The following is a 110161-nucleotide window of genomic DNA, read 5'->3' on the forward strand; positions in this document are numbered from 1 at the left end:
ATTTTGTTTAAGTACTCAAATTTCAGAAGTTCATTTCTGAGTATCAGAAAAATTCGTTTTGGATTTTCATAAGTTTACTTTTATATTTTGATTAAATACTCAGTTCATAAGTTCACTTCCTTATTGTTGGTAAAAAGGCCCTTATTCCGCGTACACACACAAAAGCAAACAAACAGTCCCACAAGGGATAGCCTAGCAGTTGGAGTAAGCGAATATTTGTCAATGGACCCAAGTTCGAATTCTCTTTCCAACGGTCGAGCTTGTCACACATGTTTAACATACTGTTGTTTACGTCTCGTATGGTTTGCAAGCTATTATACAAAAGTATAAATTTACCCAGTGCACCTATATGGTTGGCTACTGGTTTCTTCGTTTAAATTATAAAAAAAAAAAAAAAAAACCAAGAAACAAACAGGTAAATTACAAGAGAAATGTGGATTAATTAAAAGTTAAAAGACACCAAAAGGGTTTAAAAACCATACCCTAAAAAATAATCCTTGTCGTTATCAATAATGGGTAATGGCTAGGGGTGCAAGTTGGAACGGAAATTCCGATTTCCGCCGGTTCCGATCCGAAAAGTTCCGATTTTGGAACAACTTTTTTCATTCCGATTTCCGAAATTCCGATTTCCGATTTTTTCCGATTTTTTTGGATTGGAATTGGAATTATATAAAAAAAAATTGGAATTTCCGATTTCCGATCCGATTATTTCCGAAATTAATTCCGAAAAAAATCCGATTTTTTTCCGAAAAAATCCGATTTTTTTCCAAAAAATACATCTTTGAGTAATATATATATATATATATATATATATATATATATATATATATATATATATATATATATATACTTATTTTAAATTATTTAGTTGTATTTATTCTTTATGGGCCATGTCACCTAAAAAAACCCTAGTTTATTTTATGTTAAACCCTAGTTTTACGTTTATTATTTCTTGTGCAAAGTCAAAGAGTCATAATTTCTGCCATAAGTCAAAAATCACAATTCACAACTCATAATTTTTATTTTTAGCAAATTATGAAATTTTCAGCGAAGTTTCGAAATTTTAATACTTATGTCATTTCCGAAAAATTTCCGAAATTCCGAAATTTCCGGGCCTTTTGGAATTGGAATGAATTTTTAGATTCCGAAAATTTTGGAATTGGAATTGGAATTGATTTTGTACTTCCGAAATTTTTTGGAAATATTCCGAAAAGGCTAATTCCGATCCGATCCTTCCGACTTTCAGCCCTAGTAATGGCTATCAAACATTTAGGTATTTTAGATGTAATAATTTAATAGTCAATAATTTGAGATTAATAGAAAGACTGTCCCTTTTTTGTAAGTCTTCCAACTTAAATCTTATATATAAAACGAAGATATTTTGAACTAAAACCTAGACCTAAACCTAGGGTTAATTTTGTAATTTAATAAATGTCTAATTTAACCGTTAATTAATAAATTTATAATTTAAACACTAACTCCTATATTTAAATATACCGTAAGTATGATTCTAATTATTTATATATTTTTTATTTATTTTTGTTCTCAACTCTAACCACCCACTAAACCCCACTAATTCATCATGGTAGAAGTTATCACACCATGATCTCAACCCCTACCAATTTTATTCTTCTATTTAAACTCACAAGAACTCCACCAAAAATCATTTTTTTTTTTGCCAAATTTCTTCTTCTTTCTCATTTAAAATTTTGTTCGTCTTCTTCTTCGTTTATTTAATAACTGTGTTATGCCGTTTATTTATTTATTTATTTTTGCATTTGTATTTGATATATTGTAAATTTCTTTTGCAGCAAGTCTGTTCGTATCAACAATCATTCGTGGTTGGAACGAGGTACTCACGCAATTCGATAGAAGGAAAAAAAATTATGTCAGACATTTATTATGTGCTTCTGTTAGTTCAAATTAAAGCTTTTTTTGTTATAATTTATTTATAATATTTAAGTTTTATAACTTACAAAACTTTGTTGTTGTATTTGTATATAAAGTTACTCAGCAATTTTAAGACATCAAACGGGAAAAAATCAGTAAAGAAGAGAAGAAACCATTATCATCTCACATCATACACGAAATGCTTGGCAACATGTTAGAAAAATTCAGTAAAGAAGAGAAGAAACCATTATCATCTCACATCATACACGAAATGCTTGGCAACATGTTGTACATCTACAAACATTCATGCTAGGCTCATGTAATTATGGGAACTATTATTTATATTATTAGGTTTTAAGTTTGTGAGTATATTGATAGCTCCAAGGCCATTATTGTTTTTTGAATAGGCAACATAAATCTGCGATTTGTTTTTTCTTTTTTCGTTCGTTGATCCATCATATTCTGATAGAGTTGACATAGATTTTGATTTGAGAACTTATGCAATTAATTTTTGTTTGCTCAACTAATGTGAATGTACGTGTTCTCATTATTTTTAATTTAGAAAATTAAATTAGTATTCTTTTTAATGATTGTTGCAGCTTTTGTATATAAATTTGAATTGTCATCGTTGTAAATTCAATCAAAAACTTTAGAGAAAAAAAATTGCATAAGGGGAAAAAATTTAAAACGCAAGAGTAAATATTGTAAAAACTATCCAATGATTTTATTTGATAAATAATCATGAAAGATTCGTGCATATCATGACAAAAATTATTTGCCTCCCATAAAAGGAAAAGAAAAACAAATTACCATATAACCGTGTATTAAGAGTAGTAGATATATTTTGTGGTTGATTAAACAATTACTCTTCTTTTAAATGTGAATCGTGTATGCAAGTTTTTCCCAAAACCTAGCTACCTTCTTCATATGATTTTCGTAAAACTTAAACTAACATTTTGCTCTTTTTTTTCATGTCTCACCGACGCTTCATTTCATGTGGCAAAGTTTTGTTGCACATAGTTGTCTATTTCAGTTGTAGAGTGAAGTGATCGCGAAACTGATTTTGCTGCATCCGAGAAAAGAATTGCACAATAAAATGCGACCCGCAACAAGATCTAACTACTTATTCGAGATATAAGAATTTTTGTTAAGCATTTTGCGTAGTTAATCATGTTGCATTATCAAATTTGTAGCAATGTAAATGTTATTACTGAAATTTAAATTTATTTATTTTTATTACAATTATTATCGTCACTACCTATTTCAATAATATTTATTATCTATAATTTTCCTAAATAACACACATTAACAACAACTCCCCACTTCCAGTAATTCCCCGTTAATTAATAACTTCTCACATCCACTATATAATAAATTCATATATGTTCTAAGAAAATCGTTCATATTTGAATTTTCTTTTGTAATTTATTCAAAATTAGGGTTGTGAATGATTCATCTTCGTTGGAGGTGGAAACTAGCAACAATTCTTGGGTGTACCTTGAGACTCTCTTATTTCTATGTCCATATACTACTTTATTACTTATTTATTTTTATACTTTTTTTTTCCTATTATTTTTATCAAAACTAAAGTGTCTTTCTGTACACTTTGTCACGGATTCCCCAAATATCAATCTTAAGTATGTTGAGAAACAACAAAGTAAGAGGTGTCAAATGATGATATGCTGGACTTCAGCATATGAAGTCTTGGGTTAGATTGTTCAATTATGAAATCTATTATTAATTGTATTCAACAGGTTTTCAATATTGTTTTTTTTTTTTTATAATTCTTTTATGGTGTCATGTGTTCTCAATTATTTAATTTCAGTGTATTCAACAAATTAAATTTTAAATACTTATTTTCTTCTCTTTTGTAATGGTATTCCGTGCAACACACTGGGCATCGTTACTAGGAAAATTTTAGTCAATTTTTTTATTTTTACAGTTTTTTTCTTTCAAACAACGTTAAACACAAAAATCGTCCACTCCGAATAAAATTCAGTACACGATCTTCCTTATGTCCCTAATTTTGTTTTTCTTTCTTTACGGCCCCCCTCCCTGATAGTTTGTTAAAAGAACTCACGATCTATTCTTCTCCAACTGATCTGTACATAACGCATTTCATCTACGGTTACAATTTTATTTCTCTCATCCCCTTTCACATCCGTACTGTAAGTTTTCACCAACCATTTCTCACTTTATTTCTGCAAATTCGCTTAGTAAATTCGAATGCAGAGGAAACAACTTAGATAGGACAAAGACAAGCCGGATCTCTCTTGAGAAGTAAGGCGGACAGTTATGTATTGTGTTTCCGAATTAGGATTATATATTTGTATTTGATTTATTATTACAATCGTCTGACATCAAATTTCCATCAATCTTTTTGGTGTTGTTATTGTTCACCATTCAATGTTTCCGATTTTTGTTTATTTACATGTGCTTTTTTTTTCCCAACATATATTATTTTTTCTTCATTTTTGACTAAATTTTGGTAATTTGGATTTTCCAAAACAAATTGATGCAGTCTCCGGTGTCAAGTCTTCAGAAGTTGGTAATTTCGTTGAATGTAATTAAAGATAATTGTAAATAACATTTTCGATTTAATGTATTTCTTAACGATATTATGGTAATTGATATCTGTCACAAATTTGGAGAATGCACGCGACCATGGATTTTTTTGGTTGATACATTCTATTCAAAACAGAAATCAGCGTGTTGACAGGTTTTCACAGTCACAAGGATATCAGATGATGAGAATCTTATACAACGATTTAGGAATAGATTTTTTCATCCGTTCTCTGCTAGAAATTCATACAACGCCTTTTAACCCATTTGTTTGTTGTAGACACGTGGTGAAAAATATGAGACGAAAATGACGGGAAATATTTTCTATAAATTAAGAATTACGATAAATGAGATAATTGAAAATACAGAGGTTCACTGTTCATGTGCACAAGTTTCTATATGACCCCGCAATTTTGGTGATAGAGAATTTGGAAAATTAAGTGATTTCAACGACTGAAATTGCGTGACGAAATAAGGTTTCCCAACAGATGAAAATGAGTAAGCATTTAAGGATTTTTTTTCTCCTTTTTTTCACTAAATCTACTGAATATTTAAGGACAATATATTCAATTTTCAATCTTGCTCTGGTAGGTTCTGTCATTTGTAGTAACTTTGATAAATTATGGAAGCAAAGATGAAGAGTACGTAATTGGCTATTAGAGGAAGACAGAAAACGTCATGAACAGGATCCCACCCTATGAAGATGACCCGACAATAAAATCATTCCTCTGTTTATAAGCTTAAAAATATTTTGAGGCTAGCGCGTTGAATAAGTTTCTTTTAACATTGGAAGACAACTCAAAATTCAAGATATTTTTATAACATGTTACTTTAATTTGGTTTTATCGTATAGAATTTTACATCAACATTTGATTGTTTCGTTATCGCGATGATGAAATGCAATTTTCCCTAGGGGTAAGATTTTTGTATCTTAGAGATTTGTTTTTTTTTTCATTTGCGTGATATTGCTCTCTCTGTGAATTCGTTATGTGCCGTGTAAAATCTGATATTTCAGGTTATGTAGTCGGGGCTGGTGGATTTGAATTATCAATTAGAAAATTTAAGACAAGAATTATCATATGGCAATAGCAAGATGAAATTGAATTCGTCTAATATCTCTTCGGACCATGGTCTGGACTCGAACACCAGCCGGAATTTGTCTATAGATTTAATCCCGATAGTTGTAATTCTTATGAGATTCCTTCAACAATTTATGTGATTTAATCTAGCCATGGATATAAATATAGAATGGTTGTACGTGGAATCTGAAAATAATTTTTAATTGCAAATTATGTCTATTATGTATATTTTTTTTGAAGAGTTTCTATCATTATCATGGTCTGTAACTTTTAAGTGCATATAAACCATAACTTTATGTACATGTAAAACCTGATTTGTGTTGATATTGAAGAAGAAAATATCCTCATTTTATTTTCCAAAGACCAGAGAAATATCTTGAAGACATAGTTACATGGGAAAAGGCGTAACCTGTTCTTGAAGAGGCACTACCTCAGTTCGGGAAGCCCTAGAAGGTTTTCAGGTTGATATTGTTTGGTTTAATTGTGTGGTGATTTTAGTTGATAGATAGACTGTTAAGGCCTATAATGCTCCTATGAAGACTTGACTTATCGAAATACCATTTTGGTACTTTTGTTGCTGCTTTTTCTGAGAACATTGAATAGGTAAATTTGTGAGCTGTAAAATTTGATTTTTTTTTTTTTTGGTTTTTACCGATACCGATCTATTGGTCATTTTATAACCCCTATTGATAGTTTACTTACGTTTTCATACAAGCACACCATTCAGTATTTTGTGACTCTTCTCATATCTACTACATGGTTTTGTTCACTTTGTCACAACTTCTGCATATATCAATCTTGACTCTTGAGGATTGAGAAACAACGAAGCAAGAAATGGCAAGTCACAATATGTTGTTGTACTTCGACAAACTATAGAGCCTTAGGTTTGATTGGTCAATCATTAAAACTATAGTTAATTGTATTAATCAAGTTCTCAGTATTATTTATCCATCTTTGTACGATTTTCTTATGGTTTGGTGTATTCTCGATTATATAATTTCATTATATTTAATATGTTAAGGTTTAAAACTTTTTTTATAATGGTTGCTCGGGTTATGTCCTGGTTTCTTTTTACGATTTTCTTATGGTGTGATGTATTCTCAATTATTTAATTTCATTATATTTAACATATTAAATTTTAAATATCATTTGTTCTATAATGGTACCCGTGCAACGCACGGGTTATGGTTACTAGTAATAAATAAATATTAAAAAAGAAGTCAAGGCAAATAAATATCCCCTAAAATAAATGTGGCTCGTTGTGTGCCAACAAGAGAGTCTACATCATCACCACATAGAGAAAATATATATAAATATTCAAGTAGTTGGATTTTTTTAGTAATATTGCAAATATCTAATCTTGGTTGATTGTGTTTACAACAACTAAACGACGCCGCTAGTGTTTGGCTAGGGCTAACTCTAATAATTCATAGAACTATAGCTTGTTTTCATTGACATCAATTATTTAGCTCTGCAATATAAGTTAGGCTTCATCTAAATTGGATACAATAAAATGTTACATATATAGGCTAAAATGTCAAGAGACAAGATGTATAATTTTCTGAAAATTAAAAAAGATAGTTTTCATCCCCTCATAAATAGTGTTTGGCCTCGTTTGGTCGTCAAGATAAGATTAGCCAAGATAACATTAAATAATCTAATCTGATGAAAACCTAATTATTTTATCGGACGTCTAACAAAAAAACTACCTAAAAAGGCAAGATATCGAGAATACCAAACATCAAACAGAGTTCAATTATTTAGTTAATAATGACTAATCTCCCCAACCAACCGAGGCATTTGTTCACAAATTCTTGCACCGGAGCTGGGAGGTAATCGGGCGAACTGGAAGATGCGGACTTTGCTGCAAGAAATAATCTTGTTAAACTCACAATATATTGTTCAATTCAAGATAATTAAAAAATTACAAGTTGTGACAAGCAATTTAGAGCAAGAAAGAATCAGAAACAAAGTGATATATTAAAGTATAATTTAGTATTGTGAATCATTTTCTACATTATATAGATTCCTACATGTCCGAATCTTTGATTCGATTTTCGGACACATACGAGCGCAAGTATAGATCCAAGCCCAAAACGGAAATGCAGCCTAAATTTCACTTCCCAGGTTGCTAAACGAGGTTAAAAGATTGGGATTTCGAAAATATCAAATCTAGTAACCCCCACTAAAAGTGACCAAAACCATTTCATTTCAGTATTGAGAAACCATAAATTGTGAGAATTCGGCACATAGAACTGAATACAACCAAAAACCTATATCAAAATAGTAATTTTAGATAAAAAAATAAATAAAAAGAAAAATCAAAACTTAGTTGAAATTAAGAAATCAAACATCAAGTTCTCATACATAACAGTTCTGGCATGAAAATGCGTGTTAGTTTGTGTACCTCAAGCTGTGCCGATTTCACGTACATGAATCTCTCGTTCGCATTCATCAAAAGAGCAATTCATACTGGCAACACCATAAGTGAACAACCAACAAGATTTTCCCAACTAATCATGAAACGTTGCCTTGTTGTTCGAATTGACTATGTTCTCGGCCGAACATGCTTTCCTATGATTCACTGACAAAATCCGAATACCAGTATCCACCTTGTCATTCGTGCATCAACTTCTCCTCTCACATCTGACTTGTACTAATCAAGTTTCCTATAATCAGGAGTTATCCATAATCTCAAATCGAAAAGGAACCAATGGATTCAATTCATTGAGCCGATCACAAGCCCAATTGCCTAGCTTTAAGCACTTGTACTTTCGGCTGTAATCAAACACTCTCATCAATATAGTGGAAGTAGGATCAAACGGCATGTTTGTAAGGAAACTCTCGAGTTCATCCATAAATCCATACTGACCATATAACTCAACCATGGAAACATAATGCTCCAACTCAGGCAGCAAACAATACTTGTCACTCATTACATCGAAATAACGCCTCCCCATTTCAACTCGGCCCTCGGATATACAAGCGTGTAATAAGCCTTGAAAAGTGACTCTATCTGGCTTGATCCCCTCCTTATCCATTCGCTCAAATAGCTCAACTACTTTCCCACCCATTCCGTTATGCGAACACCCCAAAATCATCGAATTGAAGAGGATCAAATCTTTCGAATCAGTTTTATCAAACACATTCATAGCGTATAAAACGCAGCGGCATTTCGAGTACATGTCAACTAAGGCTCCACTTATGACAATATCAATATCATAACCGTTTCTGATCATGAATGCATGGATTTGTTTACCTACTTCTAGTTCAAATATGTTTGCACAAGCAGCTAAAAGTGTACCGAAGGTGAACTTGCATGGTTTTGCCTCTCCTAGCATCTTCTCGAAGATCAGCATTGCTTCTTCGCTCATTCCACGACGGGCATAGCTCGTCAATAAAGCATTCCAAGAAACCTTATCTCGAGAATGGCTCATCTCGTAGAACCAAATTCTTGCACTAGTCAAGTTACCGCACTTCCCATACATGTCAAGAAGTGCATTGCCAACAAAGAGATTGGAGTACAAACCATGTCTATAGGCATATCCATGAACTTGTTTACCGAGTTCTACATCTGGAATTGCTGCACACATATTCAGAATTAATCCGAGTGTAACATGATCAGCTTCTTTAGTCTTCCTACGCATCATTATCACAAAGTCCAATGCTTTATCCCACTCAAACGAACGTGTGTAACATGCCAACATCACATTCCATGAGATCACCGTTCTTTTGGGCATTTGGTCAAACAACTCTCTGGCTTCTATCATTCTCCCACTCATAGCATACGCCGAGACCATTGAAGTATAGCTAATCAAATTCTTGGAACAAGGCAAGTTGAAAATCCTCCTTGAGCTCTCCAAATCTCCACACTTGGCATACATGCTGATAAGAGTACTCGAAACCACTTCATCCTCTTCCATATTAATCTTGATACCAAATCCATGAATTTGAAGGCCTTCTTTAAGTCCACCAATACTCAGACAAGCAAGAACGGCATTAGACACCGTAAAACTCATTGGCTTCACCTTCATCCTTATCATTCTTGAAAACATGTTTATAGCCTCGCCACCTTCATCCATTTCCAGGTACCTCCGAACAATCACATTCCAAGAAACATCGTTCGGATTCTCAATCTCATCAAACTTCCTCCTAGCATCCACCATCGCCCGGCATTTCCCATACACATCCACGAGCGAACTCTCCAATATAACATTTCCCACGTAACCATATTTCACAACAAGACCATGAACCTGTCTTGACATCCAAAGTTCCAATGCATCACCGCAAGACCCAAGAACACTAGCAAAAGTGACCTCACTCGCATAAACACCCTCCCCAATCATCTTGGAAAACAATCCCAACGCATCTCCCGCGCGATAATTTTTTGAATACGCAGTGATCATCGCATTCCAGGACCCGCCATTTCTGATAGGCATTTCGTCGAACAGTCCCTCGGCATCCTCCAAACAACCGCATTTTCCGTAACATTCTATTGCCCTGTTGAGCAAAAACACTGGCGGATTCGGCGTGAAGGTGACCAAGTGAGATTCGAGCTTCCGGGTCTCGACAATTGCTTTGCTTGATGCGCAAATCCTGAATAGATGGGCGTAAAGGGAGGAAGGCAAAGCGACGGCGGAAGAGAAGAGAATGGAGACTGCTTTCGGAAGTCGCCCGAGGCGGACATGATTGAGGATAGTGGTGGTCAATGCCTTGGCGGACTGCGGCGAATCGGGGCGGTGGACGGCGGTGTTAGTGGTGGCGGAAAATCGTGCAAAAGAACTAGAACCGGTTCGCTCTGTCATGTGTTTTGATTAATTCTAATTCGGGTTTCCTTGCGGGTTTGAATAAACCATTTCCGGTTCAGTACCGATAGAAATTGGGCTTTTCTTGAACATAATCCATATTATATGGGCTCACAAGGAATAAACCCAACAAAATTAATAAATGGAAAAAGTAAATCCTAATATCCAACGCCCAATTAAGAAATTATTAAAATATGATATGAGCTATCTCGTCCATACGAGCATCGTCTAAGTAAATACGATTAATTGCACAAAAGACCCTAAAAGGGCGACCTGGAGATAGAAGCTCAATTCTGCTAAAAGGGTATATAAAATCATAGTATGGAGAAAATGTTGTTCATAGCTAACGTCGTATGGCGGTACGAGACCTCGGGGAGGCGTTTTAAGCTAGCTGAAACATATATAACCCAAATGCGGCAAAATAAAATAAATAGAAAATTAGGTTAAAAACACTTCGAGAATTGCAGGATGTTTTGTCTACCTTCCTTACGTTCTTCCTTGTTCCTTGTATCAAAAACTCAATCAAAATGCAACTATCTCCAAGAACAAAACGTCTGTTAATGCTTAATACTGTAATGAAGCCCGCTTATGTATAACACACCTAGAATAGTACTCTTTCTGATTTGATTGTCGGAATTTTTATGACGGAAAACCCTTTCCAGTGTTACAGGAATGACGTCCGACCAAGATTCCGGTGAAAATTGAAGACCGACATAAGCGAGACTAAGTTGACATCATCACACCGACGACCGTAGATTGATTAGCAAATATTGGGTCAATGAAGTGCCCAAAATATTTATTTGCACAAATAATTTCAGTCCTATTAGTGAATAGTGATTTTATTAAAGTTTAATATAATGTAGATTTACCCTACTTATTTTATGATTGTTATCTTTGTATATTTAATCACCACTATATTTTACCTAACAATTTGACAAATACTCATTTTGAGTTGAGGTGAACATATTTAATCACCACTATCTTTGTATATTTAATCACCACTACATTCCTAATTAGTACTTCCGGAAAAAAAAAAATCTGATTTTTCAGAAAGTCAAACTCCAATTTTAATTCCAATCCCAAAAATAGTCCAAATCATTTATTGCAAAAATCTTAAACAATCTGCTTTTCTATATACTAAATAAATAAAAAAAACTTTTACCAACCTTTGAAATTTTAATGTGAACACAAATTACTGAATTAATATAAATATTATTATTATTAAAAAAAAAAAGGTGCAACAAAGTGTGGAAAAAAGCAATGATTGGTAATTTCCATGGTGGGAGCGTTCACACCATATATATATATGATGTAATAAACATTTTGACAGCAAATTTTGCATTCTTTATTATTACCAGGCTTTTTGTGTTGTCAGAAAATTCAGATAATCTAATACAAACTCGCATTCTTTATTATTACTCAGTTCCTTCGTTATATCCAGCAAAAATCAGGGTTCTTTTAGTCATTTCTCATCCTCGAATCTCATTCTCTCTCTCTCTCTCTCTCTCTCTCCTAATCTCACTTGCGCTTTTCTCCCTAAATTTCATCGATTTTTTCAGACAGAAAAAGATCCTCTCGCACAGACCCTGATAAATCGACACTAGTAGTGCCAACTCTACAAACTCCGCACAGAACAAAATAAATAAATAAATAAATAAGGTATTCCTCTAATCTTGCTGCTTCTTACATTAATTCCTCATTTTTCGCATGTGGGTTTTCATTTTTTGTTTTGGTTTTTCTAATGTTGGCGAGTGGATCTTGAATCTTGAATTCCTCAATTGGGGATTTGTTTTTCTTGGAAATTAAATTAATTAAAGGGTTTGTCTCGTCTGTCTGTGTTTGATTTTGTTTGCAGGGTAATTTCCTCTGTGTTTCATTTTCTTGATTTTTTTTGTTTTAATTGGATGGTAGTAAATGGAATTTTCTCAAAATTTAATGCATCTCTTGTCTGAAGATTCGCCGCCGATCTTTTTTATTCGCTCATGAATTTTGCACAAACGTGATTTAATCTGATTTGTGTTTATGCTAGAGAAAGATTTGTGTTTGGTTTGGTTCTGCATTTGTTTTGTAAAAACAAAATCATGCATGATTTGAATTCATTGAATTACAACGATTGCTTGTTTTTGACCCTCGTCGAGTCGCGTATACGGACAATTTTTCGGTTTTAAACCCTCACAGCATATACGGACAATTTTCGGTTTTAAACGAGAAAATCAAGAAAGTGTTTGCATATCCTTCTTCTCCGCCAATCAGGCGAAGAATGCTTCTGTCTTAATATCATATATCGTTGTTTTATTTCCCTTTTTCGGTTGTATATTTTGTCGTATGTTCTGTCTGAAATAATCATCGATTCACTGAAATCACGGGCTTTAGAAGAATCGACTTTATTTTCACTAAATTCTTTTCACATTTTACTTATAACATCATTTTATTTGGTTCTAAAACCAGCTAAATTCGGCTAGTTATTTGGAGGGGTTTACTCTAATTGTCAAAAAACTCCCCGTGTTATAAATATTACCAAAACGCCAAACGCAGCATTAAGGGGGTTTTTCGCCAATATTTATAACACAAGGGGTTTTTTAGCAATAAACACTTATCTGGAGTATATAGTGCCGGAGTATATAGTGCCGATACTTTTCTTGTTTCTTTTGTAGGCTTTGAGTAAGCAATGGACGAAGCATACACCGATTCGAGAAAATGGGAGGACATGGATATAGACATTCTGGTCAAGGTTTTCCAGAATCTGGATATATTCGAGTTGACTTCCGGTGTGGGCCACGTTTGTCGTACGTGGAGGATGGCAGCTTTCGACCCTTGGCTGTGGAAGAAGCTCGATATGTCGCTGCTAAAATCGAACTTCATCAAAATCCCGTTAGAGCCCTATGTCTATGTGGACGGTCGGTCGGATAAAACGTTTACCCGTGTTTTGAAGATTGCTTTGAATCTCAGCCGTGGAAACGTGTCGACCTTGATTTTTCATTACAATATGTACGTCAGTGACGACCAGTTGTTGTACACTGCTGAAAGGTATATCTAATAACTAATTATTCTTTTTCTTTTTACGTATTTAGTTTCTTGATTTTACACGGTGTGGCGAAATATGCACTAGTACTAGTAGTAGTTGGTAACTTTCTTTATCAAACCTCTCGTTTCACGTCAAACGTCAAGATTCTCTTGCTTTGTTTGTGACAAAAATAATCGATACTCTCACCCGCCTGTGACGCAGGTGCCCACATCTGAAGCGCCTCGTAATGCCAGCCTGGAACAGAATAAAGAAGACAGGCATATGCAGAGCTGTACAGATGTGGCCGAATCTCGAATCGCTCACAATGCCCAGCATATCGAACCCTCCATATCTCATGGAAGAAATCTCGAAAAATTGCCAGAAATTCACCGAACTGAAAATCATGGGACCGTGCGATATTCTCTTCGCGTCAACCTTAGCTGCTTTTCTACCGAACCTTAAAGTACTAAGCGTCCGATGCTCCGTCCTTTTCAAGGAAGCGCTTGTCATAATCCTGGAGGGAATAAAAGGGCTGGAAGTGCTGAACATATCTCACTGCATGCTCGTCGAAGTGGGCCCACAGCCCGGGCCCAGGAGAGTCCTCACGAGGCTCGACAAATCGATTCTCGAAAAAACGAGCCGTTTGAAGAAATTCGTGACGTGCATGAGCGATTCTTGCGTTGTTTGTCAGAGAACTAGGAATGACGAGGGGCTGATTAGGTGGTACAAGTACGAGGAAGATTTTTGGAGGGTCGATGAAGTGAGTTCTCTTGCGGTTTGAGTGGATATCTTTTTTTTTTTTTTCGAGTGTTGTATGAAACTTGTGTGATCGATCTTTGCTCGAGACGGCGAAAAACTTAATAAGGCCTGTGTAGACAGATTTGTAAGTAGGGGTCATGTTTTACTTGACTGTATGATTTGTGTTTTTTTTTTTTTAATTGAAAGGTTGTTTGTTTTTCTGGTGAACAAATTTGTTAGCCGATTTGTTCTATGTTACATCCGGTGAATTCCGTCCGGATGACATTCTACCTCACACACACACACGTACATATATACAATTTACACATATCGTGTCACTTCGTATATTTTGTCAGATGTAGCATCTACGAGATCTTTTTATCCATAATTTGTTTTAGTTGTACAAATCACAGGGTGTACAAGAGCCGCGAGCCAAATTTGATAGTTTTTTCGAGCTCAAATTGAATTTCACGAGCTCGAATTCATCGAACTTTCATTTTCTGAGGTGGAGCTCGAGTTGAATTTATCGAGGTCCAAACTCAAGTCAATTTACTATTATTATTAGTTTTTTATATATATTAATATTTTGTTAAGTATTATATTATAATATAAAAAGATAAACTGATTTGCTTTTTTTTCTTCTAAAATTTTAACTTATTATATACTTTTATGATTTATATATAATATATACTTAAAAGTAAAATAAAAAAATAAAAAAGCTCGTGTGCTAATGAACAACCATTGGACCTACCCAACCTATTGAAAAGTAGCAGGTAGCCGAGTGAAAACCAACAATAGAACCGAGAAGGGTTGAAAAGTCACAAAAATACTTGCTTTGGTGCCAAAAGGAAATTTAGACAAAAGTAAGTGCAAAATTGTTGCTAGTCAAATAGTCCAAAAAGCCGACTCTTCTTCATTCCTCACACACTACGCAGCGTAGTAGATAAAAAAAATCACAACCCCCTCCTTCCTTGTTCCCCTCTCTCTCTCTCTCTCTCTCTCTCTCTCTCTCTACTTTCTCTCTCTGAAACAATGGCCCTTCAATTGTGGGAGACGCTGAAGGAATCGATCACAGTGTACACAGGCCTATCTCCGGCTACTTTCTTCACTGTTCTCGCTTTAGGACTCACACTTTACTACCTCGTCTCAGCTTTTTTCGGGTCGGTTGACGGCGGCCACAACCAGCAGAGGTCCAGAGCTTTCGAGGAGCCGATGGAGCCGCTACCTCCTCCGATTCAGCTCGGCGAGATCACCGAAGACGAGCTGAAACAGTACGACGGCTCCGATCCGAAGAAGCCTCTGCTCATGGCTATCAAGGCTCAGATCTATGACGTGTCTCAGAGCAAGTATGATTTCTCCATCTCTGTGTATTAATTTTGTTTCAGTTTTGTTTTTGTTTTGTGGCTGTGGTGAATTTGTTGGTACTTTTATGGTGTTTTTAGGGTTATGAATTTATTTATTTTTAATTTTTTTTCCACTTTGTGTGGTTATTTGAGCTTTAAGGCAATTGAATCATTTTGTTGATTTTGGTAACAAAATTGGAATTTATTGTTAATGATTTTGTTTAATATGTGTCTATTTTTCTCTTGTTCCTTATTTGATCAAAGTTTGCTCACTTTTCGATCTTTTGTTCCTTCCTGAATAAAGTGATTACTCTTTCTAGAATCTTCTGTTATTATCTCTGTATATAGCTGGTGTTATCCAATTTCTTTTGTGAAAAATGGATTCACGGTATATTCTGATTGACGATTATATAGTTTGCTAAAATTAGCTATTGGGAGCAATATCTGTGATTTCAAATGGAATTATACAGTTGATGGAAGTGAATTTATTCCACTTTTTGTCAGCCAAGTGGAGTAAAGTGATGATGTACGATCCTAGCGATATTTAGTACTCGTATTTGATTTTCTTTTTTACCTTATGTAAAAGCACGATTTTAATAGCTGACCATCTGTTTCTACGTAATTATGAACTTGCGTTTATTTGTGATATCGTGTTATGAACTTGCGTTTATTTGTGATATCTTGTGTCACTTCTTATAACTACAAAACAAAAACAATAAGCAATGATTTCCTAGTCCAGGTTGTACAAGTGATTTTTGGTATAGTTTTCAGTTTTTATTTGCTCTTTCGGAAATGAAAATGGACTTCTATGTGAGGATTATACTGGTTCCCAATTTTTGTATGATCAAGGATTAGCGAAAATTGAAAAATCGAACTAAGTGGAGCATGGTTCTAGCAACTCATGCTTGTTCGATTATTCTCATTCCATATGTATATATAATGGGTGTATTATTGTTTGTTTGACAAATCATATATGTTTATTTTTCTACGATTTCCTGCTTGTTATGCCAATCAAACGAAAACACCAAATGGTCAACCTTCTATTATTATAATCGAACAGTTGGTGAATCAAATGTAGCTGGTCGAATATGACACATTCTTGATTTTTGTCATAAGTTCAGTTTTTCTATACCTCGCACTTTTCAATTCTCTCTGTTCATCATTGCTAAGATAAATATCAAGAACCATGTCCATGAACGACTCGTTCTCTCGTTGAACTTGTTTGTTATTATCTTATTTGCAGGATGTTTTACGGACCAGGTGGGCCCTACGCACTATTTGCCGGAAAAGATGCCAGCAGAGCACTTGCAAAGATGTCTTTCGAAGACAAAGATCTAAACGGTGACCTAACTGGGCTGGGCGTTTTCGAGCTCGAAGCTTTGCAAGATTGGGAATACAAATTCATGAGCAAATACGTGAAGGTGGGAACTGTCAAGACAGCTGTGCCAGTAACCGATGAAAGCCAAGCAACCGAAGCTCCTGCAGAAGCTTCTTCCGATGCTACTAAGCTTCCAGAAGCTTCCGATGATGCTGACATGGCAAAGCCGGCAGATGATGGCCCGTATGAGACTGCTCCAAAAGAAACCGCCGAGGAAACAGCGACGGCCAATCATGATGCAGAGAAAAAGGAGTGAATTTTCGTCGGCGACTTTTAAACTGCAAATCGGGATGGGGAGTTTGCTGCCTTCCTTGGCTCTTGTCTTGTTTTCTGCATAGTGGCTTATTTGGAGTTTATAATTAACTCTTTGTTATGTAACAAATATTGGTTGAAACTTATAGTTTTAGCATTTAATAATGACTTGAAGCATATGAAGGTGGATTTTTATACTTCGATTTCTCTTTTATTTTTTTATTTTTATTTATTTATGTATGTTTGCATCAATAGAAAGTGAAGTTGAAATATAGATTAAAGATTCCAGATATTATTCCAAATCATAGGAAATAAAGGGACAAAGCTGATATGCGCACGTGCAGATAACAATGTGTGTGTTATTGTTTGTTTGGTGGTCCAAAGTCCAAACTGAACCTAAACTTTCTTGAAAATTTGCAATTTATTATTTCAACTTTTCAACAATAATATATTTTGCAGCAACAAAATAAAAGTTCATTAAATATCTCTATTGTGGGGTAAGTTTGCAATTAAAACAATGCAGAGGCGTTTTAAATGCAATATATAGGGATGGCCCTGCCTAAGATATTGGTTGTAGCCTATGTATTATTTACGGCATTTAAATGAAGGTTGGATTTGGACCACAAACCCTAATTTAATTTCCCACATTCAATTTATCGACATCACTTATATACTTCGGCTTAGATTTGTCGGTAAATTGGAAAATGTAGATTTCACAATTGAAGAGTTCATGATTTAAATATATGTTCATATTTTTAAAAAGATAAAAAAAAAAGTTTTAAAACTAATTAATTCTTGAATTTCACATTCAAATTTCAATAATCGGCCTTAAAAAGGTGATTATTTGTAAATAATGGAAAATATATCAATGTATAATTATTTTATAATTTGCTATAACCTTAAAAGATTAAAAAAAAATATTAAATATTTTGATATTCGGAACCGTTACCACGAACCGAATTTTCAGTTCGACACGATTCGGTTGGGCATCTCTGTTGTATTTCTAGCAGTAGAGTTCCTTAATAGCTCTTCCCGAATTAGTATGTTAAAATTAGGGGTGAAGTTAACACTTTCATTCCAATTGTTTTTCCATAGTTAATAACTAATTCCAAATATTTTTTCTTCTTCTATATAAAAATGAGAATTTGGGGCGAAAAATTTGTTCTAGAATCGAAATTGATGACTCCAAAAATTTCATTTTCTAAGTAACCTATAATTTAAAATATATACGAATCTTAATATCACAAATACCGTCATGAAGTGATTAAAAATCACAAAAATATTTCTTTTAACCTTTAAAAATTAAAACCTTCAAATTCTTTAAAGTTCAAATTAATCTCCTACACTTACGTATTTGTGCTTTCTTGATTTTTTGTTCCCATTTTTTTTTTTTACCGAAGTGAGGCCAGAAATTCAGAATCTTTAAGTGAAGTTTCAACTAATAATTAATCCAAAACAAACAAACAAAATTTATCAAAAACCGTTTTTGTTTAGCGATGGATGAAGATGGAAGTAGTCGATCTCCTTCAGCTGATTCCGACGATTCCGCAAGCTCTGACAGTTCTTCAATGGCGGATTCCCCCTGCTCTCACTGTTGGCGCGGCCCCTTCTACTTCTCCATGTCCTTAACCCTCGCCTACCTCGCCGTCACAACGATGAAACACTCCGCCCCGGAAAACCCACCACCCCCGCCGCTCCACGGCCTCGCGCTCAACGCCTCCGCCGTCCTCCGCCGCCACGGCGGCTTTCACATAACCGCCGCCCTCCTCCAAGTCTCGCCGGACCTCTTCTTCTCCGGCAACGCCTCCACCGTCTTCGCCATCCAGGACTCCGCCTTCTCCAACCTCTCAATCCCGCCGTGGGAAATGCGGCAGCTCCTCCTCTCCCACGCCGCCCCCTCCGCCCTCCCCACGGCGGAGCTTCTCAAGAAACCCCCTGGCTTCTGCTTCAAAACCCTCGCCGAAAACAAGAACCTGGTCATCACAAAGAACAACCCGAAAACGGGCCCGATCACAATCAACAACGTACCCATTTCCGACCCGGATATATTCCTCGAAGGCCCGTTCTCAGTCCACGGCGTTCTCCGGCCACTCAACGAGATTCCGGCGCCGGCGTGCGGCTTCTCCGACCACCGGAATGTCGAATGGACGGGGATCATAAAACTGCTGAGCTCCAACGGATACGTTTCTTTTGCAATCGGACTGAACGCGGTTCTCGATAAGATCGTTCGGAATTACGAGAAGTTGAGCTCGGTAACCGTTTTCGCTCCGCCGAATTCCGGGCTCATATCGTCTCCGTCGCCATTCTTGGATAGAATTGTGAGGCTTCACATTCTGCCTCAAAGGCTTAATTACATGGAATTGATCGCAACGAAAAATTCGTCTCTCAAGACTCTGATTCCGAGCTTTGATTTGAAGATCGAAAAGTTTACGCAAACTCTCGTGATTGACGGGGTCGAGATTACGAGGCCCGATTTGTTTTCGTCGGAGACGTTTGTTGTTCATGGGATTTCCAGGGATTTTGATGTTGTTGAGCTTTTCAGTTCATTCAAATAGTTTTGTTTTAGATGAAATTCTTTGCTTGGTGATTTAGTTTCTTCATCTTGTAATTAGGATAAATTGATTGAACAAGTATACATACAATATTCATTACTTGAAAAGATTTTTTTCTTTTTTTCTGTGCAAATGAGTGAACTTTGAGATGAAGGGTTGATTCCGTACCGGAAATTTAGCTCCTTTTTTTATCCCTTTTTTGATATATGTGAAAATAATAATAACAAAAAATAAAAAACTAAAAATCGGTTTTGGACTCGGACTCGGATCCGAAAGGACCCTATTGGACCCGACCCGGACCCGCCTCCAAAAGGGTCGGTTTCGGGTCCCGAAAAAGTAGGACTCGGACCCGACCCGCCCCGTGGTCGTGTCGAGGGAGAGACCCTAAATATTTTAATTTGCTCCATTTGAAAAAAACGCATACTCATTCTCAGTCATTATTTTTTATATTTTCAGCCATTAATCGACTACGAAGCATAGTCGATTAATGTAAATCGACTATGAAACATATTTGATTAAGGAAATTCTTTAATATATATATATATATATATATATATATATATATATATATATATATATATATATATATATATATGAAAGAATTTATGGTCCCGAATTCGTATTATACAGAGATGTTATCTAAAATGTTATGACACTTGAGACAACATGCAGCGGAAATATAAAGATTAACAGACAGTACTCAGAATTAAAAATGTTCACAAGTAAAGACTTGTGAACTTGCCCTTTACAGGACGGAAAAATATATTAAAATCAGTATTCCAAGAATACAAACAGAAGATGTGCGAAAACTTCTTCCTTATGAATGAATCTTTTTCAAGATCATTCTTACAATCAAATCTAGATACTAAAAGAAAAATATTAAAAATTCTAGATTTCAAAGAATGTACTCGTGAGGAGTACGTAAAGAACTTATGAATGAATCACTATCTTGATCATTCTTACAACCAAGTCTAGAAACATATATACTATACAATCTAGACTACAAAGAATGTACTTATGAGAAGTACGTAAAGAATGTACTCATAAGGAGTACGTAAAGATTGTACTCATGAGGAGTACAAACGACCGATTCTAAAACCACTCTAAAACACTCATGAATTCTTTTCAGCTCTCGGTTTTTTTTACTTCGTTGAATCGATAATCTTCCTTGAGTATTGAAGTCGGTATTTATAGGCATTCCAAGCATCCACTCCTCAGCCCATGATCTGCAAGAAAACCAACTACAAGAGCACTCAAGAACATGGGTTAGTGGGTTAGTGGGTTAGCTTAAGGAGTTAGAATAATATTCACAATTAAACCCACTTAAGCACTACTTAGCCCACTAAGCACTATACTTAACCCACTAAGCACTATTTATTCCATAACTAAAATTTAGTTAGAAAATAAGAAAGTTAAAAACAACATGTGAAGATAATCCACGCTCACGTGTTTCAAACTCCCCCTTTTTAACTTTCTGATCAAAACTAAATTTTAGCTTAACTCCCCCTGAGTCATTGCTTGAACTCCCCCTGAATATGATAACCAATATAGCAAATAAAAATAATAGTGCAATCCTAGCAAACTGAACAAAAACAAATATTGTTCATAAAAATAACTTTAGAGCAGAATATCCAAAGTGTCCTCAGTATCAGCTGCTGCTGCTTTCCTCTGCTCCTTCAGCTTCACCCTCATTCTTTTCTTCTTCTTCATTAACTCCATGTTCTCTGCCTCTGGCATCCAAATGATGAGAAGTCCCTGCTTCAACTTCATGACTAGCTTTTTCTCCCCCTTTTTGATCAGAAAGAGTTTTTTCGGAGCATTTCCACCATGGACTGGTGATAGGTAATCTGAGCTAGAGAATGAGTAAGCTGCTGCAATAGAAGATCTCTAGAAACAGACACAAGAAGGTTAGAAGTGTTGTCAACATGAGGTGCAACACCCTCAGTACCAATGTTATTTTGACCTGATTCAGTTGAGAGAAAATCATCTCCATTCCAGGGAAGATCTTGAACATGAGGAGCCCTCAGAAAATTTTGAGACACAGTGATCATGCCTTGTGGGTTGTGAAGATATTCTGAGTCATCTTGGCCCAAATTTTGAGAGAGTAAAATGGAGTAGATGAGAGAAGGATAGGGAAGGTGAGTGGAGGGTGAAATTTTCCGGGCAAGATGACCAATAGTATCAAAGAACAGTTTACCAAAATCCACTAGTAATCCCATCCCCAATTTGTACATGAGTACATCATGAGGTTTTGTTACCACAGAGACATTTTTGGATGGAATCCAATTCATCACTGTGAGTCTAAACAAGACAAAATAAAATGCAGTGAGTTGAGAAACTTTGAATTTTTTGGGGTGAGCAGACAACATTTCAAACGATTGCCAGAAAGAGTCTTACAAACCTCAGTAAAACCACTATAATTATCCTCATCAGTCACAGTAGGAGTTTGTAAATGAGAGTTGATTATTTTGGGAGAAAAAAAAAGAAAATGGAATTTCGCACAAAAACTTTGCCAAAGTTTGGAGAATTTTTCTTAAAAAAAGAGGTTTGTAAATTGGCATAAAATTCAAACTAGACTAAGGATTTTTCTTTGATCAAGAAAATCAGTAATCCTATGTCTATCAAAGTTTAACTCATCCTTGGAAATTTTCTTCTCCTCAATGAATTGGCAATTCATGATTTGAGGACTCAAAATTGAATCAGATTCAAAATAAAAGATAGTACTGAAAGCATTGTTTACCTCAAAAGTAGTTGACAGATCATTCCCATCCAAGTCTGGCTCTTCTTTCTCAGAGGATTACTCTTCGTTAGAGTCTTCAAGTTCATCTGGGATGTATTTTGGCTCAGGTGATGCAACACGTGGGGCAGCATCTTCCTGCATCGGAGAGGAGTCCTCAGATGAGTCACTGTCTGACTCTGAGTATAGCAATTTTTTGCGAAAAGTAGCAAGGGGAACTTCCCAGCTGTCATCACTTTTCTCTGGTTCATTAGCCTAGGGAGGTGATGTATCCACTTGAACAGCTGCTTCTGCAAGAGTTTCCAGAGGGTTTGCATGTGGTGCTGAGGGTGTTTCTTCAGTGGTAGTGAAATCCTGAGCATCAACAGAGGGAATGTCAACATGCTCGGCAGAGGACATCCCTGAAAAATCAGGCATTTTTTCTTCCTGGTAGGGAACAGCATCCTCAGCAGCACTCTGTGAAACATTGGCTGAGTCAGTGGGTGCAGCAGCATCTTCAGGAACATGTGCAGCAACATCTTCGGAAACCGGATGTTGAGAAGAGTTATGCTGAAGTGTCTCCCCCTTAGTTGATACTCGTGAAGTCGAGTCTTTGGAGGATGACTCAGTAAAGCTTGAGGAGAGAGCTAGGGCTTCCGGTTCTGCAAAGGTTGGATCTCCTTCTTCATCATCGGTTTCTTCAACAACCAAGTGAAGGCCTCTTGGTGGGTTTGGCCTAACTGGAGTGCGACCGACTGTGCTGCCTCTTCTTCTACCTCTGCCGCCTCTGCTTAGAGAATGTCTTCCCCTTCGTCGTTGTGATCCAGTAGCATTCAGATCTGGGAAGAGATTCATACGCTTGGACCGACGAGTTGGAATCCTTCCTGCATTGGAAGAGGGACCCACGTTCTGGAAGTTGTCTGGGTCAATCGGATTCATCTCGTCTCCGGGCTCAATAAAGCTGATCGGCATAGCTTCAAGGTTGACAGGATGAACGATGATGACCAGATTTGGGTCTGCTGGTTCAGGTGCTGCAGCATCGTTGTGGACATCACCAGCTGCGGCTGGAAGAGGATTTCTAGGAGGAGATGCCATGATACAGTAGATAAAAAAATTGCTTCTTGTGCTTTTGATTTTTGAGTGTGAATTTTCGAAAAAGAAGCACGAAATTTAGAAGCCCTAATTTGCAGAAAAAAAATTGAAGTGGAGAAGGTGAATAAGTGTTGTGCGTTTTTCTTGGAGAAAGTGTGATTAAAGAGAATAAAAGTTTCTTTGGCAGTTTAAAGCAAACCGTGAAAAATGGCACAATAAGGAGTGGACTTAGTGGAAAATGAAAGACTAACCCATGTACCCCATGACCCATATAAATAGGGATAATTCAATAAAAATAGAAATAAAAACCGTAACACTCATGAAATATTCAAAAAAAATAAAAAAAACATATTTATTAATGATTAATAGTGAGAATAAGAATTGGCTAACAGGCATAGATTTTATATATATATATATATTTTTTTTTTTTTTTTTTTTTTTTTTTTTTTTTTTAAACTCTTATTTTCAAGTCAAACAATTCACATGGAACATGATCAAATGTTCAGTTTGAAGGTTCCTCAGTTACTAATATATGACTATCAAAATAGAGGAGTTTGACGTATGCGAGTGGAATTATTTCCCAAATGTTTACATGAAGCATGATCACGTTTCAAGGTGAAAGACTTCCAGTTACTTATTTAGAAAAATAATTCATCACAGTGAAGTCATTATTTAAAGAAGCTGAGCTTCAGTAAATTATGTTGCAGCTTAAGATGTTTGATGCGGTGCTGCAACATTTTTCAGGACATGTTTATTGGGTACACATCCCGAGAGATTTTCTGAGTTTAGAAAACCTCTCATAATCTAATGCCTTCGTAAAGATGTCAGCCAGCTGATCTTGTGTAGAAATGTACTTTAAGCACACTATATTTTTCTCAACTATATCACGAATAAAATGATGTTTAATATCTATGTGTTTAGTACGTGAGTGTTGAACATGATTTTTTGAAATATCAATAGCACTTGAATTATCACAATATATGGCCAGGGTGCCACTGGTTAACCCATAATCCCCCAACATTTGTTTCATCCAAATTAGTTGACCACAACATCCTCCAACAGCTACATATTCTGATTCAGCTGTTGAGAGAGATACACAATTTTGCTTTCTACTAAACCAAGAAACCAGATTATTCCCCAAAAAGAAACATGCACCTGAGGTGATTTTTCTGTCACTAATATCCCCAGCCCAATCAGAATCACTAAAACCTATCAAATCTGTATTAGTGTCTTTGAAAAACTGAATCCTTAAGTCTACTGTACCTGCAACATACCTAATAATCCTCTTCACAGCTTTAAGATGAGTGACTTTGGGATTAGCTTGATACCAGGCACACACACAAACACTAAACATAATGTCAGGCCTGCTTGCTGTTAGATACAGAAAACTTCTAATCATGCTTCTGTAAAGGGTGCTGTCAACATCTTCTGCAACATCATCCTTGGACAGTTTTTGGCTGGAACCCATTGGAGTTTTCATGTGCTTGGCTGACTCCAACTCAAACCTTTTGACCAGATTGAGATCATACTTCTTTTGATTTACAAAAATTCCTTCACCTGTCTGTTTGATTTGGAGTCCTAGGAAGTAATTCAACTCTCCTACCATGCTCATTTCAAAAGTGTGAGACATAGAATCTACAAAAGACTGAAAAGGGTTAGCACAAGTAGAGCCAAAAACAATATCATCAACATATATATGAACACTAATGATATGATTATTAGTTCTTCTAACAAATAGGATTATGTCTGCCTCTCCTCTGTTGAACTGTATTTCAAGTAAGAAGTCTGTGAGTCTTTGATACCAAGCTCTAGGAGCTTGTTTAAGACCATACAATGCCTTCTTAAGCTTGAAAACATGATTAGGCTTGGCAGAATCTTCAAAACCCTTGGGCTGTTCTATATATGCTTCCTCATTTAAAACCCCATTCAGAAATGCACTTTTGATATCCATCTGATACAATTTGATTTTAAGAAAACAGGCTATAGCAAGAAGTAACCTAATAGATTCAATTCTAGTTACTGGAGCAAAGGTTTCATCAAAATCTATACCTTCAATCTGAGTATAACCTTGTGCTACTAACCTAGCCTTATTTCTAACAACAGTACCTTTTTCATCAGTTTTATTTTTGAAGATCCACTTAGTTCCTATCACATTTACATGACTTGGTCTGGGAACTAAGTACCAAACATCATTCCTGATGAACTGATTCAGCTCTTCATGCATTGCATTAATCCAAAACTCATCCTTCAGTGCTTCTGCAATATTCCTTGGTTCGACTGAAGATAGAAAGCAAGTAGTTCCAGTTAGTGTACATTCAGAAGATAAATTTGCAAATCTTACCATATCTCTGTAATTCACTCTCTCTTTTCTTCTGGTCCTTATCCCATCAAAGATATCTCCTACAACTTGAGTCGATGGGTGATTTTTCTGGATTCTTCTTGATGGTTCCTTTCTGCAGACATCATGAGTTGGCTGCAGTTCAGCTTCTGTGCTCTCTGTAGGAAGTATTGAGTCAGATGTGGTAACACTTGGCTCAACACCCTCTTCTCTTGATACAAGACTGTTTATATCTGGAGCATCTGTGGCAGTAGTGTCTCCTCCTGTTGTTTCTCCTTCAGCAATCAGATCATCAACTTCATCTTCAGCTGTTTTACTGCGGAGATCAGCAAAGTCATCAAATACCACATTTACAGATTCAATAATGGTTCGAGTTCTTAAGTTATATACTCTATAAGCATGACTGTTATTAGAGTATCCCATAAACAAACTCAAATCACTTTTTGAATCAAATTTAGCTAGATGATCTCTATCATTTAGGACATAGCAAACACATCCAAACACATGCATGTATTCTAGACCAGATTTTTCTCTTAAAAAATACACCAAAGTATATCTTGAAAAATCATCAACACACACAAATACATATTTACCACCTAGGCTTTCTACCTCTATAGGACCCATAAGATCCATATGTACAAGTTCAAAACAAATGGTGGTACCAACGGGTTGTAACACATTGTGTGATACTCTAGTTTGCTTTCCCTTCTGGCACATTCCGCATATAGGAATGTCCTTGATCTTGAGATCAGGAATTACTCTTATGGCATTGTACTTGTTGAGCAGCTTCAGATTTTTGAAGTTTGTGTGATCTAGTTTCTGGTGCCACAGCTCTAGTTCACTTACTCTTGAGCTCTTGCTTGAGATGGTGTCACCTGTTTGATAACAATTATCCATTGATATGGAACCTGTTAGTACACAATGATTTTGATTATCAAACACACAACAACAGTATTTATCAAATTGAGCCCGTAGATCATCATCACACAATTGACTAATACTGATGAGGTTTGACCCCAATCCTTCAACATGTAAGACATTTGAAAGTTTTGGAAGTCCCTCAATACTGAGTGTTCCACGTCCAACCACTTTGCCTTTAGCTCCTCCTCCATAGGTTACACGTCCTCCATTGAGTGTATGGTAGTTTGATAGAAATTCTTTAGTTCCAGTCATGTGCCTAGAGAATCCACTATCAAAGTACCATGAACCTGAAATGTTAGCATTTAATGAAGTGTATACTGCTTTGTACATAAGTTTACCTTTCGGAGTCCATATTCTACACTCCTTTTTGGTAAATTCTACCTTTTTCTTGGAGGTGTTCCCTGGAGTGCTGTGGCTCATTTTGTACAACATTTTGTCACTACTGAGTTTTTCACAAAATGGACGAATATGTCCTGGTGAGAAACAATAATGACAAATGCATCCCCTTATTCTGGACTCTGAAGTGGTGACTGTGAAATTCCTGGATTCCTTGCCATCTGAACTCTTCTCTTTGACAACGACAACTTCTTTCTTCTTCACTGGCTTGTGTTTCTTCACTTGTTTCTTGAACCCTAGACCTTCCTTTTTGTTGTACTTTTCCAGTGACACAATCTCTTTGAGTTTAGTTGTGTCGGTATTCATCCTCTTGATTGCTAGAGTCGCTTCTTTGAGTTCATCTTTCACCTTTGCCAGTTCAAGATCCTTCTTGGTGATACCAACCTCCAAATGAGTGATTGTTTCTTTGAGAGAAGGATTTTCCTTGTTGACTGCATCTAGAGCATGAGTCTTCTTCTCCAAGTCACTGAACAATTTCTTGTACATTTCTTCCTCATCACTAACTGCTTCATTACTGGATTATGCTGCATTCAAAGAAATAGAGTTTAAACATGTATAATGATCAGTATTTAACTCAGAAATTTCAGTTACTGAAAGTGTTTCAGAAGGTGTTGCAGCATCCAGAGAGACTCCTTGTGATTCTGTTTCAGAAGCATTTCCAGTGATATATCTGACTGAGAGGGCTTGTTTAGTGGATTGTTGTTCCTCTGTCTGTTCAGGTTGCTCTTCCTCCTCATCACTGACTGCACAAATCAGACTCATTCCTCTTCTTCTCAAGGTATTTGCACATTCATTAGCATAATGTCCAAATCCTGAACATGCCCTGCATTTAATATGATCCAAGTTAGGTGGTTCAGAATTTGAACGAATAAATGAAGAATTTTTTGAAGTGTTTTGAGAAGATGTTTGAGGAAATGTTCTCTGTGGAATAGATCTGTTCCGAGGCTGAGTTTGTCGATTTTGTGGAGAGCTTTCTGGAAATAACTGTCTGGGCTTGATTCCACTTCGTCTGTACGCCCTATTGAATTTCTGAATTTGAAATGCCACATTGTTGTGACATTCATCTGCATCATCATCATATTCCGTAGCAACTTCTTCCTTTTCTAGTTCTGCCTGGAGTGCATTTGATAGATCGTCTGCTGTCCACTGTAATTCTGGTTTTGGAAATACATCCCCATCCGTATCTGTGATAGTTGGTGGCTTCCATCCAGTAAGAATAGATCTCCAGGCTTTCTCATCAATGGCTTTGATGTACGCCCATTTCCAGTAGGTGTAGTTTGTGCCATCAAGTACAGGAGGTCGCATAGAAGCAGTCATCTGAGTATCTATCACGAATTTGTTTCTGAAAAAATAGGAACAAACACTTAGTATACGTCAAGTGTTGGCTCTTGATGCCAATTGAAAGAATTTATGGTCCCGAATTCGTATTATACAGAGATGTTATCTAAAATGTTATGACACTTGAGACAACATGCAGCGGAAATATAAAGATTAACAGACAGTACTCAGAATTAAAAATGTTCAAAAGTAAAGACTTGTGAACTTGCCCTTTACAGGACGGAAAAATATATTAAAATCAGTATTCCAAGAATACAAACAGAAGAGGTGCGAAAACTTCTTCCTTATGAATGAATCTTTTTCAAGATCATTCTTACAATCAAATCTAGATACTAAAAGAAAAATATTAAAAATTCTAGATTTCAAAGAATATACTCGTGAGGAGTACGTAAAGAACTTATGAATGAATCACTATCTTGATCATTCTTACAACCAAGTCTAGAAACATATATACTATACAATCTAGACTACAAAGAATGTACTTATGAGAAGTACGTAAAGAATGTACTCATAAGGAGTACGTAAAGATTGTACTCATGAGGAGTACAAACGACCGATTCTAAAACCACTCTAAAACACTCATGAATTCTGTTCAGCTCTCGGTTTTTTTTACTTCGTTGAATCGATAATCTTCCTTGAGTATTGAAGTCGGTATTTATAGGCATTCCAAGCATCCACTCCTCAGCCCATGATCTGCAAGAAAACCAACTACAAGAGCACTCAAGAACATGGGTTAGTGGGTTAGTGGGTTAGCTTAAGGAGTTAGAATAATATTCACAATTAAACCCACTTAAGCACTACTTAGCCCACTAAGCACTATACTTAACCCACTAAGCACTATTTATTCCATAACTAAAATTTAGTTAGAAAATAAGAAAGTTAAAAACAACATGTGAAGATAATCCACGCTCACGTGTTTATATATATATATATATATATATATATATATATATATATATATATATATATATATATATATATATATATATATATATTAATTTCTTTTGTTTTTCAATTTTTTTTTCTATATCTGGTATATTAATCGCCTATGATGATGTATAGTCGATTAAGAATCTGCTAAAAAAAATAACAAATCACAACTGCAAAAAATGCAAAATCAACTATGTTTAAAAAAAAACAAAAAATATACAAACATTATAATTGATTTATATTAGATTTTCGTTGATTCTCCTCCTTAGACGACGAGTGCTTCCTCTTCTTTTTCAACAACATGTTCCTCTTCTTCTTCTTCCACACACCGACGGAGTGGAATAGGCTGTTGAGAAAGAAGAGTACTGCTTTTCCTCCATAGTGTTAGTTAACGTGAGAAACAATTTATAAATCGATTAAGAGCAACATATAGTGGGTTCAAAAAAGATTAAAATCTTCATGCTTTCTCTTCTTAATCGAGATGGACGAGACCAGCACAAGAAAATCATTTGTCCCCATATGTAACATTTGTTCAGAGAAAAGAAAAAGGAGTAGGGATAAAATTACAAGAAAGCCCCCACTAATTTCAGTTCACATATTAGAGAATTTGTTACAAGTGTGACACGTTATCAATAACATAAAGACAAATCAAATCGTGAGAAACATAGTTACCACTCATGTTCTCAGAAATTATGTCATTTTTTGTTTTTTTGCTTGATATTTTCTGAATTGTCGATTTTGCCTGGTCGGTTTTGAAACCGTAAAAGGGAAGTAAGAAAAAATGCAACTATATAATTGTTTAACACATGATAAAAAGCTGTCAAATAAACTTCAAAGCCATCTTAATTCTTGCACCAAAAAAACTTCAAAGCCATCTTAATTCTTGCACCAAAAGGTGAAATCAATCATGGTAACTCAACTGCCCGTTAAGGTAGCGGACCCGAACCTGGTGCCCACAAGGAACCAACCCTCATTGGAGTTGAAATTCCCACACTGCGGCTGCCAGGATTCGATTCTAGGACCTTGCACCAACTTACCACATTCGTAACCAGTTGAGCTACACCCATGCGGGCATCTTAATTCTTACCGACAAGCTAAGTACCTTGTCCTTCTCTTCCTCCGTCCAATATATCGTCTTGAGTTGTCGAATAAGAAAACGAATAAATATTATGTATTATAGTAAAAAATATAGAATATCACTAAATTAGTACAATCGCTTTTCCCCCATTACACCCAATGTAACCCTCACCGGGTATAGCATATAAATAATTTATTCGGTGGTTTTGCATCATATATATATTGTTGAATGACCATCTCAACCAAAAACTTAAGCTGTTAGTGAAATGTATCATTTAGTATTAATATCTCCAACACGCCCCCTCAAGTGCAGGCGAATTACATTTGAAGCCTTGCACTTGAAATATTTGAATTGGGTGGCGGTGGGATTCGAACTCAGGACCTTTCATTTGGCCTGACTCTGATACCATGTTGAATGACCATCTCAACCAAAAGCTTAAGCTATTAGTGAAATATATCATTTAGTATTAATATCTCCAACATATATGCCTAGATCAATTGTACAAATACATACATACAGTGTATTTCACCAGATCTAGGATCTAATACTCTGAAAATATCATATATAAAATTTTACCAATATTTTTTGTGGAATATGTCGTCGAATTTACATAATCGAGAGAATAATTTGTTGAAAATTTCATATATATATATTTTTAAATTATAACATTTATCTAATTTCAATATCTATTTTTACAATTTTTGTAATTGATTATGATCTCATTTGGAGATGTGAATGATTGTTTTTCTAGTATTATATAATCAACGTGTTTCATAAGTGGCATAATTATTTATAAAACAAAATAACCCTCTTGTCTTATATTACACAATTCTTAACAGTGCAACAACTTGTACCAATAGAGACAAATGGCAATTCCATAAATATTCACCTGACACTGGTCTCAATCTTCGACTATAAATACCTTGCTACCTTTCTACATATCAACACTCATATTTCATTTCTTCTTACAAAAAAAAAAAAAAAAAAAAGAAAAAAAAAACAGTTCATAATCGATTTAAGCGCCGAAAAGGTATTCTTTCGAATATCACTCTTAGTGTCTTTTAATGTTGATCATTTAAAGATTCGCAAAAAGGTTTTTATATTATGCAGAATAATATTTATTTTGAGTTTTCGTACGTTTCGTAAAGAAATTTTATGATACCTTAGATATCGTGTATCACAGATATGAAAAAAAAAGGAGCAAAATTATTACACACTAATTAACAAGATAATAAAATATTCATTACTGTTGTGTTCGATCGATTGCAGATAATTACTATGGAAGAGGCAAGAAGATCTGGAAACTACGGAACGAGCATTTGGGAGCACGATTACGTTCAGTCCTTCACCACTCCATACACGGTCAGAAAAAAAATTAAAACATGTTCCATGTTTGGATAAGATCATAACAAAGAAAATTATTCGAACCGTACGTGAGAGGTAAATTTAGTGTCTGAACAATGGTTTGTTGGAAATGCAGGAGAAGAAATACATAGAGCAAGCTGAGAAGCTGAAAAAACAGGTGCAGATAATCATCGACGAAACCGAAAATCATACGCTAGAGCAACTTGAACTTATCGATAATCTGCAGAGGTTCGATATATCCAACCACTTCGAGGATTCAATCAAAAAGATCTTGGGCAACATTTACCGTGACGAATTTGATGACGACGGCAAACACTTGCATGTTACATCTCTCAAATTTAGACTTCTCAGACAAAATGGATTTCTTGTCCCTCAAGGTGCATTTATATATATATATATATATATATATTTTTATTTAATAACACCAATATTTTTTTATTTTTTTTTTTAAATTATTTTTTTTATACAGAGGTTTTCGGAAGTTTCTTGGACAAGGAAGGAAATTTTAAGGAGTGTTTTACTGGTGATGTGAAGGGGGTTTTGTCTCTGTATGAAGCTTCGTTTTTATCGGTCGAAGGTGAGAGAATATTGGATTCTGCCAAAAAATTCTCGACTCGTCATCTAACTGAAAAGGTGAAGCAAATCGAAGACGCGATTCTAGCTGAGAAAGTGAGGCATGCATTGGAGCTTCCACTGCACTGGCGAGTGCAAAAACTCGAAGCAAGATGGTTTATGAACATCTACAATGGTGACCCTATTCTACTTCAGTTGGCTGCACTGGACTTCAACATGGTGCAAGCCATTTATCAGGACGAAATTAAACAGCTGTCGAGGTAATACTCGTTTATCGTCGTTTTTAATTAAATTAGCAGAAATTATGTGGATTTTAATTATGTTATTATATATATATATATATTATAGGTGGCATAAAGAAACCAATCTTGCAGACAACTTGGGTTTTGCCAGGCACCGATTGCCGGAGTGTTACTTATGGGCCGTGGGATTTACACCCGAGCCTCGATTTGGGTTTTCCAGGGAGATTCTGACCAAGATTGCTGTAATTATTACAATTATGGATGACATATACGATGTGTACGGTACCATGGATGAACTCGAGATTTTCACCGAGATGGTCGAGAGGTAAATTAATTGGTTATACATTATATTTATATATTACCAAGATCCTAGCTAGTTTTAATTAATTAATATGATTATTACATAATCAGGTGGGATGTTAACGCATTGGACCGCCTACCCGAATACATGCGAATCAGCTTCCTAGCTCTTTTTAACTGCGCTAATGAATTGGCTTACAAAATTCTCACGGACCAAGGTCTCAACATCATCTCAAAACTGAGAAAAATGGTATATATATGCAAATAATTCGGGTTTTTTTTTTTTCACTCCTTCTTCTGATCATCCTCTTACATGCATGTAATGATTATGTACAGTGGGCAGAATTGAGCAGAGCTTACTATAAAGAAGCACAATGGTTCCACAGTGGGTATCGCCCGAGCACGAGCGAGTACATCAACGTAGCCTGGCTTTCGATTACAGGCCCTGTGCTTCTTTTCCATGCTTACTTTTGCATAACAAATCCCATTAACACCAAGGAGCTGCACTTTTTAGAGCAATACCCTGGAATTATTCGTTGGCCTGCCACTGTTCTTCGCCTCTCAGACGACTTGGGCACTTCATCTGTACGTTAGTTTCCAAAATTTATAAACCACTAATCAAGACTAATTAATCACCAACATTATACATATTTATATTTTTTTTGGTTTGGTTTGTCTGATGAAAATTGATTTACAGGCTGAAATAAAACGAGGGGATGTTCCGAAATATATACAGTGTTACATGCACGAAACAGGCTGTTCTGAAGAGGACGCACGCGAGTACATCAAAAAAGATCTGATTGGTGATCTGTTGAAGAAGATGAACAAAGAAATACTATTTATGGATAAGCCCATAAAGAATTTTCAGACAACTTCCATGAATCTTGCTCGGATTGGTTTCAGCTTTTACCAGTTTGGTGATGGTTTTGGTGAACCATATAGTGACACCAAGACACATTTGGTCTCACTCTTGGTTGAACCAATCCCTATTCCATCAACACGCTCTTGAAGACAATCCGCGCGCACCCACACTTATTTGTCGGAGGCGATCGAATTAAGTAATTTGTATTTCTAGCATTTTTCATTTTTCGTCGATCTAATAAAGAACTGCAGAAGTTCTGTACTAAGTTTTTTTAAGCAACAATACTATAATTAGTTTTTCCAAGCAACAAATAAACACAAATTAGTACATGTGTTACTGACTTCAAACTACTACAACTCATTTATTGATTAAACACTAGTTTCTATTCTATATGTAACAAATTATCGTCCGTGGAAAATTTTAATGACGGGCGGGCATTCAATCGTATGCCGAAAGCTGTTTGGATTGAAGTGAGGAATTATGGGAAAAACGGGGTCTATTTATAAAATTTGAAAAGTATACTGTTTTGGGCCCAAGCCCAAATTGGATCCAAACAATCGCGGCGCGCGGGCATGATTCAAAATTCATAACATATTAGGCATGTCTCCTAAATAAAGTTGTATGGATCCAACATTGAGATATATAAATAGCTTAATACTTCACTACTTTTCCAATGTGGGATAGCTCAAAATCCCACATTCCTTGTTTCAACATATTTTGAACTAATAATTTTCATTCACCACAAATAGATTTGTTATATTAATCTAATCCAAATGTTGATTTAAATAAATATAGATAGTTAATATTACTGCCAATCACAGCAATATTGTTGTTTAAACGAAAAAAAAAAGTTACAGAAAGAAAGAAAAGAAGGGAAAAAAATTTCGAAAAAGTCAACGCCGGAAACCGGTGAAAAAATCCAGAAGATTTTTTTTTTTTGAAAAGTCAACGCCGGAATCCGGCGGGAAAAAAAGGTTTTTGATAAAAAAAATTTGAAAAAAAAAGTTTTGGGTCAAAATTGAATAATTTGTAAAATTTGGGGTCAAGTTGATGTTAAATAAAGTTAATGATGAAATTTGAGCATATTAAAGTATGAGGAATTATTTTAGTCCTTTACAAAAATCAGGACCATGTGTGGACTTATTGGTAAATGAGTTTTTTGTCTGAATCTCTTTATGAATAAGTACCTATTAATGGGTTTATTTGTAAATACCCCAATATGTAATTGCCGATAAATAAACAAGTTAAACGTTATAATATATTTTAGAAATTATAGATGCACCCTTTTCAATATTTACACATCTCCCGTATTCCCGTATCTAACTTTTTTTGAAAAATGAAGTTGTCTGATTCCGTACTACATAAAATTACATGTAAAAATCTGTCGAGTATAAATTATTTATTTATGTGTGATTCGGCATCTTTTAAAAGTTCACCTATTTTAATTTATTCCCCCAAACATTATTTATTATATATGGCTAATTAACCATAATTTGAGTTATGTTCATAACAATATTCAACAAGGGACGGCATTAGATTCCCATAACAACACGTGGAAGATCGATCAGTGTCAATTTCTCAAGACCCTGCCAATTTTTTTTATTTATTTTTTTTTAAATAATTTTTTGTTTTACATAGTCCAGAAACAGGATTTCTTCTTCCACTATAAATAAGCCTCAAACCTAATCACACCTAACAAACATCCAGCAAAAATTAAATAAATCATTTCTTTATTTTAAGTACATTTGGATACGATGATGATTCGAAACATTATTACATTCTTGTTTATCGTATTCATCGTTGTTTCATCGCAGGTTCGCTTATCCGGCGGTTCCAGGCTAATCAATGATTCTGCAAATGACGAAGAAAGAATAAGAGCTAAATTTAATTCCACTTTTCGTAAGTATTTCTCGACAGTTACTCGTTATTCGACGAAGAAGAACGAGGGCAAGAAGTTTCATGCAGTGTCACGAAGAGCCGTTCCTTCTGGTCCCAATCCACTCCATAACTAATTTTCGAGATATATTTATTCAACACTTATATATCTTATAGATTGCAACATAGCTTCTATACATTATCAGATAAATAAATATATATATGAGATTTTGTTCAATATTTCAATGTAATTATTTGATTAAAACGTAGCTGCTGCTGTAATTCATGTTCATTTGTAACCGGTTGGTTATATCTGGAAAAAAATTAAACACGATAATTAACGGGTGGTTCTTGAAAATCAAACCTTATTCAAATGAAAGATAATTTTGTTATAAGAGGTAATGAACACAATGCAGGAAAACTTCTTCAAGTGGCTAGAATTTTTCATCAAATGATCATAAAAGGAAAAGTTTAGATTTAACACGTCAAGCAAATAAATACGTAAGGAATTTGTTGTTCGATTTAGACGATACTTCTCGCATATATTCATTCAGATACATGGAACATGCACTATTCAGTGTTCTATAAAACAATTACCAATGTTAAATATTGCATCTCAACGTTCGATTTAACCAAGTTTTGGTTTGATACGATTTAACTTTTATCAGTTTATCGATTAAACACCTAAATGCTGCACGAATTTTCGTCACGGCAATTTAACTTCCAGGTAAGAACGAAACCGGGAAGAAGCTATATATCTACTGAATTGATGCCAGTCCAATCACACATCCAAACCAAAACCCAGATTTGCAGAGGAAATTACAAAAAAACCAAAAAAAAAAAAAAAAAAAAAACAGTAAAGTCGTAAATATTGTATTATGAGTTCTAGACAACACTTGATCCAGCACGGACTCTCAATTGATCTGTCCTCTTACTCCTCTCCATAGAATCCACAAGCCAATTTACGCTTTCTTTAATCCCCAGCCTGCACAAATGTTCAAAAATTCATCCCCGACAATTTTTTTTATGTCCGGTGCAGTACACCAGAAGGATCATTTAATCGTCTACAAAATAGATACATATAAAAAATATAATTTTGTGTGCATACGTACCCATCGATAGCTGAAACAGCTTGAAATGTATAAACTCTCTCATCCAACTTTTTGAGATCCAGATATTGTGCTAGTTCCTCAGCTGATACAGCATCATCAAGATCCTGCAAATTACAAACATCGTATCTTTCCTTAAAAAAAATATACTTATATAAAATATGATATGCAGATACTTATGGAGAACGTAACTGATTGAATAGAGAGATATTTCAAATATTGCCCCTTCAAGTTATTGCCACGATTCGAAAAAGCAATATGAGAGTAATTTGGTAAATGCAGTAGTGCAGGACAAGAAGGAATAGCTGTACCTGCTTGTTTGCTATAACGAGAAGGGGTGCTCCTTGCAAATCCTCATGCCGAAGAACCTTTTCTGCAAACCATATATATATGTATATAAAGTTTTCAGAATTCAGAGGATAAATTAAGACAAGATAGGAACAAAGAATATTGACATCAACATGTATTGTTGGCTATATTACCAAGAGCAGATTTCGAATCTTCAAAACGGGATGGACAAGCAGCATCAATAACATAAATCACAGCATGTGCCTCTTCATAATATTTTTCCCAAATGGAGCGAAGACCAGGCTGATGAAAAACATAAGTCTCTCATCAGTGACAGTTTCTCAAAATGAAATAAAATCAAGTATTGAAACAGCATTAATCCAAAAGCTCACAGCTATATACCAAACAGAGAAAAAGAAACAACGAAATTTGCAAAACATTTAATTATAAAAAGAAACATTGAGAGCATTTTCAAACCTGACCTCCCAGGTCCCAGAATACGAGTTTTGTGTTTGACGCTTCAACACGGCCGATATTTAGTCCCACGGTTGGAACAATACGGTCTGGAGGAAGGCCTTCCGAGTTTGAGTACTGTGCCTTTAATTTCTCCAGTAATGTCTACAAATTCACAATTCTGAATTAGTTCAAACAAAGATTTGAGTTTTAGTAGCACACTTTTTTTACTTTGATTATAGTCATGCAAACATTATCTATAAAGATAAACTACAAAATTATAATAATTATGGAAATAGAAAAAAGTTGTATGCCGAGGCCCGAGGGGGTTTCCCAAAGCAAAATTTGACATGTTAAATGGTATCAGAGGCAAATAATTTTTATTTCAGAAGCAAAGCAAATTTGGCTTTTGGTTTTGTACAAGAAAACCAGTTCACGTTCAGATATCAGCTTAATTAACGAACATGTATAACTCCATAGAACATTAGGTACTACATCTTTAAATTACAGAGAGCTGTTACAGGTCAATCAAGTCGACAAGTTGAAAAAGGTCATATTTTAAGCAATGTCAATCGCAAAAGATGAATATAGTCATAGATGTCAGCTATTGCATATCTTGCTATCTACTTTGAGTCAAAATGAGGGGTCATTCTGTATTCATCATCTGCACCACTAAACTTTGTATATCTCAAAATTGCAGTTTCAAGATATTTAAAAAAATCAAGTATCCATCAATCACATTGACTAGTAACAAATGAAATTGCAAAGTCAAAACAAAGGAGAATAGCTGAGAATATTACTGTTTTGCCAGCCTTGTCAATTCCAAGAATAAGGACATGAAACTCCGTCTTGCTGAGCATGTACTTCCAAAGTCCATAAAACAACGAAAACATCTCCCGATAATTCTGATTTTCCTATCGCGTCTTCAACGAAGCCTACGGTGAGAAACTAGGAATTCAATATCTTGCAATTATATAGACTGCCATAAAAGAATGCACGAGTCTTCTAAGAAAAACAGATAATATGGAGATAACGGTTGTTTAACTGAAACATTGTCTAGAGACAATTTGAATGCATATATTAACTCTTCATATCCACTGAGATATTCAGTCAAGCTGGCAAAGCATGTTTGTGGTTTGTTTAAGAAGTACATGAACCAGTACCACTCTAAAGAAACTAACTTGGGCAAAACCCGGTGAATTCCGACATCTGACATAAGGGAAAGCAGTATATTCTTCCACCACCTTACGCATAAATAAATTTGAGAAAACAACAGCGTAAAATGTAAGGTACGGCATGCTTGCCAAAACTAACTATTCTATATAAAAATCACATCCAACAAAGATTAATTTGTAAGAGAAGAATCAAGATTTAAGACAGCAGAAAACCACTGCAAAACATTATAACGTAAATGGCTACATCGGAAATTGCTTCGATTAATGTTCGCTGCAAAACATTATATCGTAAACATGTCTTATTCACTGTGCATCTCAATTCCCGTTCTGTTACAATAGGCATTGATCATGGCATACAGAGTAAAATGCTGTTTTACGAACACTTACGAAAATGAATCTCGGTATCTAAAAGCGCTTAATTCCTCAATCCACCCCAACAACGTGCACCATTCGTTCTGATTTATCTTTCCAAAAAACCCATAATTTCTACAACCATTAACTCATTACAATCTAAAAGCAAATAAACCCAAATCTCAACCTAAAACCCGAAAAGAAAAAAACATAAAAGGATAAAAGGTGACTGCATGGTAGCATATGATCAAGATCAACAAGATCTCAGCTTCAATAGAGGCTCAAAACACCTCAGTTAACCATTTCAAATCATTAAGAAACACACAAAATAAATCAATCAAAAACATTTTACGACGTCGTTTAGAAATACGCAAAACACAATCGAGACGCTCGGATCAAGGAAATAACTGCAAAGGCAGACTCCAGGGTAAATCAAATCGTGTAATTTCGATAAAATCATGATAGAATAAGCCAAAATTAAGCAGAATTCGTACCTATTTTTTCTTTGTCGGTGTGAAAAAAGAGTGAATTGAAGAACTCCCCAAAAGCTGTTTTTAATTTTTGCCTTCAAATTTGTGTCGAGATTTTCAGATTTAGCCCCATTTTACTTTCTGCATCAAGTGGCGGATACCGATAATACCCTTAGCTTTGACCGACACCGGGTCCGGGTCGAGTTACAACCCAAAGTCCGAAAACCACAGGTTCCCACTTTGGTGACTCCAGATTACTTTTTTGAGAAAATTACGAAAACCCCCATAAACTTAGTCTAAATAACGAAAAATACTCCCACATATCCGTATAACCAAAATCACCCATCTGATTAATTGTTGATCAAATTCTTTAACACATTATGTTAAATAGGTGAGTAATAAAATAAAATATCTAAAATTGTATAAAGTCTATTCCTTGGAAAATATTTTTTCGTTGTTAAAAGTCACAAAATAAGGACTTGGTGTAAGAGAAAAAACAAACATCAGGGGTTTTTTGATAATTACGAATAGATGGAGGTGGTGTTTGTAATTTAATCTACTTTTTTGGGTCTTTAAGTTGCAATTCAAATCGGGGAATACGGATACTCCAAAATAACCCGCACCCGCGAACCCGGCCCGCAATAGGGCATTATTTATTTAAACAATATTAAAAAATTCATCCCTACGAAGAACAAAAAGGAGAAAAGGCCCGAAGTAAAGTCGTTTGCTTTTCGGCGCAGAAGCTATCAGAGGCAGTAAACAACTGGGCAAAGAATCCATAGTTTCTTCATCAAAATGTATGAATATCTTCTTCCCTGAACCGATTCAGTTTCCGATCACACGATCTCCAGTTTTTTAGCCATGTGTAAATTTCAGTTTCGGCCTCGATTTCCCGTTTTTAAACTTGCTATAATCTTAAATTTGTTTTTCAATTTTATTCTAGTCGTTTGGTTTTTATGATCAGTTGTTTGCTTATGTTAACAATTTAGATGGTATCGATTGTAGATGTATGTAACTGGGCATATATATTGAAAACTTGATTGTTGGTTTAATTAGGGCTTTTTTCTTCACTTATTATTAGTTTTGCACGTTTTTTCAGTAAAAAAATTGGCGCCTTGAACTCTCTGCTTTGTTTGAAAGTAAATGTGTGCATTTAATTTTCTGCTGCTGAGTGTGATTTTGGAATCTCGAAGGGTTTACGGATTCGTGAAATTTGAGGGTTAAGTCCTTTTATTGGTTTTTATAGCCCATTTTTGTCAGGAAGTTTGACCTGTGTTGTGGTAATTTATGCTAATGCAATCCACTCTGATGCTCGTCTGATGTTTTCGTTGTTCTATTCCGATTTATGCTGATTGCTGATATGATGTTTTCGTAGCTCTAATCCGATTTATGCTGATGCTGATATGATGTTTTCGTAGTTCTAATCCAATTTGTGATGTTTTCGTTGCTCTAATCCAATTTATGCTGATGCTGAGATGTGATGTTTTCGTAGCTCTAATCCGATTTGTGCTGATGCTGATATGATGTTTTCGTAGTTCTAATCCAATATATGCTGATTGCTGGCAATTTATTTTTTGGTGCTAGGACAAGAGTGAGTTGGGATGAAATTAAATTAGCAGAAATCGAGGCGAATAAACCTGTGAGGCAGAAAATTACTGAACCGAAGACACCATACCATCCCATGATTGATGCTGATGATGATGGTATCTTTATTGATTTTGTTTTCTTCTTATTATATTTCTGATTTTTGCTTCATTTTGTGAGACACAATTATCTAATGCTGCTGGATTTTTGTCATAATCTATGATGTGTCATGCAGAAATACTGATGATTCTCTCTCGTATTAAATTTTTTTTTCCCGATTATTCCTACGTTTATGGATAGCTTTGTAGAACAACAGGCAAGTGAGCTAATTTCTTATGTTTGTGGAATGAATGTTGGTAGGAACGTAATTGTGGAAATAAGGTATTTGAATTTGGTCTTGCTGGCTATTATTGGTTTGATACGAAACGAAGAGAATTGATAAATCTTTTTGGCAATAAATAGATAATGTAACTATGTTCTGTTAAATCATATCAATAGCGTGAGAGTTTTAGCTACAAATGTCTTCTTGCGTGCTCGTATAGGCTCAAATATATATGATCTGGGTGGAAATTAAAAACCTTATCCACACATCGCCCCATTTAATTATATGCCTTGTCCAAGACCAAATTACATCGTGTGGCAAGTTTGGATATATGCTCTATGCCGACATGTGTATAACTGGTTTCTTAATGTAGATGCACCATCGACTATCGTAAAAGGAAGTTTTGAGGATTGCTTTGACGATACAATGCAAGCAGAAGCAGCAGATTCGGGATCGAATGTAGGTTCCTCTAGCAAAGCTGACGTGCACCACTCAGGCTGGACATCATCCGAAGAAGATGGAGATGCAATGGATGAAGATGAAGAAGGTTCGTCTCTTGTCGGTATAGTGTATCGTGTTATCGCTTTGTCATTACACGATTTTCATAACTGTTATCAGATTCGGTTTGAATGATTTGAAATAAATGGGTTCAAAATGATTCCAAAACATGAAGGATTTGAAATTCACTACAATGGATCGAAAAATAACTTGCAATAAGAACTAAGGATTTGAAATCCATTGTCAAATGTCCGAACAAGTTCAATAGGACTTGTTATTAATGATTTGAAATCCTCACCGATCCAAATCCATGTTTATTTGTACTTGGATATCTTTCGGAAAAAAAACGTACTATTGTTTGTGTGAAAGACAATATTGATTATGACTAATCCCATTAACCAATCGATCAGGTTCCGATTCTGAGAGCCGGAAGAGCTTTAGGGACCACAGGACAGCTCACTATGACGAGTATCATAAGGTTTTACTTCATCGGAACGGATCTTCTCTCGAGGAAGAGTCCGATGAGGAAACCAAGTCCAACGGAAAGAAAGTCGCAAAATCTGGAGTCAAAGAAATGGAGGATGTTAAGGAATCTTCACAACCCGCGAACGAATCTTGATTTTCTCATGAAAAATCAGTTTACTACTTTGCTGCTCTTTAACGAGTCGACTCATCTTCTTTAATTTTTGTTTTGTTGCTTATCGGTACATCTGAAAACTTACGCAAGCGCATTCGATTCCGCTAACTTGTATGCATACATTACATTCTAATTCCTTTAGATTTCATCATCAAAACTTGTGTGCACTTGTGAAATTTGACTCTTTTAAATTTGTAATACTGACATTTTAAATGATTTCTGAATCTTTCAAGTACAATTTAAATAGAATAAAATCCTTATTTATTTCCATTATAAATTATTTAATGTCACATATATTATTATTATTATTTATTTTTTTCTAAAATTATTATAAGGAAACTTAAAAACCATAACCCAACTAGGGATAAGACACTAGTGACAGAAGAGATGGCTAAGCCTGAACAAGAACCCAACACTGCCACGTCAGCGGCTTTAGCCGCCCAAATCTGCAACCACCTCACCGCCGTCTTCGCCGCCCCTACCTCCACACCACCACCCCTTACCATACTCGTCGAAGAAATCTCCGCCGCCGCCAGCCGCGGCGGCAAGATCTTCGTCTACGGCGTGGGCCGTGAAGGCCTGATGCTGAAGGCCCTATGCATGAGGCTCTTCCACTTGGGCCTCTCAGCCCACTGCGTATTTGATATGACAACTCCGCCGATCACTTCGCCGGACCTTCTCATCGCCTCGGCCGGACCGGGGGGTTTCTCCACCGTCGACGCCATATGCGGGGTCGCCAGGGACGGCGGCGCTAGGGTGGTGGTGCTCACGGCTCAGCCCGAATTGGGATCGTCGGTGAAGTACGCGAGTGTGGTGGCGCATATTCCGGCGCAGACGATGGCGGATGACAGGGTGGATGGAAGCGGGTCGGGTCGGGCGCTGCTACCGATGGGGAGTGTGTACGAGGGGGCGATGTTTGTGTTGTTTGAGATGGTGGTTTACGAATTGGGCGAAGTAATGGGTCGGAGCCCCGAGGAAATACGGTCTCGCCATACCAATTTGGAGTAAAATACTTCTTCAATTTATAATATTTTATTTTATTTTCATCGTATTTCATGTATAATTATTAATTAAACCTTGGGTGGATGTATTTTGTTGAATGTTGTACAATAAAGAAAAATGAAAAAAAGTATTTGATCAATATACAATGATTTATTTATGTAAGTTTTCAAATTGATGTATATTTTGACAACTTTTGTGCATTTTACTAGTGACAAGTTATATGAATTATTCTTACTATTATCCAAATTATATTGGAGGAAATTGAAATAAATAAATATTATTTCAGAATCTTTTTTTTTTTACACCTGAGGAAAGATCAAGTTACGAAACCCCCCTCATGTTTGGGTAATTACAACCACACATAACTATAAATCTTTTTACACGTCCACATAATCTTTTAAATTCAATGGAATGTTATCTAGTTTATACTCGTTTTGTGCAAAAATGCAATTTATAATGCACCACAATATGATATTTACAGGTCAAGAGACACACACATTTTATTATCATCTTGTTTCTAAAATGTGGAGCTCGACTGAGATAAAACAGGTACAAACTGAAGAATATTCCACTAAATTCAACACCACGAGAATAGGCGTATAAGAAGATTCACATTTGATGGGGTGACTGTAATTATCCAAATAAGAAGAGTTTTTGTCGTAATTTGACTACATCAGGGAGGTGACCGTAATTTAGACAACCATTTATTTAAAAAAAAAAAAAAAAAAAAAAAAAAAAAACAGAAAATTAAAATATAATAATTAGACAAAGAAAAGTGCGCTGCTGCTGGGGAATCAAATCTGAAACGAAACAAACACAAAGATGGTGGTGGTGGCTACGAGATCTTCAGATTGCTGCCATTAATCCAAACTTCTCCAAATCGAACAACCAATTTAATTTAAGATCAAGATTAAAGAATGCCCTCTTCACTAACATCACTGATTCTCTCCACAAACAATCTCGTACTCCACACAGCGTTCGCAATCTCCCTCACACTTTTCTTCTCCTTTTTCAAGATCCCATCTCTCTTCCTCCACGCCCTCCACACCTACATCCACCCCGATGACGTCAACCCATCCCCCGGCGGCATCCGCGCCGCAATCCGCCGCCCCGGCTCCCTCGATTCCGACCAGCCCAAGCCCAGAAAGAAATCCAAAGACAAATTCGAGTTCGACGAGAATAAAGCCCAGATCTTCAGGCTCAAACTCACCGAAGGTCACCTCCAATCCAGGATTTATTTCAACGAGTTTTACAGTGCTTTCAATTTCACTCTCATCGCTTTCTCATCGCTAATTCTCCATACATTCTTGAGTGTTGATACGGATTTTGGATTGGTGAAGAACGGGACTGTGATTCCCCTTTTATTGGGATCGGTGGGTGTTTTTAGGTTGCTGATTTTTATAATTAGGGTTGGGTTTGAGAAATCTGCTTCCAAGAGGTTGGAGAAGCAATTGAGCTGTGTTTTGGGGGTTTTAGGGTTTCTATTAGGTCTAATTATCGTTTTCGAGGTTATTCCGAGATGGGTTCTTGATTTCGGGTTCGAATCGTTCGATGGGTTAGGGAAATTTCTTCTTGCTGTTTTAATGGGCTGCATTGTGGGTTGTCTTTATATGCCATCACTACGTAATGCACGGGCCTTTTGGCTCGGAACCGATCAAATCCGTTGCAATTTATCCATAATTTCGTGCGGGTGGTTCTCTCGATCCCTCCTCTACGCTAATTACACGATTGCCCTCTTCACTTCATTGCTCTGGATTAGCCCGTTTGCAGAGTTCCTTGTCAACAAGAACGTCGTCGGTGCTAAACGTGGGCCCCACATGGCTAATGCATTGTTTGGCTATGTCGGTATGTCAAGATCGAATTTTTACAGCTCGAGGCAATGGCTCTTGCTCGTCACAGGGCTCCTCCAATTCCTGACCGTTCGATCGAGTGTACAGATGTTCTTGAACGAAGCTGTTTTGTGTTGGTACCAGAGATTGCACGCTAGTAAAGTACCTGAATTGGATTATAGCCGAGCGAAAGTTTTTCTCCACAATCACTACTTATGTTTGGTGGCTGTGCAGTTCTTTGCGCCTTCGATGCTGGTACTTCTTCTCTTTGGCTTCACTCAGTTCGATGATAATTTTCTTAAAGGAATCCCGGGTTTAGAGAATTATTCAACTTACTCGAATTTGGCGAAAGAAGTGGCCTTGTTCGTAGCGTGGTGGATTGTCTTTGTTTGGACCGTACTCAGTTCGGGAATTCTTGTTTTGTATCGACGCGGAAGTTTATATGTTTCCTGACGAAATAGCATTTGTTATTTTCGTAAACACAGTAGTGCCCCCGTGATGACATGGATTTTGATTTTCTTGAGGTTTGAGCTGATTAAGTAGTTAGTGTGTGATTCTGTAAAAGCAATCGTCTTTATATTTCTTCGTCCAAGGAACTATAACTTTTTTTTCGGGTATGATTCCGACATTCTTACACAGCCGTTGCTACTTATCTTTATACATTTGAACACACAATTTTTTCGTTTTTATTCTTGTTCACTTGATATGCACTGTGAAAGATGTATGATAAAACGGGAGACCACACGATTCGTTTTTTGTGTCCGTACATTAAGGTAATTTAGTTTCGTTTGAGGAATTAGAATCGGACAATCTCAGAACACACAGAATCCAGTGCCGACAAAAAGGACAGGGAATCGAACCAGGTGGCACTGTACTTGATTCTGAATGAATCTTGTTACTTGTTACTGGTTGAGCAAATATAGAGAGCACATCTTACACAGGGTTCATTTGTACAAGCTGCACCAAGTTTCATATTGCAATTTAATTACTCATCTATTAATTATTTACCAATTTTACACTTAATAGGTAACTGGTAACAAATAATTTGAGGCTCTGTTTAATTTGTTATTTATTCTAACATATAGTGTAAAAAAAAAAATTATGATATTTTTATTAAAAGTATTTTCTTCTGAATTTTAGTCTTTTAGAGATGTAATCATGTATGAATATATTAATTAAATTAAACTATTGTATTTAATTCAGCTCTTGTAGCTTATCTTCTATATTAGTTAAATGGTTAATTTTATTATTTTTTCTTCATACATACACAATCTTGAAAATGATATTATCAATTTTAATTTAGAAAACTGTATTTCATCTGAATGCCTGTGGGAAATAGAATTTAAAAAAATATAATTAAACTTTATAAATTACAATTGGCTTCGCCCGGGCTCGAACCAACTACACCACGAAACCATTTGTTGATGTTAAAAATACATGTTGATATATAATGCACACCCTTGAATTGATAACTCACATGAACCTTGCAGCAAATTAGTAAATAAAAAGTTTATTTCATTATTTAGAGAGATATTTTCATAATCTATTCCTCGCCTGATGGTAAAATAATTGACATAATTTTTCTCTTCTTTTCCGTTAAATAATGTAAATACATAACTTTGCCTGTGATTTCAGTTTAACATGCAAGGGCTCATAAGAAGTAATTTCTGTATACTGATTTAAAAAAATATCTCTAAATGAACTAATCTTTACGTATTAATTTGTAAAAGATTCAAGTGACTTGTCATAATATAAAACTCAATTCAGGTGTTGAGATAATGACATATAATTTTAACATCAACAATTGGTTTCGTGGTGTAGTTGGTTATCACGTCAGTCTAACACACTGAAGGTCTCCGGTTCGAACCCGGGCGAAGCCATTTTTTTGTAGTTAGAAAGATTTTGGTGATTACCTTTATATTTTTTCGTAAGCCAAATTAATTATGACCTTGAAGACCGAAAATAAATTAATTTGTGAACATAATAAAAAGAAAAAAAAAAATAAAAAAAAAAATCATGCAGAGTTGATGAAATTAGCACACGACTGACACTTTGCACCAACCTCAAATTCCCATAAACACCTTATAATAAGCAATTTCAAATATATTCTCTCATATTAAAATCATTTATTTATATATTTATTCGAAAAGGCATAAATAAAAGGACGAAAAAGTTAACGGGATGTTGAGAACCAGCTATATCGCCGCCATCGGAGTGACAGTACTGATCATTTTGTTCTGGCGATTCCCTGCCGCCTCCGCCGCCGGCGAAGACTGCAGCACCGTGACGGCGCTGGTCTCCACCTGCTCGAATTTCGTGATGTACGGGTCGCCGGATCCGATCCCCGGGTCACCCTGCTGCACGGCGATGACGAGCCTGAACAGCCTGGCGGATTCAGGCGGCGGCAACCGCCGCAGCGTGTGCCAGTGCTTGATGGATCTAATCAACACCTACAGCTCCAACGCCACCGCCATCGCCACCTTGCCCGGCTTCTGCGGTGTTTCCCTCGGATTCGTCATCGACCCCAACACCGACTGCGATTAGTAATTTATTATGCTTTCTCTCTCTACAAATTAAAATTGATTACTGCTGATTACTAGTGATTAGTGTTAATTAATTAACACGTGGCTATATTAATTCTGTGCAGCGTCGACCAATACGCTAAGCTGGAAGGAAGGAAGGTGAATTTCAGAAGCTTATAGTCAACGGTTGATGGCTGACCAAAGTGACACTTTCCAAGTTTTTCTTAGTAATATAAATACATAAATTCTAAAGATTTTTTTTTTCTAATTATCAGTTAAAAATAATAATTAAATATGAATCAATATTAACTCACATGTGATTTCATCATACATGCATAATTTTATAGTTTTATTCGGTTTTGGTTTATTATGCATAATATTCAAGAAAATGCACTTCACGTGGCTGAAATAATAACCGTCTATTTGAGGTGGCGTACGGCTTATGGCTCTGAACCCTAAGTCCACATAAATAATTAGACGGCCACTATATGCAATCGCAAAATTACGTAGGGAAAGATCAAATATAATCTTTCATTAAATGAATTACTAAAAGACTATTATACCCTTACTAAAATACAAAATCTACAATTAAAAATTCTACAACTTTCTTTGTGCAAGACCACACAAGCAAAATCCATTTCATCTTCCTCACAAACCCATTTCACACAAATTCTTCAAAAAAAAAAAAAAATCTTTATCTTCTCCAAAAATCCTCAACACCCAAAACCATCAAATCTTACTAAACCATGCAAATGATAACATTATGGAGTCACGAGACATCAATATGGAGAATTCTATAGAAAAAATAGAAAACAAACTGAAAGAATTTATGGTCCCGAATTCGTTTAATACAGAGGTGTTAATGTAAGTGTTATGACACTTGAACAAACATGCAGCGGAAATATAAAGATAAAAGAACAATACTCAGAATTAAAAAATGTTCACAAGTAAAGACTTGTGAATTTGCCCTTTACAAGACGGAAAAAATATATTAAAATCAGTATTCCAAGAATACAAACGGAAGAGGTGCGAAAACTTCTTCCTTATGAATGAATCATTCTCATGATCATTCTTACAATCAAATCTAGATACTAAAAGAAAAAATATTAAAAATTCTAGATTTCAAAGAATGTACTCATAAGGAGTACGTACAACAGATCCTAGAAACACACTAAAATTCTCGAGATTAAAACTTCAGCACTCTCTTTGTTTTTTCGAAATCTGTACAATTCTTGAGTCTTGAGTTTGGTATTTATAGACTTTCCAAGCTTCCACTACTCAGCCCATGATCTGCAAGAAAACCAACCACAAGAGCACTCAAGAAAATGAGTTAGTGGGTTAGTTAGGAAGTTAGAATAAAATCCACAATTAAACCCACTAAGCACTACTTAGCCCACTAAGTCATAACACTTAGCCCACTAAGTCATAACTAAAATTTAGTTTGAAAGTAAGAGAGTTAAAAACACTTTTGTATAAAGACCAACGTGTTTCAAACTCCCTATTTTTAACTTTCTGATCAAAACTAAATTTTAGCTAAAACTCCCCAAGAGATATTGCTTGAACTCCCCCTGAATTTGATAATAAACAATATAAAAAAAAAATCAATTCAAAACAAATTCAGCAAGATAGTTCAACACAAATTAAAATAAAGGAAATAACCAAAATGCCAAAATGCAGTCCTAAACAAAAGTTCAGAGGGAAAATAAAAACAGAACAAAATCCAAATATTGTTCATGAAAACAATTAAAGTAGAATATCCAAAGTCTCCCCAGTATCAGCTGCTGCTTCTCCATCACTAGCACTGGATCTACTGCTTTCCTCTGCTCCTTAAGCTTCACCCTCATTCTTTGCTCCTTCTTCATTAACTCCTTGCTCTCTGCCTCTGGCATCCAAAGGGTGAGAAGTCCCTGCTTCAGCTTCATGACCTTTTTCTCCCCCTTTTTGATCAGAAAGAGCCTTTTGGAGCATGTCCACCATGGACTGGTGATAAGTAATCTGAGCTAGAGAGTGAGTAAGCTGTTGTAACAGAAGATCTCTAGGAACAGAAACAAGAATGTTAGGAGTGTTGTCAACATTAGGAGCAACACCTTCAGTACCAAGATTATTTTGACCTGATTCGGTTGAGAGAAAATTATCTCCATTCCAGGGAAGATCTTGGACATGAGGAGCCTTCAGAAAATTTTGAGAAACAGTGATCATGCCTAGAGGAGTGTGAAGATATTCTGAGTCATCTTGGCCCAAGTTTTGAGAGAGTAAAATGGAATAGATGAGAGAAGGATACGGGAGATGAGTAGAGGGTGAAATTTTCTGGGCAAGATGACCTATAGTATTAAAGAAAAGTTTGCCAAAATCAACTGGTAATCCCATCCCCAATTTGTACATGAGTACTGCATGAGGTTTAGTTATCACAGAGACATTTTTGGATGGAATCCAATTCATCACTGTGAGTCTAAACAAGACAGAATAAAAAGCAGTGAGTTGAGAAACTTTGAATTTTCTGGGGTTTGCAGGCCAACTTCTTAAACGGTTTCCAGAAATAACTTTACAAACCTCAGTAAAATCACCATAATTATCCTCATCAATCACAGTAGGAGTTTGTAAATGAGAGTTGATAATTTTGGGAGAAAATGAGAAGATGGAATTTCGCACAAAAACTTTGCCAAAGTTTGGAGAGTTTTTCTTTAAAAAGGAGGTTTGCAAATTAGCATAAAATTCCTTCACAACAGTGGGATCATAGGAACAGACAATCTCAACTAGACTAAGGATTCTTCTTTGATGAAGAAAAGCAGTGATCCTATGTCTATCAAACTCTTCCTTGGAATTTTTTTTCCTCAATGAATTGACAATTCATGACTTGAGGGCTCAAAATTGAATCAGATTCAAAATAAAAAGTAGGACTGAAGGCATTGTTTACCTCAAAAGGGGTTGACAAATTCTTCCCATCCAAGTCTGGTTCTTCTTCTTCTGAGGAGTCCTCATCTTCTAAATCTTCAAGCTCATCTGGAATGTATGCTGGTTCAGGTGATGCAACAGGTGGGGCAACATCTTCTTCCTGCTGAGAAGAGTCTTCAGAAGATTCACTGTCTGAATCTGAGGAGGGCAAATTTTTGCGAAAAGAAGCAAGAGGAACCTCCCAGCTGTCATCACTTTTCTCTGGTTCTTCAGCCTGAGGAGGAGATGCATCCGCTTGAACTGCCGCTTCTGCCAGAGTTTCCAGAGGGTCTGCATGAGGTGCTGATGGTGTTTCTTCAGTAGTGGTGAAATCCTGAGCATCAATAGTGGGAATGTCAACATGCTCAGCAGAGGACATCCCAGAAAAATCCGGCATTTCTTCATCCTGATAAGGAGCAGCATCCTCAGCAGCATTGTGAGGAACATTTGCTGAGGCAGTGGGTGCAGCAGCATCTTCTGGAGCATGTGCAGCAACACCTTCAGAAACAGGATGTTGAGAGGCTGCTGCTGCCATACTAGGCTGAGATGTCTCCCCCTGAGTTGATGCTGGAGGAGGTGAGTCCTTGGATGATGACTTAGAGGAGCTGGAGGATAGAGCTTGGGCCTCTGGTTCTGCAAAGGTAGGATCTCCTTCTTCATCATCAGTTTCTTCATCAACCAAATGAAGGCCTCTTGGTGGGTTTGCCCTAACTGTAGTACGGCCACCTCTGCCTCCTCTCCTTCCACCTCTGCCTCCTCTTCTGGGAGAGTTTTCTCCCCTCCGGCGTTGTGGCCCAGCAGTATTCAGATCTGGGAAGGGGTTCATGCGCTTGGACCGGCGGGTTGGAAACCTTCCGGCAGTGGAAGAGGGGCCCACGAACTCGAAGTTGTCTGGGTCGATCGGATTCAGCTCGTCTCCGGGCTCAATGTAGCTGATTGGTACAGCTTCAAGGTTGACAGGATGAACGATGATGGCCAGATTTGGGTCTGCTGGTTCAGGTGCTGCAGCATCGTTGTGGACATCACCAACGGCGGCTGGAAGAGGATTTCTAGGAGGAGATGCCATGATACAGTAGATAAAGAGAGATTGCTTCTTTGTGCTGTTGATTTTTGAGTGTGAATTTTCGAAAGAGGAAGCACGAAATTTATAAGCCCTAATTTTTGCTGAAGAATGGAAAAAAATTGAAGTGGAGAAGATGAATAAGTGGTGTGCGTTTTTCTTGGAGAAAGTGTGATTAAGGAGAATAAAAGTTTCTTTGGTAGTTTAAAGCAAACCGTGACACATGGCACAATAATGAGTGGACTTAATGGAAAATGAAAGACTAACCCATGTACCCATGACCCATATAAATAGGGATAATTCAATAAAAATAAAAATTAAAAACCGTAGCACTCATGAAATATTCACAAAAATAAAAAAATATTTATTAATGATTAATAGTGAGAAAAAGAATTGGCTGACATGCATATATATATATATATATATATATATATATATATATATATATATATATATTTTTTTTTTTAAACTCTTATTTTCAAGTCAAACAATTCACATGGAACATGATCAAATGTTCAGTTTGAAGGTTCCTCAGTTACTAAGATATGACTATCAAAATAGAGGAGTTTGACTTATGTGAGTGTAATTATTCTCTAAATGTTTACATGAACCATGATCACGTTTCAAGGTGAAAGACTTCCAGTTACTTATTTAGAAAATAATCCATCACAGTGAAGTCATTATTTAAAGAACCTAAGCTTCAGTAAATTATGTTGCAGCTTAAGATATTTGATGAGGTGCTGCAACATATTTCAGGACATGTTTATTGAGTACACATCCCGAGAGATTTTCTGAGTTTAGAAAACCTCTCATAATCTAATGCCTTTGTAAAGATGTCAACCAACTGATCTTCTGTAGGAATGTACTTTAAGCACACTATATTTTTCTCAACTATATCACGAATAAAATGATGTTTAATATCTATGTGTTTAGTTCGTGAGTGTTGAACATGATTTTTTGAAATGTCAATAGCACTTGAATTATCACAATATATGGTCAGGGTATCACTGGTCAACCCATAATGTCCCAACATTTGTTTCATCCAAATTAGTCGACCACAACATCCTCCAGCAGCTACATATTCTGATTTAGCTGTTGAAAGAGATACACAATTTTGCTTTCTGCTAAACCAAGAAACCAGATTATTCCCCAAAAAGAAACATGCACCTGAGGTGCTTTTTCTGTCACTAATATCCCCAGCCCAATCAGAATCACTAAAACCTATCAAATTTGTATTAGTGTCTTTGAAAAACTGAATCCCTAAGTCTACTGTACCTGCAACATACCTAATAATCCTCTTCACAGTTTTAAGATGAGTGACTTTGGGATTAGCTTGATACCTGGCACACACACAAACACTAAACATAATGTCAGGCCTGCTTGCTGTTAGATACAGAAGACTTCCAATCATGCTTCTGTAAAGAGTGCTGTCAACATCTTCGGCAACATCATCCTTGGACAGTTTTTGGCTGGAACCCATTGGAGTTTTCATGTGCTTGGCTGACTCCAACTCAAATCTTTTGACCAGATTGAGAGCATACTTCTTTTGATTTACAAAAATTCCTTCACCTGTCGGTTTGATTTGAAGTCCTAAGAAGTAATTCAACTCCCCTACCATGCTCATTTCAAAAGTGTGAGACATAGAATCTACAAAAGACTGTAAAAGGTTAGCACAAGTAGAACCAAAAACAATATCATCAACATATATATGAACAATAATGATATGATTATTAGTTCTTCTAACAAATAGGGTTCTGTCTGCCTCTCCTCTGTTGAACTGTATTTCAAGTAAGAAGTCAGTGAGTCTTTGATACCAAGCTCTAGGAGCTTGTTTAAGACCATACAGTGCCTTTTTAAGCTTGAAAACATGATTAGGCTTTACAGAATCTTCAAAACCCTTGGGTTGTTCTATATATGCTTCCTCATTTAAAACCCCATTCAGAAATGCACTTTTGATATCCATCTGATACAGTTTGGTTTTAAGAAAGCAGGCTATAACAAGAAGTAACCTAATAGATTCAATTCTAGCTACTGGAGCAAAAGTCTCATCAAAGTCTATACCCTCAATTTGAGTATAACCTTGTGCTACTAACCTAGCCTTATTTCTAACCACTGTACCTTTTTCATCAGTTTTGTTTTTGAAAATCCACTTAGTTCCTATCACATTTACATGGTTTGGTCTGGGAACCAAGTACCAAACATCATTTCTGATGAACTGATTCAACTCTTCATGCATTGCATTGACCCATAATTCATCCTTCAGAGCTTCTGCAATATTCTTTGGTTCCACTGAAGACACAAAACAAGTGGTTCCAGTTAGTGCACATTTAGAAGATAAATTTGCAAATCTTACCATATCTCTGTAATTCACTCTCTCTTTTCTTCTGGTTCTTATTCCATCAAAGATATCTCCCACTACTTGAGTAGATGGGTGGTTTTTCTGGATTCTACTTGATGGTTCCTTTCTGCAGACATCAAATGTTGGCTGCAATTCAGTCTCTGTATTCTCTGGAGGATGTACTGAGTCAGATGTGGTCACACTTGGCTCAGCACCTTCTTCTCTCGAAACTGGACTGTCTGTATCTGGGCCATCTGTGGCAGCAGTGTCTTCTTCGGTTGTTTCTCTTTCAGCAATTAAGTCATCAACTTCATCTTCAGCTGTTTTACTGCGGAGATCAGCAAAGTCATCAAATACCACATTTACAGATTCAATAATGGTTCGAGTTCTTAGATTATATATGTTGGGTTTCGGGCACGCATACGCAGCGGAAAACAAAAATTTTACGTGATTTAAACGACTTTAAAGCACACAATTACATGCCCGAAGAATTAAATCAATTAATTGCGTACCTTTGCGCTTCCAGCGAAATTAAAAACAACATACATGCTAATAAATTTAACCGAATTTAAATCAATTAACATGCTCGCAATTTAAACCAAATAACATGCTCGCAACGATTTAATCGATTACACATAATCACATAAAATCATACAAACACAAGCATGAAATCATAGTTTAAATTAAACCCTAAAACGAAACTAGGGTTTCGTGTATTTACCTCTTGACGCGTGAGGTAGGAGCGAACGATACGTCGTGATTACTACGGAAACCAATCCGTAGAATCGGGGCAGCAGCGGTGCGTGGGCAGCAGCGGCGCGTGAGGTCACGGCGGCGCGTGTAGCGTACGCGCGGCTTCGGGGCGGCGCGTGGGGCAGCGTGCGGCTTCGACTCGTGCGTTGCTCCTCGATTCTTCGATCTACAGTCTTCCTCCTCTCGGATTTCACCTCGTATACTTCGATCTACTAAATCGTGGCACTAGACACGAAGTAGTTAGAATAAAACGGAAAGAAAATAAAGGAGAAAGAATACCGAACAAAAGCCGGCCGAGGAACGGCCGTTTCCGGCGACGGAGCGGCGACGGCGGTGCGGTGGTGGCCGCGCGGAAGAGAGGGCGAGAGAGAGAGGGTGGCCGCTTAGGGTTAGGGTTTTCTTGTTGTTTTTTTTTGTGCTAGGGTTATAAATCATGTATTTATAGTCCCTTGCATGAAACCCTAGCGGGCTTAAGTTGGACTGGGCCCAACAGCTTAAGCTCGTTAGTTTCTTTAATCGCTCGTATCTCTCAATTCAATGATCGAAAAATTGTAACGATTACAATTTCCGAGTCATTATAATTTTCTCGTCATTACGAGTGCCATCTCTTATTTTCCAACTTTCCAAAAGTGGAAACCCTAGTTCAGTGGACTTTCTAAATTTGGAAACTTCCCGATTTAGAAAGTTCACTAACATGTTTGCTTATTCTTTTCCTTTTCTTATTCTCATTCATAATTCCAAATTACGAATGTTGGACTCAATCATATTGACTTCCAATTATGCAAAGATAAACTATTTTATATCTGACCGTTTATTCAAAGATCTCATGTGCACGAGCAGTGTGACCCTCGATGGTTCAGGTGTAAGCTAGCCGTGGGCCCACAACCCTTTGTGGTCAAAACTCGTCCCCTTCGAGTTACGATTAAGATGAAGCTCGTTTCACCTTAATCACCCAACGAATCAAGATTGGCGTCTAGCAACTACGCGTCATGATTCCCTAGATACAAATGAAGTGCCTGCAAGAACCTTCAGATATAGTTAACGTACAGTACGGTCCCTTCGATACACATGTCCCGATCGAACTAGAGGCATTGGTTCATCGAGACCTCTTTATATGTTCAATAACGGTGCGATCGTTCTAAGTGTTGTAATCCTTACGTGCATGACTTAAAGAATCGAATTCTCTAATCATCACTTAGTCAGCTCTGGCCAGAGACTTAGAATGATTACAAACTTTCAGAACACACAGGACATCCAAGACTATTCTAGCGATCGAATCCCCGACTACAATGCACAGACCTCCCACTAGATTTCGGACTGCACGAACACTGGCCCTTGGGATGGTCCTCGGTGGAACTCAGGGACAGGTCACGATACAGCTGGTCCTCTAGTGAAGTCACGGTGATGTCTAGGTCATAAGGACTAATGGTGTACAACTATACCATAGATATCTCTACTCGATTATTGGGAACCACTTTGAGATTTCTAGGGTGAGGGAGTTCAGTGAACTCGTCAACTTACGAGCACCCACTTATGCATGCCGATATCACAATACCGTTTACTGATGAGATGCAGTACACATACACTAAGTGCTAGTCTTAATGGGAAAGGCCGATATCCTCATTAGTGGCGTAACCCTTCGACTAGGAACAGGTTTAACAGTTATAATACTTAAGTAAATATCTCACGATCCTAACGATCAATTACTAGTACTTGTAATAACTGTAAGGACTATATCTATGCTTGTGACAAAGGGACAAAGATATAGAATGCCAATGTGTTTTATCATTAATACGAATAAAGGTTCGTTTATTACAATAATAAATACGAAAGACCACAGCCACATGTTGGCTTGTTGGTCACCTACTCTAACAATCTCCCACTTGACCTAAAGCCAACTACCCATAAATCGCAATCCCATCGACTCTCGATGTTTCTCATGGACCGATCTCGGTAAAGGCTTCGTGAAGGGGTCTGCAACGTTCTCTTCCGAGGTGACTCGTTCAACCTTAACTTCACCTCTATCAATGATCTCTCGGATCACGTGATACTTCCTCAGAATATGCTTCGACTTCTGATGAGATCGCGGCTCCTTAGCTTGTGCCACGGCTCCGGTGTTATCACAGTACAACGGTACTGGATCACTAGCATCAGGAATGACACCCAACTCTTGGATGAACTTCCTTATCCAAGTCCCTTCCTTTGCAGCTTCGGATGCTGCAATGTATTCCGCTTCGGTAGTGGAATCGGCCGTCGTGCTTTGCTTGGAACTCTTCCAACACACGGCACCACCATTAAGCGTGAATATAAATCCAGAATTCGACTTTGAGTCGTCCACGTCCGATTGAAAACTAGAGTCAGTGAAACCCTCTAATTTCAACTCGGCACCCCCATAGACCAAAAATATATCCTTAGTTCTTCGCAAGTACTTGAGGATATCTTTCACGGCTTTCCAGTGAGCCGGGCCGGGGTTAGACTGATATCTGCTTGTGACACTCACAGCATACGCAATATCGGGTCTCGTACATAGCATGCCATACATTATGCTTCCTATGGCAGAAGCATAGGGCGTCCTTTTCATCTCTTCGATTTCACTAGGTGTTTGGGGACACATAGATTTCGAGAGACGAACCCCATGGGACATTGGCAAGAATCCCTTCTTGGATTCTTCCATGCTAAACCGTTTCATAACGGTGTCTATGTACAGGCTTTGGGATAAGCCAAGCATCTTTCTTGCTCTATCTCTATAGATGCGTATTCCTAATACATAAGATGCTTCTCCCAAATCCTTCATTGAGAAACGTGTGGACAACCATGCTTTCGTTTGTTGCAACATTCCTACGTCATTCCCAATGAGTAGAATGTCATCAACGTAAAGCACTAAAAATATCACTGCCCTCCCACTAACCTTCTTGTATACACAAGGTTCCTCCGGATTCTTCTCAAAATCAAACTCTTTGATAGTTGAGTCGAATCTTATGTTCCAACTACGGGATGCTTGCTTCAATCCATAAATGGATCGCTGGAGCTTGCAAACCTTTTGCTCACTTCCAGAAGATATGAAGCCTTCCGGCTGCGCCATGTAAATCTCTTCCTCAATGTCTCCATTAAGGAAGGCGGTCTTCACATCCATTTGCCATATCTCGTAGTCGTACCACGCAGCTATGGCTAGCAAAATCCTAATGGACTTCAGCATCGCGACTGGCGAAAAGGTTTCCTCATAGTCAACGCCTTGCCTTTGAGTGTATCCTTTCGCTACCAATCTAGCTTTATAGGTCGATACCTTTCCATCCACTCCAATTTTCTTCTTATGGATCCACTTGCAGCCTATAGGAACGATTCCCTTAGGTGGATCTACCAAGGTCCACACCTTGTTGGAGTACATGGAGTCCATTTCGGATTTCATGGCAGTTAGCCAATGTCCCATGTCCGCATCCGATACGGCCTCATTGTATGTTCTTGGATCTCGTCCAAGATCAATATGATCTTCATCATTTTCGAGGAGGAATAACCTATCCGGCATTTTCCGAACTCTTTCGGATCTACGTACCGTAGGTTCAGGAGGTATATTAGTGGTTTGTTGTATTGGTTCGATTTCTTGATCTTGTGTTTGAACTTCACTTTGTGGTTCTTGAACTACTTCAAGTTCTATCATGCTGCCCTTTCTATCGGATAGAAACTCCCTTTCCAAAAAGGTGGCATTTCTCGAAACAAACGTCTTTGCTTCTTTGACATAATAAAACTCGTATCCCATTGAGTCTTCGGGATACCCCACAAAATAGCACAAGTCGGATTTACTATCCAACTTATCTCCCACTAATCGCTTCACATAAGCGGGACAACCCCATATCCTAATATGTTTGTAATTGGGTTTCCGGGAATGCCAAAGTTCATAAGGTGTGGATTTAACTGCTTTGGTGTTAACTCTATTCAGCAAATACGCGGCAGTACGAAGTGCATGACCCCATAAGTATGCCGGTAAGTTTGTGAACCCCATCATTGATCGAACCATATCTAATAAAGTTCGATTCCGACGTTCGGATACTCCATTAAGTTGAGGAGTTCCCGGTGGAGTCCATTGGGACTGTATCCCATTTTCTTTTAGATAGTCAATGAACTCGATGCTCAAGTATTCTCCACCACGATCGGATCGCAGCTTCTTAATACTTCGTCCGAGTTGCTTTTCTACTTCATGTCTAAAATCTTTGAACCTTTCAAATGTTTCAGACTTGTACTTCATCAAGTACACATACCCATACCTAGAATATTCGTCGGTAAAGGTGGCGAAGTAGTTATATCCACCCTTCGCACTAACACTTAGTGGACCACATACGTCTGTATGGATCAAATCCAAAAGACCCTCGGCTCGTTCCATTACCCCTTTGTAGGGTGACTTGGTCATTTTCCCTTTAAGGCAAGATTCACAAGTTTGTAGTGATTTCACGTCCTCCAAAGAGAACAATCCTTCACTAACAAAATCGTTCATCCTTCTTAAAGAGACATGACCTAATCTAGCGTGCCAAAGTTGTGCGGGGTTTTGATCTATCTCCTTACGTTTTGCTGATATAACGTTAATAGGTATTTCACTTGGATCTAGTTCATATAAGTTGTTTAATAGTCGTCCTTTGCAAATTAAATTCTCATTCTTTTGTATAATGCAAATCGAATTTCCAAAAACAAAAGTAAAACCTTCAATATCTAATACAGGAATAGAAATAAGGTTTCTAATGAGCGACGGAACAAATAAACAATCGTTCAAAACAATAGGAAAACTATAATCCAAAACATTTAAGTAAATAGTGCCAATGGCTTCAGCAGCAACTCTTGCTCCATTCCCCATCCTTAGGTAGGTCTCACCCGCTCTAAGTCTTCGACTTCTTGTCATTAGCTGCAAATCATTGCACAAGTGTGAGCCACAGCCCGTATCCAATACCCAAGAAGAAGAGTTGACAGACAAATTTACGTCAATGAAATACGTACCCTTTTCAGAACCTTTCTGCTTTAGGTAAGCCTTGCAGTTGCGGCGCCAATGTCCTTTCTTTCCACAGTGATGGCAAGCATCATCAACTTGTTTGCTAACCTTTGCTTTGGGGCCCCCACTACCTTCACCCACTTCGAACTTGCTGTTAGGGAAAAGAACTCTTTCCTTTCTCTTCTTTTGGAAAGAACTCTTCTTTCCAGAAGTAGTAGCAACGAGAACAGACTTCTCTTTCTTAATGGTGGACTCGAAGCTGACCAACATGTTCATTAACTCATCCAAGGGAGGATCTAGTTTGTTCATGTTGAAGTTCACTATGAACGATTCATAGGAACTAGGAAGAGACAACAGGATCAAATCCAACGAGAGCTCGGCCGGGAGGGTGACATCAAGATTCACTAGCTTTTCAAGGAGAGTGATCATTTTGAGACAGTGCTCGTGGACCGAAGTCCCTTCGCGCAGTCTCGCTGTGATCAACTCCTTTGTAGCAGCGTACCTCGATGCCCTAATATTCTCACTATACATGCTATCGAGATGAGCCTTTATATCGAAAGCATGTAAGTGAGACTCATATTTCCTCGCAAGCGCGGGCTCCATGGCGGCTATCATATAGCACCTAGCATGGGTGTCATCTTTCTTCCAAACTTCATAAGTTTCCTTTTCAGCATCAGTCGCTGTGGCAGGTATAGTGGCGGGAAGCCTCTCGTTCAAAACGTAGAGACGCCCCTCAACAGTTAGCACAAGCTTAAGACTACGCAACCAATCTAGGTAATTAGGGCCATTGAGTTTATTGTCGAGGATTGACATTATGGGATTCTTAGACATGATTATCTGAGACATATAGAGAAGAGGATTATTAGAGATTCGCGTTAAATGATTGTTACAATTAAATGTTTGGACTTGTGTTATTTAATTGTTCTCCCACTAATTTTATCGAGTTCCACTTCCCTCTAGTAGACAAACGAGAAAACTGATTTTTCTTAATGGGCTTTAGGTCCAATAGACAAATATAACCCGTAGTTAATCTAGCCCGATTATATTTGCCCAAAGGTAGATCACAATCAATCATATCCACAATATGACCCTAAATTAATTTTCCTCACACTTGATAATGACCTAAGTTAATCTCGCGAATATCAAAATCGTCGTGTGTCAAGTCTAACCTACCAATCAAAGATGCTCATAGAACTTGATTATGCCAAACTAATGCAGTCCCTAGTTAATCTAGCCGACCACGTTAATCCAACATAACCCTTTTCTATGGCTACCTTCATCATTATGTCAATTGAATTACAGCTTACTCTACCATAGCACTCCCCGCTAACACGGCTTACTGCACTATAGTAAAGGGCTACACATAATCCAACCGTTGGCAGAAGGAAAGAAATAACTCAACAGATTGGGTTTTTCTTTATAGCTTGAAATGATTCTTAATTAAAAGAATGAGGGATTTTAATTAGAGTGTTTTATCTCATCAGAAGGTTTTGGATTGGTCTATGTGATTCCTACATCTATGTTCTCTAAAGGTATATGGAAGCGCATATTGTCCTAAGAGGAACATACGACCTAACTATATAATTAATTACATTAATTAATTATCGGGTTTTCAAAATAATTATAGAACCTCAACTTACATAAATCATTCAAATAATGTTGAGGTACTACTAATTAAATTGAATATATAATCAATATTATATATGTGTTCTATTAATTGAAATCAATTTAACAATTTAAATTAATTAATTAATCTAACACCTATTTACTAAAATAGATGATTGTCGATCCAATTATCTAATTGGGATTAATTGAAAATAATTTTCCAAAAATTAAAATCAATTTGTTTTAAGTTTAATTTTAGAAATCTGAAAATTTTTTTTTTTTTTTTTTTTTTTTTTTTTTATTTTTTTTTTTATTTTTTCAGTGGACCGGTTCGGCCCAACCGGTCTGACCGGTTCTGACCGAATCGGGCCGGTTCTGTCCGGTCCAGCTGACCCAAATCAGTGGGCCGGGTCAGTCGGACCGAGAACCAGTCTGACCGACCCGAATCCACGTGGATTCGGTCAACTAGATCGCACACAACCATCGAACCGGCCGGTTCGACCGGTTCGATCCGAATAATTTAAAAACCGACATTTTAAAATAATTTCAGATCCGATTTTCCAATTTTAAACAATTTTAAAGCTGGAAAAATTCTAAACAATATTTCAAAAATATTTTAAACTTACGAAAACTCCCAATTACATAATACGACAATCGCTACTTTAATAAATCGAACATGCATATTAAAACGAACGCAATTAATTGCGCAACGAGCTCTGATACCACTGTTGGGTTTCGGGCACGCATACGCAGCGGAAAACAAAAATTTTACGTGATTTAAACGACTTTAAAGCACACAATTACATGCCCGAAGAATTAAATCAATTAATTGCGTACCTTTGCGCTTCCAGCGAAATTAAAAACAACATACATGCTAATAAATTTAACCGAATTTAAATCAATTAACATGCTCGCAATTTAAACCAAATAACATGCTCGCAACGATTTAATCGATTACACATAATCACATAAAATCATACAAACACAAGCATGAAATCATAGTTTAAATTAAACCCTAAAACGAAACTAGGGTTTCGTGTATTTACCTCTTGACGCGTGAGGTAGGAGCGAACGATACGTCGTGATTACTACGGAAACCAATCCGTAGAATCGGGGCAGCAGCGGTGCGTGGGCAGCAGCGGCGCGTGAGGTCACGGCGGCGCGTGTAGCGTACGCGCGGCTTCGGGGCGGCGCGTGGGGCAGCGTGCGGCTTCGACTCGTGCGTTGCTCCTCGATTCTTCGATCTACAGTCTTCCTCCTCTCGGATTTCACCTCGTATACTTCGATCTACTAAATCGTGGCACTAGACACGAAGTAGTTAGAATAAAACGGAAAGAAAATAAAGGAGAAAGAATACCGAACAAAAGCCGGCCGAGGAACGGCCGTTTCCGGCGACGGAGCGGCGACGGCGGTGCGGTGGTGGCCGCGCGGAAGAGAGGGCGAGAGAGAGAGGGTGGCCGCTTAGGGTTAGGGTTTTCTTGTTGTTTTTTTTTGTGCTAGGGTTATAAATCATGTATTTATAGTCCCTTGCATGAAACCCTAGCGGGCTTAAGTTGGACTGGGCCCAACAGCTTAAGCTCGTTAGTTTCTTTAATCGCTCGTATCTCTCAATTCAATGATCGAAAAATTGTAACGATTACAATTTCCGAGTCATTATAATTTTCTCGTCATTACGAGTGCCATCTCTTATTTTCCAACTTTCCAAAAGTGGAAACCCTAGTTCAGTGGACTTTCTAAATTTGGAAACTTCCCGATTTAGAAAGTTCACTAACATGTTTGCTTATTCTTTTCCTTTTCTTATTCTCATTCATAATTCCAAATTACGAATGTTGGACTCAATCATATTGACTTCCAATTATGCAAAGATAAACTATTTTATATCTGACCGTTTATTCAAAGATCTCATGTGCACGAGCAGTGTGACCCTCGATGGTTCAGGTGTAAGCTAGCCGTGGGCCCACAACCCTTTGTGGTCAAAACTCGTCCCCTTCGAGTTACGATTAAGATGAAGCTCGTTTCACCTTAATCACCCAACGAATCAAGATTGGCGTCTAGCAACTACGCGTCATGATTCCCTAGATACAAATGAAGTGCCTGCAAGAACCTTCAGATATAGTTAACGTACAGTACGGTCCCTTCGATACACATGTCCCGATCAAACTAGAGGCATTGGTTCATCGAGACCTCTTTATATGTTCAATAACGGTGCGATCGTTCTAAGTGTTGTAATCCTTACGTGCATGACTTAAAGAATCGAATTCTCTAATCATCACTTAGTCAGCTCTGGCCAGAGACTTAGAATGATTACAAACTTTCAGAACACACAGGACATCCAAGACTATTCTAGCGATCGAATCCCCGACTACAATGCACAGACCTCCCACTAGATTTCGGACTGCACGAACACTGGCCCTTGGGATGGTCCTCGGTGGAACTCAGGGACAGGTCACGATACAGCTGGTCCTCTAGTGAAGTCACGGTGATGTCTAGGTCATAAGGACTAATGGTGTACAACTATACCATAGATATCTCTACTCGATTATTGGGAACCACTTTGAGATTTCTAGGGTGAGGGAGTTCAGTGAACTCGTCAACTTACGAGCACCCACTTATGCATGCCGATATCACAATACCGTTTACTGATGAGATGCAGTACACATACACTAAGTGCTAGTCTTAATGGGAAAGGCCGATATCCTCATTAGTGGCGTAACCCTTCGACTAGGAACAGGTTTAACAGTTATAATACTTAAGTAAATATCTCACGATCCTAACGATCAATTACTAGTACTTGTAATAACTGTAAGGACTATATCTATGCTTGTGACAAAGGGACAAAGATATAGAATGCCAATGTGTTTTATCATTAATACGAATAAAGGTTCGTTTATTACAATAATAAATACGAAAGACCACAGCCACATGTTGGCTTGTTGGTCACCTACTCTAACAATATACTCTATAAGCATGACTGTTATTAGAGTATCTCATAAACAAACTCAAATCACTTTTTGAATAAAATTTAGCTAGATGATCTCTATCATTTAGAACATAGCAGACACATCCAAACACATGCATGTATTCTAGATTAGGTTTCTTACCATAAAGAATTTCATATGAAGTCATCATAGATCCTAATCTTAGATACACACGATTTGAGATGTGACAGGCTGTGTTGACAGCCTCAGCCCAAAACCTTTTAGACAGATTTTTTGCCTCATCATCACCCTAGCCATTTCCTGGATGGTTCTGTTTTTTCTTTCAGCAATGCCATTTTGCTGAGGAGTTTTTGGAGCAGAAAATTCATGCTTTATACCCTTTTTATTACAAAAAGCAAGAAATAAAACATTCTCAAATTCTTTTCCATGATCAGATCTTATTCTACGAACAGAAACTTGAAATTGAGTTCTAACAAACCTGTACAAATTTTTGAAAACTTCAAAAGTGTCTGATTTTTCTCTTAAAAAATACACCCAAGTATATCTTGAAAAATCATCAACACATACAAAGACATATTTTTTACCACCTAGACTTTCTACCTCTATAGGACCCATAAGATCCATATGTACAAGTTCAAAACAAATAGTGGTACCAACGTGTTGCAACACTTTGTGTGGTACTCTGGTTTGCTTTCCCTTCTGGCACATTCCACATATAGGAATATCCTTGATCTTGAGATCTGGTACTCCTCTTATGGCATTGTACTTGTTGAGCAGCTTCAGATTTTTGAAGTTTGTGTGTCCTAGTTTCTGGTGCCACAGCTCTACTTCACTTACTCTTGAGCTCTTGCATGAGATGGTGTCACCTGTTTGATAGCAATTATCCATTGATCTGGAACCTGTTAGTACACAATGATTTTGATTATTAAACACAGAACAACAGTATTTATCAAATTCTACACGTAGATCATCATCACACAATTGACTAATACTGATGATGTTTGACCCCAATCCTTCAACATGTAAGACATTTGAAAGTTTTGGAAGTCCTTCAATACTGAGTGTTCCACGTCCAACCACTTTGCCTTTAGCTCCTCCTCCATAGGTTACACGTCCTCCATTAAGTGTGTGGTAGTTTGATAGAAATTCCTTTGTTCCAGTCATGTGCCTAGAGCATCCACTATCAAAGTACCATGAACCTGAAATGTTAGCATTTAAAGAGGTGTATACTGCCTTGCACAAGATTTTACCTTTGGGAGTCCATATTTTACACTCTTTTTTGGTAAATTCTACATTTTTCTTTGAGGTGTTCCTTGGAGTGATGTGGCTTATTTTATACAACATTTTGTCACTACTGAGTTTTTCACAAAATGGACGAATGTGTCCTGGTGAGAAACAGTAATGACAAACATAACCTCTTATTCTGGAATCTGGAGTGGTGACTGTGGAATTCCTGCATTCCTTTCTGTTTGCACCATTTTCTTTTACAAAGACAATTTCTTTTTTCTTTACTGGCTTCATTTGTTTTTTGAACCCTAGCCCTTCATTTTTGTAGTGCTTTTCCATTGACACAATCTCTTCGAGTTTAGTTGTGCCAGTATTCATCCTCTTGATTGCTAGAGTTGCCTTTTTTAGTTCATCTTTCACCTTTGCCAGTTCAAGATCCTTCTTGGTGATTCCAACCTCCAAATGTGTGATTGTTTCTTTAAGGGAGGAGTTTTCCTTGTTGGTTGCATCTAGAGCTTGAGTCTTCTTCTCCAGGTCAATAACCAATTTCTTACACATTTCTTCCTCATCACTAACTGCTTCATTACTGGATTCTGCTGCATTTAAATAAATAGAGTTTAAACATGTATAATGATCAGTATTTAACTCAGAAATTTCAGTTACTGAAAGTGTTTCAGAAAGTGTTGCAGCATCCAGAGAAACTCCTTGTGATTCTGTTTCAGAAGCATTTCCAGTGATATATCTGACAGAGAGAGCTTGTTTAGTGGATTGCTGTTCCTCTGTCTGTTCAGGTTGCTCTTCCTCCTCATCACTGACAGCACAAATCAAACTCATTCCTCTTCTTCTCAAGGTATTTGCACACTCATTAGCATAATGTCCAAATCCTGAGCAAGCCCTGCATTTAATGTGATCCAAGTTAGGTGGTTCAGAATTTGAACGAACAAATGAAGAATTTTTTAAAGTGTTCTGAGAAGATGTTTGAGGAAATGTTCTCTGTGGAGTAGATCTGTTCCGGGGCTGAGTTTGTCGATTTTGTGGAGAGCCATCTGGAAATAATTGTCTGGGCTTGATTCCACTTCGCCTGTATGCCCTATTGAATTTCTGAATTTGGAATGCAACATTGTTGAGACATTCCTCTGCATAATCATCATATTCCGGAGCAACATCTTCCTTCTCTAATTCTGCCTGGAGTGCATTTGAGATAGCCTTTCCTTTCTCCTTTCTTTGATCTTCAAAGTTCATCTCTCTAGACTTTAGACTACCAATTAATTCGTCCAGTCATAGAGATGATGTATCTTTAGCCTCCTCAATAGCAGTAACCGTCATGCTGAACCTTTCTGGAAGAGTTCTCAATACCTTATTCACCAGTGTCTCGTTGCTTAAAGGACCACCTAAGGATTGAAATTCATTAGCTAAATCAATCAATTTCTCATTGTATTGAGAAATTGTCTCGGTTTCTTCCATCCTTAGTCTCTCAAATTTGGAAGAGAGTAATCTGAGCTTAGTTCTCCTGACACTGTCTGATCCTTCACAATGTAGCTGAAGAACTTCCCATGCATCCTTTGCAGAAGTGCATACTGAAATCAATTTAAACATTGTTAAATCTACTGAATTGAAGATTCCATTTAACACCTTTGAGTTTTGATTGGCATTTGATAGATCATCTGTTGTCCACCGTAATTCTGGTGTTGGAAATACATCCCCATCCGCATATGTGATAGTTGGTGGCTTCCATCCAGTGAGAATGGATCTCCAGGCTCTATCATCAATGGCTTTGATGTACGCCCTCATCTTGACTTTCCAGTAGGTGTAGTTTGTGCCATCAAGTACAGGAGGTCGCATAGAAGCAGTCATCTGAGTATCCATCACGAATTCGTTTCTGAAAAAAATAGGAACAAACACTTAGTATACGTCAAGTGTTGGCTCTTGATGCCAATTGAAAGAATTTATGGTCCCGAATTCGTTTAATACAGAGGTGCTAATGTAAGTGTTATGACACTTGAACAAACATGCAGCGGAAATATAAAGATAAAAGAACAATACTCATAATTAAAAAATGTTCACAAGTAAAGACTTGTGAACTTGCCCTTTACATGACGGAAAAAATATATTAAAATCAGTATTCCAAGAATACAAACGGAAGAGGTGCGAAAACTTCTTCCTTATGAATGAATCATTCTCATGATCATTCTTACAATCAAATCTAGATACTAAAAGAAAAAATATTAAAAATTCTAGATTTCAAAGAATGTACTCATAAGGAGTACGTACAACAGATCCTAGAAACACACTAAAATTCTCGAGATTAAAACTTCAGCACTCTCTTTGTTTCTTCGAAATCTGTACAATTCTTGAGTCTTGAGTTTGGTATTTATAGACTTTCCAAGCTTCCACTACTCAGCCCATGATCTGCAAGAAAACCAACCACAAGAGCACTCAAGAAAATGGGTTAGTGGGTTAGTTAGGAAGTTAGAATAAAATCCACAATTAAACCCACTAAGCACTACTTAGCCCACTAAGTCATAACACTTAGCCCACTAAGTCATAACTAAAATTTAGTTTGAAAGTAAGAGAGTTAAAAACACTTTTGTATAAAGACCAACGTGTTTCACAAACTATGAATGAATGTATTTTTATAGTTAGGTGATCGATTTTTAAGTTTTCAAAACGAAAATTCGCACAGTCAAAATTCGACATTGACATGTCGAATTTTGTGACAAAATTCGACATTTAGATGTTGTTTTTTTAGCAAAAAATCGACATCAACTCTAGATGTAGTCGACATCTACATGTCGATTTTTCGCCAAAAAATCAACATCCAGATTTTTTGCCAAAAAATCGACTTTAAATGTCGATTTTTCACCAAAAAATCAAGATGTACAGGTCGAATTTTTTTTTTCTTCTTCTTCTTCTTCTTCTTCTTCTTATTCTTCTTCTTCTTCTTCTTCTTCTTCTTCTTCTTCTTCTTCTTCTTCTTCTTCTTCTTCTTCTTCCTCTTTCCTCCTTCCTCCATATTCTTCTTCTTTTCCTTTTCAAGCACCCGCGGTTGGGCGGAGGCAATTCTTCGGCGGCGGATGGGCGGCGACAATTCTTCGGTAGCGGATGGGCGGCGACAATTTTTCTCGTCTTGTGTTCTTCTCTTCTTCCCCTACAACATCCCTCTCTCTCGTTTTTCAATTTCTCCTTTATTTTTATTTATTTTTCTTTTTTTTTTCTTTTTGGTCTTGCAATAGTAATTATGTCTAATTTGAATGAATAGTATCAAAATCAATATTGGGTTATATTTGTAATTTTCAGTCTTGTTCTTAGTAAGTTTATTTATATTTTGGTTTTGCATCAAGAAAGGTCTTGCATTTAGTAATTTTAGTATTACATATATTCGTTGCCAAATAATTATACACAAAATACATATCCACATGTAGATCAACAGTTTAAAACCATCTAATATATTTCACCAGATGTAAATTTACGAAATCGAGATGATAATATGATGGAACAAAAGTGAAGGACGAAAAACGAAAGTGACTTCAATAATGCATTTTTGGACACTTTTATTATTAATTAGTGCTATCATATCCGTTGATAGTGTGTCATCATTAGATTTTGTCTAATCAAGTCAAAAAGTGAAATAATGATTGTAATAATATGGTGTGTGTGTTATCAAATGCCACGTCAATCCATATTTTTCAATAAATATGTCTTCATTTTATAGAAGAGTAAATATCGTTAGACCAAAATACGATTATTTACAGATTAATGTCGAGAGAGTGTTGTAGAGCTAATAACATAATAAATAAAATATATATAATTAATAATGTAATATTGAAATCATTCCTAAAGTGACAGATAATATCGAACAAAAGAAATTCTGAATAGTAACAAATATCGTGGAATGGAGGGTTTATTAATTAAGGCAGCAGCTAGCTACTCAAACATTTTTGCACACACAAACATACAATAACAACACACTAAAAAATAACAGCCAAATTGTACAAGAAAAATGCTGGTCCCTTTTGTCCCATCACTCTCCCAAAGTTCTCGTCACAAATTCGGACAAATGAACCAATCCGAATTCCGAACCATAATCCATACCTAGGCCTTACGCCTGTAATCGCGTGTAGGAGTACCTTGCCTCTTCACCTGATACGTACTCCGATTATTAGCCGGCAAAATAACCGAACCCTTTTCGGAAATAGTGTCCGTTTCCCAAAAATCACGGCTAAATTTGGCGAGCTCCTCAAACCTCTGCTTTGGCGCGCTGTAAGACCTAACTTTAGCCCTGGAAGATTCCGTGTTCGCCATGTAATTAGGGTGGCCGAGGAAATCTCCGAACAAGCTTCTAGAACATTCGCTCCTCGCCGGAGTGAACGGCCCCCTCTGGTCGCCGCCCGTGGGTCCCACTGAAGATGATGAATGGAGTCTCGGGCTGTTTTCTGCCGTCCAGTAAGATGCTGAGATTTGATGATTCTGTGATTTCAGCGACGAAAAGTCCTCGGAAGATGCACTAGGGTTCGGTCTTTGATGTTTCGATGATAAGGGACCGGCTCTCGAGTGGTCTTGCCATGCGGAAAAATATTGCGAAGTAGGAGGGGCATTTTGGTCATTTCGGGTGGCGGTGGTGGTGGTGGGGTGGTGGGGCTTCCATGTGTCTACTTCGAGTATTTTGTCACTTCTTTCGTCGTCAGCATCGTGGAGGTTGTTCCAGGTGGATTGTTCCATCCAGTGATTTAACCATCTCGAAGCTAATTGCGAGTTTTCGTTGGTCAAACTATTATTAATATTGCCCATTCTTGATCTTGAATTATTTTGCTGCATTTTACATGATATATGTTCAATAATCTACTCGAAACTTCTAAAATTGGAACACTAATTCGAATCATCACCATACGACGAATTTAGAAGAGAGGGAAGTCTCACAAAATCGGAGGAAATTCGAAACATAGTCAAATAAAAATTAAACATTAATTAGACACTCCCGCATCTTCCTTCTCGTATTTCATCGTTCTCTCTTTGGTCGACTAATCCATTTTCTAATCTAATTTTATTTGCGAATCGCAGCAAAAATAAATATTTGGAGATACCCTACCTGAAGAAGAGATCCACAATGTTTGGAATTACTCGTCCTCTGTTCATATTTTCCGAGATTATTTGCGACGTCCTGCGAGTAAAACGTACACAACACACGAGTATTTCGCAAGCGATCAGAAAACAAAATCAACACTTAAAATCCATGAAACGAGAAGTACACACTCACCGTATGACGGGAATTGGAAAACTTGATAGTGGGATTGGAATAATCAGACGTGTAAGATCGATGAGTGGAGGCCCGGGCCTGAATTCGGGCCATTGCTTGCATTCGCCTCAGCATATCCGCACTTTGTTTCCGAACAATGTGGCCTCTCACGAGCGCTTGAAGCTTAACCAATCCCTTTAGTGCCCTCAACGCCCTCCTCGCCTATACATACATATATATACATATTATTTACAACTTCTTTTAATTTCACGCGACTAATACTCGAAATCTTTAGTTTAACATCTCTAAATTATAATAAGCAGCACGACTTTTTTCGATTCGAATTAACGGGCTCCCAGAAAATTGCATTTCAACATGTGGTAAAATGCAAGAAGACCCTAAAATTAAACAAATTTATTTAAACAGCCCAGAAAATAGAACAAATTGCTCAAAGTGCCCTGTGTAAGAGGACAAGTGAATGAATGATCCAAAGTGACAGTGAGTTGTCACAGCCACTACTTTTGTGGGACTTCAGTTCCACACACACACACACACACATGGGTGTGTGTGCAAGAAAAAGACTTGACCATAAAATCCAAGAAAGAGAAGATGGGATCTCTCATCCTAAAAGATAGAACGAACTCTCTTGTAATAAATTTAAGTGGGCAGAGTACTCCAAAAACTAATTAATCCATCTTTAATTTTGTCTTTCTCATATGATTTAAGTATAGTAACTGTGTGAATTAAGGAATAAAAGTAAACTTAATTAGTTAAAAAAAACTAAATTACGAACCAAGTAAGCTCGGAAAGCCGACTGAATCCTGACAGCAGCCAGCGCCGGCCGCCTCCGATCACCGCCGCCGTACGTGCCTCTCCGGCTAGCGCCGCCGCTGGTCAGCCTGACCACCTGAGCCGCGGCGTGGGCCGCCGCGAGCGCCGCCTCCGCCACCGCCGCGGTGGCGGCGGCCACCGCTATCGCGTGCCGGTTGGCGTCGAGGCCGGCGATGTACGGGCTCGACATGGGGTCGCCGACATGATTCTTCAATACAACGGAGTTGTTTCCAGAATTGGAGGGAGCCCCCCACTTGGCGGTGGCGGCGGCGGCGGCGGTCTTCTTCTTGTTATTCTCCTTCGCCGGAGAAGATTCCGACGACTTTTTGGAGGTCAAGAGTGAACGGAACCACTTACTGGTCCTACCCATGTCTCATTATAGCTATTAGTGGAGTAGATGATCAGTTGTTTTATGAGGAGGTGTTGGGGTATTTATTGCAGAGTAGGGGGAGAGTGTAGACGACGCGCTGGGGTGGTGTTGTGGTGGTGGTTGGATGTTGGGGCCCTGAATTTTTATAGTAGGCGACAATTGACAGGTAATAAGAGACCTTTGCTCTCCAATTTTCATTCACATATCTTCTTTTTAGTATTTACTAGTTTTTCACTATTCATTTTTTTTTTTTTTTATTTAATATTTTATATTATATATGATTTAAACCATTATTATTATATGCCTAGAATTCCAAAATCTTTGATGAACAAATAACAATTCATAAATTATAAAAAAAGCATTTCTATATTACAATGTCGGCACATTTTTTTATTTTTTTTTTGTGGCTTCTCATGAGTTGGTAGGATGGCACGTGTAAATATTATTCTCGATAAAATATAGTTTTGTAAATGCTACAGTTGATGAAGTATATATTATATAGCCCGATAATATTTTACCAAGTGTAGCATTGAACGAATCGTAAATGAATAGTAAAGAAAAATAGACAACTTGAATATGAGAATTTGTTATACGGACCCAAAAAAATTAAACCATATTTAACATTTCAGTTATAAAAAAAAAAAAACCATTTTCGATGGTGAGTATTAGAAGAAAAAATTACTTTCCTATTTTAACCCTATGGTCCCCCAAATGAAAGTGAAATATCAGAGACTGACAGAAACTAAACTCTTCACTACCTAACAAGTTCCAATCCCCACACTTGCTGCAAAACACAAATCTTATTTCGATTCTGATGTCCTTCTGTACAACAGAAAAGATCTCCACCTGCATTATTCAACGAGTCTAAAACACGAGATATACGGTCAAAAGAGGACCGCTAATTCAAATATTCCGAATCACCATAACGTTACATTTTTTAGATTACTTCCAAGTATTTTTGACTCCCTCTCATTCACAATAAATACAACAGCTGCCCAGTAAAAGGAGTGACGGTTAAAAGTTTCGATACAATATGGACTAGGTGCTATATTTACAACAGCTGCCCGTATTGCTCATGACAGCTTTCTCGATGAATTCTGGCAGACGAATCACCAGAGCATCAAGTGAGAAAAAGAATACAACATACGTAAGAAAGAAAGAAAAAATGACGAGGCAAAAACATGGAAAGCATCATAGAATAATCCAAGAAATGTGAGAAAGAAATACCTTAAGTCCTCCCCATGACCGCTGTTCACATGGAAAGCACAAGTTCTATACGAGACTCCTTTACTAGGGAAAAATGGGCTCGATTTTAAAAACCAGTTTTACAATTTTGTGCTACATATCCTGCTACAGTATATAGGCAATATTGACAGGTGGAGAAGTACCGAGGAGATATCTCTTATAATGTAAATTCTAAACACCAGCAGCTCTGTATCTGTGATTATAATGCATGAACGAAGACGAATGTGGGTGCTGGTCATCATCCATTACCTGCACGTGCATAATGTGGGAGCAACTTTATTTAACCTCGTGGCAGGAAAAGAAAAAAGTACTACCTAATTTCTTGGTCCTAACAACTATACATTACCGGTTTTAACTGAGTACCATTTGACATTGGATCCTGGAACTGATTACGGATCAAAGATTCCTGCGGTGAATAAGTACAAGAGCAGGGTATTCAGTTTAAATTGTCTATATATTGTACATTGTGACGGTACTCGTAAATGAACTTACCTGCATAAATTGAGCATGGCTGGGAGAATGATTTTGGCTAGAGTAAAAGTTTTGAGGCTCGTACATGTTAGAATTAGGCTGCTGGTTAATGATTAGATTAGGTCCTTGGTATATGCTTTGAACCATGTGATTGGCGTCAATGGTGTATAAACCCTGCAGCAGAAATAAAAATACGAGGTCAACGTTTTGCTTGGATAGGAAGTATATATATATATATATATATATATATATATATATATATGGAAAAAAATTGTAGCAGAAAATTCTTGAAAATGTAACCAATTTAACCTGCGTAAGTGGACTCATTGACGGTGGTGGACTAGGAGATGAAATGTATGCAGAAGGGGGGCATGCAACAGACAAAACAGTTTCAGGTGGAGACGGGTCGCAGTGATTCAATTGATCTTTATCAGGTATTATACATTCTGTCTCGGCGGTACCTTTCAACACTTCAATATCCTGATCATCAAACTCATTTCTACCAAGACCTACATCGGGTAGTTCATTATCAGAAGCACAGAAAGCTTTGTCTTCCTCGAAAGATTTGAAATTCAAGATTCTTTCAATCCCTTGCATCACTTCATCGAGTTTTCTCGTAGCGAAATCGAACGCTGTGTCGGATTCGGCAGCTCTAGCAGATATTTTAATTATATTGCGACACAGGTCTTTGTAACGAGTGGCAAGAACCTTTTTGTTGTCATTCTCTGTGGAACAACGACTTTCTCCAACGGGTAAAATCCTTGCGTCTTTTGTCCATCTTTTCAAGACGTAATAGGACGGAACAACCTTAATATTTTGATGATCAAGCACTTTTAGGGCGTGGCTGCACAAAAATCCCGCATGCTCGAACTTCATACAGTTGCAAGAAACAGTGCCATCAAGAGAATTATACATGACCGAAAAGTCCCTAGACTTTCCATATGTTTTAGCTTTGTAATCAGATCTCATGTCTCGCTCACCACACTTGTTAATGACGACATTTAAACACTTCTCGTATTCTCTCTGAAAAACTTCAAATGCCTTAGGCGTGTAAGTCTCACTGGGATACTTCAAGAAAACTGCATTAGCCATCAAAACAGGAACATGTCTTCCCATGTTGAAAGTTGATTCCAATTCTTTGTATCTTTGTTCATTGACCACACTCTCAAAATGCTTGAAAAACTGGAGCATTTCAGTGTCAGGGCACAAGTAACTTCTGAGTTTATCAGAGAAAAGCTCGACAAGATGTGTGCCATTCCTTTCAATGAAGAAAGTATTTCTCCCATATGCTACAGCCCATTTCTCTTTTTCTCTAAACATCCATCTCAGCCATGCATTGTGACGAAGGCCATGACTCTCCAACATAGAATCCCACGCATTAATAAAATCTTCTTCCTGCTCATGACCGAAGATGCAACTCCGAAAATCAACGGCAAAAGAATCAAATTCCTTGACTACATGGCGGAGATGCTTAAGTGCAATTAGATACATCTGCCATGCGCATATGTAGTGGTTTGTTTCTGGCAGTACTGCATGGATAGCTTGGACAACTGTAGCATCCTGATCCGACAAAATGAACTTAGGCTTCTTACCAGCCATCGCCTCAACAAAAGTTCTGAACAGCCATTTGAAAGAATTAACAGTGTCGTCATATAAAAAGGCAGCCCCGAAAAGTACGACCTGTCTATGATTATTCAATCCGATGAACTGAACAAAAGGACGAGAATTTGGATTTCTAGTGCATGATGTATCTAGACAAATAACATCACCAAAGTGGCCATATTCCATAATCATATTGTCATCTGCCCAAAATATGTTGCTCACTTTATCATCAGCATCAAGTTGTACTGAGTAGAAGAATGAAGGATTTAGAAAATGTTGCCTGTGGAAATAATACATAAGGCCTGCTGCATCTCCTTCCTTCATATCTCTTGTCCTTGAAGAGCTCAAAAAAAATTCATCATTTATTTCAAGGTCGTCAAAATTCTCTGGAGGGAAAAATCGTATACCTAACAACTGAAAAGATAGTTTTGACTGAATTTCTGAGTTCTTGATTGAGTCAGTTTCAGAAACTTCAGTAGAGTCCCTTTTTCCAGATAACGGTGATTCAAGTAACTTTTCAGCTTTAGTCAGGTTCACATCCTCATGATTGTGCCCCTCTTCAAATTGTGTGACAATATATTTTCGATCAGCTTGACGAGTTACTACCATGTGGGCCATGCAACCTGTTCTTGTTTCTTTGCGGTGCTTCTTCACATTAACATCTCTCTTGTCTTTCTTGCGGTGACCTTGTCTAGAACAGGTAAACTTTCTGGACATCACACGACCATGGACCTTACTCCTATTGACCCAATCCTTTCTTATACTAAATCCAACCAACTCTGCATACTTATTGTAAAATCTGTACGCTTGCTCATCTGATTCAAACTCTGTACCAATTTTGAGTACTTCATTTTCTGAGGAACGACTGGACTGATGAACCCCATTCATATTGGACGATTTTGGGCTACGGCATTCTTGCTCCAAATTCAAATCCAAATTATTCGACATTCTAACACCTACATGCTCCTCATGTGTCATAACAACTTCGTTCCCATTCATATCCATGAGCTTCCTTCACAAGGCTGCACATATGAGTAGTAATTATATTTTTGCAGCAATAGTTAAACATAGGCATGACTCCCTTAGTTAACATTCCTACTCTTTTCTCACAAATAGATTATGAGGGTTTAGTGGCAAATAGAAAAAGACATGGAAAATAATTAGCCGTAACAGGTCTGTACACCATTAAGCAGATTTTTTTATTTCGTTCTTATGCAAACATTTCACAAGCATGCATAACTTCTAATATAGAATTTTATTAAAAAAAGAAAACCAAACCCAAGAGTCAAGACCAATAAAGTTGCATGACTTCTGGATTTCATTTTTGAATTACGCATGTACAATAAGACAATGAGAAGTTTCAATAATGAATGCACAAACCACAAATTCAACAATGTAGACAGACCTAATTCTAACTTCTAAAGAATTCCTTCATAGTTGGTAACCAATTAGTTGATACAGATACGGAATTGCAGCAAAGACTCGGATAAAAAAACAAACTAAGCCTGAATAAAGTCATTATTACAAATGGGATATAATGGGAATAGCTATTCTAAAAGATAATTACCATAATCTGAAACGTCTTTTTCTTTCACCCTAATTGGTCTCCTCTCAAAATATTAACAGCCATGTGTGTGTGTGTGCGCTAGCGCAGTGTGTATCTATGTAGAGATCAAATTTAAACTACTAATCAATTTATCCTTCCTCCACAAGCAAATTCAAGTCTCTTAGTTTAAACATGAAGTTTCTGTTCTGACAGAAACGCACATAGTGATGGGACTGCGATTGGATTATAACTGAGTCAGTTGTTACTTGTACCTAATGCATAAAGGAAGCTCGATTATTGCAGTGGAGAAGCAGAAGCAGCAGCGGCGGATTCAAAACACAGTCGCAGTTAGATAAGCCGCAGGGATAGTGCTTGCCGTCGACAGCGCCACTTCCAGCAAGCGGTGGCCGGTGGTTTAATTTGCAGTGTGTAATACGCCGACAGAATTGGGGATCGAGGTGGCACCGAGGGATAGATTCTCCGAGCGGCGGTGGCGGAAAGGGTCTCCGGAGAAGAGTGGAGAAGAAATCAGTGGGATTGTTGTTTTGGGGGAAAGGAAAATTGGATTGGGGGTTTTGATTTGGATTAATATAGTCCGTTTGATTTGTACGAAAATTCAACTGTCTTTCGGGCTTGCGAGTAGCGACTCTTTCATGGGTAAATATAGCGGATCGGATTGTAAATGAATAGAAAGCGGGAGTGGAGCAGTAGCGATTTATCCCGAAGCAGAGGCGAGTAAATAGATAGATTATTTATCTATAAAAACAAAATAAAAAAAAAATAAAAAAAATTGGGTAATTAAAGGCATAATTAAAAGGATTTATTAGGGCTAACCCTCTTGTTGAGATTTTGTAATGAGGTAGATCCATTTGATTTTTCCCTTTTTGAGATACACCCAATTATGCCAACTTGGCACAATATATTAGTTAATTTCCCTATAATACTCCCTATTTTATTTTTGGACGCGGTTTTTTCCTTATCGACGTGATATGGGATTGCTGATACGTTGCCTATAATCACGGATTAAACTTACGTGAGTATATTGGTAGTTTCATCGTTTTCATCATTATCAAAGCGTATACAATCGGGATAGGAAGAATTGTTCACCACCGTGGTAGTATTCTCGGATCGGAGCGTTTTATCTGGTTAGTATGTACAGTTTTTTTTCGTTTTTTTTTTGTCTGTCATGTGTAAGTGTTGTTGTGTTATGGTGGTTAGCCATTATAAGGTTTGTCTGCAGTGTTGATTCAATTGGTATTAATGTAGATCATTTTTAAAAAAAATTACGTCGTGATGTATACATCGTTATTGACTGATGATGTTTGTCATGGAGGAGGATTCACGTAGTCGCAAGAGGAGGGTTCACGTAGTCTGACCAGAGTTGTTTTATATGAGTGTCGTAGTTGGTTTACACAGTAATCGAAATAAATATTTGGTGTGGTCGAGTTGATGAAGTTGAAACTGATTGAAAGTTGTTTTGTTTGTTTACAGCAGTCGATTTTAATGTATTCGGTAGTACATTGAAATCTATTTGGTAGTCTATTTAAGTTGTTGTTTCTGATGATGTTGTTGTTGTTGTTTCTGATGATGCTGGAACAGGGGGTGCGGGTGAACTAGTTGGAGTTGTTGATGCCACTGAAAGCGAGGCATTTACTGCAGGCGTTGTGCAGTTGTCCGACGAAGAAGTCGATTGCATTCCTGATGATAGCGACGAGGACATAAATCCAATGAATTCAATTGATTCCGATGGTTGTTATTTTCCAAACCCCCCTAAGATTTGATATGTTTAATTAATGTCGTGTTTACGATGTAATGGCATTGTAACTTCAGTTAAGTGTTAAACCGTTGTATTACATTAGTATACTATTATGAATAACGTATGATACTACCATTATCATTTTATTATACTATTATGAGATTATTAATGTACTAGAGTTTTTTAACTCGACATATTGGTTTGATTGTGTTATGATATGTTTTAAGTATTCTATTGGTTATGTTGGAATTACTTTACGTTGGTTTTGTTCTCAATGTTCTTTTTATTTCAGTGGTATATTGTTTGTAACACAATTTCATACTACTACTATAACCGTAATATACTATCATAGCAAATTAATGTACTATATTGAAATCATTAATATACTATGTGGTTGAAAAATACAGTTGTCTGTTATATGAAAGTTTTATGTATACTAATGTAAAAAAATTATCGTCGATCCCCACTATAGCGTGCTCTCTTCGCTTTGCCCGTATAGCGTGTTTCCCCGTATAGCCTGCCGTTCCCGAAACCACCATCTCCGCCGCCGCTTCACTCGATTTCAAGATATCTCAAGAATGGGTCCCTATTGCGCCGTCCCCGCTGCCGCCCGTGCCCAAATCGTACAGGAGTTGCGCCGACTCCGGTAAAGGTTTCAATTCATACCAGGCGCTCGGCACAAACCCCTACGCCGTCATCCCCGCCGCCGCAATCGACACAAACCCTCACGCCGTCATCCCCGCAGTCGCAATCGAGAGACTACGTGAACACATCAACACATCGATGGGTGATGGCTGTAGACACGTAAATTTAATATAATTTATATTATATTAAATTGAATCCCAAGATTATAATTTATCTTGCAAAATAAGTCATGGAGATAATTATCAATTAATTATTGACCAATAGGATTGTTTCTTCTCTTCCAAGTTATAAGAGATAAATATCAATTTAAAGAGAGTCAATCAAATCGCGCCACGTCATCAAGAAGATTTTGTGTAGGACTCTTATTCTACCACTATAAATAGGGACCCTCCCTACACAATTCAAGACACAACTCAAGAAGAATAAAAACCGTAGGAGAAAATTCTCTCTACAATATTCAAGTCGTTCTTCATCAAATTCAAGGCGTTCTTCATCAAATCGAAGGAGTTCATCAAATCGAATGTGTTCTTCATCAAATCAAGGCGTTAAAGCGTTTAATTCGAGATTACGGTGCTAAACCCTCGAATTAACGTTATTAACATCAAATCAAGATCGAAGGAAGATTGAAGGGCCAAATCCATCAAGAACTCCAAGATCTTCAAGTCAAAATCCGTCAAAGTTCAGCGTTCGATCCGAGATTCAAGTCGCAAGACCCTCGGAAGACGTTATTCAAATCCAAATCAAATCCGGAGAAGATCAAGTCAACGACTCGTCTCCGAAATTCAAAGTCAATCATATATTTTTCTTGAGAGAATAATCAGAGGATTAAATTAGAGTTTGTAACCCGCAATATTTTATTTTAATTCAATAAATTATCTTTGTGCAAGTATTTTCTTGTTTGTTAAATTCGCAGATAAGAATTTGTTGCTACAATGGCGTTTCAACAAGCGACGAAGACGTACCAATGCCAGAGTGGTCGGAGTGCAGAAAGGCGTCGATCCCCCGTATAGCGTGCTCTCTTCCCGGCGTATAATTTTTCTGGTTTTTTGGAATTTTGTAGAATTTGGTAGTGGGTTTAGTAGGGATAGTGTTTTAACGGGAAAATAGGGAGGGATTTGATATCATTTCAAAAGGTAAAGTAACGGGATTTGTGAGATTTTGATTGAGGATACTGATGGAATTTAGAAAAATATGGGTTTTTATCAAAATGACAAATTTGAGTTTGGATCTACCCCTATTATTTGTAAGACTAAGGGGGTTATATCTAATGGACCCTAATTAAAATAATGAAATGTTATTTACGGTTACAAAATTGCTATTTGCTGTTTATAACAAAACCCCCCAAAACTTTCCAAAAAAATCAAAAAACCCCAAACTGCAAATAGCAGAAAAAAAATAAAAAAAAAATTTCGAAAGTTCGAATTCAAGCTTGAAGAAGGGTTGGGCTTCGATTTTTTGATGTAATTTCGACTCTTTTAGTGTAATATGCATTGGGTTGATTACGGAACCAATTTCATGTTAAAAAGCCCTACAAATCGATTTGTAGGGCTTTTCTTTTTCGCAAAAAAAATGTTCCAACGCCCAAGATGGGCGCCCATCTTGGGCGTTCGAAAAAAAAAAAAAATTGCATTAGACGCCCAAGTCGGGTGCCCAAATGCAGCTTGCACGCCCAACTTGGGCGTGCACTGCATGAATGAGCGCCCAACTTGGGCGTGCACTGCATGAATGAGCACCCAAGTTGGGCTTTTACGCGTTTTGGGGGGGGGGGGGGGGGGGGGGGGGGGTTGGATTTTTTTGGGAAGTTTTGGGGTTTTAGAGAAATAAAATATTTTTTGTTATAAACCGCAAATCACAATTTTCAAACCGCAAATAGCAATTCCGTTAAAATAAGATAATACAATCTTATAAAATATCAAACAATTGAGTTTGAATATATTAAACAAATAGAAGATATCAAATTCTTATAAATAAATATATAAAATATCTGTAAATACACAATTTTGAAATATAATAAGATCTTTTTTTTTTAATTGCGGGTCGTCGCCTAAACAATTTTGTACTACTAGATATTAAATAATTAATTGTGTCTTATTTTATCAACTAAGTGAGAATGTGTGTTTACATTTCTTGTGCAGTTTGAAAGTCACAGCACGAGAGTGAAAGTTTAGCAAGTGCACTTATATGATTGAGGACTTTTGTTATTTTATTTTTATTTTATTTTTGTATTAAAAGACGGAAACAATGTTCTTTTAACATGAAAAAAAGGAGTTATATATTACATTATGGTGAGGTTTTTTTACTTTGATAGTGAAGGAATTAAGAACCACAACTAACTATATAAGTAAGTGCATTTGGTAAATCTCCTCTCTTATTCAATAACTCGTAAACTGCACGAGAGAAAATGAGTTTCTTCTAAGAAAGGACACGTTTCTAAGAAAAATAGCATCACAATTTATAGTCAAAATATTATACAAGAAACGAAGGCATTCACTAAAAGATGATCCTATTAATGAAATCTTGAGTGTTCAATACTTGAATTTGATAAGAGGAGTTGAAGAAAAAAAAAGGATTTTAAGTTTACTAATTTAAAAGTTAGATCATTTTTTTTTTCTTTTTTTTTTAGATGAGAAAGTTGGATCAAATTGAGAATTAATGTTTCGAAAAAGTACATTATTAAAAGAAATCGTTGAACTCAATTTGATTTTTATAGGAATATTTGTGAAGAGATTAGAAGAAGATGAATTGTGTTTCATTTACATCAATACAGGGAATATATATACAGATTATAAAATGTTCAAAATAGGAAATAAGTTACAATATTAAATTGATTAATTCAATTAGAATAATTTCATACGGATTCTTTGAATTTGAATTCCCATGATTTTATCCTTTGTTTGATAGCCTTGATTTCCTCCTTTGACTTTCTTAAGTATTATCTTTATCATGCCCCCGCAAGATGGACGATCGTGGTGCAAGTCCAATCTTGGCTTTAAGAATGTCAAATTGAGAGCGAGCAAGAGGTTTAGTAAGAGCATCAGCTAGTTGATCTGGTGCAGAAATATGTGATACTCGTAGTAAACCATTTTTAACCAGTTGCCGAACAAAATGATAGTCGAGAGCAATGTGTTTCATGCGTGAGTGGAAGACCGGATTCGAACAAAGGTTTGTTGCTCCAACATTATCACAGTAAATGACAGGAGACTGAGGCAGATGTACACCAAGTTCAGTGAGGAGAGAACATATCCATCGAATTTCTGCAGCTGTAGAGGCTACAGATCGATATTCAGCTTCAGTGGATGAGCGCGCTACAGTACGTTGTTTCTTAGAGCTCCAAGAGATAGGATTCTGACCAAGATAGACTATATAAGCACTAGTAGAAGTGTAGTCATCTTTGTTACCTCCCCAATCAGCGTCTGAATATACATGAAGTGTAAGTGGGGATTTTTGACGAAGAGAAATGCCATGATCTAAGGTGCCACACAAATAGCGCAATAAACGTTTAACTGCATTCCAGTGATCACTTGTTGGTTGATGCATAAATTGAGAGAGTTTGTTAACTGTGTAAGCAATGTCCGGCCGAGTGAGAGAGAGATATTGGAGACTACCAACAATTGTCCGATATTCAGTTGGATCAGATAAAGGATTGCCTGATTGTAACGTGAGGACAGGACTAGTGGCAAGTGGTGTGCGAGCTGGCTTGGCTGCAGTCATGTGAGTTTTTGCAAGAAGATCAGCAATGTACTTACGTTGACTCAAGAAAAGGCCATCTTTGTGAACATTTACTTCAACTCCAAGGAAGTATGTTAAGGGGCCAAGATCCTTCAAAGAGAATCGTTCGGATAGCTGTTTGATGAAGAGTTTCACGGCTTCGACATTATTGCCAGTGATGATGATGTCATCGACGTAGACTAGAAGATATAAGATGGTGCCGTGGTTGGTGAAAATGAACAAGGAGCTGTCTGCAATGGAATTGGTGAAACCGGATTGGAGAAGAAATTGGCGCAACTCATTATACCAGGCCCGTGGAGCTTGTTTTAGGCCATATATAGCCTTGTGTAGTTTGCAGACATGATGAGGATAATCACGATCGATGAAACCCGGAGGTTGAGACATAAATACATCCTCATTAAGTGTTCCCTGAAGGAATGCATTATTGACATCAAGTTGTCTAAGTGACCATCCATGGCTGACCGCTAGACTGAGAACAAGACGAACAGTAGATGGCTTGATGACTGGACTGAAAGTTTCAAAATAATCAATGCCAGGGCGTTGATGAAACCCTTTTGCGACCAAGCGAGCTTTGTACCTGTCAATAGAGCCGTTAGATAAATATTTGGTTCGAAATATCCACTTACATCCGATCAAGTTTTGAGTTGGGTGAGAGGGCACTAGTTCCCATGTCCCATTACGGATTAAAGCATCAAATTCATCGGACATAGCTTTCCGCCACTTGGGTTCTTTGAGTGCTTGGGTAACGGTAGTGGGTTCGAGGGTATGTTCTTGGAGTTGAGCAGTAAGGGTAAGTTTTTGAATCAGTTTGTGAATATTGTGTTTGGAGCGGGTGATTATAACACGGGATGCGGGTATGAGGTCAGGTTGAGTGGGATTATGTTGGACTGTCGAATGACTGTTAGATGCTGGAGTGGGTGTTTCGTTGGTGGGATCATTTGGCTGTTGGAGTTGGTTTGAGTTCGTGGTAGTAATTGGTGAGGGAGCAGGGTCGGTGGTTAGGGATGGTGTAGCCGACACGGGCAATGTCATGGAGCACCACTCAGAGAGAACCGATGAAGTGACACGAGGAGTGGAAGAGTGAGACACACTAAATGGAAATATGGACTCAACAAAGCGAACATGGCGGGATGTGTATAGACGGTTTGTGGATGTGTCAAGACACAAATATGCACTTTGAGTGGGAGAATATCCGACAAATACACAAGGAGAAGAACGTGGTTCGAGTTTGTGAAATGTGTATGGGCGAAGCCAAGGATAGCAGAGACATCCAAAGCTTCGGAGCTTAGAGTAGTTGGGAGATTTACCAAAGAGTTTGAAATATGGTGATAGTTGGTTTAAGGTTGGGGTGGGAAGACGATTTATGAGGTAGACGGCAGTAGAAAATGCCAAATGCCAGTATGATAGAGGCATAGATGCATGGGTGAGAAGAGAAAGACCAGTTTCGACTATATGCCGATGACGGCGTTCAGAGTACCCATTGTGTTCAGGTGTGTGAGGTGGAGAAGTAAGATGTGAGACCCCATTAATTGTTAAGAATGAAGATAGAGCTTGAAATTCCCCCCCATTGTCAGAGTAAAGTGTTATGATCGGACGACCAAAGAATTTTTCCACTAGGGCTTTGAAGCGAACAAAGACATCATGTGTGTCAGATTTGCGTTTAAGGGGATAAAGCCATATGTATTTTGTGTAATGGTCGACGAAGATGACGTAGTACTTGAAGTTGTCAACTGAGTGGACGGGTGATGTCCACAAGTCAGTAAAGAGTACTTCAAGTGGGGAAGATGTGGATAGAGTAGAAGTAGAAAATGGTAACTTGTGACTTTTATTACATTGACACGAATTGCAATTAAACCCGACGGTGGAGGAATGAGAGACATCTAAATTAAATGAAGACACAATATTTTTGAGAACCGACAAGGAAGGATGTCCTAGTCTATGGTGCCACTCGGACGAAGTGGTCTTGACACTGGAAAATGCGATTAAGGGTGACTGAGTGGTGGAGGTTGGCCATTCGTATACACCATCCTTAGTCCGACCCTGCAGTAGGATTGCCCCCGTAGGAAGATCCTTCACATGAAATACATAGGGTAAGAACTCAATAGAAGTATTGTTAGCTTTGCAGAATTGGGAAATAGAAATGAGATTGCGTTTCATGGTGGGAACACATAAGACATTAGATAATGTAAATGAGTGAGATGGAGTAGTAAGTAGGGTTGAACCAGTGTGGGATATAGGCAGACCATTGCCGTCACCAATCATAATTTCATCGGTGCCTTCATAAGGATTGTGAAGAGCCAAATTGCTTAGATCAGTGGTGACGTGGTGTGAGGCTCCACTATCAAGCAGCCATTTGTTGGTATTTGGATTGGTTGTTGCAACATTAGCTTGCATTTGCCAGGCAGGTGATTGACGGGATTGAGATGAATTTCCCAAACGAGGGGGCGGCTGCACATGTGGAAATTGTTGTCGGAAAGTGGGACAACGGGAGACTACATGACCTTGAGTATTGCACCATTGGCATCGACCAAGAAATGGACGAGAAGGAGGTCGACTATCACGAGTGTTTGAGGAGAAATTTCGAGTGGTGGTTTGAGTGGGTGTAGATGTAAACCCAGGAAGACGATGGGTGGTATTAGTTGTGGATCTATGAGCCGAGCGGACATTCGTAAGATAAGCAGATGCTGGTATGGTGGAGGAGTTTATTTTGTTGCGGAGAGAGAGTTCTTTGTTTATGAGTTTTTCGTGGAGTTCATCGAATGAAATGGTGGAGTCGCGCCCATTCACGGAATCGATGATGGATTGATAGTTTTCATCAAGACCTTCAAGTACTTTTTCTATCAGATCTTCAAGATCGAGAGGTTTGCCAAGGGCCGCAAGTTCGTCGGCTCGAGTTTTGATGGACTGCATGTATTCGGTAATGGATTGAGATCTTTTGGTGATGTTTTTAAGATGATCTTTGAGTTGCTTGATATGACCACGAGATGGTCGAGCATAGGTGTTGGCGAGTATTTTCCAGGCTTCATAGGAGGTTTGAGATTGTGTGATGAGAGGTACTAAAGAGGAGGAGAGAGTGCCAACAAGAGCTCCAAACAATAGTTTGTCTTGACGGAGCCATGTTAGATATTGAGGATTAGGAGAAATGACATTATTCGTAGTGATGGTGGTAGGAGGAGAAGGGTGTGACCCATCAATAAATTTTTGCAGGTCATTGCCAATAAGAATGGCTTCCATCTGGGTTTTCCAAGAAAGATAATTTGTTGGTGTGAGTTTAATTGAGTTGTGGATGGTAATCATGGTTAGTGGTTTTGTGGGCTCTTGGGTATTAGGAATAGTGATTTGGGGAGTCTCGGTTGCCATTGAAATGAAGATTTGGATGATGGGTTTGCTGAAAATTGTGCTGGAAAACAAAAAAAATTTATAACCAAGGATCACCCTTGGCTCGATACCATGAAGAGATTAGAAGAAGATAAATTGTGTTTCATTTACATCAATACAGGGAATATATATACAGATTATAAAATGTTCAAAATAGGAAATAAGTTACAATATTAAATTGATTAAATCAATTAGAATAATTTCATACGGATTCTTTGAATTTGAATTCCCATGATTTTATCCTTTGTTTGATAGCCTTGATTTCCTCCTTTGACTTTCTTAAGTATTATCTTTATCAATTTGAAGGAGAAATTTCAAATTCATATATCCTGTGATGTGTGATTTGATAGGGAACTTTGAATTTCTAGCACTCGTTTTAAGCTAATTTTCTTTTTGGATCATCATTGTGGATTTCATATTAAGTCCCTTTCGATTGATGAAATTGAATTATCTTTTAAGTTTTAGTCATTTTTCATTTTTATTTTCTTCGAAAGTTATAGATAAATTAAATGAAAACAATCCATTATTATTATTCCATCACACTTTGCTTTATTACATGGAAATACTAAAATCCAGACAGGTGTACTAGCTAGAATTTCTGGCATTATTGGCAATCAAATACATCCATGGTCCATCCTCAATTTGCTGCAATAAAACAAAATATTAAACATTAGCTATATATATATATATATATATATATATATATATTAACAATAAAAGTTAATTATATATGATGAATACATGGGAGGAATTAATAATTATTTACCGCAAGTGAGGGGAGGGAGATTGCACTGGGTGGGGATGCGGGAGGCGATCCGGAGGGTACTGCATAAGCAGTCGTGGTTCACCGCCTGGAGGGCCCCACAGCAGTCGGGGCTCGGGGTGGCGGCACCACCACCTGGCACCACGAATTGAGCGCACACGTTCAGGCTTGCGAGTGTGGAAGCACAAGTACTTTGTGCTTGAGTTTGAGTCATAATTTGGCTTTCATGAGCCAATAGTACCACTATTATCATAACAACTAGAGAGAAATAATTATATTTCATTTTGCTCTACTATTTGTTATTTTTGTGGTTATTATTTTGTTTGTTTTTTGAATTGATGATCATTCAAGATATATTTAAAGTTCTATATATAGTTATCAAATGGGAAGGTGTGTGTGTGAAACTACATTTTGCATGAGTAACCTAATTGATATGGGTCGATTTGTGTGTCACTACTTTTTAATAGTCATTTTTTAACTTTATACAGATATTAAAGATTTCATTAAATGTGGCTTGATTTAAGTAAAATGTATAATTTTTGACTGAAATGCCCTTGTTACTAATTAATAAAAGAGAGTGCTGGAGAGAGGATTATAAATGTACAATTGATAATTATACAAGTATTCAGTATTGAAATTCTAAAGTGACAGATAATATAAAATAATTTTTTTTCTCAAAAATAATAGATATTATTGAAGTGCATATTAAGAAAATTATGCAATGATATATTTTCTCTCCATATAAATATTGATTAATGGTAAAGAACAAAATTTATTTCAAGAAAATAATTTTGTCTTGAAACTATTAGAAGACAATATGAGAGAACGCAAAGACCCTCAAAAGATGCAATGGAAGAAGGAATAATAGTATATATTTTTTCCTAAAAAAATAAAATATAAAAAATAAAAAATAAAAAATCTATGAGATGCTATACCTGGTGAAAAGTACGATTGATTTTGCACCATAGATCAACACAAATAATTATCACTATGCACGCATACACATGGGTTGTATGTGTTATTATGTGTAGATCAACGGTGCAGGATCACCGGGTGTATTTCATCAAGTATAGTATCTACAAAACCGAAAAATAAAATAAATAGAGGACCATGATTGGCTTAACATAAAATATACTATCAAGTTGTGAATCAAACTTGGATTATGGAACAATTGAATCTGTGCCAAATGGCCTTGATTTACTAATCCATTTCTAATTCCAATGCAAAATGGTAACCTAGGGTTTGTTAATTGTGTCTATTAATATTAATTAAGAAACTTAATACTTCATCAACCCAAAGTTTTGTTTTGATCAAGAATAAAGTCGTACAAAACTTTAATTAAATAACAAAATATAAATAAATAAATAAAATACACAAATAGATTAATATTGATCAATTCAAATAAACCAGACCCTCAATTCACATATAAGGCTAGACAAAGAATATTGCTAAACATCAAGATTGAAGATCCTGTATATGTAATAAAATTAATTAATACATGTAATAAAATTACTATTATTATTATTATTTTATTAATCTGCAGAAATTGGAGAAGTCCAATACAGTTTGACTGCAAAAAGAAGCTTCTCCCTCTCCAATGGACCATCTTCATGGTCAACGATTTGACTATCCCAATTCATCCCATCTGCAATTCTCTTCACCTTCACCAAAGTGTCCACGTCATCCCTTATTATTACACTTCCTTCTGGTCTCAATATTCTATCCATTTCCAACATTATATCTTCCATTTCACACCTACATATATACATTCACAAAATAATAAAAAAGAATTAATTAATTTTTTTTTTATTTTTTTGGGAGGGGTAATATAGTAATAACGTACACCGGGTAAATATTGATATATTTCGATTTACCTGTCCTTGTATAGTGTAAAAACCGAATCGGCGTGAATGAGATCGTACGTTCTAGGGTACGTCGACATTGCTTCGCACCTGCACGAGATATATTTACATAAGGACAATGCAAGTAAAAGTTTGTAAAGATTAATTATGATTTTATTGCATTTACTACCCCCTGCATTATACCGAATTTGCATTGAGTCCACCTATGGTGCGATTTTAGGGGGTAATTTGCTAATAAAATCGAATCATATGGGGATTTCGCTAATATTTATAACACATGGGTAGTTTTTTGACAATTAGAGTAAACACATGGGTGCTAAATGCAATAAATTAAACCCGATTAGTTTTACGTACCAGCTTTGATATGTTCCAATTAGTCCCCTCTCGTAAATAACACCGAGCGTGTTGACCTTAGCTTCGACGGGGACCACATTCATGACCCAAAGAGGATCTTCGATCAAATTAGCGGCAAATCCGCCCAAGAAGGCGTTCATGTCTAGAATGTTCCGGTACCTTCCAGCTTGTCCGAGTTGGTTATTAACCGTCTTGTAATAAGAGACTCTCCTATTCCATAGTTTCAAATCTTGCTCGAAAGTTTCGGGTGTGACTCCATTTATAGTCCCCTTACTAATCCTAGGAGGTATGGCGTTTAACCGCTTCGGCCACTTTTCTAGCTCCCCGCCCGCAACTTCTTCGCTTCTAGAAACTTCCGGCAATGGGGTCAAACATGTTTCCAACTTTGTATACCTATAAAAAAAATCGTCCAATTAAGATGCACGGAAAGAAAACCGATATGATATATATAATGTAAGTATTAATTATATTTAAAGAAAAAACAAACCAAGCGTTATCGGGATTGGGAAGGCTACATAACGGAGGGTTCGTGGTGGTTTTCTTCAACTTATTGCAATTTAAATGATTGAGTGGCTTTTGCCATATAGCGATATCATCCTTTTCGATTAACTTCTTCCAACACAAACCCTTGGCTACGTTCTCGATTTGCGTTTGCTCTTCATTCAAATCCTCCCTCGACCTCTCCCACCCTTTCCAGTATTTCTTCCAACGGATCGGTGGACCGGATAGTATCCAGTACCCGCCCGGCCTCAAAACCCGGTCCACTTCAATCAAGTACGCTCCATCTACACAGAAAAACATATATATAGCCACAATTATATTCAACCACGGTTTTTAAATTTATTAACGTGAAGTGTGAAATTACCATTTTGACCCCACGGAATGAGGCAACGGGAGCAATGAGCCATGTCGAAAGCCCTAGAAGGATACGGTAGCCTCTTGGAGGCAATTACACCGAGAAGTGCCGGAACTCCTCTCTCCAAAGCGAATTGCACTTGCGCTTCGTGTGTATCCCTTGGCGCGAAGGATATCGGGAGAATATTCCGCGACATAAGATACGCTCCCCAACTCGCAACCTATAATTAAATTCATTATAGTATGAAAAGATTAATTCACTCTGTAATTAAGATGCAATTAACTAAGATTAAACCAAAAATGGGAGCTAAATTAATTATATTTCTTTAACTTCATTTCATCTTCATTACATGCGAATCTTATATCTCCAATAATAGATAGGAATATTGCAGAAAATAAAAAGCTGGTGTATAACTGTAAAGCTCCTCATATATATATATATATATATATATATATATATATATACCAAATATGGCATGTAACATCTACTAGAATTTAATTCAATTTATTGACACCACACTAGGAACCGGTCCCTAATTAATTACCCAAATAAAACTATATATATACAGAAGTCTTCCAAAAGTACATGAAACCCAAGAGAAAGATACAAAACATTGCACAAGGAAAATGTCACCTCAATTGAAAAAGCAAGGTCTATAAAATAAATAAAAATCAAAAGTACACCCTAAAATTAGTATGGGATAAATTATTTTATTCTGAAAAAAAGATATAATCATTTCAAAGATGATTGCTTGCTATTATTTATAAAAATTTTTTTTTTTACATAATTCCAAATTAGGGGCGGGTCCAGACACTTTTATAAGAGTGGACGAACTAATTTAAAAATAATACATCGATTTTTCTTTAGAGTTATTAAAAAAATGCTTTTAAATAAAAATATATATATTTTTGTAGTATTATTTTATTGTATTAACAAACAGAAAAAATATCTAAATTTACACAAGAGAATAGAGAAGAATCAAAAGCTTGGGGGGCAAAATCATATATTCTCAAAATATTATGCAAAAGTTGTAATTAAAAAAGTTGGATTTGTTATAATTTATGAAGAATAAAGTTTTATATTAGTTCCAAATAGAACCCATCAAAAGTTTACCTCTAATAAAATGAATAAAATTCAAAATAATTAAATAATAATAATAGGTGGGTAATTATTTATTTATTTAATTTAATTTAAAAAAAAAGGGCAAACTAAGCTTACCCCACAACCAGTATCAATGGCAGTTCTGATAGAGCCATCTTTGAGATTAATCAACTTTCCGATATCGTCAATGTAAGCATCGGCGCCGTTGGGGAACATGGTACCGCCGCCGGGGAATCTGAACCGGTCTCCCTCGAACCGGATCCAGTTCTGGACCGCTTTCTCGACCGTCAATTCCTTGTGGGGCACATTGGCGTACCACACCAGATCCCTGCTCGCCGGCCACTTGAACGGGTTCTTGTACCCGTGCGGCGCCGGCACCCGGCATTTCAGGAGCTCCTTCTTCTTCTCCGGGCAGTGCCTCTCCCTGTATATCAGCCTGTCCCGAGGGAATTTCAGAGACCTCTTTGGGTCCTCGCACGGCGTGTACTCGCTGTACTTGCCGCTGCATGGTGGGTAGGGTTTCACGGTGGCGCCGCCGTCCGAGGCGGAGTGGTGGGTGGCGAAGTCTAGCTTTTTCGTGGTGTTGTTTGTGGTGGTGGTGAAGCAAGGGAGGGTGGCGCCGAGGTTGGTGGTGGCGGCGGCGGCGCCGCCGTGGTGCCAGACGCCGATGAGGTAGAAGAGAGAGCAGAGGACGGTGACGATCGCGAGGGAGTAGAGTTTGGATTTTCTGAGGTAGGCGGCGCCGCCGCCGACGGCGGCGGCGGGTTTGGAGAGTGGAGTGTAGTGTGGTGGGGTTGAACCGGCCATTTTTTTTTTCTCTGCCTCAGCTCAGTTTGAATTTCTCTCCCTCTCCTATAAATGTGAAAAATGCCAAACTTTATTATATATCAGTTTATAGCAACAAAAGTACAACTGGTGGAGGTGTATATATAGAGATATATATATATGTGTGTGTGTGTGTGTGTGTGTTGGGGGTGGGGGTGGGGGCGGTTTTGATTGTAAGAGTTTTTAAAAGGGGCGGTGTTGATTGTTGGAGATTCAAGTTGCACATGTGGGAGGAGAGTCAGTTTGTGTGTGTGATCCACTAATCACACTGATATATCTGATTATGTGTAAATCTACTGTTAATAGTCATTATTCAGTGTAAATAACTCGATCGGTACGGTGTAGCATCTAATTTTCCGTATCGTTTGAGACAAAATATCAAATTGAACAAATTATAAGCAACACTTTTGTTTGAAATTGAAATAGCCATAATAGAATCAAAGGGGAGGAAATTAAAGAAGAGTAAGTATATATGAGATAAATACATACTATATAATTGACAATATAAGGTTGAAGTTCACAAGAAATCGTATTAATATATGGGTTGTTAAAATAAAATATTTAGATATTTTGTAAAATTCAACTATAAAATGTTCCACTTAATTATCTATTATTAAAAGGCACACCATTCATTATTTATTTAAAAGCTCAAAAGTCTTGATACTTTATGTACTAATAAAATATTTGAATTGAGCTACAAAGTATAGTGGTTGGTTTAATTTCGACACTTATTTGACCATGTTTATGTGGTTTGAGTTTGTCATTTCTCGATATTTAGGGTCACAATCGAACATCATAAACGATTGTGTATTCGTTGAATGCACTATAAAAACCAGAATACGCATTTTTATTATTATTAATTAATTTCAAAATGATGGATATAACCCAAATTCCTACAAATACAAATTCTTGATCTAACTCTCTAACAGCACCCCGAATTACTTATTGAAAATGAGAATACAAAATATTAATTATTATTATCTCATTTATTTGAAGAGTGATTCAAGGGTGGGAAAGGGAGATTTGACCTTAATAATTGAACTGTTATATATATATAAAATTAATCAATTATAGAATACTATAATAAAGAGTAAGCAAAAGAAGTTGACAGAGCAACAGTGAAAGAAAAAAAAAATGTATAGATATTTTTTTTTTTGTCGAGACTAGTAATTATTATTATTTCTCTAAAGGACAAAAGTTGGGTTTTATTAATTTATAACCACATTAAAATAGAATATATTTAAATAATTAGAAAATAGAAAGTGGTTCGGGAGAAAAATAAATGGGGCCCAGAGCAAATTAGATCCTGTCTGAGATTAGCAATTGTACCTTATGTCATTGTCACTATTTTACTTGTGAGATTCAGTGGGTTCAACTCTCTGCCAGGTCTTATCTGTTTCCTCTTTTTTTTCCTTTTCCTTTTTTTTTTTAAAAAAAATAATAATAATAATTAATAATTGTATTTAATAAAAATATATGACGTGGCAAGTTGGCGAGCATTTAGTACAATTTAAAGTGTATGAAGCATGTCATTTTGAAGATTTGCGTAAGCTTATTCACTCTTTTTTTATTTTAATAATTATATTATAATCCTTAAAATATAAAGAGTATATTACAACCGCCTTGAGGTATGGTCAAATTATGAAAAACCCCCTCCTATTTGGATAATTACAACCACTCTTCAACTATAAATATTTTTACGCGTTCATCCTTGCAGTGTCAGATTTAGTTGAATATTCTAGATTATATGTAAAATTCTCAATTTTGTACCCATTTTATCCCATTCGACCTCCACGTTTTGAAGCAAAATGATCATAAGATGTGTTTTTTGGCTTTTATATATATCAGATTGCGGTGCATCAGAATCTGCATTTTTGCACTAAACGAGTACGAACTAGAGAGCATTCCACAGAATCTAGAAGATTCTGTTGAATTTGGCACCATAATTATAATGGACATGCAAGAAAATTCATAATTAATGGAATAAATGTAAATATACAAACATCATAGATTTTCTCGTAATCTGTGAATCTTAGTGGTGTCTGTAATTTACTCAAATATAAATGATACTTAGTGTTGAGAAAATTACACCATTTTTCCTTGGGTGAATTTTTTTGGTAAAGATGCACCAGTTAGTTAGTTCCCATTAATTGAATTGAATTAGGCAGTTAGCCTCTCTATTAATTACTTCATTGGGAAAAGATTTAATTTAATTTAATTTAATTTAATTTATGCATTCGTAATAAACTTGGATTAGCGTGCAAATTAATTTAAATAAAATCCTGATTCTTCGGATTCCAGATCGAAATCACCGAAAAACAAAGTCATGTGGTGATGTACATTATACGTATAGTTAATACTTAATAGTATAGTAAAACGAAGTAGATAACTCGATAGAAGAAAAATATGTTTGTTTAAAGCATTTGATATTTGAAATTTAAATTATACATCTTGAATATGGTTTTAAAATCTTATAAAATTATTTAAGACCTATTTGTTTTTTAACAAATTAATTAGATTTTATCACTAATTTAATATAGCGACAATAAAAAAAATGAACTCTCAGAAAAAAAATTAAAAATAATAATAATAAGCGAAAATTACAAACACCCCTGAGGTATGGCTAAATTACGAAAATCCCTCTCTTGTTTGGGTAATTACAATTACCCATCAACTATGAATCTTCTTACACGTCCACCCTTGCGGTTTCAAATTTAGTGGAATCTTCGAGATTATATGGAATATTATTACTTTTGCACCTATTTTATCCCATTCGAACTCTACATTTTGAAGCAAGATGATCATAATATGTGTTTTTTGCTTGTATATATCAGATTCTGTATTTTTACACAAAATGAGTACAAACTAGAGCACATTTCACGAAATCTAGATGATTATGTTGAATTTGACACCATAAGGGTGAAGGTGTAAGAAAAATCAAAGCTGAGGGGGTAGATGTAATTATCCAAACAAGAGGGGTTTTTTCGTAAATTGATCATACTTTCAGGGAGGTGATTGTAATTTACTCTAATAATAATAATTGCGGCAAAACACAAATTAAAATATTGTTATACACAACGTAACGTATTTAATGATAGTTATTTATACCGTCACGATGATTACGTCACTAATACTATATTTTTCTTACAACGAAAGTAAATTGTTCGCGCTATTATATAAAAAAAGTGCTCACTTGGTGCCTGGTGGCATTAGCCCGTTGCGGCGTCGATGTTCGACCAATACATCAAGAGACGATTGATTGAGTTACACGTGGAATCATCAACGATTTTCAAGAAACGAAACGTAATCGACATTTATTGTCTTAGCTTATCGAACGAGACAACAATCTCAGAATCGAATCGTCATCAACTTTTGCAATTGAATCGCACACTTCGAAGAAATACAACTTTATCGAACCATATCGAAAACGACGATTACGGAACATAACATCCACATTGTTTTCTCCTATATACCCTAAAAAAAACTTTCCATCTTTTCACAATCAATGCTCAAATGAGCATAAGCATTAGCTATAGGTTTAAATACATTTTACACCCCTTAAGTATAGCATATGTAACATTTACCCCCTTAAAGTATCATTTACCCTCTTAACATCTATTATTTTATATTTTAAAAATTATAATAAATAATAAACATAACAATATAATAATTATCGAATCATAACAAAATGCAAAGTAATAAAAATTGAACTATTGAAAAAATAGTAATATATATTGCATAATAATGAATGAACATACGTTTTTTAGAAATTAATGAACTAAAATAAATTTAATAGCTCAAGATTACTATAAGTTATGCATTGATTTTTAAAAATTTATCGATTTCAATATATACGATTAATTGGTCCAACAACAATTAGATGTTATTTATTGAATATGTACCACCATCGCAGTATCATGTTTTTAAATTTTAAAATATTACATTTTTCAATATATTTTTATTTGTTGTATAATTTAATTTTTATTTAAGTTATTCCTTTTAATATATTTTTTAAGGTATTAGAATTTAAAAGGCATATTAAATTGTGTTTGAGAGGGTAAGTGTTATAAATTATACTTTAGGGGGCTAAGTGTTACAAATGGTATAGTTTAGGAGTGTAAAATGTATATATTTAACCCTTAGTTATAACTTATAAGTAAGAGAGACCATTAATTATTAATCAATATGCTAATGCAATCAATTATTTAAATTCAAATAGTAACAAATCTAGCTAGGAGACACAAAATATAGAGCAATTATTAACCATTCATTTGCTTCTCTCTTATTCAAACCAAAAATAAAACATCTCTTAATTAACTCCAACTTAACTAGCTAGTACTTAACCAAACTACAAACCATTTGCTTATTAATTAATTTATCTTAATCCATTTTCTTACAAGCTCTAGGAATTAGGTCAAGAGGCTTCTTCTTCCTCAGTGCAAGAAGGTACACCTCATCCATATCGAGCTCGCTCGGATCCTCGTAACCCGGAAGAAACCAATCAAACTCGTGAACCAAACACGCCACAACATAAGGAACTTTCCGAGCGGCCATGTACAATCCCGGGCACATCCTTCTGCCCGATCCGAACGGGATGTACTCAAAGTCTTTCCCCTTGAAGTCCACGCCCGAATCCAAGAACCGATCCGGATCGAAACGGGTCGGGTCGGCCCATACCGACGGGTCGCGGGACATTGCCCATGTGTTGATCATGACTTGAGTCCCCTTCGGGATTGTGTAGTCCATCACTTTGCATGTTTGGATCGCCTTGTGGGGGAGAAGGAACGGGATCGGTGGGTGCAATCGGAGCGATTCCTTTATGCATGCTTGTAGATACGGAAGATCCATAACATCCGATTCCCTAATCACGGCTTCGTTTCCGATTTTGGTAGCGAATTCGTCGCGGAGTTTGGACATTGCGTGTTTGTTTTTTATCAGATCCGAGAACACCCAAACGATCGTCGTCGCTGTCGTGTCCGTCCCCGCAAGAAACAATTCCTTAAAAAAAAAAAAACTCAAATTAAATTTGATTGTAATTATATAAATAAATTAAAACCACGATTAATTTAATTACCAATAACAAGTGGTTGATATGATTTTCGGTGAGACCGATTTCGAGTAAAGAATCGAGGAAATCTTGTTGAGCCCGAATGATTCCTTGACTTCTTTGTTCTCTTCTTTGATGGAGAATTTTCTGCCACATTGTGAAGATTTTGTCATTAATAATTCTAACCTTTTTCTGCAGGCCCTGAATATCCCAACCGTTGATTATTGGGAAAAGATCCGCCAGATTAACGGTGGCCAGCAAATCCAGGTACTGCCGGGTCAGTTCCTTGAACTCGGACCCCTTACGGCCCGGCCCGAACCCGAGCCCGAAAACATCCTCGGAGAACAAGATATTAGTCATCGTGTTCAGGACCACGTCGAGTACAACCTCGCTCATGTTCACGAGTTGGCCTTCTCTTGCATGCAGATAGCTCACCATGTTTAACACGTTTGCTTCTCGGATCTTGGCCTGAGATTGGACGGCCTTGGTTGAGAAAAGCCCGGCCCGACAAATGGAACGCATGTACTTCCACTGCTCGTTGCACTCCCTGGCGAACCCGACGGCGTACTGGTTCACCTTCGGGCTGGAGGCGGGGTGGGTGTACGAGAGGTGCCTGGCGGACAGGTGGCAGTCGTGGGTCTTCAGTATCTCCGCGGCGGCGCTCGCCGAGGACCCCACCACCACCAGCCGCGACCCGAGACGGATCGACATGATCGGCCCGTAGGTACGGGCCATCCCGGCGAGCTTCACGTGCTGGTTTTTGCCCACCTGGAGGAAGTTTCCGATTACCGGCCACGGGTACGGCCCCGGCGGAATCGCCGCCGACATCCGCCGCCGGAAGTACAGCTTGATCACGAAGATCATCGCAAAGAAAGAGATGATCAAGAAACTTGGATTCATCATGGAGTACATAACTTTTTTTTTTCTGGGTCGGAAAATTCAGAAAAAAACTATTGTATATAAATATATATATATATATATACACCGCGGGTTATATATATATATATATATAGAGAGAGAGAGAGGGGAGGTTTGTTTGATTAGGGTTGTAATAAAACCGGGGAGAAATTAATTATAAAATGGCGGTTTAGCAGCGCGTGAGTGCGCGTGTGGTGTTATTGGTGCCATTTGAAGACAAACAAATGTTATGGTGGAGATGTGTACGTGTAGTTGTATGCATGCTAAGGTAGGCTGTTTTTGTAGCAGCTGTCATGGAATTTTTGAATTTGTTTTTTCTTTTCTTTTTTTGAAATTTAAATTTGAGTTGTTTCTTCTGATTGCTGATGGAAGAAAATGACAATCGATTCCAACAGAAGAATACTAATATAGAGAGCTATTACAGGTGGAGCTCTACTCATTTTTGTACTACACACACGTATTACACACACATATATATGTATACATACGCACAGACTTAATCTAAAGAACTAGATGATGATCTAAATCATTTTTATGGAAAATGGGGTTCGTTTTAAAATAGTTGTCGTTTAATTAATATACAAAAAAAAATGTAAATTAATACAAATTATAAATTACAATTTTCACCGCTTTATAAGAATCGGTATTGATAGAACTTATGTAAAAAAGAAAATCAATTATATTAATGCAATATTGGTATTCGGAAGTGATACTTAGCTTGTTGATCCGTTCCAAAATAACTGTCGTTTAAGGTTTCGATTGGGTATTAAAATGTGAAGAAATATGCATTGATTTTAGGAAAATATATGTTTGATAGAATTTTAGAAGTCACAAGAACAAATATGAAAGAAAAAAAAATAATATTCTAAAGTGACAGATAATATATATAAAAGTAAAAAATCAAATCGACAAGTAACATGAAAATATGGAGTAGATAGATATCCTGGATTGCATCGGCCGGTACCGGAGTTGGGTAATTAATTTATCGGTGTTTTTTGTTGACATATGTGATTAAATGTACATTAATAACTCCACGTCAGATTCTTTGTCTTTATCATGACAACCTAATCTAATCTCTTCTTCACACCATGAATTCATATGAGAAGGAAATAAAATAAAAATTAAAAATAAAAATAAAAATCTTATCTCGGAATTAATAAAAGAATAATATTATGTTCATATTTCTATTATGGTATGCATTTCTCAATATTTGGTATACCAATCATGTTTGGGATGATCCGGGATACGTGTCGGTTTGGTGTCGGTTTGGTACGGTCGCCGTACCAAAACGTACCCTCGTACGGACTATGAAAATGCTCGCTAATTTTCGGTATATATGGTACCGTACCGTTTCTTTATCGATTAATAGATCAAATTGCTTTTAATACGATAATTAAAAGATATTTTTACGAGAGGCAATAGTGTTAGAGTGTACATAATAATGAGCAATAATGTCGTCCTCGTGTATTAAACTATTGGTAAGTGTAGTCGGGTAAACGTATAAGGGAGAACGGGAGATGTCCCTATGTTTCCGTACACTACTCCAATTGCAAGTTAACGTACTTCCGATTCATGTTTCTGTACGATGAAGTCTTGATAATTCGACGCATGTTTATGGGATTTATTCAAGATTTATTTCTACAAAATCTACTCTAGATTTGTTGTTTAAGGTTTAACACACACTCTCTCTCTGGGGCTCGTGTGTGTATCTCTTCGTTTAATTAAAATTGGCCCTTGAACATCTTTGAATGTCACTTTCTTATATAATTTTGCAGAACTTATATATCACTGCACTAAAATCACCATCATCTCATTCCAATTCTTAGGTGGTGTTTGCAAAACCTTATTTAAAAGCAGAAGTTAGTAATTATGAATTCAGTTGATATTAAGTGTTTATTTTTAAAATTTAGGAGTGTTTTCAAAAGAATTGAAAAATAAACTTAAATAGAAAAGCATGTCCATAAATATTTTAAAAATTATAGCTTAAAACAGCTTATTTTATGAGAAGCAACTTGAAAGTTGGTTTTGCATACACCTAAAAACTAATTATGATATTAAAAAAAAACTCATAATCTATTTTTGCAAAAGCTTTTGAAAACACCAACTTAGTAGAGAAAATAAAAGAATTAGTGCTCGAAATCATCTTCAAAAGTTAATATATATCTTGATATATTAATTTCTTTGTTTAAAAATTCTCAAAAAAATGATGTAGGGTACACTTGCCATAAGATATATAACTTCAGGGTGAACTTTGCCACTTTTAAAATGTCAGGGGTGCAAATTGGTAATCAGGATAATTCTGGGGTTCAAAACGCAATTCACCCCATATCTGATTATCGTTATTTTTATTTCTTTTTAACCAAAAAATCTGATCACAGCTGGTAATTTAAGAAGGCTGCCTCAATTCAGAATTACCAGAGCATTTTTTTCTTCCAAGACAGAAGTCAAGTGGAGCCCTGTTTTCCCCACTCCTTTCTCTCTGTTCCCACTGAAATTAAACTAAATTAAATAAATAAATAAATAATATAATTTTTTTTATTATTATTATTTTTTAATTTTCATTTTTCAGTTATGCCTTTTTCTTTTCTTTTCACTTTGCTCTTTTACTTCACTGCGAGCGGCACACACACACTCGAGCAAAGAGGAGATACTTTACAGTGACAAAGGGGGGGCAAAAATCAAGAACCCATTTTTACCAGCTTTCACAAAATCCCTAGAGGTGATTTAATTCTGCAATTTCTATCTAATTTCAAGAATCCCATTAATCTTTAAATATTTAAGTTTTGGTATTTATGGTTTATCTTTAATGTTAAATCTTTTGCCCATCTCAAGAAAAAAAAAAAAAAGATCTTTCTTCTTGAATTCTGATCTACTCAGTATGTAAGCAAGATCTTGTTTCTGCATGTTCTTGTTTTTCTCTCCCTTTGTAATGGTTGCTTCAGTGTGTGTGTGTGTGTGTGTGTGTGTGTGTGTGTGTGTGAGTGTGAATTGGGAATTTGCCTGTGTGTACTGAAATTAGGTTTATTTGTTCCCATTATAAATTGTGAGTCTCCAAGTAACAATCTGTATTGAATTTTTGGTGTAAAGAACCTAACTTTGTTGTACTCTTGACACTAAACTACTGAGATTAAGATAAACTATTTTATGTATCTAATCATCACTCAATGTGAGTTTTCTATATTTATTACATTCAGAATCCATGTTTCTTGAAATTTGTTATCGTCATCGTCTTGTCTTAAAACCGATTTATTTACGAGTTTTTAGTCATGATTTTTTTATCTGCTGCTCCAGAAACAGGATTATTGTTCAAAGAGAGGGGCAAATTGAAAAAAAAAACGTTACGGAAAATGATGAATAACGGGGTCAATAACCGTAATTTGACTACTCCGTCACCGGCTGAAGTTGCCGAACATCTCAAAGATATTTGCCCCGAATTTGGCGATCTTAATGTCGAAGAAGTTCTTCTAATGCAGGTAGGTCCACTAAAAAATTATATAAAATCTACTTTCCTTAACAGCTAAAGAAAAAAGGTGTAATCTTTGTCAAATGACAGGAAAGTGCGTTTCTATATATTGAGAACAATAAACGGAACAGGGGTGTGGGCCCCCCCGCCTATGGTCATCAGAGTGGCAATAGTAGTTTTGTTTCGAGAAATGAGGATGAGTCATCGAGTAGAGCAAGTCACGAAAATCAATTGGCTCTCGATGAAGCCTTTGCAAGAGCATTGGAGTTGGGGGAAGACTTCAATAATTTATACGTTCACGAGAATGGTGTCAGAACAGTTGGTAATTAAATATTTTATAAGATTTTATTTTTTATACTGAAAAAAAATTAAATTGTTTTAAGATTATTTGACCTCAATTTGATGTGCAGATAACAGAGAATCGACTTCGAGAGAAACGCCTATTAGGGTACTTTGCATACTCATCTCCACTTAATGGTCATTAATTTGTACTCTGTGAAGTTAAGGTTTATTATAATTATATATATATCTATTACAGGCTGAAAGTCGAAACATAAGACAAGACGAATTTGATCCTGACACGATGACTTACGAGGTTGGTCGTGTCTGAAATCTGTGATATTATTCTTCGAAGTTATATGTTTTCTTGATTTTGTTTTTTCGATTTTGTAGGAATTGCAATCACTTGGAGAATCTGTCGGTAGCGAGAGCAGAGGACTTTCAGCAGATCTCATCTCGCGTTTACCGACATTCAAATACAAAATCGGTATCTTCTCAAAGAAAAAGAAGAAAGAAAAAGTAGAGTATGATTTCTCCAACCCAACATCTGAGTTTTTGTATGGATTATTGTAACCACAATAAATATTGTTAAGTTTTATAGCAAGCTCGTAATATGGAAATTTTTACATATCTTCGGAACTTGATAAATGCTCCGATTTCAAGAAGATAAAACTAAAGCTCTCCTAGGACGGTGCTAATATTTCAAATCATCGACTTATCGATCTTCCGTTAACTAAACTACTATCAATCAATTATTGTGGGAGTTTTTCTTATTTAATATTTTTTATTACATTCAATTGTTAGGTGTGTGATATGCTGTGCCGAATACAAGAACGGAGCCAAGTTGACAACTTTGCCCTGTGCACACCAGTATCATTCACAGTGCATCACTCCTTGGTTGCAGCAAAACAAGGTAATTCTTATTTATATTGTCCCGAATTCCAAGATTATTTGTCCTAATTCCTACGAGGAAGATAAATTAAACTTGTAAGAAAAAGAAAACATTCGTTGATATCAATCCGCTTTTTTTTTTTTTTTTTTTTATATATAATTATTTACAGCAATGCCCGATTTGTCAGAAGGAGGTGCAAGACGAGTAGTTTATATCTGCTAAAAAAACAACATCCATCTCTTCGATAGATGCCCATCTGATTTTCCGTGGCATTATTATGATAATTAAAATGACGAAATCAACCCAGTTTTCAGGTTGAAACAACTTCTGTAAAGGCAAAATTTTTCTTTATTATCTGCTAATGTATATGTATAGAGATGGTTTCTTGACTTTGTAATAGTGGGGTTCGTTTTCTTCATGAAGTCTCGTGGCGAATTTTGTATTAGAAAATTTGGTCTTTGTCATGTCGTATACTATGAAGATGCATCGACTATGTACGACTTATATTTCCAGATGTTACGAAGCTGAATGATTCTATGTTACACTATATGAAGTACATCGCATAATAATATAAATAGAATTATATGCGCGTTCTCAAAAGTAAATACCAAAATGGCTGACGCAATTAGAATACGAAATCACAAATTAACGACTCTAATACCAAATATAGAATTATTGTCAGTAGGTTACACTTGCAAGAAGCTATAGGGTGGTGGACAAAACCCACAAGCATGAACCAATGCTCCCGTAAAACTTGCAACTCAGACTCCATAATGGGAGATAAAAGAGAAGCAAAATAAAAATCATAAAGTAACTGAAACAGCAGCCTGTACATACGTATATCCTTCAACTCGCGCTTCAGCAAAAAAAAAAAAAAAAAAAGACTCCACCGAAACCTCAGTTCGATTCGCTCACCATACCATAAACGAACACACTACATTAGTCATCACACCTTACCAGTTGAAGTCGATGTCATCACTAAAGAAGCCGTTTTCTAGGAACTCGTGGGAAATATCCGAAGCAATCTGATCCGAGTAATTTGAACTCTGCGGCAAATCCGATGCCTTTTGCCCAACTCCAACATTATTATTATTATTATTATTATTATTATTATTATTATTATTATTATTATTATTATTATTATTATTATTATTATTATTATTATTATTATTATTATGACCGCCATGAGCGGGAGATTCACTGTTTGACACAGAAGCACCTCTAAAACTATTGTCTATGCTCGGTGGTTGGTCATGGGCCCCACCAGATATATTGCCACCTGTACTCTGAAAAGGAATGTTCTGCTGAGGAACTGCTCCTCCGTTATTCTTCTTGCTCAAATCATGAAGATATTGCTGCATCATTTGCTGTTGAAGTGCTTGGTTTCCTCTTTGCGGAGGCACCGTTTGATTGTTTTGCTCCAGTGAGGAGCCACTCGCATTCCCATACAGTGAGTGCAGCTGCTGCAATTGCTGTTGATTAGAAGCTTGACTATTGTTCTTTGTCGAGTTCATTGAATTCTGCCTCATGTATGCAAGAGCAGCCGCCTCTCGACCGCCAATGTGTTGGCTGTTGTTCACTTGGCTATTGAGGCCAGGATGAAATGTCGCGAGCTTGTTGAGTGAGTTGGTATCACTACGCATACCCTGAGAACTTCCAAATTGATCCATTGAAGCGGACCGTCGAGGGAAGCTATTCAAGCTCCCTGCAAATCGAATTTCGACTAAAATTAAAATTCCATCGCAAATCATCAAAGAATTAGAGAATCATATGCCCTTCACTACTAGAGCTCGTATTTGATTTAATATAAACAGCAGGTGTAACTAAGTACCTATGGGGCCACTTTTCTGTTCGCTCCAAAAATCTATCAAGTCTTTCATGCTGTTAACAACATCGGCTATCTGTCGACAGCAGACAAATATGAGAAAACATGCAAAAAAACCTTTGACAGTTTGTAAGGACAAGAAACATCCAAGGTTTGCAACGAGTGAAAACATGCCTGTAGCGTGCGAACATATCTTTTGGGAAAGCCAAGATCGTTTAGTGACTGTGACTCCAAACTTCTAGCAAGCTGGCGCCCTGCTGTTACAACCCTGCAATGGGATAGACATAAAATTAATAGAATGGTAAGTTAAATTTATTCAAACATATATCTCACAAAGTAAAAAATAAATATCATAAATAGAACCCAAATTATAAATATTCAGCTAGACGGTGATGCGAAATATACAGCTGATAAATTTACACTCACATAGCACTGTTTGCCTGTAAATCTGACTGAGAGACACCATCAGCTCCACTTTGAGATATTGTGCTTTGGCACTTCTGGGCAACCTGCAGTAACTGGTTGACCTGCAGTACAAATCCATTCTATAAATCCCAAGGCCAATACGTAACAGTGTATCTAAATATGCACTAAAATGCTCCACGAGTCTTGTGCAATAGTTTTCTCCCTTTCCTAAACCCATATCCAATTTTTGAGATTTCTATATGATGATACTCAAATGCTCAAGTAGGATGGAAAAATAATGTGCAGATACATCAACATTGTTAAATAGGTAAATTACAAATAACCCCACTAGGCATAATGGATTACAAAAATCTCCTTTCTTTTCGAAATCACAATTTTCACTGTCAAATAGCTTATGATTGTTTAACAAGAAAAATACGTTAGAAATCGGGAAGATCATTTATTATTAGATAAAGAAGTTGCAGGAGGGAAAACTAGAAAATCACAGGCAATCAGAGAATAAATCTAACTGCAGATTGGAAAAATATGGCGTCATTGGAACTATGATCTCCTATATCAGCAATAATTCAATTTGGGATCACAGAACATGTTATTCAGTATAGCAAAACTCTTACCTGTGGTGCAACCGATCTGCGAGGAATAAGTTCTTCATGACGCCGAGCACAAAATTCCCAAGACAATATCTGAAGACGTCAAGTAGATGTGAGGTGTTAAAGCAGCACTATATCACTTAGCACAAGAATCAGATGATAGTACCTCTTGTCTATTTATTTGCAGCTTACCTTCAAATCCGGAGTGAAAAGGATGCGAAGCTGACCCTCGCGAACCACGCGAAGTTGCTCATATACAGTTTCCTGAACTGCCTTTGCATACTCCAGCATCATCATTCCTGAAGGAAACCTTCGTTCACGAGGCAAGTCCAGATATAGTAGTTCGTCGAGCACCCCACAACTAAATTTAATTTTACTTAGCCTAGGAAGCACTTCATAGGTTGCCTCTGTTAAAACCAGAAAAAGATAAAATTCAGAGCACAACAATAGATGCAACTCGAATATTGAGGGACGAAAACAGAAAGAGAAAAATAAGTTTATGTATTTGATACTCCCACTGGAGTTGATCTAAGAAAAACTTTAGAACTTCTAGCTATTATAAGAAAGCAAAAAAAAAGGAAACAGTGACGATGGGATTTTTCCATGTTGTTTCACAGTGTTGCTCTCATTTGCAGAGTCTTAAATTCTAGATTTTTATCATGATTGACTATATTTGCACAAGCTTGAAGAGATTTGTGAAGGAAAAAGACCGCATCTACGCAAATTTTTAGTCAGACAATAGTAATAAATCCGCCTTGTAGATAAGAAAAAAATTAACCAGAAGAATAAAGGAGCACATATATTGAAACGAAGTTCACGAATCAAGTTCTAGACTCTTTATGCTTTCATTTTTTTCCAATCAATTGTCAACTGAAATCTCTGTCCAACCATTTTTTATATTTATTCTTTGCAGAGGAAAAAAAGAATAAATATTAAGACAGGTACAGTAACAATTCTGTCATTAAATTGATAGATTTGAATTGCAATAACATGGAAAATCTAATGCTATGAAAGGAAAATCAAGCTCCAATAGTAATTCAGTCCAAGATTTTTACAAAAACATTTGTTAGGTTAATGATACCAAAGAAAAAAAACCAAGACCGAATACCAGCGGAATAGAATACATACATAATCTTCAGAGAGGATGAAGAAACTACGGTCCCGCGGAATATTCTAAACCATGTACAATGAACATAACTGACTTCTCCTTAGAAAAGATTGTCACAAAAAAAAAGGAAAATAGATGCAGAGACGGTCGCATTTAAGCCACATTTCATAAGCATTGAGAAAGGGACAAAACTGCTAAGATTTGTTTTACAATTACAGTGAAGTAACTGGTCATGCAGACAAAGATGGATCATTACCGTAAAATGCCTTTTTGAAGTCGCCTACTTGATTTGTTTCAGCTAAATTTAAATGAAGAATGACTAATCGCTCCATGCAACAGGCAGACACATAATATGTATTTTAAAGGTTTAAATCTCCCTCCGCCAAGTCATTCTTTATAGGTTCAACCAAGTGGTATGAATCCAGAAAAATAAGGTAATTACATAGCATAGTTACTTTCAAACTTCAAAGTCTCCTTAAATTTGATTAGAAGATTACTTAGAAAGAAATACAACAGTAGCCGGGATATAGAGTTAGAGATAAAACTCACCAAAACCCCTTCCGGAATTTGAACCACAAATGTCACACCGCCATGTATTCTGCAAAACGAAAAACAAACCAATTACAATTCATGGTCTTACAATATGCCAATCAGGGAATAACCCACAAGCATGAATCAACCAAATACCATATGTATGAATTCACGGACAGGTTTATTACAGGGGTTCTTTATAAGCTATATTGTTAAGCCAAATAATAAATGTACACAATAGTAAGAATTACCATTGCTGCCTGGGGGAACACCCCAGGCGAATGATGCCCGACGTTATCGTACATAGATACACACCACCTCTTCTTAGCACGTGGACAGTAATACTCGGCCACAAATTTTCTCCAATAGGAAATAGCATCATCCTAACATGAATCAAATACGAGAGACTTCACAACACGGTATTTAAAAAAGTTATAAAAATAAGATAGAAGATATGGAAACACAAATAAAAAAGAATGCTGATATGACCCATAAGATCATAAAAGAGAATAACTAGATAATGTCAGATGCAATTAAATTACTGACATGAGGTCGTTGTCTCTGGTGATACAAGTACTGCATTAGTCGACGTGAGCAAAGACCATCATCATAAGGTCGTTTTACTCCAGACGAAGGTGGCATCCCCTGCGCTTGAAGCTGCTGTCTTAACATAAGTTGTTGCTGCTGCTGCTGCTGCTGCTGCAAAAACTGAACCCGCTGACTTGGCGGCATAGCTTGCAGAAACTGTTGCTCTTTCTCCCTTAATCTGTGTTGGTGGATCAGAGCTTGCATTTGAGGATTGGAGTTCTGCAGGTTCATGGGATCATGTCTCTGTATTTGCTGTTGCAAAACCTGCTGTTGCACAATATCTTCATGCTTCATATCCAAGCGAGGTTTCTTATGTAGCTGATACATAGCACTTGGGTCCTGTGCGGAAGAATTGGACATCCTTGAACCTCCATGGAGTTGAACTTGCCCCATCCTTAGCAAAGATGTGGCACTAGAAGCCGCCGGATGCTGCCGACTTTGATTGAAATTTTGCGAACACGGGTCTTGGTTGGAACTCTGTTGCACAACGGAAGATCTATCCATGGCAGAATTACCAGAAATGCCAATGTTAGTAGACGAGAATGATAATGGTGATCCAGGCAAGCGCATGTAAGATTCTGTATTGATACTGGTACTTCTCTGAAGATGAGGACCTCCTGAAAGTCCGGAATTGGCATCAGTTACCAAAGAACTTGCTCCAACGCTGGGTCCTGAGCTCGTCACACTGGTCAAGACTGTGGTGCCGACACCCCCTGAAACTGGAACCGCGCTCCCACGTGCATGTCCAGGTGGAGAACTCAATGAGTTCCCAAAATTTGAACTTAATTGGGAATTACCAGCAACCAGGGGTTGGCCCTCTCCATGAGAAACTATACCCGAGGTTGAAGGTGAATGAGCCATTGCTTAAGCACTTTTGAGGTACCAATCGAGGCCCCGGTAATTGGTGCCTGAGATCCAAATAACTATCCCACTCACGACCAAGAAATCAAGAAGCGCATTGTTCTGTTCGGTAACTGTCACGTATAATAAGCAGAATAAAAGATCAGATAACAAAGTGTGAAAAGAATCCGGCATCAACCACACAAGAAAACAAATCAAAACAAAAGAGAAACTTAAAAACAGTTCTCCAGCTAGAAAATATAATTCCTAACAGAGCAAATTCCCAACTTTATTAGCAAACCCTAATTCACGACCAGTAAGATTTCAACTGAAATCGAGTAAACAAAAAAAACATATCTTCAGCAATTAAAACCCCAAATTAACGATTAATTAATCAATCAACTAATGAAAAAATTAATCAAACCAGCTAAACAAAAACCCCAACCCGCAGCCTATGAGAAACAAATTAAGAAAAAAGCGATCAAAACCAAATTCAATTCTTTCTCCTACGAGTAATAACCAGTTTTAAATTCCAGATTAAGACTCTATACATCTTCATCTTCGACCACATGAATCATAATTGGAGATCGAAAAATTCACAATTACCACCATTGAACAAGGCAAAAAAAAAAATTACAGTTTCGTACTTCAATTGGCTACCGTAATACTTAATTCAAGTGATGAATTAAATTAAATAGAATAAAAAGGGTTCAAAGTATGCTAACCCTATGTACGAAGAGAGTGATTGAAGAAAGCTTTTTTGATTTTTCAGAGAAGAAAAGGGGAAAAGGCTCTGGAATGATGATCGGTGCTTATATATATCTAGCGGGAAGTAACTGCGGAGTGATTGGGTATAGCCGGTTACAATATTTAGGTGACCGGATACAGCCGGTGAGATAAGGGATGCCTGTTCTTTGAGAATTGGGGCTATGGTTTTATAAAACCTACACTGAAATACACGGTGTAAATTTATATATCATTATATAAATATATATAATAGTAATTAAAAACTTATATCTGTTTGGGTATTAGTAATTAGTGAATAGTTATTTATGTGGATCTGCGGTTCGTAGATATATTTTTCGATGCAGAATAAGAAAGTAAATAACAAATGTAGATAGGTTTTTTGGATATTTTTTTAATTTAGGTTATTGTAATTTTCATTACAATAATTAGACTTATCTCTAGGGCTCAAAGTATTGTATATTATGTTAGGACCCCAAAAACTATATTTATTGCAATTAAGGCCTCCAAATATGCTTTTTTTTTCTTTTACATTTTTATTTATATATATATACACACACACGCATGGAGCTCAAATTTTATAGAAAAGTATTACCCAAACAATATTTACTATTATATTAAAAAAAAAAAGGGCCCTAAATTATATTTT

At 36.8% G+C, this 110161-nt stretch overlaps 17 protein-coding genes and 1 non-coding gene across 26 annotated transcripts; 10 read left to right on the forward strand and 8 right to left on the reverse strand.

Annotated features, from left to right (window-relative positions):
* Positions 1-7068: 7068 nt before the first annotated feature.
* On the reverse strand, positions 7069-10377 carry LOC105977934 (pentatricopeptide repeat-containing protein At3g26540). Its single transcript, XM_013003333.2, has 2 exons — positions 7939-10377; positions 7069-7395 (listed from the first exon to the last, which is right to left on the reverse strand). Exon 1 carries the CDS (start codon positions 10334-10336, stop codon positions 8207-8209), a length of 2130 nt encoding a protein of 709 aa, XP_012858787.2. The 5' UTR covers positions 10337-10377; the 3' UTR covers positions 7069-7395; positions 7939-8206.
* Positions 10378-11548: 1171 nt separating this feature from the next.
* LOC105977989 (RNI-like superfamily protein) lies at positions 11549-14310 on the forward strand. 2 transcript variants are annotated; one of them, XM_013003393.2, is made up of 3 exons: positions 11549-11995; positions 12991-13363; positions 13563-14310. In XM_013003393.2, the coding sequence occupies exons 2-3, from the start codon at positions 13005-13007 to the stop codon at positions 14119-14121; spliced, it is 918 nt and encodes a 305-aa protein (XP_012858847.1). In that variant the 5' UTR covers positions 11549-11995; positions 12991-13004; the 3' UTR covers positions 14122-14310. The 2 variants fall into 2 exon arrangements, with proteins under 2 accessions (XP_012858847.1, XP_088675765.1); XM_088819639.1 differs by lacking the exon at positions 11549-11995 and adding an exon at positions 12063-12192.
* A 664-nt stretch (positions 14311-14974) lies between these two features.
* Positions 14975-17251, forward strand: MSBP1 (membrane steroid binding protein 1). Its single transcript, XM_013003224.2, has 2 exons — positions 14975-15424; positions 16665-17251. Exons 1-2 carry the CDS (start codon positions 15111-15113, stop codon positions 17053-17055), a joined length of 705 nt encoding a protein of 234 aa, XP_012858678.1. The 5' UTR covers positions 14975-15110; the 3' UTR covers positions 17056-17251.
* An 858-nt stretch (positions 17252-18109) lies between these two features.
* On the forward strand, positions 18110-19710 carry LOC105977435 (fasciclin-like arabinogalactan protein 21). The gene has a single exon (XM_013002746.2). The coding sequence runs from the start codon at positions 18548-18550 to the stop codon at positions 19604-19606; it is 1059 nt and encodes a 352-aa protein (XP_012858200.2). The 5' UTR covers positions 18110-18547; the 3' UTR covers positions 19607-19710.
* An 11597-nt stretch (positions 19711-31307) lies between these two features.
* Positions 31308-34083, forward strand: LOC105977454 (trans-alpha-bergamotene synthase). The gene is made up of 8 exons (XM_013002763.2): positions 31308-31442; positions 31682-31774; positions 31893-32154; positions 32247-32610; positions 32699-32917; positions 33004-33142; positions 33229-33477; positions 33590-34083. Exons 2-8 carry the CDS (start codon positions 31691-31693, stop codon positions 33899-33901), a joined length of 1629 nt encoding a protein of 542 aa, XP_012858217.1. The 5' UTR covers positions 31308-31442; positions 31682-31690; the 3' UTR covers positions 33902-34083.
* Positions 34084-36357: 2274 nt separating this feature from the next.
* Positions 36358-39647, reverse strand: GB1 (GTP-binding protein 1). Of its 2 annotated transcripts, none has more exons than XM_013003418.2 (7): positions 39500-39647; positions 38280-38414; positions 37504-37644; positions 37221-37329; positions 37050-37111; positions 36742-36845; positions 36358-36614 (listed from the first exon to the last, which is right to left on the reverse strand). In XM_013003418.2, the coding sequence occupies exons 2-7, from the start codon at positions 38370-38372 to the stop codon at positions 36515-36517; spliced, it is 609 nt and encodes a 202-aa protein (XP_012858872.2). In that variant the 5' UTR covers positions 38373-38414; positions 39500-39647; the 3' UTR covers positions 36358-36514. The 2 variants fall into 2 exon arrangements, with proteins under 2 accessions (XP_012858872.2, XP_088675766.1); XM_088819640.1 differs by lacking the exon at positions 39500-39647 and adding an exon at positions 39358-39414.
* A 507-nt stretch (positions 39648-40154) lies between these two features.
* LOC105977891 (protein phosphatase inhibitor 2) lies at positions 40155-42673 on the forward strand. Of its 2 annotated transcripts, none has more exons than XM_013003281.2 (4): positions 40155-40272; positions 41060-41178; positions 41755-41928; positions 42290-42673. In XM_013003281.2, coding segments are annotated over exons 1-4 (504 nt in total). In that variant the 5' UTR covers positions 40155-40270; the 3' UTR covers positions 42499-42673. The 2 variants fall into 2 exon arrangements, with proteins under 2 accessions (XP_012858735.2, XP_088675767.1); XM_088819641.1 differs by having other exon boundaries at positions 40202-40350.
* Positions 42674-42765: 92 nt separating this feature from the next.
* Positions 42766-43657, forward strand: LOC105977890 (Sugar isomerase (SIS) family protein). Its single transcript, XM_013003280.2, has one exon. It carries the CDS (start codon positions 42904-42906, stop codon positions 43522-43524), a length of 621 nt encoding a protein of 206 aa, XP_012858734.2. The 5' UTR covers positions 42766-42903; the 3' UTR covers positions 43525-43657.
* Positions 43658-44281: 624 nt separating this feature from the next.
* Positions 44282-45981, forward strand: LOC105977920 (transmembrane protein 161AB protein). Its single transcript, XM_013003319.2, has one exon. It carries the CDS (start codon positions 44436-44438, stop codon positions 45798-45800), a length of 1365 nt encoding a protein of 454 aa, XP_012858773.2. The 5' UTR covers positions 44282-44435; the 3' UTR covers positions 45801-45981.
* A 1172-nt stretch (positions 45982-47153) lies between these two features.
* On the forward strand, positions 47154-47227 carry TRNAV-AAC (transfer RNA valine (anticodon AAC)). The gene has a single exon. It is a non-coding gene; the product is annotated as a tRNA-Val (tRNA).
* A 221-nt stretch (positions 47228-47448) lies between these two features.
* Positions 47449-48184, forward strand: LOC105977476 (Bifunctional inhibitor/lipid-transfer protein/seed storage 2S albumin superfamily protein). The gene is made up of 2 exons (XM_013002782.2): positions 47449-47890; positions 47995-48184. Exons 1-2 carry the CDS (start codon positions 47529-47531, stop codon positions 48047-48049), a joined length of 417 nt encoding a protein of 138 aa, XP_012858236.2. The 5' UTR covers positions 47449-47528; the 3' UTR covers positions 48050-48184.
* Positions 48185-69546: 21362 nt separating this feature from the next.
* LOC105977869 (protein IQ-DOMAIN 24) lies at positions 69547-72317 on the reverse strand. Its single transcript, XM_013003258.2, has 4 exons — positions 71721-72317; positions 70949-71149; positions 70781-70852; positions 69547-70503 (listed from the first exon to the last, which is right to left on the reverse strand). Exons 1-4 carry the CDS (start codon positions 72126-72128, stop codon positions 69787-69789), a joined length of 1398 nt encoding a protein of 465 aa, XP_012858712.2. The 5' UTR covers positions 72129-72317; the 3' UTR covers positions 69547-69786.
* Positions 72318-73022: 705 nt separating this feature from the next.
* Positions 73023-77647, reverse strand: LOC105977686 (protein FAR1-RELATED SEQUENCE 5). 2 transcript variants are annotated; one of them, XM_088819642.1, is made up of 7 exons: positions 77265-77647; positions 74154-76468; positions 73866-74018; positions 73720-73779; positions 73517-73622; positions 73356-73418; positions 73023-73225 (listed from the first exon to the last, which is right to left on the reverse strand). In XM_088819642.1, exons 2-5 carry the CDS (start codon positions 76449-76451, stop codon positions 73545-73547), a joined length of 2589 nt encoding a protein of 862 aa, XP_088675768.1. In that variant the 5' UTR covers positions 76452-76468; positions 77265-77647; the 3' UTR covers positions 73023-73225; positions 73356-73418; positions 73517-73544. The 2 variants fall into 2 exon arrangements, with proteins under 2 accessions (XP_088675768.1, XP_088675769.1); XM_088819643.1 differs by having other exon boundaries at positions 73356-73413; positions 77265-77629.
* A 9358-nt stretch (positions 77648-87005) lies between these two features.
* On the reverse strand, positions 87006-87614 carry LOC105977688 (Bifunctional inhibitor/lipid-transfer protein/seed storage 2S albumin superfamily protein). The gene is made up of 2 exons (XM_013003035.2): positions 87267-87614; positions 87006-87145 (listed from the first exon to the last, which is right to left on the reverse strand). Exons 1-2 carry the CDS (start codon positions 87544-87546, stop codon positions 87138-87140), a joined length of 288 nt encoding a protein of 95 aa, XP_012858489.2. The 5' UTR covers positions 87547-87614; the 3' UTR covers positions 87006-87137.
* Positions 87615-88620: 1006 nt separating this feature from the next.
* On the reverse strand, positions 88621-92715 carry LOC105977960 (putative methyltransferase PMT16). The gene is made up of 6 exons (XM_013003362.2): positions 91554-92715; positions 90345-90555; positions 89967-90264; positions 89480-89872; positions 89138-89215; positions 88621-89018 (listed from the first exon to the last, which is right to left on the reverse strand). Exons 1-6 carry the CDS (start codon positions 92241-92243, stop codon positions 88796-88798), a joined length of 1893 nt encoding a protein of 630 aa, XP_012858816.2. The 5' UTR covers positions 92244-92715; the 3' UTR covers positions 88621-88795.
* A 3794-nt stretch (positions 92716-96509) lies between these two features.
* Positions 96510-98358, reverse strand: LOC105977293 (littorine mutase/monooxygenase). Its single transcript, XM_013002597.2, has 2 exons — positions 97336-98358; positions 96510-97259 (listed from the first exon to the last, which is right to left on the reverse strand). The coding sequence occupies exons 1-2, from the start codon at positions 98218-98220 to the stop codon at positions 96642-96644; spliced, it is 1503 nt and encodes a 500-aa protein (XP_012858051.2). The 5' UTR covers positions 98221-98358; the 3' UTR covers positions 96510-96641.
* A 2411-nt stretch (positions 98359-100769) lies between these two features.
* On the forward strand, positions 100770-103407 carry LOC105977679 (uncharacterized). 5 transcript variants are annotated; one of them, XM_013003025.2, is made up of 8 exons: positions 100770-100945; positions 101518-101699; positions 101780-102011; positions 102100-102137; positions 102228-102284; positions 102362-102492; positions 102773-102881; positions 103030-103407. In XM_013003025.2, exons 2-8 carry the CDS (start codon positions 101574-101576, stop codon positions 103066-103068), a joined length of 732 nt encoding a protein of 243 aa, XP_012858479.2. In that variant the 5' UTR covers positions 100770-100945; positions 101518-101573; the 3' UTR covers positions 103069-103407. The 5 variants fall into 5 exon arrangements, with proteins under 5 accessions (XP_012858479.2, XP_012858477.2, XP_012858478.2 ...); XM_013003023.2 differs by having other exon boundaries at positions 102362-102487; XM_013003024.2 differs by having other exon boundaries at positions 101524-101699; positions 102362-102487.
* An 84-nt stretch (positions 103408-103491) lies between these two features.
* LOC105977292 (putative transcriptional regulator SLK2) lies at positions 103492-109572 on the reverse strand. Its single transcript, XM_088819644.1, has 10 exons — positions 109494-109572; positions 107887-108902; positions 107592-107723; positions 107359-107407; positions 105894-106108; positions 105726-105794; positions 105112-105212; positions 104860-104953; positions 104692-104761; positions 103492-104565 (listed from the first exon to the last, which is right to left on the reverse strand). The coding sequence occupies exons 2-10, from the start codon at positions 108787-108789 to the stop codon at positions 103814-103816; spliced, it is 2385 nt and encodes a 794-aa protein (XP_088675770.1). The 5' UTR covers positions 108790-108902; positions 109494-109572; the 3' UTR covers positions 103492-103813.
* Between the last annotated feature and the right edge of the window lie 589 nt (positions 109573-110161).

Source organism: Erythranthe guttata, chromosome 6 (assembly GCF_056151865.1).
Source record: "Erythranthe guttata isolate IM_541 chromosome 6, IM_541, whole genome shotgun sequence".
NCBI classification, from domain to species: Eukaryota; Viridiplantae; Streptophyta; class Magnoliopsida; order Lamiales; family Phrymaceae; genus Erythranthe; species Erythranthe guttata.

What these genes read in the sequence shown, in the direction of transcription:
- LOC105977869 (XM_013003258.2), bottom strand. Translation starts at nt 72,128, where the DNA reads ATGGGTAGGACCAGTAAGTGGTTCCGTTCACTCTTGACCTCCAAAAAG. An exon ending in CGGCTTTCCGAGCTTACTTG is followed by an intron (nt 71,150 to 71,720) that starts GTTCGTAATTTA and finishes ATGTATGTATAG; the next exon opens with GCGAGGAGGGCGTTGAGGGC. An exon ending in TTTCCAATTCCCGTCATACG is followed by an intron (nt 70,853 to 70,948) that starts GTGAGTGTGTAC and finishes TTTTACTCGCAG; the next exon opens with GACGTCGCAAATAATCTCGG.
- LOC105977454 (XM_013002763.2), top strand. Translation starts at nt 31,691, where the DNA reads ATGGAAGAGGCAAGAAGATCTGGAAACTACGGAACGAGCATTTGGGAG. An exon ending in TGGATTTCTTGTCCCTCAAG is followed by an intron (nt 32,155 to 32,246) that starts GTGCATTTATAT and finishes TTTTTTATACAG; the next exon opens with AGGTTTTCGGAAGTTTCTTG. An exon ending in TCTCAAAACTGAGAAAAATG is followed by an intron (nt 33,143 to 33,228) that starts GTATATATATGC and finishes GATTATGTACAG; the next exon opens with TGGGCAGAATTGAGCAGAGC.
- MSBP1 (XM_013003224.2), top strand. Translation starts at nt 15,111, where the DNA reads ATGGCCCTTCAATTGTGGGAGACGCTGAAGGAATCGATCACAGTGTAC. An exon ending in TATGACGTGTCTCAGAGCAA is followed by an intron (nt 15,425 to 16,664) that starts GTATGATTTCTC and finishes TCTTATTTGCAG; the next exon opens with GATGTTTTACGGACCAGGTG.
- LOC105977688 (XM_013003035.2), bottom strand. Translation starts at nt 87,546, where the DNA reads ATGAAATATAATTATTTCTCTCTAGTTGTTATGATAATAGTGGTACTA.
- LOC105977476 (XM_013002782.2), top strand. Translation starts at nt 47,529, where the DNA reads ATGTTGAGAACCAGCTATATCGCCGCCATCGGAGTGACAGTACTGATC. An exon ending in CCCAACACCGACTGCGATTA is followed by an intron (nt 47,891 to 47,994) that starts GTAATTTATTAT and finishes AATTCTGTGCAG; the next exon opens with CGTCGACCAATACGCTAAGC.
- GB1 (XM_013003418.2), bottom strand. Translation starts at nt 38,372, where the DNA reads ATGTTTTCGTTGTTTTATGGACTTTGGAAGTACATGCTCAGCAAGACG. An exon ending in TCGTTATAGCAAACAAGCAG is followed by an intron (nt 36,846 to 37,049) that starts GTACAGCTATTC and finishes TGTAATTTGCAG; the next exon opens with GATCTTGATGATGCTGTATC. An exon ending in GCTGTTTCAGCTATCGATGG is followed by an intron (nt 36,615 to 36,741) that starts GTACGTATGCAC and finishes ACATTTGTGCAG; the next exon opens with GCTGGGGATTAAAGAAAGCG.
- LOC105977891 (XM_088819641.1), top strand. An exon ending in GATTGATGCTGATGATGATG is followed by an intron (nt 41,179 to 41,754) that starts GTATCTTTATTG and finishes TTCTTAATGTAG; the next exon opens with ATGCACCATCGACTATCGTA. An exon ending in AATGGATGAAGATGAAGAAG is followed by an intron (nt 41,929 to 42,289) that starts GTTCGTCTCTTG and finishes CCAATCGATCAG; the next exon opens with GTTCCGATTCTGAGAGCCGG.
- LOC105977934 (XM_013003333.2), bottom strand. Translation starts at nt 10,336, where the DNA reads ATGACAGAGCGAACCGGTTCTAGTTCTTTTGCACGATTTTCCGCCACC.
- LOC105977890 (XM_013003280.2), top strand. Translation starts at nt 42,904, where the DNA reads ATGGCTAAGCCTGAACAAGAACCCAACACTGCCACGTCAGCGGCTTTA.
- LOC105977293 (XM_013002597.2), bottom strand. Translation starts at nt 98,220, where the DNA reads ATGTACTCCATGATGAATCCAAGTTTCTTGATCATCTCTTTCTTTGCG. An exon ending in ATATCAACCACTTGTTATTG is followed by an intron (nt 97,260 to 97,335) that starts GTAATTAAATTA and finishes TTTTTTTTTAAG; the next exon opens with GAATTGTTTCTTGCGGGGAC.
- LOC105977292 (XM_088819644.1), bottom strand. Translation starts at nt 108,789, where the DNA reads ATGGCTCATTCACCTTCAACCTCGGGTATAGTTTCTCATGGAGAGGGC. An exon ending in TGTTCCCCCAGGCAGCAATG is followed by an intron (nt 107,408 to 107,591) that starts GTAATTCTTACT and finishes TTCGTTTTGCAG; the next exon opens with AATACATGGCGGTGTGACAT. An exon ending in TTTTCACTCCGGATTTGAAG is followed by an intron (nt 105,795 to 105,893) that starts GTAAGCTGCAAA and finishes TGACGTCTTCAG; the next exon opens with ATATTGTCTTGGGAATTTTG.
- LOC105977989 (XM_013003393.2), top strand. Translation starts at nt 13,005, where the DNA reads ATGGACGAAGCATACACCGATTCGAGAAAATGGGAGGACATGGATATA. An exon ending in TTGTTGTACACTGCTGAAAG is followed by an intron (nt 13,364 to 13,562) that starts GTATATCTAATA and finishes CCTGTGACGCAG; the next exon opens with GTGCCCACATCTGAAGCGCC.
- LOC105977920 (XM_013003319.2), top strand. Translation starts at nt 44,436, where the DNA reads ATGCCCTCTTCACTAACATCACTGATTCTCTCCACAAACAATCTCGTA.
- LOC105977679 (XM_013003023.2), top strand. Translation starts at nt 101,574, where the DNA reads ATGATGAATAACGGGGTCAATAACCGTAATTTGACTACTCCGTCACCG. An exon ending in AAGAAGTTCTTCTAATGCAG is followed by an intron (nt 101,700 to 101,779) that starts GTAGGTCCACTA and finishes GTCAAATGACAG; the next exon opens with GAAAGTGCGTTTCTATATAT. An exon ending in CGAGAGAAACGCCTATTAGG is followed by an intron (nt 102,138 to 102,227) that starts GTACTTTGCATA and finishes TATCTATTACAG; the next exon opens with GCTGAAAGTCGAAACATAAG.
- LOC105977435 (XM_013002746.2), top strand. Translation starts at nt 18,548, where the DNA reads ATGGATGAAGATGGAAGTAGTCGATCTCCTTCAGCTGATTCCGACGAT.
- LOC105977960 (XM_013003362.2), bottom strand. Translation starts at nt 92,243, where the DNA reads ATGGCCGGTTCAACCCCACCACACTACACTCCACTCTCCAAACCCGCC. An exon ending in CCATTGATACTGGTTGTGGG is followed by an intron (nt 90,556 to 91,553) that starts GTAAGCTTAGTT and finishes ATTTAATTATAG; the next exon opens with GTTGCGAGTTGGGGAGCGTA. An exon ending in TTTACACTATACAAGGACAG is followed by an intron (nt 89,019 to 89,137) that starts GTAAATCGAAAT and finishes GTATATATGTAG; the next exon opens with GTGTGAAATGGAAGATATAA.
- LOC105977686 (XM_088819642.1), bottom strand. Translation starts at nt 76,451, where the DNA reads ATGGATATGAATGGGAACGAAGTTGTTATGACACATGAGGAGCATGTA. An exon ending in GCCATGCTCAATTTATGCAG is followed by an intron (nt 73,780 to 73,865) that starts GTAAGTTCATTT and finishes TATTCACCGCAG; the next exon opens with GAATCTTTGATCCGTAATCA. An exon ending in ATGGTACTCAGTTAAAACCG is followed by an intron (nt 73,623 to 73,719) that starts GTAATGTATAGT and finishes ATGCACGTGCAG; the next exon opens with GTAATGGATGATGACCAGCA.